Source organism: Sceloporus occidentalis, unplaced genomic scaffold, assembly GCF_023333645.1.
Source record: "Sceloporus occidentalis isolate IW3139 unplaced genomic scaffold, rSceOcc1.0.p SCAF_4, whole genome shotgun sequence".
Lineage (NCBI taxonomy): Eukaryota > Metazoa > Chordata > Lepidosauria > Squamata > Phrynosomatidae > Sceloporus > Sceloporus occidentalis.
Window position 1 is genome coordinate 39,336,838 of NW_028316984.1, and position 130,122 is coordinate 39,466,959.

The 130,122-nt window shown below is 39.7% G+C and overlaps 2 protein-coding genes and 1 pseudogene across 4 annotated transcripts; 1 reads left to right on the forward strand and 2 right to left on the reverse strand.

Moving 5' to 3' along the window:
• Positions 1 to 4,459: 4,459 nt before the first annotated feature.
• LOC149313787 (BBSome complex member BBS5-like) lies at positions 4,460 to 24,757 on the reverse strand. 3 transcript variants are annotated; one of them, XM_089519804.1, is made up of 12 exons: positions 24,733 to 24,757; positions 19,253 to 19,335; positions 17,097 to 17,162; positions 15,529 to 15,578; positions 14,096 to 14,223; positions 11,999 to 12,134; positions 9,479 to 9,574; positions 8,274 to 8,336; positions 5,852 to 5,986; positions 5,650 to 5,733; positions 4,962 to 4,985; positions 4,461 to 4,853 (listed from the first exon to the last, which is right to left on the reverse strand). In XM_089519804.1, exons 2-12 carry the CDS (start codon positions 19,329 to 19,331, stop codon positions 4,752 to 4,754), a joined length of 963 nt encoding a protein of 320 aa, XP_089375930.1. In that variant the 5' UTR covers positions 19,332 to 19,335; positions 24,733 to 24,757; the 3' UTR covers positions 4,461 to 4,751. The 3 variants fall into 3 exon arrangements, with proteins under 3 accessions (XP_089375929.1, XP_089375930.1, XP_089375928.1); XM_089519802.1 differs by lacking the exon at positions 24,733 to 24,757 and adding an exon at positions 23,501 to 23,670; XM_089519803.1 differs by lacking the exons at positions 8,274 to 8,336; positions 24,733 to 24,757 and adding an exon at positions 23,501 to 23,671 and having other exon boundaries at positions 4,460 to 4,853.
• Positions 24,758 to 26,321: 1,564 nt separating this feature from the next.
• Positions 26,322 to 26,475, forward strand: LOC149313788 (U1 spliceosomal RNA; annotated as a pseudogene).
• Positions 26,476 to 29,874: 3,399 nt separating this feature from the next.
• Positions 29,875 to 96,361, reverse strand: LOC149313789 (uncharacterized). Its single transcript, XM_089523291.1, has 36 exons — positions 96,199 to 96,361; positions 92,743 to 93,311; positions 85,749 to 85,769; positions 83,137 to 83,196; positions 81,419 to 81,472; positions 80,571 to 80,615; positions 78,067 to 78,093; positions 77,772 to 77,816; positions 73,885 to 73,929; positions 72,658 to 72,711; positions 65,820 to 65,888; positions 65,378 to 65,446; positions 61,687 to 61,755; positions 58,185 to 58,253; positions 57,621 to 57,689; positions 57,469 to 57,537; positions 57,035 to 57,103; positions 55,065 to 55,136; positions 53,986 to 54,054; positions 52,107 to 52,178; positions 50,423 to 50,491; positions 48,650 to 48,718; positions 48,492 to 48,560; positions 47,323 to 47,391; positions 46,002 to 46,070; positions 44,740 to 44,808; positions 43,307 to 43,375; positions 42,519 to 42,599; positions 41,211 to 41,246; positions 40,105 to 40,141; positions 38,183 to 38,740; positions 34,761 to 34,981; positions 34,070 to 34,160; positions 33,842 to 33,970; positions 32,590 to 32,781; positions 29,875 to 29,920 (listed from the first exon to the last, which is right to left on the reverse strand). Exons 1-36 carry the CDS (start codon positions 96,353 to 96,355, stop codon positions 29,913 to 29,915), a joined length of 3,609 nt encoding a protein of 1,202 aa, XP_089379417.1. The 5' UTR covers positions 96,356 to 96,361; the 3' UTR covers positions 29,875 to 29,912.
• Positions 96,362 to 130,122: the final 33,761 nt, after the last annotated feature.

The following is a 130,122-nucleotide window of genomic DNA, read 5'->3' on the forward strand; positions in this document are numbered from 1 at the left end:
TTTATTTATATACCGCTATTCCAAAGATCATAGCGGTGAACAGCAAGTAAGCTAATTAGCAAGTAAGCTAATTTAGTACATCATACAACCTGAAATGGTCTCATTAATAATCAAATACAACAGTCAATAGTGTATAATAAACTCTCATTTATGATTGACCAGGATGGCACTCAGAGCTTGTAGTTTGATACATTTTACTGAAATTCACCTTTGTACTTTTAATACAGAAGCGATATCATCAAATAGAATGGAATGGATGCAGAAGACATTAATCATACAATGCTCTTGTGTGCCTTCAAGTCATGTCTGACTTATGGTGACTCTAAGGCAAACCTGTCATGTGGTTGTATTGGCAGAATTTGTTCAGAGAGGGTTTGCCTTCCCCTAAGGCTGAGAGAGTGTGACTTGCTCAAGATCACCCAGTGGATTTCCATGGCTGGGCAGAGATTTCTACCCTGGTTTCCCAGTGTCCTAGTCCAGCACTCAAACACTAAACCACGCTGTTTCTCATAAACACACTTAAGCCCTATTAAAATAAATGTGATCAAGTGAGTCCTAGCTAATGAGGATGATACTGAATATAGTGTGACTTAAGTATGACTGTTTTACTCTGGATTCAACTCTACATGATTAGAAAAGTTTAAATGGGCTTCTCTCAATGTATACTTGAAAGATCAGCTGCTAAAACAACAGCTGGACACATAGGTCATTTGACATTTTTCCATTTATAGAGATGGTGTGCATGGGCTTACCTCACTTAAAAACATAGCAGCTGCCCCTCTCAAACAATAATGACATTTAATTTTGCATGCAATATTGTTGGCTCACTGGATTGATACAACTACCATGCTGTTCCTTTTACTTCTACCCTTTTTGTGGATAATTTTCATAAAAACAAAGCCAAACTGGAAATTTTAACTACATTATAGTAGTTGATTTCTGCTTGGGATTCATCTAAAGATCAAATTCAATGATAATGTATCAAAACCACCAGCAAACTTTCTGTTCTTTATTCCTTATCAACACAGACATTTCATTCACTCAGTCTGAATGCCTTGTATATCCCCAAATATATTCTCTCTCTCTCTCTCATATATATATATATATATATATATATATATATATATAATTTATATATTTTAAATTTATATTTATAGCTGGTCAAATACAGATTCAGAGGCAACTCTAAAATATCACATTAATGTTCAATTTAAAAAATAAAGTAAAATTAGATTTCATATCACAACATTCTGGAACTTTATACTGGCTTTGGTACACAAGATTTAACTTTAAGCTGATGCTTCTAAGCAATCCTACATTCAGAACATTTACCATACTAATGTGGGAATTAATTCTATGAAAATAGACTTCGTTCCAAGTGAATAAGTTTGGGATGGTGATTGTTTTGTAGATGGTGATGGGATACAGAAGGAAAGACAGTAAGACACTATTGTTACAATTTTAACTTCGCTCCAACCTACTTTACTCCATAACTATGTCATACTTATGATTAGTACTTCATCACAACGGTTAACACTTAATACAGAATACTGGCTATTATGTTTAGTGCCACCAGGTTTGCTATGTAAGATGCCCAACTTTAGCAAGCATTTATGGATAATTCTTCAGCTTTAGGATTTTTGTCCTTTCTTCAGAAGAGGATATTATGTTTGGTTGTGATTGCAATGTTTTGTGGTCTGTAGAAATGTTACAGTGTATGTCTGATGTGCATTATGGTATTATGTTTTATGATGTACAAATATTCATGTAAATATACACTCATCCCTCCATATTTGCAGCTTTGATATTTGCAGATTTGATTATTCATGAATTTGATTAATATGTTTTCTCTAGGAATATCTAGGTCTCCAATACAACTCTATATTCTAACTAAAGGTTGCACTGAAAGACCTAGAGATTCCTAGAGAGAATACTCTACTAGGCATTTGTAGCTCCTCCAGTGCAGTTCTATGGTCAGTGTCTGTCGGACGTTGATCACAGAGTTGCACTGGAAGACCTAGAGATTCCTAAAGAGATAAAAACATTGTGTTTTTGTTATTCACAGTTTTTCCATATTTATGGGGGTCTTGTGCCCCTAACCCTAGCGAATATGGAGGGACAAGTGTATCAGGTGTTTTATGGCAAGTGGTCTGTTGGGATGGGAGACAGAGCATGTTTGGAAAGTTGGAAATGATTGGCTGTGAGTTTGAAAGAGCATATGAAAGTCGGTGTGCAACAATTGTGGTTTCATTGACAACTGCAGAAATAACCTGATTTGATTGACTGTAACTGCATTGGCTCAATGCTATGGAATTCTGGGAAGTGTAATTTGTTGCCCTCTGGTGCCACCATAAATTATAATTTCCAGAATTCCATAGCATTGAGCCATGGCAGTTAAAGTGGTGTCAAATCGGATTATTTTTGCAGTGCAGATGCAGCCTTAGAGGAGTGTGTTTATAGTTGCGTTTGAAATAGTAGGATCAACATTCTTTTATTGATCTGCTCAGATCAGGTGGCAGAGTTTGGAATAGATACAGTACACTTAGGGCCCAAACAGAGTCTGGAAAAGCCAGCTTCCAGGCAGTTTGGGGAAGTGGCTTTTTGACAGTGCACGCTCCTAAGCTGCCTGGAAGCCGCCCAACCAATCAGATGGGGTGGCTTCAAACTGCTCCAGGGGTGTGGTGTTTTGATAACACCCCCCCCCCCCCCGGAGCACCCAGGAACCACCTGGGGGTTGTGGCTAATACAACCCAAAACCAGCTCAAATAGGAGAGAATCTTTACCTCTCCTACTTGGGCCAGCGGTGGAGGTGGCGTCTGGACTGTGGTATGGGTTTGCCGCAGTCCCAAGGTGCCTTTGGCAGAGATGGCTTCAAGCTGCCCCTTCATGGCCATCTGTTTGGCCCTGTTTTGGCTAATAGAAACTTTTAACTCAGTGCTACTTAAAAGTAGTGATCCATAAGCCACTGGCAGCCAGTCCCCGGAGAATTTTCAGGAAAGAAAGAATGAATTGTACCCAATGAAAACAAATATAATGCTGGTTCCTGGCGCATTAGGGGGGAAATGTCAGTCTCCTCTCCCCACACATGCACATCACATAGCCTGAGAAGCACTGATTTAACAGACTAAGTGTCACATATTAGAAAATTGCTTTTCTGAAACCATACATTCTATACACAAGAGTAATTTAAGGCTTTCATTTCACTTCTTTTAATAATAAAGTTATTGTTTCTCTCTCAAACACACATATACCACTCCTCTTCACTGGATGCCCTGATACATTTGTGTCTGTGGTGGCAGTGATAGAAGTGAACAATTACATAACAGGAACCCAGTTTACTGCTTTGTATTTCTAAGTGAGAGGAGCAGAAGAAATCCTGGATAGTAGCCACAGAACCACATAGCTTGGAGATGACTTAGGAGGGCAGAATTGGAGAAGTGATATACTGGGGCGATGTAGCAATAAAAAAGTAAAAATTGTCATTACTACCCTGACATGATGGCATCTATGCTGACAGGTGTAGACTTCTTGGTAGGCTGCCTGGGAACGATTTCTCCTTGTTTGTTTTGGCAATAAACTGTACTTTGTGGCTTAATGAATGATTAAGAACTGGAAGGAGCACTGTGGGTCATCAAGTCCAATCCACAATGTAGGAACTCCAGCTAAAGCATTCCCAGCAGGTAGCTGCCCAGCCCCTATTTAAAGACGTCCTGAGACTCTACCACTTTTCTAGGTAATTGGTTCCATTGCCACACTGCTCTTACCCTTTAAAAGCTCGTTCTAATGTTCAATCAAAATGTACTCTCTTATAACCATTAGACCTGATCCTACACTTAGATAGTAACTAAGAAAATCAGTACTAAATATATAAGAAGGTATAAGAAGAAGATTAACATCATGTCAATTCTTCCAATAAATTTCACAATAGTAAGCCACTTCATGTGCCAGCATGCATCAAACATGAAGGACCAACCAGTGCCTCAGTGGAATGAATTAAGAATCCTAACTCCCATATCCATTAGCAGGGTGAGGTTTCACCCAGCAACCCTTTCCTGTATGTGAAAAATTACCACCAGCAGTGTTTCTGTTGGAGATAATAAACCAAAGTCCTTGAAAAAGGACATTCTGAGTGACCAACAGCTTTGGATTTGTTGGATACAAAACAGTTCCATTTCCTCAAGTACTGTCTGGATCAGAGCTGGCATAACAGAGGTCGCCTCCTCAATGTTTTCACTGGAGAAAATAAAAATAACAAGTTCAACAAAATCAATCTCCCACTCACTTCTGTTTTTCTATATCTTCTGAGCCAATGGAGATTGGTATTAGGAATACCTTGCTCTTCGCTGACCCCACTTAAGGCCGTGCAGAGTCCTCATTTGCAAACACTTTGCAAGGTATTATTGGCACCAAATGACAGCAATCATTCAGAAGTATCACATTTTTTCTCATTTTATTTCCTTAAATAACACTTATATTTACAATCATGCAATCAATACAAAAATTCTAAATAAACAAATAATTTAAAATTTAAGCAACAAAAGCACTATATACACCTTTTAAAAATACAACACATAAATATATCTTACAAATATAATTATTTTTATAGTAACATTAAAACTATACACTGTACATCTGTTCTTTCACAAAATCTCCATAAAACAGATAGGCTCTTTGTTGAAAAGTACTGAGGCATGACTTTAAGAGACTATAAAAGTATTTATTTATCTATTAAATAATAGTTTAGATTAATGTCAACCCATTACTTCCCAGAGTCCTTGCAGTGTGAATCCATCTTTTAGTTTTTCTATTGCAAGTCCTAGCTCTTCAGAAAAAACAGGTTCACGGTCCTGTTGCTTTTTTCAGGAAACGAGGAAGAAAGACAGAAAATAAGAACAAACATTAAAAAAAAGACAGTTAGGGATGAAAGCATCATTATATTTTTAAAATATAAATATTCTTACCTTGTTCCCATCAGCAAAATAAGCCTGCAAGAGAAAAATAAAAACACTTGTCTAAAATTTATCAATAGTTTATTTCAAGAATATGCATGAATTCAAAGACAGGCAGTATCTTAGTTCAGTGAAATGCCTACCAGTACCTGTTATGGCTAAGATGGTTTGAAAACCCTTTTTTTTCTTAACCTTTTTAGTAAATGTTTGTTTAGATGCGAACAAAATGTTTCTGTTAATAGGCATAACACATAGTAATAATTTAGAAATGATATTTTAAGGTGATGCATTGTAATACAGATATCAAGGTTTTCAATTTATTCTGTGTAAAAAAAAAACCCACCAAAACAAGTTAGGATTGACTCCCTGCAGTACTGTAGAATATAATAGTATCAGGCAAATTTGACATTAAACCCACAGCAAATGTTTAAACTTCTCGCCCTTAAATTAAACAAAGAAGAGCACTTAACAAAATCACTAAGCATTTTCAAATTAGTATAATTAAGTAATTATACTTAATTAAATAAGGAAATGTGGTCGTATTTTGAAATTTTAAAAATCCACTGTAAATGTGTAAATAACAGATATTCAGCAAAATATGGTTTGAATACAGCCACTAAATTCCATATTTTGCCAGCTATAAGATACAGAGACTACAGAAGAAAACTATAAAAAGTATATCTTTTCAGTAGGATCTTACCACAAAAGCATCTGTTTGCTCATCTGCTTCTATTTCTACATCATCCTGTACCTGCTCCACTGTCAGATCCTCCAGCTGCTTAGGCTGCAAATTAACAAATGGCACAACTTTAGCAACCACAAATATCTCTATACCTTAACCATTTTAGAAAGAAGCAGCAGCTAATTTAATTTTCAAGAAGCACATCTGTAAACCTGAGTACCTTTTCTTCCATTTCATAATCCACTCCAAATATAGGATTAACTGAGAAGACTTTATGCAGTGAATTTATTTCTTTTGCTGTTTCCTCTAGTTTTTCAACTGGGTCAATCTTAAATCCAAGCACATAACCTCCAGTCTGTAAAAGAATGACATAAATATATTACAGTAAACCAAAATATTTTCAATAATTACCTACAGCAGGATAATTATCAAAATTTTAGTTTTAATTGTTTTATATGCCCATTTTCAGGGCTATAAATTTAGCACTAATTCACAGATAAACCATGAATAGTGATATTAGAATGCTAGACTAAACCAATATAAATTTATGTTGTATTCAGCTATACAATACATTCTGATATACTGAAGCAATATTTCAGATACACCGTAATTTAAGCCATATATACTAACTAAACTGAGAATAACACCATCAAGCTCAATGGGACTTGCATCTGAATAGAAAAGTACAGGGCTGCACTATTAGTGGGCTTCTGCCGTGTATGTTTAGTATATTGTACTTTGTGGATGATTATATTTTTAAGGTAGCTACAACAGTATAATTATAGATTAAAAACTATTTGTAAAAAACAATCTCATTTTAGATGTACCATGGTAAAAGCAATCAATGACATGTACGTTTCTAAGGTAAATTATTCACAAACAGTACTACTCTAATAACTACTCAGAAGCAAATAATTTCAAGACTCTAGTTAAAATGTTCCCAGGAACAAGGCACTTAAAAATAGTAAGCTGACATGCTGGTGTCTCATTCAGAGATTTCATTAGTCACCTGGTGTTCATTTATCATGGTCATTATTTGTTACATTCATAACTCAGCTGTCCTTTTTGCCAACATCATACTACCATGACATCCCAAGGAGAGGGGACTACCACAGAACTGCATATAACTTTAACCTTAAGCAGAAGGGCTGAGACTTCCCACCACCAGATTTTTTCTGAGTGAAGGGACATAATAAATAAATAATTTTTTTTATTTCTATCCCGCTTTTTTCCAGGCAATCAAAGCGGCATACAACAAGCTAAAATACATCCATATATACATAGTACTCCCCCTTAAAACAAGATTAAACAATATAAGATTAAAACTAACATGCTAAAATCCAGTTAATCCAAATACTAACCATGGGCAGAGTTCAATAAATGGGAGGTCTTATTCATGGCCGAGTATTTTATTCCGGGAAGGCCCGCTGGAAGAGATCCGTCTTAATGGCTTTTTTAAAGCTCTCTAGATTGGTAATTTGACAGATCTCGTCCAGCAGGCCATTCCATAAGTTGGGAGCGGCTGCAGAAAATGTCCTCTGGGAGATCACCGTCAACCTGGTCTTTAAGGGCTTTAATAAATTCCTCCCAGAGGACCTGAGTGTATAGGACAGATTTATATGGAAGCAGGTGATCCCTTAGATAGATTGGGCCCAAGCCATGTAGGGCTTTAAAGGTGATAACCAACACCTTGTACTGTGCCCAGAAACTGACAGGCAGCCAGTGGAGTGACTTCAATATTGGTGTTATATGGTCACTCCTTGCTGTTCCTGTGACCAACCTGGCTGCCATATTCTGTACCAACTGGAGTTTCTGGACTAGGCACAAGGGTAGCCCCATGTAGAGTGCACTGCAAAAATTTACCAGCGCATGTACTACAGTTTCAAGGCCACCCCATTCCAGGAAAGGGTGCAGCTGGCGTATCAGCCGAAGCTGATAACAGGCGATCTTGACCGTCACATTCACCTGATTCCTCATCTGAAGCGACAGGTTAATAAGCACCCCAGACTGCGAACACAGTCCTTCGAGGAGAGCGTGAGCCCCTCTAGGACTAGAGGTTGCAGCCCAATACCTGGTTTGGAGCCCCCTATCTTAAGTACCTCCGTTTTGTCTGGATTCAACTTGAGCTTGTTTTCCTTCATCCAATCCATTACTGCCTAAAGACACTGGTTGGGAGGAGAGATGCCATCTGTTGTTGTTGCTGATGACTGGGACATTGAGAAATATATTTGGGTGTCATCAGCATACTGATAAAACATTTTCCCCATCCCACCTTCTCAGGCAGTGGAGAGGCACTTCTGACATGTTTTAGGGCTTCTCTGGACTCTTTTTATCCATTAGAGTTATTTTTCTTAACTAGAGAGTGACCAAAGTCAGTTTGGGAAAAAGCATTCTAATTGACCTAAAACGGACGGGGGGTGAGGGAATGTGGCAAATAAGCATGTCAAGGCCCTAATTTTTTTTAAAAAAAAGGGGTACTAGGATGCCATAAGTGGCATACATAGCCTTTACTGTGCCCACTCCTCTCCTAATCAAAGCAAGAATCATCACCAAATACAGGTTTTTGAAGAAGACTTTAAGAAAAGACTGACTAGTTTCAAGAAGCATCAGTTTCAAGCTGAATGAAAACTAGAGTATCTTACCGCTTGAGAGCTTTCAATGACAAGGGCCAAGCCAAATTTTGAGTCTCTGATCTTTACTGAGCGCTGGTTAAAACAAAGGATGTTATTTTGGTTTGAAAAGTTTCCTTCAAATGTGATTCCATAGCAGAATCAATATTCAAAGGGATCTTGTAGCACCTGTGAGACTAACTGAAAGAAAGAAGCTGGTAGCATGAGCTTTTGTAGACTTCAGCCTACTTCCTCAGATGTGTTTGAGGAAGTAGACCAAGTCTATGAAAGTTCATGCTACAACTTCTTTTGCTGTTAGTCTTAAAGGTGCTACATCATCCCTTTACATACTGATTTTTCAGATAAACACAGGTATACTTTTGAATTCTACAACCAATATTATTAACATTACCAAACACTGACTCCCTATATTATTCTATTGCCTGTCATTTGTAATTTTAGAATTATTGTACTTGTGAAAGAAGAGAACACACAAAAATATTAAAAAGTATATGCTTTGGTTGACTTTGGTAAAAATTCATTATTCATATGCCTTTATTTTATATACAATTATAACCACTTAAACTAGCAACACAGTAATTATCAGGGAAATCAAACTGGTTCTAAATGGAGCTATGAGCCAAAGTTCCCAGATTACAAACATTCATCATAATTCATTGAGTGAATTATACAAATCACTATCTTTTAAGCTCCCCACCCCACATGTGACACAGTGATAATATCACTGACCACTGCTGCAGAGATGTGTGTAAATACGAAGCCTAAGTAATATGCCATTAATGGCATTATTAGAATAATGTCATTTAAAAATAAATAAATAAATAAATAAATAAATAGTCCATGAGATATGGTGAGAGTAGTCAGCACCACCCAGTGCAGCTCCCTCCACAATCAATTAGAATTTAAAAAACCCTTTCCATTTTGAGACAGAATGAAAGGTTGGATTGTGCGTTCTTCAGTGCTACTGATTACTGAGCTCTCCCATGCCTAACCTTCTTCACCATCATCCAGCTGTCTCCACCTATGTCTCCACCATAGGAGACATATTCACAACACTGCCACAGTTTGTTTGTCAACATGACACGTTAACAATACTAATAATGTTTATTAAGGAAACCATCTTATTTATATAGAAATAATATATCAGATGTAAATAAAATTAGCCAACATGATTCATACTTGGTTTACAATGGTAACTGTAATATTATAGTACTTACAATTTGTAGATATGGTATACTGACATTAAAGCTGTCGTTCATATTAGCATGCCAAACTACTCTTACATTTGTAACAAAAAAGGTACCCAGATTTCCCTAGAAAAAAGAAATCAAAATTACTTTATATCTTCTACATCAATATCTACTATTTAAAATTTAAATAAAAAAGTAAATTTCACATAGTAAAACTAAAATATAGGTAAACATTTAAATATGAAGCTCAATGAGTAAGTCCTATTACTACAACAAAGTGAGAATTACAATACAGTGACAGGTAACCGCTCCCCCCCCCCTTGGTGTTCCTACAAGGCATGATGGCATGCAAGTTAAATTTAGGCAATCCTAGATACATATACCAAAGTGGAAACATTAGCATCCAAAAAGAAACAGTTATGCTCTGCAACATGGAAGCTGGAATGGGAGAGAGGAGGAACCTGAGCACCCACTAAGACTAAGCTGATGGTCTGCGGCTCCTGTGAAATGATCTGACAAAATTGGTTCACCAAGTCTTCTATCAAGTTGAACTACTAAGGAATTATCAATCAAAAGAGTACTACATGATAAAGCACTAAGAATATTATGAAAGCTGTAGCTGTTGTGCCTTCCCAGAAATAATTAAGGCTGCCTACAATCTATCCTATGCACACTTCCTTGGGAGTGAGCTGCACTGAATCCATGGAGGGCGCTCTTCTAAGTGCACATTGTGCTTATAAAAGTCTTCATATTTAAGGCTGTTTCAATGAGAATGGTGGGAAAAGTAATTTACCTTCCCCTTACCAGTTGTCAAAATTAATAAAAACCTGCAAACAACTTGAAGGTGCACAACAACAGTGCCGATGTTAAGCTGCCCCTCCCCACAAATTTCTGGGGTCCCTGCTCTGCAAAACTGGTTATGTTTTTTTCCCACCTACAACACTAGAATAGCTACTGCAATCTATTTCATATGCCAAATGAAACTGAGCTAGAAAACTACACGGAGGAGGAAGGGAACTTTTCTGCTCTATTCCTCCCAGTTCAATCCACCAATGCCCTCTAAAAGTAGTTTGAATATGAGGATGGTATTGAATGGGGTGGAACAGAATACAAAAAATCTTCTGGAAGATGTGAGTGACATGGCTTAAAACCAAGCAGAGGCAAGCAGAGCTCCAGTTACATAAAATGCCTCTGTTTGCTTTTATCTGATTCCCATCTCCTCCAGCAATTTTAAGTCTTGACCTACTCCATCCTTGCAACACCACAGAAGTAACTCTTAGGAGCTCAGGGACTCCTGCGATTCCCCACCTCCTCCCCCACGAATGGTTCCTAGGATCCAAATCTAACAATGCAAGATAATATAATAGAACTGTACATCATTTTCCAATCCATCTTTTTCCTTCTCATAGAAATAAGAAACAATAAATTTAAATTAGTAATATTATAGTTAAGAATTTACCCATTGAATACTGACAGTTTACAGCCCCAAATATTTCTTAGTGTTAAGATACAATTTAATTATTCTTTAAGAGAATTAAAAGTACATCCATGTGTCAAAACAGTGCCCTCATTTGATAACTTCATGGCACAATACTGCACAATTGTTGCAGCTATCTACTGACAAATCCAATATAAAAATAGGGTCCCAGCGAGCAGAATTTCAACAACGTTCACATGCTTTTCAAGGAGGCAGCAATAAGGCCGTATCATTTCCACCTGCCACTGCAAGTCATGCCTCCAGTCATAAAAGCAGGCACAATCTACAGGACATGTATACAGCTTGGCTCTTTCCACTCCAGAACAAAAACACTTGCTGCTTTTTAAATTTCAAGACTTCAAAAACAATGTAGGAAAAGTTACTGCACTGACAAAAAGTTATTCATGCCTCTCCCTCTCCCCCATCCTTCCTTGCCCCCCACAACACTGCTGTATAATTTTTTAAAAACAAAATACTGGCTGTAGCAAGGCTTTAGAACAACCTGTTTAGAGAGGCCTGTCTTGCTTCCTTTCCAAAGGCCTTCTTCTGTGGTTTCTTTTCAGGAAAACTTTGGTTTCCAGGCAATTGCTTTTATCTTTCTTCTGATCTACCTGATGCTTTCAGCTCTCTCTCCCTCTTTTTTAAATGCTACAAATTTCTTCTTATGCTGCTTCTTATTGAATTATGTGTTGTATTCACTAATGTTACTCATGTTATTACTGTTTCCATTGTTTTAAGTGCTAGCAACCTTGATATTTTTACAGAAAGGTGGAGTGGAAATGTGCTACATCAGGGGTGGAAAATGCATGCATCCCTACAAAAGTAGTTATACTGTAATTCTCATCAGCTCTATTGCATATTGATATAGTTGCAATCCAGAAACATCTGGAAGGACAAACTTTGCCCATGCATTTTAAATAATAAATAAAATAAGAGCTAAGCACATTGTGCTGAACCACATATCTTTTCAAGTAATCCGTTTCTGATTCTTTACCACATTCAGTAATAAAGAGGAAACATGAACATTCTTACTACCTTTTTCAATAAGTAATCCTCATGTTGCACTTTACCTGATCACTAGATAAATTCCAGACTCCATTTATTTTATCATATACTTGTTCTTTTGGTAACAATCTCAACTGCTTGTTTTGAATTAATGCACATCTCAGTTTAAGCTCACGGTACATTTTAGATGTTTCATAAGCTCTAGGAATAGAAAACAATAGTTTTAACATTTTAATTTTTCTAACAGCTTATTTAAAACAAATCTAAAAAGGGTTTTGTCCTGCCCTTTTAATTTTATTGCACTAGAAAAATAATCTGACAAAATACTCACAGAGGCCTCAAACAGACGGGCCAAAAGGACCATCATTAGGCTGTGTTGGAGGTGTGCCATTTAGAAGCCACATGCCCTGAATGCAGCCAGAAGCTGTGCCGCAGCCACCCCAACTCAGAAGAACCTGGCCAAAAAGAAGCGTCTGTAAATTGCTCCTTTCTGGCAGCCCAGTTCAGGACTGTGGCAGCGGCCCAGATTGCGGCCGGGCATGTACGGCTGCCACAGCTCTGTGGCACCAGTGCGGCCATACACCACACTTTCCCACCTGTCTGCTTGACCTGAGAGATATTCAAGAAAATGATTTTTTAAAAATCACTATTATATAAATTCTCTTAAAATAAGTTTAAAGTCAAGACATCTGTTTATATTATTACCCATCGTAACAGTGAACCTCAGTTGGTTAGTGCACAGAGCACTTTAACTAAGAAGACTAAGAAATGCTCAGTAGATGCTAAATGTCTAATGGCAAGAAAATATCAAAAGTGATGAATGACCTGCTAGAGGGCATGGCTGGGTAAAACCCTGGATAGGAACATACTATCATCATCATCATCATCATCATCATCATCATCATCATCATCATCATCATCATCATCGGGCTCAGTGGATGAGCCAGAATAGCATGGGCTCCAGGTGCTCACATAGTTTGGCTCATGATTCCTTGCAAGGACAGCTGTGTTTATATACCCAGCTCACCCCGATCTGAAACTCACTACCAGCTTGTGCTCTTTACCTTGCAATGTCGTCACCCCTGCTGAGAAGCCCTCTGTCACCATGTTTGATGTGGAAACAAGGCCTCTGGCTGCACCTACGTAACCAAGCACCCCATCTACATCAGATGTGGCAACGGGTGGGCTTAGCAGTAAGAGTGATGCTGCAACAAGGAGTGTGTCAGGACATTTAAACAGCCAGGGTTTGCTGTGGAGTTTCCAGGAAACCAGAAATTTTCTAGCAAATTCTGCTTTAGACCAAGGGTCAAGCTAAAAGCTGTTTACCCCAGGACTGGGCTGGATCTACATCCAGTCTCCCAGGATTGGGCCCAATTCTGGCCCTGAGTTTTGGCCTGCGTCGTCTAAACAGGACAACTTGAGGCCTGGGGGACCATGGACCTTTTGGCCCATGCGGACAACCCCTTAATGAGAACACACTGCACTGTTATGTTGCATGTCCCACTTATTCTTTCCGTTAGCAAATTCTGGGGGTTGACTGATTAATGGTACAGAAGTGAAACAGGGTGACCCCAAAATAAGGTACTGTTTTCTATTCTAGGGATCCCTCAAGGACACAGGACTGCATAAGTTTGTAAATTAAGCAGCATAATTACAAATGGCTGGATAAAGACACCTGAATATCTGGAAAGTATTGAAAATTAAGGAATAAAAAAAAGGGGGGGGGGATAAGATTGATCCTGACATCTGGGCTGATTTTATGTACAGTGGGCCCTCGCCTTATGCGGGGATCCGTTCCGGATCCCGCCACGTAAGGCGAATTCCGCCTATGCTCAAGCCCCATTATAAACAATGGGGCTCGTGCATGGCGGCGTGGTGGCGCGCGGGGCGCAACGGGTGCGTGCACCCATTCAATTGAATGGGACGCGCCGCCCTTCCGCCCTGTGTCTTGAGCGTGTATGCTTAAGCCGCGTAAGGCGCGCCTGCGTATGACGTGGGCGCGCTGTATTTGTATGCCAATGCAAAATTATATAGTTTCAAAATGCACAGAAAACCTTCATTATGAATGTTTATGTTCCACAGACAACAAATCCAATTACATTAGGACTGCTTCAATGAATACGTCCTGCTTTTATAGAAAACTGTTTTTAGAATTCAATTACCTGTGTACAGCAATGACTGAGGCAAAAAGTCTGGGGCTCCCAGGAACCACATTTGTAAAAATGAATTCAAAACGTGTATTGTTACATTTGGTTAATATGTAAAGTGCTTCAGTCTGTCCTCTTAATTTCTATAAGAAGAAAAATATGAGATATATTTTAGTACTGAAATTTCCAAAAAAAAAAAAAAAAAAAAAAACCAAACAAAAAACCAACTCAAGTATATAGGTATTTTCAATTTTATCACTAAATTTTTTTCTAGAAGAATTATTATATATACTTAAACTGGAGAGACACAGCAATGTGCAATTATTTCAATTCTTAATCATGTCCATCATAATTACATGGCAGTATAACACCTAAAATTATACTTATTTGCTCAGTACAAACTACATTACATAAAATCCATTTCTCTTTTGGAACATGAAACCAAACTAAATCATTAGATTTTATATTTCAGAAAGAATGCCCAGGCTTTGGATGGCAATCCTATGTAAACCTCAGCAGAGTAGAAGGTCTATTAAATTAAATGGGTTTTACTTCTAACAAGCTTATCACACTGCAGTGTTATAGTGCTATATTACACTTAAACTGACATGGTAATATCCTGTGAAATTCTATGCTCTGAAGTTTAGTGAGGCCCAAGAGCAATTTGGGTGAGAATTCTGAGGTGCTTTACAGACCGCCTGTTTGGGGCTGCCTGTAGGCGCTGCTTTTCCCACCGGATCAGGGCCTCAGCTTCCAGAGCAGCAGCCTCCGAGGCCCCGATCCGCCTCTTTCCAGGCCGCGGGGAAGCGCCAAAAGGCCGCTTCCCTGCGGACTGGAAAGGGGTGTCCTTGGGGCTTCATGCCCCAAGGACACCCGATGGTGGCAGGGAGGAGAAGAAAGGGGCTGCTTGGCCCCTTTCTCCCTTGCATCGTTGGCGCAGCCGTCTAAAGGCTGCGCCAGCAACGCAAATCGCGGAAGGAGCTCCGTTTTGGAGCTCCTTCTCGCGCTGCAGAAAGGGCACTCTATGCACCCTTGCGCGGCGTGACGATGTCACGTCCGCGCCACCCCGTTTGGAGGCAGCGTGCTCGTGATGTTGTAATGGCGGCCCCCGTGTGGAACGGGCGCCGCCATTTTGTACATCCTGGGGATGTACTAGGGTTAGGTGCGTGCGTAAGGCACGCACTTTGCCTAACCCTAGTACGTCCCCAGGACGTACTTTATGCCCGTCTATAATGGGCCTAAATGCTTCTCCCTAAACTGCAAATCCCAGGATTTTTTAAGATGTTGCCATGGCAGTAAACGTGGAATACAGCACTATACAATGTGATAAAAATCTAGGTAAACATGTCCAAGATATAGCTATTAACAAATATTGAGGTGAAAGGAGTTCCATACTTCTGGCATATATAAGAAGACTTTCAATTTAAAAATCTGTTGCTCAAACTTACTGAGTTAGCAGTTCTTGTTGTTGTATTCACAAAACAGTTGTAACCAACAGCTAAGTAACAAGGGGAAAGAAAATATGGTTAAAGAAGTCATTATATATCACTATATATTCAACACCAGGCCTGTGATGAACCAACATACTGAATCAGAATGCTGTGTATTAAAGTGGCATTATGAAGTGTTGAAGACCATGTTTTTTCTAAACTAAACAGACAATACAATGGAAGCCAGCAAGTGAAAATTCAAAGTGGAACAAGTCATGATTTCATATTTTTAAAAAAATTCTACATATACATATTTTTAAATTTTTCCCCTAATGTCCAGCATATTTGGAAACAATTATTAATACATGAAAATAATTATATCATATAAATAATTATATCAATAGTACACAGACAAATTCACATAATAAGCAATGAGTACGCACCATTTCAATTATAATTGTGAAACCAACATATTCTGATTCTCTTGCTTATCATGGTCAAACTTGCACACATATCCCCATTATTTTCCAGCTAGGTACACATCACTACAGGATTCCTGTGCTTGTCAATAAAGGTTCTGCCTAAGCTGAAGCTTCCTTGGTACTGTCATGGAATGAGCCACCCAAAACAAAACAGTACAATGTAGCGCAGCATGAGGTGGAAACAGTTCATATTCTACCCGGATAGAATTGTATTCGTGTTTGACTCTCTTTCATACAGTGAACTTGTGGGACATCATATATTATGCAGATTAAATATTTTATTTTCATGCATCAAAAGTATAGCACGCCTCCAGGTTTACACTTCTACACATGCACTCTTCCTCTCTGACTCTAAAAGCTTTCTGCTCTCCTCTGTAACTATAGTCAGTCCTCCGCATTCACGGACTTAACATTTGCGGTTTTGATTATTCACGAATGCTAAGCTCACATAGGTGTGCACTCCTCCTCCTCCCCCCCACCTTTGGCTTTTCCCTGTAGGGAAAAAAAGCCCAAGAGGGAAGGAGAAGCCAGGAAGGGTGCGCGCCTGCTCTTCTTCTTCCCCCACCTTTCTGTGCCACGGGGAAAAGAGGAGCAAGTGTGCGATTGTGCCTCTTCCCCCAGCCCTCCCACCCCTTTAGCTGGCACTGGGTAGCCAGATAAAGGGACAGAAGGGCAGGGGGAAGAGAAAGAGCATGGGTGCACCTATTCCCCCTGCCCTCTGGGGAGCCACTTAAAGAGATGGAAGAGCATAGGCAAGAGGAACAGGTCTACGCCTGGAAAACCAGTTAAAGGGATGGCAGGGCAGGGGAAAGAGCAGAGCAGGCATGCGCCTGTTTCTGTCCCGTGCCTTTAACTGGCTTTCTATTGGGAATGGGTTATTCATTTTTTTCCATATTCACAGAGGTCTTCTGTCCCTAATCCCCGTTAATGTGGAGGGCTGACTGCAATGGAATTTTCCTCTACCTAATGGGTTTAAGATTGGAATGCACTGCTATATCTCTCTCTCTTGAAACTGTGATTAAAGCAACGAGTTTTTATTAGTAATAGTAACCATTTAGATTTCTAAGAAACTAAAATATACACCAACAAGGAAGTGATACTTACAGAGGTTGACTCTAGGCAATACTATAGAGTGCCAAATAATTCGTAAGTTTGTTACCAAGAGTCTGCCTAGAAATTAAAAGAAGGAAACTTTAACTGAATAATTTATTACAAAATAATTATAATATTGTAGAGACAGAAGAGGTTTCAAGGCTAATTTTTGTAATCCCAAATAATCTGGCAAAATCCAGTACATGAGGTGTGGGATCGTGGGATCTTTCACAGGTTGGACTGTTTTTCTCATCAGCTCCAGGCAGTAGTCATTAGTAAGGAAGTTGGGAATATGATTTCAACACCATCTGGAAGGCTGCATGATTCCCATCCATCTACATCCAGTGCACTACAAGATATAACAATTGCTACATATACAATTAACACAAATGCTACATAACCATTTGTTAACTACCATTAGTACTGCAACCACTTTTCTATGAAATACAGAATACAGTATTAATGATAGTTAACAAACAGAGTGACAGGATTTTACTTTTTTGTAAAATATTGAAAATAAATGTTTTTTCCTTTTTAAAAATATTATTTTTATTAATAATATAACATACTAAAAATAACATTTTAAAATATCTTATACATAGTATTCGCTTAGAATATGTAATAAATCACATCAATCATCCATTCTTAATTACCTTATGTGAATCTTATTGATACTAGTTAATATTAACTAAAACAATAATTAGAGAAAAAATGAAATTATGATTGATATCTTCATTCTTATTTCTATCTTCTTTTTGACATATATTATTCATAAGTGTAATAGTATTAATTTATCATTAATTAACTTATCTTTATAATCAAGTGCACCCCATCACCAGAGCCAAATATCTTCATGTTATTTTAGCCTCCAAAACTGTATCTCTTCCTGTGGAGGTAAATCACCTTCCTTTTTTATTAGAACCTTTTGTACAAATATCTTCCATATTTCTTCAAAGTCATTCCTCTTCATTATTCCTTTTTTAACCTTGATTTCACATGTTATCATTAATTGCCATTTGCCATACTTCTTTATACCAATCTTGTATCTGCAGATCTCCCTGAACTTTTCCATTTTCTTGCAATAATTAGTCTTGCTGCTGTTAATAAATTTGTGCTAAAGTCCTTCATAGCCTGGGTGCAGTTGATCTTATCATATATAGACAATAATGCTATCTTTGGGCATATTTCTAACTCAATTTCTGTTATCTCTTTAAATACTAAGTACCAAAATTTATTTAGAGCTCTACGACCCCACCACATATGAATATAAGTACCAATTTCTTGACAACCCCTCTAACATATCCATGAATAATTCTTATTTATATTTATTTGTTTATATTATATTAAATAATTTTTATTTATTATTTTAGAGAGGTCCTTGTTGAGATGCAAATAGACTTTTAAATTCCCTGGATTTTGAAAATCTCCCTATTGCCTGCAAAAGATAGCCTCCCCATCATAACAGCATTACTAAGGACTGAAACAACATGCAGGCATCTGACTAACAGCCCCAATTTCCCCCTCTCCTGCTTGGTTTGTAACATCTTGTCTGATGAAGAAGCCCATGGAGCTTTGAAAGCTTGCGACAAGTATATTGTGTATTTTGGTTGGCCACTAAAGGTATCACTGGTGGATATTTGTTTGTATTTGTTAAATGGCCAACACAGCTACCCCTGTATGGTTTCTTATTTATATGGTTTAACCTTACTGGTGTTGAATATCACCTCCAAATTATTTTATAGTATTTCTCTTTTATCTGTATAGATAAAAATTAGAAATGATGTTGATTCCAGGTTTTTCCCCATTCTTGAATATTTATCATTTGTGCTAAATTATTGATCCCCCATTTTCTACCTGAGTCTTCTGCAGTCCAGTGTTTTCTGATATCATCAGATCTCCAGCTAAAGTGCTGGATGGAGTTTCTTCAGCAAATGCCTTGCCTGGGGATGGGACTTTACCCATGCTACAACCTCCCTGGCCAGAAAAGATGTAGCGTGGTTGAAGAAAGGAATCCCTGCTGTTATTTCCAACCAGTGATGGCAAATCTTAAGCTTTTCTTCTACAGTGCACAAATGCTCCCAAATGCTCAGAAACATCCTGATGTAGAAAGGTCTGTAGATATATATATTGTAGGGTTATTATCTAGAAATGTACACATTTGAAGTTACCTTTTTCTCCATTGTTTCCTTTGGTATCTTCAATAGGATCCAAACAATCAATGAGAACTTCTCCTGGTCTCATTTTCATTTGCCTATGACAATATTATACTTTTAGACACTGTCACAACAGTTGGGTTGCTTTTATTTATGGGGCCCATTAGAAGCCAAATCAAGCATCCTGGGGCAATTAATGCCCACCATGCACTCACAAAAAGCAAGCAAGGCCTTCTACATCTTTCCAAGAGCCATTCTCTACCTGACCTATATTTGATTTATTGAAAGAACTGTTACTCCACTTCAGCCAAAAAAAGTCCCCAAAGCATCTTATGAAAATTAATAATCTTCATGACATCCATCATAACCAAAAGAAAATAGAAACCAAAAAAAAAAAAAAGAAAAAAAGAGGGGGAACAAACCCAATCAATGCTTCTAGAGATTACCACACTACCCTCTTATAGTGCTGCTATTCCACTTCAACTACACTGGCTGCCTCCTCCTGTTGCAATCTGTTGCTTGTAGTTCAGTGAGGCCTAAGAGCTCTCTGGCTGAGAATGCTAAATGCCTTTCCTTAAACTGCAAATTCCAGAATGCAACAGGAGGAGGCAGCCAGGACAATTAAAGTGGAATACCAGCACTATAAGAATGTACCAAGGTAATCTCCAAAGTACGTATGAGAGTCCTTTCTGGCAGGAAAGGGCAGGGAAAATTACTTACAGCTGTTCCATCTCTGGCCATCAATGGGGCCAGGCAGGTCTCCCATTTACTGTGGGGTTTGCCCTGGGAGCAGAAGATACAGTGGCTATGAAGGAAGAGCATGCTATCCTTCAGTTCCACCTAGTTGTGTCTGAATGCAACAACCATTCAGTGAGTCAAGAAGAGGCAGCACAGCTGCAATCTGACATACAGGGTTGAAGAACATGTGGCCCTCCAGATCCTGGAACGGTAATGCTCATCATTCATCATCACTAGATATGAAAGCTGCAGCAGTCGATTGAAGTTGCAGTCTGCCAACTTCTGGAGGGCCAGATATCCCCCGTCCTGCCTACACATTCTCATTCACAATATATCTGACATTACTAGTTGCAAGTGTTGTTGTCGTGTGCCTTCAAATTGTGTCTGACTTATGGCAACCCTAAAGTGACCCTATCATAGGGTTTCCTTGGCAAGATTTGTTCAGTGGAGGTTTGCCATGGCCATCCTCTGAGGCTGCAAGAATGTGACTTGGTCACACAGTGGGTTTCATACCGAAGGTAAGAATTGAACCCTGGTCTCCAGAGTCAGAGGCCAACATTCAAACCACTACACCATGCTGGCTCTCACTAGTATGTATACTAAATTATTGCAACATTTAGGTTTTAAAAAAGCAGTTCTATGTGAATGGGAATTTCATTACTAAAAGGGTACTTCTGTTCTGGAAAAGACAGCTTATTCAAGAGTCTTTCTCCAAATTATAATAATGATGATCTGCATTGGATCATTTTCCTTCTTATTCTGTCAAACAGACAGGGATCTGTTTCTTACTGTAATAAGGGTGCAAGATGCCTTGTGTTAGTCAGCACACAGTATGGACATACTGGCTAGGTGAAATACTTCATAGTTATCTATATAACTCAGTGCAAAATCCTCTTTTTTCCTCCAAAGATACTGTCCTGTATATAGATACTCCAGTTGTATTTTAGATTTTCAATCTGGTCAACAACCGACCTAAAGAAAACCAAATAAACTTCATCCAGTTCAGAGCCATGTATTTTATTTTGCCTATTAAGTTTTTACTCCTTTCTTCCTCCAAGAAGCTCAGGACAGAGGGTCTTACAATCCCATCATCATCACCATCATCCTGCCTTTCTCCCAAAACTGGGACTCAAGGCAGCTGAAATGAGATATAAGGTTGTGTTGAGAGACAGTTACTGCCCAAAATACTTTAATAGGTATTGTTGTTGTGTGCCTTCAAACTATTTCTGACTTATGGCAATCCGAAGGTGAACCTATCATTGGGTTTCTTGGCAAGATTTCTTCAGAGGAGGTTTACCATTGCCTTCCCCTGAGGCTGAGAGAGTGTAACTTGCCCAAGGTCACTCAGTGAGTTTCATGGCTGTGCTGGGAATCGAACCCTGATCTCTAGAGTGGTGGTCTAATGCTAAAACCACTATGCCACCTGAAAAAATGCTAGTCTGCAGAAGCAGTGGGTGCATCTACACTGTCGAAATGCAGTTGTCCCCCACGTTTGCGGCTTTGACTTTTGTGGATTTGATTATTTGCGGTTTTGATGACTATGCTCTGCCTAGGAATTTCTAGGTTTAGCGAAACTCTAGGCCTAGTGCAACTCTGCCAGATGTTGACCATAGAGCTGTGCTGGACAACCTAGAGGTTCCTAGAGAAAACACTTCTTTAGGCATTTGCAGGTTCTCCAACATGACTCTATGAACAACTTCTGGCAGATGTTGACCACAGAGGTGCATTGGAAGATTTGGAGATTCCTGGAGAGGTGTTCTTCCTAATGCTGCGACCCAATAAAAAGAATAGTGTTTTTTTTTCAAAAAATATGTGGTTTTTACTTTTTCCACATTCATGGGGGTCCCTTACCCCTAACCCCAGCGAACGTGGAGGGACAACTTTTTAGATTGTAAGCCCGAGGGCAGGGAATCGTCTAACTAAAAGATTGTATGTACAGCGCTGTGTAAATTTACAGCGCTTCATAAATAAAGGTTAATAATAATAATAATAATACAATTAGGCACGGCTTTAAGTGCTGTAGCTCATTCCTATGGATTCCTGAGACTTGTCGTTTTACCAGATCTTCAGCCTTCTCTGCCAAAGAGTGCGAGTGCCTCACCAAACGACACATCCTTGTATATTCTGTAGGAGGGAGCTGTGGCAGTTAAAGTAGTGTCAAACTGCATTGTTTCTATGGAGCAGATACACCCACGGAGTAAGCGTGCTCCACACAATATTTGCTATGAGTTATGATGCTGGGTGCAGAGATATCACAGGTGTCTTTAAGGCAGCAGTTCTCAACCTGAGGGTCGCAACCCCTTTGGAGCGGTCGAATTACCCTTTCACAGGGGTCACCTAAGGCCACTGGAAAACACATACAGTATTTCCGATGGTCTTAGGAACGAACCAAGGGATTTTATGGCTGGGGGTCACCACAACATGAGGAACTGTATTAAAGGGTTGCAGCATTAGGAAGGTTGAGAACCACTGCTTTTTTAGGTGCTTCAGAAAGCAGAGTACCCCAGACTTGGTGCATAGCGATGTGACCCCCTTGAGGCAGACTGACCAGAGGTCCTCACTGCAAAGGAGGACAAAATGTAGGACACTCAATGAAAATGTAGGACACAGCCAAAGACAAGCTACAAACATTCATAAAATGGAAATGTGTGCGTCTTAGGCTGCATCCTCACTGCAGAAATAATCCCCCTTGACTCTTTAAGTAATCCTGTTGTCCTGTTGTTCTCCATTCCCTGGTCTCTAATGTATTTCCATATTGGCAGGATCGTGTGATATTTTAATTATTATTATGTCGGTATTGTTTGCTGTGGGAGCGGGAGGGAGAGGCTTATTTTATATTGTATTGTATGTATTACCACGGTTGTAAGCCGCCTCGATCCGGACATTAAGGCTGGGTAAGAATAATTTTTAAAATCAATTTATTTAATTAATTAAACCAGAGGCAGTCAGAGCAGGTAAAGCGACCTAGCAGCGTTTTTAAGAGCCTAGTGTGATAATCTTCCCGGTTTGACACCATTTTAACTGCCCTGCCTCAATGCTAATCTTAGGAACTGTAGTTTATTTGTGGCACCAGAGCCCTCTCTCTGACAGAGAAGGCTAAACGCCTCACAAAACTACACTTCCCAGGATTCCCTAGCATTGAGCCAGGGCAGTTAAAATGGTGTCAAACTGGGAAGATTATCTATCGTACTACTACGCTCTCGAAATCGGGGCTAGGTCGCTTTAACTGCTCTGACTGCTTCAGGTTGCCTTTCGGGGTTTGTAGTTCAGTGACGCCTAAGAGCCCTCTGGCTGAGAATTCTAAACGCCCCTTCTTAAACTACAAGTCCCGGCATGCAAGAGGAGGAGGAGGCGGCAGCTAGAGCAGTTCAAGCGACCTAGCCCCCTTTCAAGAGTGTAGAAGTATGATAATCAAGGCGGCGAGCGCGAGGCCTCCAACGGACTCCGGGACCCTCGCGAGCCTCTCCACGCGCATCTACCCCCCACTCTCTCTCTCTGGTGCGCATGCGCAGCATCGACACTCACTGCGACGAGATGTCGAAGCGGACATCCCTGTCTTCCCACAGAGTGTCAGCGGCCGCCGTCGCTGCTGCCGCCGCCATGACGACCGTAGACCTCCCTCCCCTTTTTTCCGGCGTCTCTCAGCCCTTCCTTGGCAACTCTTCGACGAGAGCCGGCAAGGGACAAATTGCCTCACTTGGCATTACGCGCGCATGCGCCGTATGTCCTCCTCCCTTTCCGTCAGAAGTGACACGATAATCAGTTTGAGACCGCTTTAACTGCCCTGGCTCAATGTTAGGGAACTCTGGGAACTGTAGTTTTGGGAGCCATCGACCGTTCTCTGTCAGAGAGAGCGCTGGCCCCACAGCAAACTACAATTCCCAGGATTCCCTAGCATTGAGCCAGGGCAGTTAAAACGGTCTCAAACTGGATTATTTCCGCAGTGTGTTTTGAACCAAAGGTTCTGAGTCCACCTGTGCCTCAGAATGGCCCCTCTGAAAACACTTGCCATGAACCCCCCACCCCATGACGAAGTCTATAAATCCTAAACGAAACGACTGGAAAGCACACCACAGCAACAAACACTGTAAAAATAATACACCACTTTTAAGTGCTGTAGCTCCATCCTATGGCATCCTGGGATTTGTAGTTTTACAAGGTCTTTAGCCTTCTCTGCCAGAGCGCAGGTGCCTCACAAAACTACAAATCCCAGGGTTCTGTAGGATGGAGCCATGGCAGTTAAAGTGGGGTCAAACTGCACTGTTTCTACAATGTACCTTTTCTCTAGCACTTGATACTAAGCATACGTTGGAATTTTTCCTTTATTCCTTTGGGATTACTACTCCCAGTAATATTTCCAAGTTAGATCCCTGAGGGAGGATTTTGTGCACATGGAGAAGCAGAGGAGTGCAGTCTACTAGAGTGACTCAGGGCACATCTACACTGTAGAAAGAATTCAGTTTGACACCACTTTAAGTGCTGTAGCTCCATCCGATATTTTATTAATGTGATGTATAGTTTGTATTCGCTTTGTTTTTAAATGGGCATGATTTTAAATTGCTTTTAATTCTATTTATAGTTTAATTTCTGTTTTACTTTCATACAATGATGTGAACTTCTAATTCTACCTGTTTTAATGATGGCGATTTTTAATTATACCTGTTTTGACTCTGTAAGCTACATTGAGCCATAGGACTTTACCACACAGGCCCCATTCTCGCTGCAGCTACGTAAGTAAAAATAAAATGGGGACATACTGTTTTCCAGGCAGCCATCACTGCACCTTCTCTAATTGCACACTCTTTTCCTGACTTCATAGAACCATAGAGTGGGGAGAGACCGCAAGGGCCATCCAGTCCAACCCCATTCTGCCATGCAGGAAATCTCAATCAAAGCATCCCCTGTAACAGATGGCCATCCGGCCTCTGTTTAAAGACCTCTAAGGAAGGAGACTCCGAGGGAGCTTGTTCCACTGTCGAACAGCCCTTACCTCCCTGCCTTATGACCTACACAGCATACCTTTACTTTTTATTCCCCCCCCCTTTTTTTTTTTCTTCTTCTTCTCTATGCAATTCCAAAAGAAAGGTAGCCAGGGTGCTTAGGAATAGTGAGGGGAAGCGATGACAGTTGGATGAAGGGACATTAACACCTGGGTCTGGTAATTGTGCAACTACCCTTGGAGTGACATTTTGCACCTGTGGACATGCACAATTGCCAGGTCGTTCATGGGTATCTCCCATGAAAGAAAAAGGACAGGTGGGGGACAGGGTAGCAATGTGTCACAGACTCACAGGTGGTGTCATGCAGTGATTATCACCAAAGCTGCTTCTTTCTTGGCGTACTTGCAGTTTAAAAGCTATGTGCGATAATGTCCTTAGTGCGAGGGAGGGGACTTAAATAAAATAACTAAATAGATGGGATAGGCATGGGGTCAGCAGAAATTAAATCCGTGGAGGATTTGTAGTAGTCCAGCAGTGATTTCTGATTCTCATTTTATTTTAATATTTTGCACAAATTCATCCCTCTCTCCCAATCATCAGAGCTTGTCTATAGAAAAGCTGGCAGATCTATTTAATTCAGATCCTCAGCTCTTAATTCTTACATTCCAAGTGCATTAAATATATGATGTATGTTTAAAAAGAGACATGATCCAGTTATTATTACAACAAAACTGTTTTTTGGGGGATAAAGAAGGTATTTTAATGGCTATTTTCAAAAGGGCCAAACAGTTAATGCAGAATATACTTTGGGGCATTGAAGGAAAAATGGCAAGGGAAGTTGTGGAAAGTTATTATCTTTTTGCAGGACAAGGCACCTGCTCATAGACCTAGCAAGACAGGCCTAGATGTTTTGAAGAATTTGGGATTTGAGTGCATAGACCATCCAACTTACAGTACTCATCATCTGACTATTTTGTTTCGAAACCTTTAAAAGGGTTTGCAAGGAAGGAAATGTTTAAATAATTCAGCGGTGATAGCAGCAGCAGAGCAATATTTCAGTTGCTGCACATCAAAATGTTTATTTTTATTTATTTAATTTTTTTGTGTGGAAAAGCTAAAGGAACTTGAGAAGCAATTGCCAAGTGAATTGAACTTCAGGGTGAGTATGTGGAATAGCATGTAAGTTTCATGACTCTAAGCCATTTTGTTATTTTATATAAGGGCTGTCGTTTTACTATGCCATTATATTTAATGGGACTTGAGCACCCACAGATTTTGGTATCCATGGGGAGCCCTTGAAGCAAATCCCAGCGGATACGAAGGGCCCACTGTGCAATATTTTTAGGCATTTGTCATACAGCTTTACAGGTGATTGCTCCATGGTACTAGCCTTTCAGTTTTACCCAGCAGTTATGGCAGGGGAGACACCACGATCACAAAGGTGGTTTTCCCAGGTTGAGGCTCATTCAATGCACTCTGGGTGTGCTGACCCCTGCGATTTCCCCAAATGTGGGAAACTCGACTGCATAATTTGTGATAGACTGAACTGATAAAATCTGAAAAGAAATTCTTACTTCACTTTCATCAAGTGTCAATGTCTTGTGGTGGTAATAAGAAAACATACTACTCCTTTATTTAAAAAAAAAAATAACTACAGAAGTAGGCTTGCCATATCTCAGTTCCAGGCGGGACATTCACAGTTTTTCAACCGTCTGGAACGTCCTGTCTTGGGTATGGCAGCAGTCCTGGATGCTCCCAGGGGTCACCTCCTCCCTCTTAGCTGCCACGCTTTTAGCGCGGCAGCGGCAGTAATACAAGGCCTAGCTGCCATGCTAGGCCTTGCTGGGAAGGAGGGTTCGGGGCAGGGCCTAGCCAGTGGACTGGGCTCCAGAGGAGGAGGCCACAGCTGTGCGGCTTCCTCCTCTGGAGCCAAGCCCACTGACTAGGCCCTTTGCGGCTCCGCCTCCGAAAAGGCTTCCCGCTCTCTTCTTGGAGCCTAGCTCGCTGGAGAAACCTTCTTTGAGGCGGAGGAGCGTCCTCCGCCCTGGAGAAGGCTTCCCTCTGAACTGGGCTCCGAGAAGAGAGGCCACCATCGTGGCCTTTCTTCTTGGAGCCTAGCCGGGCTGGGGAAAGCCTTCTCCAAGGTGGAGGAGCGTCCTCTGCCTCCGAGAAGGCTTCCCGCCATTTATATTAATGCTTTTTGAATTTATTTATTTTTTGTTTTTTAGTTGTTTGTGTCCTCCATTTACAAAATGTCCTACATTTGGGCCCAAATGTTGTCCTACATTTTCCCCATTTGTCCTAGTTTGGAGGTAGACAGTTATGGCAACCCTATACAGAAGTGTCTGAAGTCCATTTTTTCATGCTCTGGGTTCTCTTTAGTTCTTACAAAACACTGTTTTAAAATTAACTGTTTTACGCCAGCTGCTCCATCACTAATTGTTTCTAATGTTGAATTCAGAGACATAGCCTTGTTAGTCTGGAATATCAGTATACAGAGAGATCTTGCAACACCTTTGAGACTAAGGCCCGTTACAGACCGCCCAAAAGGGGCGGTCTTGGGCCGCTGCCGGTTGCAGTGCGGGGAAGCCACTGCAGCCAAACCGCGCAACTCCCCCGCGCTGTAAAAAAGGAGCGCGAAAATCGCGCTCCTTCCGGCAACCCGGAAGAGACGTCGCAAGTGCCAAAGCGCGCACTCGCGACGTCTCTTCCGGGTTTAGACGTCCGGACACTGCGCGTCCATTACTTCAAGATGGCCGCGCCCGTCTGTATAGGGCGCCGCCATCTTGCCGTACGGAATACGCGCGAGGGGCAAGGAGCGTCCGGAAGCGCTGCCCCTCGCGCGTATTCCTGGCGCAACGACAGCGCTGCTTAGGCCCATCTGTAAGGCGCCAATCTGAAAGAAAGAAGTTATAGCATAAGCATCCATGTTACTGAGGAAGTAGACCTGAGTCTGTGAAAATCTGTGTTACAACTTCTTTCACAAGATTAGTCTCAAAGGTGCTACAAGATCCCTTTGCATACTCATATATATTGTCAAATGTGATATCTAAAAATAGAATCCTCTTATATTATACTAAAATCCTAGGCCTTTGCTCAAAGCATACCAATGATCATATATGTTTGTAGGAAATGTATGAGAGGGTAAATGGTTTGATTGTGAATATAATCACCAGAGGAAGAAGATAAGTACTTCAAATAAAGGGGTAGCATAACTAAATCACCATGGGATGATTTTAACAAGCTAAGTATGAGATCTAGAACCACAGAGATAATTTTAAATAAAATAAAAAAATGTAGGTTACATAATAATTCATTTCCAAAATAATGCAACTGAAAAATATGCTTTTAGGATTCAACTTCATTATATGCAGTACTTCTTGACTAGTAGAAGAAAGTAAGGTCACAGCATAGATGGTCATCCTCAATCAGTTACTCTGGAATAGTTCACAGACAAACAGAAGTGTTTGAAAATTATGAGAGAGATTTTTAGTATTCGTATGAAGAAACCTGCCTTAAATCCCTTTGTGGAGAAAGGCAGGATATAAATAATGGAAATAAATAAAGCTGTTACCAACAACAGATTTTGCTGTTCTTATTAAATTCTTGGCATTCTGCAGGGGCCCTTGGGATAGCTCCACAGCAGGTAATTTATCAGAATCTGTAGCATTCCCTGGTAAACCTAGTACAGAGATTTTTAATTTTGTTTAGTGATGGAATTCCTTTGACAACATGGTGTAAGTTATGGAGCCCTTCCCCAGAAAGATACATATATGCACACAAAACTTTGCATACAATTTATATTATTGCATTTGAAATCAAGTTCCTTCACACAAACTAGTCAGGAAAGAAGGAAAACTACAATGAACACTGGAAAATAATAGGTTTTTATCTTCCAATTCACAATGACAAGAAAAATTAAATGTAACAGGAAGGAAGTAAATGATAATCATTTTTTGCACCCAGTCTGTTATCCTCTTGAAACCCACTAAGGGACCTGTAGGAGTCCTATAGACCCCAGATTAAGAACTGCTGACCAAGTATCTGGCAGCTTCCTAGATACATAAGGTTGGAACTATGTGTTATCTAGGTATCTAACTAGATATATTCTAAGACAATACATAACTTGGCGGCCTGAAGAGAGATAAATCTCCACTCCTTCCAAAATTCTTGGAGAGGGATGAGTAAACTCCAGGTTGGTAATTTGTCCAATCCTGTGTGGATTTAGATACACTCAAGTCTAAAAAAAAATAATCAGTAACCTTAGGCTTCATTTTGTACCGAGTTGTTAAACGAAGGAAATACTGTAATAGGCTTTCAGAATCAGATAACTCTGTAAATCCCTTTCTAGAATGTGCATAATACTCAACCAAGTTTGCACTAGCTGGGTTTTGTATCAATGGTAAGTTTTTACTACCTTCTCCCAGTCATATGTGTTGAGAAGATGAGTGTCCAGGAATGAACCACATCAAGTACTTTTAAATCAAGACACTTGATTTGAGCTTCCTGCTTCCCTATAGTCTTCATCGAGTTTTCCTGAGTGATTCCTTGCTGCTCTGTGTCTGAAAAGTGACTTCCCATCTCTGATTTTATTTCTCACTTTGTCGGGAATATGAATAGGTTCTGAATTAACGTATGCAGTAAAACAAGAAATGCTGTACCTGTTTGCCCTTTTGAATGGGCCATTGATCTTTTTGGTAGTCAGGAGGCATAATAAGATCAACCTTTTGGGGGTTTTGTGCAGTATTACTTTAGACAAAGTATACACAACTCTGTTAAGTGAGCAAACACTGTTGGCATATAATCTTTCGAATTCAGAAGTAGGATATAGACTGTCCCATGACTTTCATAGGACTACACAAGAATAAACGGTTTGAGGATAGTGACCTGTCCTCTTATTAAGTACAACATTTTAAAACAACGTACATAAACTCCTCTTTTTGCACTAAAAAGAGTCCTGTGAATTTCTGGTTGATACATAGCTCTCTTAATATTCTTCAGACATCTGTAAAAATAGACAAATAAACATAATTTGCATTAATACATATGGATTTATCAAGGAAAGTAAAGTGAAACCACATGATGCACCCAAAACCTAAACACCATTTTCCAGTTACCTTAAATGTTTTTTGAAAACCAGTGTGGTATAGCGATTTGAGCCTTGAACTACGACTCTGAAGATCAGGCCCTCTTGGCCATGGAAACCTATTGGATGGTTAACACACTCTAAGCCCCAGAAAACCCTGTGATAGGTTTTCCTTAGGGTCACCATAAGTCAGAAACAGTTTGAAAACACACAACAGCAATGATAAATGCTGTTTTCCTATTGTAATCCAGTGAACTATAATAGCACCATCTAAAGGCTTTGAAAATATTTACCATCACACACACACACACACACATACATATCACTGTTCCTGGTTACTACAACCCACTTTGTAGTGATGGGTAATGGGGAGCACAAACATTGCTTCTTTCATAACTTCCTATGTGCTTGTGTTATCTTCTGTCTTGGCAGTGGCAAAGTGGCTCGCTCAGGGTCAAGACTATAGCCACAGGATGCCCAGCAAAGGTGAAATCCCTTCAAAGATATGCTTCTCCTTGAGTGTTCAGCTGTCTTTACTAAAAGTCTTTAGCCTCTTTTTTTCCTTCATACAATGAGGGGAAGACATGTAGTAGAATGAAACTGCTTAACTTCTTTTTAGGTTAGTTGCATTTTCCCAGGCTTGTAATAATACCATGAAGGCACATCACCACAAAATGTCTGACTTGCAGTAGACACAGAGCCAGCTGGATAAAATTTGCTGGCTGAACTGGAATCCTCCCCTCCCCAAGAAAGTGTATAGGGTGCATCTACACTGTAGAAATAATGATATTTAACACCACTAAGTGCTGTAGCTCCATCCTATAAAATCCTGAGATTTGTAGTATTGCAAGGTCTTTAGCTTTCTCTGCAAAAGAGTGCTGGTGCCTCACAAAACTACAAACTCCAGGATCCTGTAGGATGGAAACATGACAAAGTGGTGTCAAGCTGCATTATTCCTACAGGGTAGATGCACCCTCAGTCAATTTACTTCAGGTAGAAAATCACCCAAGCACCAACGAACCTCCCTGGTAGTAAAAAGACAACACCAGTATTTAACTAAGAATTTTCTGCTATTTTTTAAATACCCAGAGTCAGCTGTCTGAGGTGGCTGTCTGACTCTGCCCTCTATTAGAGCCAGCCCTGCTCATAGTGAAGTGGTAATCAAAGGAATCATTGTGAGGCTCTGCAGGATGGCCATCAAAAGAAAGAGAACAGTGGGAATCAGCAATCCACTTTGCTAGGGATGTGTGTAGTATGGGGTGGTCAAAGTGAAGCCTTTCTGGTATCATTTGATTGCAATTCCCATGATTCCTAGCCAACAAAGCCAATGTGAGGGATGCTGGGAGTTTCAGTCTAACAATATCTTGAGAGCTGTACTTAGACAACCCTTGGTCTAAAATAGGAATGGGGAACTGCCAGGAGCTGGAGGTCCACATACTGTGTATGGGACTTTGTGGGGCTACATATTGCCATTCTCTGGCGTTTATCGCTTGGCTTATTAATTCCGTTTACATCTCCCGGTTTAAATTTCAATTCAGGCTGCATCCTGAACTTATCAGAAGGTTTTTGCTGTTGAATTTGCCACCCGAATACAGCCCAGGAGCATCCCCACTTCCAAGAGCGCTCCATGCAGCTCTTTTCAGATCCAAGAGTTTTCCAGCTTAAGAAAATGGCCACTAGAGCGCTCCTGGAAGTTGGGATGCACCCGGGTGGCAAATTCAGCAGCAAAAACCTTCTGACAAGAGCAGGATGTAGCTCAAATTGAAATTTAAACCAGAAGAGATAAGACGAATTAATAAGCCAAGCGATAAGCTCCTCTGTCTCCCCAGTGCCTAGGGTTGAGTTCCTGTGTTAGTTTAAGGATTTACTCCCTGATTTTTTTTAAAGGCCTCTCCTGGGCCTAAAATGGCTGGGGTAGTGGTAGTGGAATGTGGTGAAATTGGGCACCAAATGTTTACCCCCAAACATTTTATGAATGAAAAAGAAATGGGGATTGCTGGTACTGGAGGTGTTTGAAGCCTTGAAAATGGCCTTGGGAAGCTATTCCTGGCACACGCTTTTTACACCTCTGATCTAGAGGATATCTGAGGAAAGAGCCATTTGATCCAGGCAGATGAGAGGGAAAGGAAGGATGAGTAGAGGGAACCACAGCAGCACTGATCTGCTCAAGGCATTGACCCAAAGAGTAGTGACAGAACAGATCCTTTCTTCAGCTACTACTTTGACCTCCTTGTGGGAGGAAAATAGATGAAGCCCAAAAAGAGATCTACAGACCCAGCTGTTGCTTGTCTTCTTGCCAGGTTACAGAATATCAGCCAACTTTACATGTATTTTACAAGTGGACAATTAACCACCACCACCTGTTTCTAGTCACAGACTATTATATAGGAAGCAGAATTAATCTTTCATGGATAATTTAATTTTTCATATTTTCTTTGAGTCTTTGAGGTATGTGTGTGTGCGTTAGAGAGAGAGAGAGAATGACTCTTGTTATTAAGTGTGTCAGACTTTGGAAGCACCAACACAGGTTATTTTTGGAAAATGAGATAGAGATAGTAGTTTTAACAATAGAAAGAGTTGAGTCTTACCTCCAGAGAAAAATACACACGTCTTCTTACATTCTTCTTCAGTTTCAAAGCGATTATCGTTTCCATCACAGCCACCATACCAAAACTGAGCACAGGAATTGGCTTGCTTATCATAATACCATTTTATTATATATACACGGCATGGTCCTTGATCTAATCTCAACTTACACTGTGGAGAACTCAGGATATTTTCTTTAAGAAACAAAAACAAAGGATAGTTGCTTTCAGTGTGGTATTTTATAGAAATAATTATTGCAATAAAGCTGCAATGAAAAAAAACAAACCCAAATAAAGCTAATGTTACCAGCTAAATGTATAGAGTTAATGATGGAGAAAGAAAATACCTCAGAATTTCTGAGAAAGAGAAATACCTCCCTAAAATCTGTAAAAGCATTGGCCACAACTGGAAGAAAGTTTGATTTCATAAGCAGAAAAAACTGTACATGGCATAATTTGTACATGGCATACCGATACCCCCCAACACTTAACCAATAAAAGCCAGAATACATCAATGCAGCATCAATGTGTGCTCAAGATGGCTAAAGTTATTAATGATGAAGAACAGACAAGTTAGCAAAGGCTGCAGCAATTTGATTTTGCCTGAGCCTACTGGGAAGGGAAAGATTCTGCTGCTGCCACTGCCTCTCCCCCTTGCTGAGTTAACTGACTGCAAACTACTTGCATATTTTGAACTCAGCAACTAGAGTAAACTGAGGTCAAAGAAAAAATGGGAGAAGGTGAAAGAAATTAACATTATAAAATCAGATGAAAGCTGGGATGACAGGATTAATTGGAATTGTATTAGCCAAATTAAGAAATTCTGTTTTTTGACAGTATCAGAAACCCTCCAGAACTTCAGGAGGAACTTTCCCCTAAGTTCTCATCTTATAGCACAGCTAGGTAAATAAGCTCATTAGCATCTCTCCAGATATAGAAGTAGAAATAACTCTCTTTAAAAGTGTACTAGTGTACTATTAGAAATGTTTTACCCATGTGCATGTAAAGGAAACATTGCCATCCTTAGTCCATTGGACCTACCAACAGAGTTCTTCCATCAGTAGAGACTGAGCTGGATTCTGGTCAGACCAGCAAGACTAGAAGCTTGGAATCATTTCTAGAAAAGCTTTGGTTAATTTGCCTTCCCCTTTTATTGACTGACTAATCACATCATAAAACAAGTCATTAGAATGAACTTACTATACATTTATTTGTATATGAAAATGTTATATATTTAGAAAACTTATGAAGTGACCTGGCTTTGGTGCAGGTGCTGCAGAAGAAGTTGATAAATGGGATGGTGACAGCATCTTTTCTGTTGTTAGAGATGGCAGAGGTGGTGGTGGTGATGAAGGTGTTGAAGTTGATGGCACTGCTGATGTAACTACCACAGGACATAATATTAAAAAGAAAATGTTTAACAAAGATGTTTTTTTTGGTCTGTGTCATGCCCTGCTAGGAATCTGATGATGGAAATACTTACCTTTGTTATTGATTGGAGACAAGAATGGGAGATCATCTCCATCAGGTCCCACACCATAGTTCTCATGAAATATCCTGGGTGATTCTTTGTCCTGAAACAAAATTTGGTTCTGTTAACTTCAAAATATGAGTGAATTTTCCATCAGTAAATGTTGCCCTGAGTATTATTTGGAAGACTAGTATATTCCCCTCCATTTTACTTCCACCCCCAATTTGTCACTTGTGGCTACATCTTTCAAAATAAAGAATAGAATGGGTGCTCAAATATACGAAAGTATTTTTTCTTCAACTATAGATCTAGGAAGCAGCATTCAAGTGATTTTGAACTTCTAAAATTTTGAAAATAACTTTGATCCTTCATTGACATTAGCCAGAAGCTAACCAGGTAGGTTATTAAAAATATATATTCAGATTCAAAATACTGGGGGCCCTTCATAGAACACAGTAATACCATTATGATTCCACTGTAACAGTTTAAGGAGCATTTAGAAATCGCAGGTAGAGAGCTTTGGTGCCTTGCCAAACTGCAGATCCCAGGATTTCTAGGGATGCAGCTGAGGCAGTTGAAATAGAAAGATAATGCTATGCTTGTGTAGTGTAAAAAGGCCCCTGGAATGCAAAGAGAATCTAAGGGCAACCCCATTATGCAAGTAAAATGGGAATTCAGAAAATATCAGGTATCTAATAATTACCGGAATTAATGGTCGAGAAGGTTGACCAAGATTTACAGAATTCTCCTTCACTGATATCTCATATCCATTGTGACTGTTAGCGTGCAATAAGTATTGTGAAGAACGAGAAGATATTGAGTGAATTGATGGCCCATTTATACTTCCTCCATTTCCCACTCGGTTATATATTAAGGCACCATGTTCATCTTCACAAAACTGGTTAACAAGTTTGGATTCCAACGCTATTTTAAAGAGAAGTTGTTTAGGAAAAAACATAAAAATTCTAAATGTTGAAAACATACAAATTAGTCAAGGAGCAAGTTATTCTTGTAATTTGTACCATATTCCATAATTATTTTTAAAGCATTGCTTGTTTCTTTAGTGCTGCTTGGAACAAATATGTTTTCCCTTTTTATTCTCTCCTTTCTTTTCTTCTTTTTAGAATATTATGTTCTATCTGTGTGGCAGCACAATCTATAACTATTTAATGTATGTCTGCAAAGCAAGAATAATATCCGTGCATATCACACTTTATCTTACTGTGCACAACAGTAGGTATGTTCTGTTCATTTATTAGCTTTTGCCTAAGGATAATGTGGAATTCCTATTTATGTAGAAATATAAAACAACTGATTCTTTTAGCTCTTGAAAAACTAACCAATTTTATTATGTCATAAGCTTTTGTGGACATGATCAGAGACTTGAAATGTCACCTCATTGGACAGTCTCATGCACATACACTGGTGAATTTCAATCACCTCTGATCCCACTTTTAAATTTTCCCCTCCACCTGACCTTCTGTGTATAAAACTGCCAGTTAGAGCAACATTTCATCTGTTGAAGTGGACGTGTCCAAGAAAGTTTATGCATAGTTAGTTTTTCAATTACCACATACTGTTGTTTGTTTCAACAGACTAAGAGCTCTTCCAGAAGGGACAAATGTCCTGGGAGTTGTAGTATTTGTTGCTGTAGTTCTTAGAGTTTTATATATATATATAAAATAGTTCTGGACAACAGAAACTAGAAAATTTCTAGAGAACTAGGAAATAGTTCTGGACAACAGAAAAGTTGTTTGAAGATATATATATTCAAGATATACATATTCAAGGATGGGAATAAAATGTTGCAGTTGATGCTAGGAATTGCTAGAAAATAGTTCTGGACAACAGAAAAGTTTTTTGTGGTTTTTTCGGGCTATGTGGCCATGTTCTAGCAGAGTTTCTTTCTGACATTTCGCCAGCATCTGTGGCTGGCAAAAAGTCAGAAAGAAACTCTGCTAGAACATGGCCACATAGCCCGAAAAAAACCACAAAAAACTATGGATGCCGGCCATGAAAGCCTTCGACTTTACAACAGAAAAGTTGTTTGAAGATATCTATCTATCTATCTATCTATCTATCTATCTATCTATCTATTCAAACAACTTTTCTGTTGTCCAGAACTATTTTCTAGCAATTCCTAGCATCAACTGCAACATTTTATTCCCATCCTTGAGTATGTTTCTTTTTAATTCTGAGACATACTGGAGAAAAATATTCTCTTTTCTCCCCCTTCCTCTTTCTTAATTTTGTTTGGATAGCACATCCATACATCAGTGAAATAATACTATAACACTATACCTATAAAAAAAATTAAAACAGAATTTAGAGGAGAAAATTGCCCTCCAAACCACAGACTATCTGATCAAACTATGCCCCTGTTAAAGGCCCCCCTCCCCCCCCCCCCAAAAAAAAACAACCTTTGGAAGAGACCTAGTCCACATTTAAGAAATCACTACCAACACTTCTAAAAATGGAACAAGTGGATGTAGAGGGGACAACAACTGCCAAATACTGGTGAAACCCAAGGAGCTATACTGTGAGAACTCATTATTCTTTAGTCTAATCTGGAAGAGCCTTGCCCTCTGGAAATTAGGAAATATAGTATCAAATAAGACAGACCGTGTATCCCCTTTATTCCTACCTCCATAGCTAGAATAAAAAGTGGCAGAGATGTCTCCCTTTGGACACCTTACCTACAGGCCAAAGTGAGACATTAGTGTACAGGGAGGAGGTATATATGGCAGGGTGGGAGTCCTTGGGATCAGGGAGTTTGTTGGAAAATCTTGGATACTAGGCTGAGTCCCAAGGGTGTCAGTTGCCTATCCCTGCCTCAGAGATTGCTGAGATGGAAGTACTGCACTGGGACATGTTACATGCAGCCTTTTGAATCAATTATACATTGGGTATTATTTAAATCCCTGGAACCCTGAGCAACAACAAAATGACTATGACTCCACTGGCCTGCAGCAGATGTGCTTCCATTCTTGTGTTTTTCAAGAGGCAAAAACTGGCTGGTCACAAGAATTTCGATGCGGCAGCTGCATAAAAAGAGGCTCCAAATGATTTATGCTGGGGTCCATATAGACCCAGATATTATAAAGCATTCCTCTAATGAAGGTGGTGAACATGTGCCCCCCCCGTCTAAATGTTGTTGGGCTGTAACTCTCATCAGCTCTAGTCAACACTGATAATGGTGAGGAATCATGGGAGTGAGAATCCAGCAGTATCTGGAGAATCATAATTCCACATTCCAGTTTTATACAAACTAAACTGGGTAGGTGAGGCAGCCCTCTGTAGCCTCCAAGACATCATTAGGGCTCTGACCAAAGCACTGGTTTGCTTAAAACCTTAGGCCCTTCTCCATCCCACTTGGACCATCACTTCCTCTTAGAAACAGAAATTCTGAAACTTTTGAAAGGTGAAAACCATTCCAAATTGGTTAAAAGCCATTTCTTCTAGATACCTTCCAAACCCCCTTACTCTCCCCCAAAGAAAATCTGTCTGAAGTAACAGAAATTGAAAGTTACTTCCCATTTTGCCTTTGACCATTCATTCACCAGTTTTCAGATGGGTACACCTGCTAGGTGCACAGTAATCAGCTGCTCTATATAGTATATATTTTCTATATTGTATATGTCTAGTGTAGTGATTTGAGGGTTGGAATAAAACTTTGGAAACCAGGTTTGAATCACTGCTTGGCCCTGGAAATTAACTGGCCAAGTCACTCTCTCTCAGCTTTAGAGGAAGGCAATGGCAATGGCACCCTGGATAACTATTGCCAAGAAACCCCCATGTTAGGGTCACCATAAATCAGAAATTACTTGAAGGCACACCACAGCAATAATACGTCCACTATATCTTTCTAGAACAGGGAGATGCAAGGTGGTACCCTCTAAACCTTTTGGACTACAGTTCGCATAAGTCCCAGATAGCCAAGGGTAAGAGAAGTTGGAATGTGAAATCTGAAACACATGGAGGGTGCAATGGTCCTATCTTCTGTTTTATACCTCATTTAGTGTCAGAGAGGATAAGTACAGGCATCAAAATACATAAACCTAAGACCTCTTAGCTTCTAAAAACAACCTGTGAAGCATTTTCCCCCCTGAAAGAGTGCATGCTCACCTGGAAGAGTATTAAAATCATCTATGAGGTACATGTGTTCTCTGTCAGGGTCTGATGCAATTAGATTCAGCTCACGCAAGAATTCAACTTGTGTTGGGTCTGAAGTGTTTACAATTCCAATGGCATACATTTCAATGTTGGCTGCGTGAGCTTCTCGGACAGCAATATCCAGCTTAACCGCTTCTCTCTTATCTGCTTGGCCATCTGTGAGGACTATGGCAACCTTCCTCACGCCAGTTCGAGCCCCAAAAAATCCTTCCTGGGTTGCTTTGCGGATGGCAGTTCCCGTGTAAGTACCTTCTCCCATATATAACATTTTCCTGATAGCTTGCTTCACATCCTGCTGGGTCGTATACCTGTTAAGTCCAAATTCAAGACGAACCTCCAGACTGTAAAGAACAAGCCCAATTCTGGTAGCATTTCTCCCTACAGTTACTCGGTCTACTAAAGCAGTAACAAAGTCTTTGATTATTTCAAAATTTTCTGGGCCAACACTTTCAGAGCTGTCAATCACAAACACAAGCTCCATAGGTATCTCCTTGCATTTAATACCACATCCTGCAAAAGGAAAGGCAACAAACCGAATCCTGAATATCTGAAACAGTTATTAAAACAACCCATATATTTAGTCTTCTTCCTTAAGAATGCTATATAAGCATTCTTACCGGTGTCAAACTGCTTTATTTCTGCAGTGTGGATACACTCGCTGAGTTATTCTCGGGAAATTCAGAAATTGGTTATTGTTAATTAAAAGTGTTTTTTTTTAAAGCTACGGACTATTTTCCCATTTATTTCTGTTTGCTTCATTGGAATTTATCACACTGGGACAATTGGACAATCTATTCCCAATTAAGATTTTCTCATGATGTCGTGATTAAAGTACCATTATCCTGGGAATATCCCGTGAAAATCACACAATTGCACACATTCACAATAAAGATTTTCACATGACACCGCAAACAAAAGCAATTAAAGCACCATTAACTTGGGAATAACCAGGCAATAAACAGCAACAAATCATCCACGGGATTTTCCTGCTGTTTATTGCCTGGTTATTCCTGGGATAATGACTGCTGTGCATGAAAATCTTAATCATGCTTTAATAGTAATTGCGTGATTTTCACGGGATAAACCCTTTCTAATTTCCCCCCATGTTAAATATACTGAATTGGAAACTGGAATTAATTTGGTTGACTGTAACTAGCCTGAGATTCAGCTCTCCCTAGGCATGAGAATGCTTAATGGAAAAATCCTAACCTGAGTGAAGAATGGAAAGGGATCACCAGACACAGGGCCTATCATTTGGTCTTGCTGCAGAGGGATGTAGGAATCATACCATCTAACATTTCGCAGATGAAAAATGGGACATGTGTGGCCAAGGAACATCCGAATGTTATTAAGATGGCAAAAAATGTTAATGTAGAAGAACAGACAAGCTAGGAGAGGCTGCAGCAGTTTAGTTTTGCCCAAGACTATTAGGAAGCTGAGGTTCCACTCCTCCTGTCTTCTCCCCCTGCTGAGTTCATTGAGCACAAACTACTTTTACAGTTTGAACTCATCAGTTTGCAGCAACTGAAGTAAACAAAGTGGGAAAGTTGGATGAGGAAGAGAAACAGAGATACTTTAAAAGGAGAAAAGGGGAAAAAAAGGATGAGAGGATTAATTGCCCAAATTGTCAAGTGGGACAGTTGGAAGGTTGGGAGACATGTATTGTTCTGTCCCAACTCTTTTTCTGGGTGCTAGACAATTTTGGTGTTCATTTATGCAAATTAATGTGGCATACAGAAATTATCAATGATTATTTTGTTCTTTTCTTTGCAGCTGCAGATCTACTAATACTTTTATGCTTTGGAGGATGGAGTAAATAGTCAGAATAATTAATAGTGATACAACCTAAATGACAAAGCTTGTTGAAAACTTACCACAGATCTCCTTAATTAATTTAATGATATCTTCTCTCTAGGTTAGAAAAGAGAATGAAAGTGTATATATACATTATTGAACAGCTATTTTAATCGTAAAGGGCCTCTTTGCCAAGCATATTTGAAATTTCAGACATTTGTTGCTGTTTGAGGAATTGCCAATATCTTTCATGACATGAAGATTAAACATTTAAATATCATTTTATTCAGCCAATGCTTTAAATGCTCCATTGCATCCTGGCTCAGGAAGCTTTAATTATAGATCCAAAATACGCATAGAAATGTGGGTAATTTATATTGTCTGTAGAGTAATGTAATTCTAACCTGAATCTGCAAATAATTTCTCATAATATGTAAGATTTACTTCCCTTAATGAAGACATTTTAGTGACGGGAAAACATCCCACAACCTGCATTACATCAAGGATTACTCCACCATAGGTAATTAGCTTTTCATTTACACATTGTTCCCTCTGAGTTGTCTAATGTTTTCGGTTATCCCACCAGAGCACAAACGTTAGATGTATGGAGGAGGAAGGTTTTTGCCTAAGCGTTGGATTTCGACACAGCTAATCTTCAAGGATTAGGCACAGGTGAATGGCTTCCCTCCAAAAAATGTGTAGCATCCTTTTTCTAAATATTAACATTTCTATCTGCAACGGAGTTTCTGTCTAAGGAAAATAAGCTGTTTGAGATATAAGAGACCAAATAAAATTTGAACAATTACATTGTACAGTAAAATCCTTTAAAAAGAAAGAAAGACAAAAACCATAGTATTCAACACAACACTATAAACCAGTGGTTCTCAAACTTTTTATTCTTGTGATCCCCTTTTCATCTACATGCAGATGTTGCACACATACCCCTGCTCAACATAGTATGTGAATAAAAATATTTTGTTTGTTTAGTGTGCATACTTTTGTTTACACGTTCATATATATTCATACTTTAACATTTTATAAGGAAATAATTTATGGATTTCTTTCTCAAATAAAGCATTTGTTTCCCACTGTCACACTCAACTGATAACTGCACTGCTGTTACAAGTGACTGATACAACTTTGCATAACAACATTGTATTTTATTTCCAACAGACTCTTTGCTTACTGTAAGGCCTTGTTCTCCCTTTGGTCCAGTTTTGCCCTGAAATAATAATCGTGCATTTAGTTATTCCCACTTCAGCTGTAAACTTTCCGGTATCAGCTACAGGAGAAATTATGATAAAAAAACTCGATAGAAAATGAGATACAAATTAAGCTGTGTAAGTGCTATCTGTCCCCCCCCCCCCAGAAAAGCAATCTTATGGGCTAACAGGTTTTACACTTTTTCACATTTAAAGAAAAGTAGGTGCTAGGACTAGGAGCCATGTTGGCCAATAGTCTTGGATTCTGGAAGCTGAAGTCCAAAATCTCTTAAGGGCACAGTTTGGGGACCACTGCCCTAAGAGAACACCTCTCTAGCAATCTAGATTCTCCAGTGCAGCTCTATGGACAACATCCAGCAGAACCTAACCATAGCATTCCACTGGAGGATCTACAGATGCCTAGAGATCTAGTTGTATCGAGTTTTCTATAGCAATATCTAGCTCTTCCGGTGTGACTCTATGATAAACCTCTGGCAGAGTTATGCTGGAGTACCTAGAGATTCTTAGAGAGAACATATTAATCAAATCCATGAATAATCAAATCTGCAAAAGTCAAATCCGCAACTGTGAAGAGCCAACTGTATTTCTAAAGAAGGCAATTTCAGAGTTCTTTAACAGGTGATTATGAAATTATGCAGTGAAACTAAGGCAGACAAAACCATGGAAGATTTTTGGAAGCCAATTATGGTTGGTTATAATAAAACAAATCCTGCTAGAGCAAATGTTGGATATATTTTCCTCCCTGAACCTCTCTTGCTATGTAAATCACAGGGAGGTCTAAAGTCCAAAATCTGGAAAAGTTACTTTGTTGGACTGCTGTTCTCAGAATCCCATTGTCAATATAATGCTGGTCATGATAGCTGGAGGAATGTTGTAGCTGTAATACAAACGATAGCTTTGTCCAATTCTGATCCCAGCCATTTTTGAAAGGAGCAACCCATTAGAAACTTTCCCATGCATATGACCTCTTGCCTCATGACCATATGTCATATGCCTAGTTTACTACAAACATAAATGGGATTTGGGGCAGAAAGAGTTAACTTATTTTTTTCTATATACATATAAAATTATTCTGTATGCCTCCATATACATATTAAATTATTTGCCTGTCAGAAGTCAATTTTTCTGTAGAGTTTGAGGTATAGACTTGGAATTTAGTGATAGATCAGCTTTCTCATGCTGGTGTCCTCCAGAATCCCCCAGCTGATGATGGAACTCGTAGCCCAATGCATCTAGAGGGCTATTGGTTGGGGAAGGCTGACAATACTTACAGGATCTCCAGCTGAACCAGGATCACCCATGTTGCCTTTCTCGCCTTTTCTTCCTCTTTCACCTGCAGCTCCACGGTCACCCTGGGAAACAGTTATAGAACATCTGTAAAGTATTTTATTTTCATCTGGATAATGTATATATTCAGGAGTAGCTTTGCAGTCCATACACCAATACATTAAAATCCAAAACCCACAGAAGAATGATATCTTTGTTAGCCAGCCAAAATGCACAAAACACATAATGCAAACATTGTAAGCTGTTCTGATAGCCTTGGCTGAACAGCAGGGTATAAATAAATAAATAAATAAATAAATAATAATTAAAAGACGTTAAAAATCATACAAGAAGAAGAAACAGCGATGGTGCTAGAGTCATAGACATACACTTTGTATAAATGTTCTCTCTATTGTAGTTCAGTTGGTTTGGAGGGATCTCCATGCAGGCCAAGGTTGCACCTCTCTTGGCCATGTAGGGATTGAGACAAAGGACAATGAAATTTAAACCTCATTAGCAGCAATAAAGTAACTCTTCCAGAGATCTGGGGTGTCTCCATCCCTTGTGAAGCCACAGGCCCCTCCCAAGTCACTTTTGTTTGAGTTATCACTCACTAATGCGAAAGACTACTGTTTCAAAGATCATTGCAATTTACTATTTATTAGTGAAAATTACTGTTATATAGCTGTCCATCACTTGCAAGGATTTTCTAGTATGTTCATCATTATTCACAAAATATTTGCAGAATATCTTTTCATAGGTACAGTCCTTCCTTTATGTTTCCATATCATACCTTTGGTCCAAGAAGCCCTTCTCCTGGAGGCCCTCGAGGTCCTGGCATTCCTTGAATTCCCTGCTCACCCTGAGAGGTCAGAATTATTGACTTTAAAAATACTATCATAAATTAATCAAGCTGATGTAAACAATTATGATCAGGAGTGTAAATTTAAAGAGGAAATAAATTTTGTTCAGATTGTCTTTTGCCACATAAGCACATGGTAGCACATTTCACTTAATCTATATATTCATACAGATGAAATTCTGCACATGTTCTTTTCACATATGTTCTGGAATCTTTGTTTAGTCAGAGCACTTTGGTTCTAGAGCACATACAAATACTAAAATGAATCATACCTTCCCTTACTTACAATTAAGCTAAAAGACAAACAGATTTTTTAAATGAAGAATTTGATCTAGAAGCCTCAGTAATCAGCTGAATGGACTGTGAAGAATGGAGTACTTGGCAGATATGTGCAGCATACTGTCTCCAGAAACCTTCAGTTAAGAGATTAGCTTGGGTCCATGGTTAGAAAGATGACATCAAATTCCAGCATAGGGCTCCATCATTTTTTGATGATGCCACCTCCCCCAGTTCAGTCCTTTATTACATATAAGTGACTCCAATGTCCACTATATTAATATGTATAATACTAATTCAACTGCAGAACTAATTAAAATCTTATTTGTCTCTGTTTTACAAAGCACAGAACAATACATTGACCTTGATTAAATGGCTCTTGGTGACTCTTGGTGATAAATTATTTCAGAAGAAAATTGTTTGTTTGTTTTTCACATGGCATTTCTTTGGACCAACAAGGGTCAAGCCACATATCACAAATTATTGTTTTAAATATAGAAGCTCAACATGTGGAAGAGGCCTATGTTTTACAAGACAGACACAGACACACACACAAAAGACAATTCTTCCAAGTACATTCCAGTATGTATCTATGAGCAAAAAGAAATTCAGACAATATGTGTTAATTTGGTGCACTCTGCCAATCTACTCTTGCTTAAGACTATGTGATCTTAAGGCTGGAGACACTGGGAAAAGTCCCTACTTACCCTTGATATAACATCACAATGCAGCATTTGTGAAGATACACATGGAAACTGTCCCTGGAATTACGTGGAACATGAATTTGTTTGGCTGTGATAGGTTCACCTTAGGGCTGCCATAAATCGGAAATGACTCAAAAGCAAACAACACACATACACAATCATTATTCACTTAGCAAGTTCTGTTTAAGGTTTGCTCATGAATAGTGTCAGGACAGGCAATAGCAACTTGAACCTATTAACCAATTTGGTTTCCACAAAGATATCCATCCTGTAGTGGAAATAGTTGCCTGATTTTCCAGGCCTTGCAATGTAATATCAAGCTTTAAAGTCATTTCCACGCACTGTTGATTACATGTGAACACTGAATATTTGATGTCTTGATACCTTTGGTCCTTGGATACCTTCCCCTGGGGGCCCCAAAGCTCCAGGTGGCCCTTGCCGACCAGCATTGCCCTGAATGAAGAAATAGCACAATATCTTTAGAAGTTAATGGCTGTGATAAATACCACCATATTTCAGGTCATTTCTTTTAAAAATAAGTGTAAGATGCAATGAAGCTCCTCAAGATTCTATTAATGTGTCCTGCAGCTTGGGTATAGGCATAAATATTATAAGATCCATGAGCTAATTTTAGAGTGTGTTTCTTTTTCAAATAAAGATATTTAAAATGGTTGCCTTACAGGTCTAAATCTACTCAAATATAAGTCCAGTGAGACTTATTTCTATGTGATTGTTTATGAAATTTCAGACTTAGCCCACAATTCAATAATGAACTTCCACTGCTGCTGTCAGAATGTGTGACACCACTCTCTCTCTCCTGAAATTGCCAATGCACCCTAAAAACCTGTGTTTTTGCACCACAGAAGGTTGCAAGAGGAGATGGAAGAAAGTTCCAATTTTGCTGGTACTGCATCCTGAAACAAACCATTGGCTTTTAGCCTTAAGTATTTTGTGAACTATTTGTTAAGAGTTGTTGCTTTAAACAAAATGGCTTTATAACTAGGCATAAATTCCACCTCAGTGTGGCATGTAAAATTCTTGTTTCCACCTCCCAGTCCAGAGGCAGTTGACCCAAGAGAGCTTTCCTATGAAAGAAGGCACTCTGATCTCAGGCACAGGAAAACAATTCACTTGCTCCAAATTCTGATGGTTCCAAACCAGTCAACTGGTGGAATGGACATTAATGGAAAAGTTGGAGAGCTCTATCTGTCCATACATTTGCCTTTCCAAGTATTATTATTATTTCTGCTTTAATCTTGGAAACAATGTCCCTCCATCCATTTCTCTTCCACATTGATCTCTTTAAACAAACCCTGGTTTGTACAGTTTGAGACTTATCACCATCAAAATTCATTTCTGTTTCAATGCTGTCATTTTAAATTCTGCATTGTGTTTAAGAATATTTTACAGTTTTGATTCATTACTCATGTATCATTAATTTGATTAGCACTTTCCAAATGGTCTCTGTCTTTTCATTAACAAAACACCTGATATAAAATTAGTTATTCCTGCCTTAATACAAAGTTAATCCCCCGTTATACACATAGAGAAAACATAATTATCATATCTGTGAGACATGATGTAATTGATATGTAATTGTTACTTACTTTTGAGTAAGTAACAGTTGAGATTTAATTGTTACTTACTTTTGGTCCTGGAAGACCTTCCCCTGATGGCCCGGGAAGACCAACTGGCCCTCTCACACCTGGATCACCCTTAAAACATTTGAAATAATTTCACAATGACTGTTACTGTTACATGCACAATGCATACAAAATACTTAGTCATCAACATAAATTGATCAAGTAGAATGTATTTTGGAGAAAACTAATTAAATACTTGATTCACCACTAACATAGAGTTAAGTGTAAACTAATAGTCTGAACTTTAAGTCTGAGTTGCCGTGTACCACTGAATGAGGCCCACATTGGATACTCATACTGCACACTAAATAAGGCCCATATTACATCTGGCTCCAGCTACTGATGGTTAAATGTCACTACTGCAGCCACAAGGTTGTGAGTTCGATCTAGGGCTCCAAGGTCCACTCATTCTTCTATCTTTTTGTAGGTTGCTAAAATGAATACTTAGCTTGTTGGGAGCAATTAGCTTACACATTGTAAACCACTTAGGGAATGTTAGTTCACTGATAAGAAGTATAGAAATGTACTTGCTATTGGTATTTAATGCACTTCAACTTTGGTCTCTAGGTGGCAAAGGTATGACAGAGCTAATATTCAGAACAATTGCTACTGGAAGGCATTTGGTAATGCAAGGTATCTTATTAAAACCAAGCATGCAAAAACCCAAGTGACAGTAACCACAACCACAGAGCAGGAAAGAGAACAGAGAAGGCTTCATCTAGAGCAGCTGAGACTCCACAGCAGAAAAATGCAAGACTGATAGCAAAAGAGAAACCATAACTCACTAGAAACCACCTCTGGAGAGGAAAAAGTAACTATCCTAAGATCTCACCTTGGATAAGGTTCTGATCCATTAATTGCAATTGCTTTGATGGCAGCTTCTTGAACATGTGATGCAATGGAAAGGAAAAGCCAGCTTCCAAAGATATATTGCAATAATGGTAAAGTTCAACTGCATCAAATCAATGGGTATATCCCCTGTGAGGAACATCTTAGGAGAAGTCAGGCTACCAGTCTTCACATTCCATGGTTTTACTCTCACTGAATTTAGACAATGTGCCCAACTTTGGCTGCTCCAAAAAGTTGCTTCAAGACTTTCTTGTATGACACTATAAGAGATGTTCTAATGTGGGCAGAGCTGGGGACATTTGCTAGTTCTAGATAGACCTGGTTAGCAGTTCTATAATTTTTTACAAAATGTTCTCAAATTCTGGAACCAAATCTCAGTTAGAAAGCTTCACACACTCATTTGGAAGTACATATAATAGCCAGATCAGAAGCAATAATTTGATATCTTTTTAAATACCAAATTACCAATTTGTACCTTTGGTCCAGGTAAACCAATCCCTTCAGGACCTTGCTCTCCAGGAGCTCCTGGAAGACCTGGAAGACCCTAAAATTGGAAAGTAACTTGATTAAGTAGTCATTGCTTTAAGATAACACAATGTTTTCTGCTATGGAGGTAAAGTATTCAAATTGTATCTGTACCAAAGTAATGCCAGCAGTATCCTATCAGAAATTATTTTAAACAAGTAATGTCCACGATTTATAGTGATTAGTATTTAATTATTATCACTCATAAAAGCAATGTTACATTAGTCACTACCTTTTCATTATTTTATGTTATGTTCTTTAAAAATGCACTTTAAAATTGATAAAAGCATGGCATCAGACCTGAAATATCATTTTAGAATGTCTCTAAAAATTCCCCATCACACCTTTTAAAAGTAACTAGAAAATGTTTCACCAACAGTATGGCTTCATTTCCACTTGTTCTGTGACTTTAGAAATGGGAATTTCTTCCATCCTATTTACCAAAGAAGGAGTAACTTGTTATAGTTAACTTCATAAGCTGTAATCCATTACTTCCAAGTTTGCAAGCTGTTGTGGCAGACTACAGAAATAACTTAGACTGATAACACAGTTGTGAGTGATGATGGTAGTGGAAAATACCACACATCTGATAGAACACTTGAAAATGGATCCTTCTCAGACCTTGGTTCCAACTCCTTAGATTGTGAGATCGTGAGCAGTGATCAAGCTTCAGACCATGTTCACCCTTGGAATTATGTTCCATAATGGCAAAGAGTGAGTAATGAGAAAGGTTAATGGTGAAGGCTCCTGAGACTGAAGGCTCCCTATGATCTCTTTATATCTAAAAGTGAAGAGTTGTGAGTAAAGTATAAATGGACATATTAACTCACTGAAAAGATTTGAAACCCTGTATGCTCTAAAGGAGTAATTCCCAAGCTCAGGTCCTCCAGGTCTTTTGGATATCAGCACCCAGAAGACTCATCATGGCTAACAGTCTGGGATTCTGGGAGCTGAAGTCCAAAACACGTGGAAGGCCAGAGTCTGGGAATCATTGCTCTAAAGGGAAGCATTTCTCCTTCTCTATAATTTCAGAGAGTCTGCAAATCTCTTCAATATCACTGCCACCCTACAGGAACTAGTTTTACCTAACAATGTGTAAAAATACATTTAAATACTTACAGGTGGGCCCAGATATCCATCTCCTTTAGGTCCGAATGGTCCAGGTGGTCCTGGATGTCCACGGTCACCCTTTTTCATCAAAAGAGAAAATATATGTACTTTCTGCTATGGTAGTTTGTTAGGTGTATGAATTTTTTGGGGGAAATGTTGGTTATTACCTTAGCCCCTGGAATCCCTATGCCCTGTTCTCCAATGGGGCCAGGAGGTCCAGGCAATCCAATATCACCCTTCATTTTAAAAAAAGAAGGGAGGGAGAGGAGAAACATATTCACCCAAGTGTGAAATAATGACAAATATTGTGCAAATATTGTGGAAGAAATAGCCCAGATGTAAATACTAGGTGAACTAGGGCCACATTTTTATTAACTTACTACAATTTTACATCTCTGAAAACAATATACAAAACAGGAAGACAGTTGACTGACAGTCCCACCCCTCCCATCAGTGATATCCAGTGTAACAGTCAGGAATAGGGCCCTGCCATAATTCCTCCTTGCATTGATAAAGACTGATAGTAAGAGAGGGTTGGGAACAGCAGTCAGCTGCTTTCTGTGATAGAGGAACAGATCCCCATCGCTTACAGTGGCTACTGCCTGGTAAGTAGGTATTGGGGGACTATCATGCTCTCTATCTCCTAAATTGGGGAAAATGTAGGGATCATCAATTAGAAACAGTCCTGTGTGCATAACTCTAGGTTATGGATTTGTAACTGCCTTAGTGAATGTTGGTTATTGCTTTTATTGTTTTAGTGTTTTCATGAGGCTGTTTGCTTGTTTATTTATTTTCATGTTTTATACAATGCATTGACAAGTTACAGAAAGGCAGCACAAAAATGCCAGGAGTAAATAAATAAAGGCAGTATACAAACAGTAAAGACATATATACAGACAAACAGAGAATACAAAAATAAGACAATTAAATTCATAGCAAGAAAGCAAAAACTCTGGGATGCTCACCAATGACTGTTGAGCAGTCTCTTTTCCTGCCCTGTCACTATGAGTAACTTACTACTTTATCACATGGACAAAAAAAATGGGAGCATAATGGAATATCACAGAAGAGTGTGAAAATTTTGACACAACGTTGCATGATATCACAATTATCCCGTGATTATTGTGTGAATAAAGAGGAATTCTAGTGCAACTTTTTAGTCATGGGAAAATCCATGGTGGTAGAATTCCTCTTTATTCATGTGATAATTGCAGGATAATTGTGACACTGCGCAACGTCATGTCAAAATCTTTGTACTATTGCGCGATATTGATAGGAGCATCCCACTTTGCTCCTGTATCTTTTGTTCGTGTGATAAAGTCCCTACTCAAGTGCCTCAGAAGCTAGTGGGCCTGCACTCCACCTTATGGATCAGTGCAGAGATGAAAACTCTGGATATCACAGCCATTCAGAATTGTCGGTGAGATAAATCCTGAAATGGCCCTATGGCCTAGAGCAGTGGTTTCCACCCTTTGCTTCTCCATTGGTTTTGGACTTCAGATCTCAGAAGCCAAAACCAATTTGGCCAACAGTCAGGAATTATGAGAGCTGAAGTCTGAAACATCTGGAGGACTAAATGTTTGGAATTAATGGTCTAGAGGTTTGATTCTTGGTAGAGAAAATGTTATATCCTAAAGCCTCATCCCCATTTAGGGCAATGCTTGTATTTCCCCCAACCACTTTCTGATCCAGAATATCCCTTTAGGGCACATTCAGTGCTCCTCCTTGCCTTATTTGCTCCATTAGTGCCTGGTGTGAAGAAATGGCCACATTTCTTCCCTCCTAATTAGTGTTTCTCAGTGTCTAGGTTCCAAGTAAATGTTAGACATGCCAAGAATAATTAAACTGAAAGATGATTATTTCCTAGTGATATGTATTTGCAAATCAAAGACATGCTGATATGAGGAATACCACAAAGCAAGGGAAATACTGTTCTTCACCTTTGGTCCCATAATGGCTCGTCCTGGAAGACCTGGCATTCCGAGACGCCCTGGTGCACCAGGTTCACCCTGCCGTAAGAAGCAAATCAATGGATTTTAATGGCATATAACAAAAAGAATAAACAATTTTCAAGTCATGGTACCTCTTAAACAACAGACTCTTATTTGCTAGATATAGGAAGAGCCAGGATTCATTGTCACTAAAGGGTTTTGTCCAAGTAACTCAAATTCAGTCTAACTTATATTCTACACCTGTGTAATTTAGGCAAAGGTTTTTCTGAAATTATTTCAATAAATTTAATTTTGTAAGAACTGGAAATAACTGAAATTTGTTCAATTATTTATATTTATATATTTATATTTACAACATTTATATGTTGTATTTTATGGGGTTATCGGAGGGGGAGAGTTTAAAACTACACTAAGAAGTGAACAACCCACTAACTTCTTTCTTTTACATCTCAATCATTAATCATTAAATTTTAATACGCCCCCCTCCTCATTTTGACACCTTATTATCTTGCTCCTGCTTCCTACATTCTTCACACATTAATCCATTTACACAACAACTAAAGCAGTCCTGTGGACATGCAGTCCTGTGGTCGTCTCCAGTCAGCCAATGTCCATGCTGACTGAGAATGATGAGATTTGTAGTCATACACTTTTGTACAGCACTACATTGTGGAAGGCTGTTGTATATCTTTGAAGTCCCTTCTACTTCTAACTTCGCCCCTTCATGTATTTCTTACTTTTGCCATTTATTGTAATAGACATAAACTAGACATATTTGTCATATTCTGTTCTTGCATGGTTGTTGTCTTAAAAGTGAACAGCCAAACCAAGGCTGTGTGTGCATTTGAGGAACAGGGCCAGAAGCAGCAGGGACCCCAGAGAAGGGGATCAAGATTGGCAGGCAGGTTTATTAATTCTGTTTTCTGGTGGGGGCGGGGGATACTTTCCCCATACATTGCCATTGAAACAGCCTTAAATATGAAAATTCTTACAAGCACAACGTGACTTAGAAAAGTGTCCTCGTGCTTTCCCTGTAGCTTACTCGCAAATACTCTACAATAGCTGTCTTAGCATAGTGGGTCCTTGGTATCCTCTGTACATAACAAAATCCGTGGATGCTCAGGTCTCAGTAAATATAAAATATAAATATAATATAAAATAAAAATTGTGTCCTTTATATAAAATGGGAAAACCAGGGTTTGCTTTTGGGAATTTATACATATATTTAAAAAATATTTTCAAGCCATGGGTAGTTGAATCTGTGGATAAAGAATCCATGGATGTGGAAGGACAACTGTATTTCTTAGTGTTTGATCATTTAGTACATTTCTGATTGATAAACCCCAAGGAGGCTCAACTGCACAGGAATATGGGTAGTCCAATTTTTTTTTTGGGGGGGGGCTCAATTCTCTCTGTTCTAGTCTTAAGGGAGTCTTGGGTCTCCCCCTGCCCCCCTTTTCAGGGTCCATTGGGACCAGTAATGGGAATCCTTTAACTCTTCCTCTACTTCAGACTTGATCAGAATCATACACAGTACACACATGCTGGCTATTGAAAAAAGAATAGATGATGCAATGACAAATTGTGTAATAAACTTCATGCCTAGTTTGGTCATAACCAATTTGCCCAACCATGCCAGAGACGGTAATAAAGAACAACAGAAGAATGCTACCTTAGCCCCTGCTGGTCCAGGGATTCCAGTTGGTCCTGATAAACCACGTATACCTCTTTGACCTTGATCACCCTAGAAAAAGTATTTATGTGATTATATTTTTTACTCTGAAGTCCATGGAAAAAAGTGTTTTAACTCTGTTGCAGAAAATGACAAAAATTATTTGTAGCAGTGGTGTCACTAGGGGTTTCTGAGGGGGTGTGGACCACACCAGGTAACACCCTAAGGTCGGGTGACACCATGCTCCTCAAACATCTGCCTTTTGACAGAAATGGGCTGTGGCACTCTACTGTGTCCCTTTAAAATGCTGAAGAGCTGGTGTAGGTGGGGGGATGCTCAGTGGAAGTAGAAATAAGAGGCCCCCACTTTTCTTTAGAAAAAAGAAAGTAATTTAAATTTTTAATTTTTTAAAATTTATTCTTCTCTTCTAAAATTTTCTTTATAAACATCACATTTTACCAAACTTTCACTTTAACCACATGAGACAATATATATGTAAATATATCTAGGATGTTCATATGATATTGTAATTTAAAGGTATAATTTTAATTGTGCTAATTGTTTCTGTCACAAGTATTACCATTACATTCAATGATATAAGGGAATTATGATTTAAGAGTAACATAAATAGTTGCTTTGGTATGGGAGGAGATCAATGCACCAAGCCTAGGGATGCCACTGCTTCGTAGCACACACAAAGGTAAATAGGAGGGCTTCTGGCACATGAGATCTGTAAGGGCATCAGTACAATTGCAAACAAAAACATGTCTCCTTCCTCCTTTGGAGCCCCTCAAATTCTGCAACAGAGGGAAAGCTTTGGGACAAGAAGAAGTGGACATACAGAGGAAAGTCCTGTTGCATGAGTACAGGGAATCTGAAATTGAAGAGAAGCTTTCAATTAGGACCAGGATGCCATAAAGCCAGTAGGGAATTGGTTTATCTCACATTCAGGTGTTTGTTTTTTAAAATATAATAAAACATTATGGTTCCAGTGATTTTTTAAAAATTGAGATTATGTTACATTTGCAGACACTTGCTAGAATCCTGTTGGGACCTTATGTCATTATAAGTGGATTTACTTCTATGGGAATTAGAATTGTGCAGTTGCATAACATCTGTATCCTGTGGAGGACTGCTGTTATGTTACTACATAGCAGAGCCAGCAAAGTGCCTAATGTGCTTCAGTGCACAATACACATTACCCAGCACTATCATTGGTCCCAACATGCATTAGGCGCTCTTGCTGATGTACCACTATGTATCTTCATATTTAAGTAAACAGGTTTCTCAGTCCCTCTGCTAGGTAGCTAGGTATGTGCAAAGTTATGTAATGTAAAAAGTTATATGAGATTCTAGTGAACACATTTTTGCTAGAGCAGGCTTCTGCTGCTGTTGGAAAATGATGGAAATATTACCCTTTCATGAACAAAATGAAATCTATATGAGTTGATCAACTTGTCTTTTTTAAAAAGAATGAACAAATAACTTCACTATTCCAAGGTACTAACAATCATCCTAATGAGATGTTACAGCTATAGATTTGTGTTTCAGAATATAAGCTATGCTAAACAGTTGTAAAATAGCATCATAAAGAGTGAAGCTATCAGTGGATGCCATGTGCTAAGTTTTCTCCCATCTTGTCACTTCCCTCCTGACTTCTGTTTTACAGCTAGCTCAGCATACTTCCTGAGGAAAATTAACATGTGGTACAATGTTACTGCCTGCTGTTTCTTTCCTTTAAATCCCACCAACCTCAAACCATCACCACTTTCCAGGTGTTTGGTGAAATCTAAGATGTTGCTCACAGTAATAACAATGTATCATTAGGCTTTATAGTCGCATAAGAATTCCACAGTCCATTAACAAATAAATTCCTTGCCTTTTCACCCTGTATTCCAATTCCAGGAGCACCTTCTGGGCCACGGAGTCCAGGCAAACCTGGTTCTCCCTGAAACAGAAAGAAAGGACTAGCATAATTGGGTATGTAACTGTACAGTATACAAAAAAGGAAATGGAGTTCTGTAGGCCACAAGGGAAATGCCAACATCCATATTATCAGAGGCAAGTGGGCTACAATCAATGAAAGCTAATGGCAGATCAAACATGTTAGTCCTTAAGATGCAACAACACTTTTTACAGGGATGTGTGTATACATACAAACAAACAATTGTGTGCACACTGGTTAATTTATCCTTACTTGGTTAATCCTGGTGGTTGTTGTCACTGAGTGTCTTCAAGTAATTTCCAACTTATGGAGGCCCCAAAGTGAACCCACCATGGGGCTTTCTGGGACTGAGAGTGTGTGACTCACCAAAGTCACTAAGTGGGTTTCCATGGCTGAGTGGGGAATCAAACCCTGGCCTCCAGAGCTGGAATACAACGCTCAGACCACTATGCCACTCCTATGTGCCATATGTAGTTCCAGATAGAATGCTTCCAGCATGCTGAAGCTCATATCTGCCTCTTCAAACCATAGATATTACACTGGTTTGTTGATTTAGGGCCCGAACAGACAGGCCAAAATAAAGCTGCTTCTGGTCACTTTGGAGGTATGCTGTTTAAATGATTCATGCATCCTAAGAGGCCAGAAGTCTTGCCAAAGCCATGCTCCTGTCCTAAGGACTGGAGCGTAGCTTTGATGCAGCTTCTGGCCTCTTAAGATGCTTGTGTCATTTAAACAACATATCTCCAAAGTGACCAGAAGCAGCTTTATTTTGGCCTGTCTATTCAGGCCCCACATTAGTACCAACCCAATGAGTCATGAAAAGCAAAACTCTTTTCTACCCTTGTTTTGATTCTATGGTCTGCAACTCCTGCCACACTATGTTATTTTGTGCATGATCAGCCCCATCACAACACACATATTTCATTTCTGACTGCATTGGTCATTCTGACTGGTCATTCTGCCAATTTAAATTCTTGCAATTAAAAGTAGAAAAAAAGTTGAGAGAAATAAACCTTTTGTCCAGGTGCTCCATCTTCTCCTGGAAGGCCAGGCAATCCTGCCAGTCCTGAAGAACCTGGCTCACCCTAATAGAAATGGAAAATCTGGGAAGGTTTTATCTATTCAATTTTGAATTTATTTTAGTAGCCCAAATCCATGACAAATCATTTAAATATACAAAATATTCAAAGTACAACAAAATGCAATTACAGTACAGCCAGAATCCACTTGGGAAGTTACAAATGCACAACTTAGAGTTTTATATTAACGATCCCTAGATATGCCCTAGTTCAGGGGATGTATTGGGACCATGAAAAAAAACCCAATCTGCACTTACCAGGCAGCAGCCATTGTGACTGATGGGGGTCTGTTCCTTTTTCTCTTGGGAAGCAGGTGATTGATGTTTACAGCCTCCCTTACACAAGCCATCTCTGTTTCTGTCTGTCACAATGGAGATTGCTCACAGGAGGGAGTGGGAATATCAGGCAGCTGCTTCCCAAGCAACAAGGGAATGAACCCCTGTGGATTGTAGCTGCTGATGCCCAGTGAGGACTGGGATGGGAGGTTGGGCTGGGAGTCACTACATAGCTGTGTAGCTACAGCAGTTATGCATTCATAAATGACCAAGTGGATTCTAGCCAATGTTACTTGCAGTAATATAACAATATATAAGAGAATTTCAACATTACCAGCAATCATCACAGATTAATGTAAACTTTTTGTAACATTTTTTCTCATTCTCTCTCTTTTGCAGCCAAAGCAAAAAGAGCCACCTGGTCTTTTAAAAATTTTAACAACCAGTTCCAGGGAACTGGTGCAAACTGGCTGAATAACACCACCACCTAATCATCCAGCAAGGGACTGGGGAATAAGTACAAAACATCCAGAGCTAGATTTCTGAATCCAACACTAGGTAGTGTAGGAATTCCAACTCACAGAAAAGACTTCAAGAATTATGACTTAGACCATCCTTCCCCAGCCTGGCCAATGTTGGCAGGAGATGATGGGAAAATGAAATCCAAGACATCAGGAGGGTACGTGAAAGAGAAGACAGCTCTAGGTTGCCTAATATGTTAAACAGAAACTTATGTTTGCTAACATCAGCCAGTATAACAACAACAATGCAAATCTATGCTACAAATAGTGTGCTCCAGAAAACTCCTCTGTTGTACTTTCACTGCTTTCTGGCATATCTGTAAAGAAACCGTGTTTTAGCACCCAAAGGGCTGCTGGTCCTGCTCATTGTTGTTGTTATTGTTACTACTACTATTATCATTAACTTATATAAGCATCATCAATCTATGTTGAACTTCACAAAACAGAACAGAAAAGTGCCCTACCAAAGGTGTATAATATAAATTATACAGGAGAAGGAAGAGGTAATATAGTTATATAAAACCAGTACAACATAATTGTAAAACAAATTATCCAAATGCAAATACAAAAGCCTATGCAGCATGATACAAAACAAGCTAAGAAATGCATATATTCAAAACGTACAAGATTATGAAACAAAAGTAAACTAAAATTCCAAAAGCTTTGGAAAACAAGAAAATTTAAACTGAGATTTAAAAACAATGAGGGAAGGCGCAGCCTCCAAACATTCATGGGCTGCTGCCACATTGCACAAGTAATGCAGTTTGACACTGCTTTAAATGTGATGGCTCCATCCTATGGATTCCTGAGATCTGTAGTTTGTTGTGGCACCAGAGCTCTCTGGCAGAGAAGGCTAAATCTCATTCCCGCTTCATTTCCCATTGCAGAAGGGTAAATGTGGCACTTGAATTCAGCTCCCTTCCCAGTCCCTTCTAAGCTCAGTAATGCACCTTCCGTTGGATGTTGTGACAAAGTGCCTCACAGACAGCCCACTGCTGTTTGTGTATATCTCTACATTATGACTATTACCCACAATGATTTATTCTTATTATTCAGATTTTATTTAGAATATAGCACTATAGTCATATACACTAGAAAGATGCCTTACCTTTGCACCAGGTTCTCCAAGACCTCTTTCTCCAGGGGCTCCAGTTTCTCCTGGCAAACCTTGATCACCCTTCAAAAACAATACAAACAGCTAAAAACACAAACAGCTGGAAAGCTTGAGTAACACTTGAATAGTTGCTTAATTTTTCATTTTCACAGAGAAAGTATGGCAACACACCAGTACCAGGACCCTTATTTTAGCACATAAACCCCATACCTCTTGTTTTCCTTAATTTCATTTTTACGTGAAGGGGAGAGGTAATGGTATGGGGAGGCTGTGGTTTGTGTATGTGTGTGTGTGTGGGGGATTTGGAGGCATCACACTATGCCCACCTCTGCTTTACAACATCACAAGAAATGAAGACATCTTTTGCAAATTCTATTTTATATTAAAAAGGAAGTAGTTGCAGTTCTGTTTTTGATTAAATCACTCACTTTTGGTCCAGGTACCCCTTGTCCAGTTGGTCCTCTTGGCCCTGGTGGTCCTTTGGGGCCTTCTACTCCCTGGTAAACATGAAAGAATATTAATTTTATGGGAGGAGTTCTTTTAATGTGGGAGAAGTAGTTTTCTTAAAGCATACACTCACCTTTTCTCCTTGAATTCCAACACCAGGTAATCCAATAGGTCCAGGCAAACCTGGTGGGCCAATTTCTCCCTGATAAACAAAGTTTGGCTGATTACTACCACACATATAGTTTCACAGCCTTACTCATAAATTAGTTGAATCTTCTACTTGAGGAGTACAATTTGACACAGCTCCTTTGAAGCCGGTGGGGTCAGCTCAATACAGATGAGCTGACAATCCAATTCTATATTTCCTAAGTCACAATTAAGTAGCAGGCTTAATAAATGCTGTCTCTGCTGTTGTGAATGACATATACAGTCACTGTTTTCTCTTTCCAAAACACAACTTTCCCACAGAATCAATTACCTCTTATTGAATCTCACACTTTACTATGAAGGGATGTTAAAAGAGCCTTTGGAAAGTTTATTGGGCATCAATCTATCCACAAAGTACAGTATTGTTCAATGTCCATTGAAAAAGCAAATTCTTTATTTTGCTTCATTACACTCTTTGTGATTAGTATCAGTCACAGGGCATTCACGTTTCTTTAGATTTTCTAAGTCTTCTGGCATATTTACTGCTTACCTTTTCACCCTTGATGCCAACGCCTGGTTGGCCCCGGGGTCCCTTTGGACCATCAAAGCCACGATCTCCCTGTATGGAGAAACAGATTTACATGGTAATTAGCAAATGTGATTGTTCACTTTAATCTTGGATTCTCTGTACTTCAAATGGACTGATGCTAATAATGTAATAAAATAATTCAAAAGTTTAGGTTATGTTCCCCTGTATATCAAAGAGGTTTTTTCACTACCACATGAGATTCAAATCAATGAGATCACTATTCACAAAGCAACCAACAGTTACTGTTCTCTCTAATTCAGATACAATTACACTCATCCCTCCATATTTATGGCTTTGATATTTGCAGATTTGATTAATATGTTCTCTCTAGGAACATCTAGGCCCCCCAGTGCAACTCTATGGTCAACTTTAAAAGTTGCACTGAAAGACCTACAGATCCCTAGAGAGAATACTCTACTAGGCATTTGTAGCTCCTCCAGTGCAGTTCTATGGTCAGTGTCTGTCAGACGTTGATCTCAGAGTTGCACTGGAGGACATGGAGATTCCTAGAGAGTTGTCCTCTCAGGTAAAAACATAGTGTTTTTGTTATTTGCAGTTTTTCCATATTCATGAGGCTCTTGTGCCCCTAACCTTAGTGAATATGGAGGGACAAGTGTACCCCACTTCTGAATTTTCCATAGTTTGAGAAAGGGTTCAGTCAATGCATGTTTTACAACAGACATGACATATACACAGACCTAAATATTTGTCTCTATGATGTTATGATGCTGAATTGTGCCTGGACCCTAACTGGAACTCAGTACAATTCCTAATCAAAATGGATGAACAATGTCTTCACAGGGTTTAGTCCAGACGTTCAGACTACTTGCTATGGATCAAACTTTTGCTACTGCATGTTCCTAGGTTTCTAACAGATGGCTAGTGGTATTGTCATCTTTGTCGCTGACAATTACCTAGGGCACCTGAGTTTAGGTTCCCTTCCACAGCCAATAAAGTGGACTTCTTCAAAACATGTGATTGGGCTGTCATAACTGAAAGCACCAACTATCTGTTCACTAGTGCATGTTCCATTCTATTCAGTGTTAGAAAACATCTCCGCTGTTCCAAGTACTGGATGCAGCAATCCAACATTGGGGTCAATGGGCTTGTCAGGCCATGACTATCCTGGGTGTTGATATTTCAAACCCTGAGACCTAGGGACAACCCCTTGTGATATCACAGGGAGGGTGGGCCCTGGTGAATTACCAGGGTGGTATTATAAGGTATAGCCTCTGGTGATGTCATTAAGCATGATACCTTTAGCATCAACCATGGTTGTACAGGGTTTTGTGCCTTCAAGTAATTTCCAACCCATGGTGGCCCAAAGGCATCACAGGGGTTTTCTTGGCAAGATTTGCTCAGATATGGTTTTCCTTTGCCTTCTTCTTGTGCATAGAGTGAAAAATACAGTCTAAAAATTGAGAAAAATAGGGACACAATCATTTTTCAAGGCAGAACTTTTATCCTGAGATTCCTTCCCCTGGCCCTGAAGACATGAGAAGACATTCTTGGCCTAGAGTTCTGGGAACCCTACTGGAGACTGCATGCCCCTAATATTGTTCTAAATCGTCTTTCTGGTGTAAAAAGGAAATTCTTTTTCTCACAGGCACTGTCCACTGCTTGATCAGGCTACAGTTTTCCTATTAACTAGTAGTCAAATTCTTCATGCCTCCCCTTCCTGAAATCCTTTTAGAACTTTATATTTAAAAGTATATACTTTTGACAAAAAGGTTAGATATGTTTTCTTTTTTATTGGTTCTCTTCTTGAAAAACAGGAAACATCATATTACAATTTGTCTCACAAATACCACCCTTGACTATATAAAAGCATACATAAATTACTGATCTTTGTTTTTTCTTTTATTTTTTGTGGCGGCAGGATGGAATTCTATTGAGACTGGAGTCCTGGCTGATTTCCAAATTGTTTCCTTACATTCATTCTGCTTGTTTAAACTTTCTTTGTAGCTCCAGTTTGTCAATGCCTCTTTAATTTCACTAAGCTGATGTGAAGTTTGGCTTCCTTTTCACTGCGATGGAATTGCTTCATGTCTCTCAAGGAATTGTTCTGCTTGTGCAGCCATTTTTTCAATTAGCATTTTTTATCTTTACTATATATAGAAAGGTTGCTATAAAATATAATGAAAAGATCAGGAGGCCAAGTGCAGACTGTGCAGAATGGTTACAGTAAACCTTATATCTGTCTCATGTATGCACATATACACAGGCTTCAACTCATCATCAGGCACCACATGTGGCTTCCGGTACAAAAACATAGGCCACTGCTGCCTAGGTTGGCATGAAATGGGGCTCCTGTAACTAATCCTGAAGAGATTGAGAAGCAGGTCACGATGCTGAAATACCCTGTCAAGACGGACAAAGATACTCATCTTCAAAGACTGTAGTCAAGAAATCAGAAGATTACGAATGAGAAGGGCAGCAATGAAAGAACTAGAAAAGATCCTAAAGAGTAAAGATATACCACTGAGCACCCCAAGTTAGAATTGTCCAAGCCATAGTATTCCCCATCACCATGTACAGATGTGAGAGCTGGACAGTGAATGAGGTAGATAAGAAGAAAATTAACTCATTTGATATGTGGTGCTGGAGAAGGGTGCTTGAACAGATCAAGCCAGAACTCTCCCTGGAAACGGAGATGATCAAATTGATATTGTCATACTTTGGCCACATCATGAGAAGGCATTAATCATTAGAAAAAGACCTTACCACTGCCAGGATTCAAAATGGCTTCCTCCATTTTCACCTTATCTACATGAATCATGGGCCAGGTTTCATATCAGGCCATGGTGGAAAGCAAGAAGCCTCTGGGCACCTCTCACATCTCTATCAAGCTGTCCCCTTCACTACAATCAAGGAAAACTAACACAAAAGTTCTTGTTCCTTGAAAGAGAGAGTATACAGCCCCTACTGCCCCTTCATGATCTAGCATACTGAATGCCCAGCCATACCAACACAGCATAGTGAAAAAGAGTCTTTTTATGTCCTATGGAAATCCATCAAATACATCTGAGGAAGTAGACTTAGGTCTACGAAAGCTCATGTTGCCAACTTCTTTCTTTCACTTATGAGAGGTGCTTCAATATCTCTTGACATAATTAGATAAAATGTAATGACACTTTGTGCAGCATGCAGACTTCAGTTGGAATATGGAAGTCCCAACTTGAATTATTAGACAAGTAAACTGCTAGTCATTGTGGCTGTAGTTCTGCTTCTGAAACATGTGTATCAGCACAGGCGTCTGAAAAGAGAAAATGAATTGGCAAAATTGATCTCTCTCTCCCTTCCACTGACAGAAGACTTTGCTAGAACAAAGATCCCCTCATTTGTGGTAGTCCATGAAAGGATGCAACCAATAACTCTGTATGTTTTGATCATTCAGTCTGGAAAGGAAAATTGCATATATTACCTTTTTGAATAAATGGCATTCATTTAAAAAGTGTCATACCTTTGGTCCTGGAAGCCCTTCACCTGGAGAACCCCTTTCTCCTTGAACACCTTGTGGTCCTTGAGGTCCCTGCAAAAAGAAGATTTGAAAACATCCCAGAAAAATATGGAAATCAATAGCAAATCAATCTAAATATGAGCTTTATGCATCTTTGTGGTTTGGAGCCTAGTTTCAACCTGCCCCAAATTGCTAGAGTAATACTATATTTATGATACATGGAAAAAACCCAAAAAACCAGACAGCTATGAACTGCAGCAATAACAAGTTGTACCAGATTATGCTCACAGCCTTTCCCCCTCCACTTCGGGCATCACTGAATAAAAGGCTTAAAAATGTGAGCCTGCAGGGTTCATCCTGTAATAATCCAACAAAGCAGTCGAGCGTAAACTCAACTTTAATAATAAATTCAGTTGGATCACTTACAGGCTTATAAAGCAAGTGCTCAAGATTCCCTGCAGGAGAACTTTCAAAAAGATACTCAGCAACTCTTATCATGTCAGTGGGTTTCCTGGAGAGTTGATAGATTAAAAGCCACAGAACCCTGCCATCGTGGGTTATGATGCCGAATCTTCAATAATGTGGGTGGGAAACCTAGAATCATAGAGCTGGAAGAGACCGCAAGGGCCATCCAGTCCAACCCCCTGCCATGCAGGAAATCCAGATCAAAGCATTCCCGACAGATGGCCATCCAGCCTCCGTTTGAAGACCTCCAAGGAGGGAGACTCCACTACACTCCTAGGAAGTGTGTTCCACTGTCGAACAGCCCTCACTGTCAGGAAATTCCTCCTAATGTTGAGGTGGAATCTCTTTTCCTGCAGCTTGCATCATTTGCGCTGGGTCCTAGTCTCTGGAGCAGCAGAAAACAAGCTTGCTCCCTCCTCAATATGACATCCCTTCAAATATTTAAAGAAGGCAATCATATCACCTCTTAACCTTCTTCTCTCCAGGCTAAACATACCCAGCTCCCTAAGGCGTTCCTCATAGGGCATGGTTTCCAGACCCTTCACCATTTTAGTCGCCCTCCTTTGGACACACTCCAGTTTCTCAATGTCCTTTTTGAATTGTGGCGCCCAGAACTGGAGACAATATTCCAGGTGGGGCCTGACCAGAGCAGAATATAGTGGCACTATTACTTCCCTTGATCTAGACACTATACTTCTATTGATGTAGCCTAAAATTGCATTGGCCTTGTTAGCTGCCGCATCACGTTGTTGACTCATGTTCAACTTGTGGTCTACTTGGACTCCTAGATCCCTTTCACATGTTGTCTCCTTAAGCCAGGTGTCCTCCATCCTATATCTGTGCATTTCATTTTTTCGTCCTAAGCGCAGTACCTTACATTTCTCCCTGTTGAAGTTCATTTTGTTAGCTGTGGCCCAGCTTTCTAGTCTATTCAGGTCATTCTGAATTTTGATCCTGTCCTCTGGAGTATTAGCTATTCCTCCTAATTTGGTGTCATCTGCAAATTTGATAAGTATGCCCCCAATTTTGTCCTCCAAGTCATTGATAAGGATGTTGAACAGTACTGGGCCCAGGACAGAGCCCTGTGGGACCCCACTGGTCACTTCTCTCCAGGATGAAAAGGTGCCATTGTTGAGCACCCTTTTGGTTCGTCCGGTCAACCAATTACAAATCCACGTAACCTGTTGCACTCCAGCCCTCTGGGTCTTCCCAGAGTGCTTTATTTAGTTATTTTGCAGTTTCTGCACTGTAATACTAAACCCCAGGTTTATCCACTCAGACAGAATGGTGGAAGATTCAGGACAGATAAAAGGAAACACTTTCCTACACAGTACATAGTTAAACTGCGAAATTCATGGCCACAAAGGGTATATCCATATTATAGTATTATAGCACTTTGAAAACATTTTAACTGTCACAGCTTCCTCCGACGGACCCTTGATGGACCCTTGGGATTTGTTGTTTGATGAGGTACTTCAGATTCTCTGCTGTAGCTTAGAGGACTTCACTACAAAATTCAAAGGACCTCACTAAACTACAAATCCCAGAATTCCATAGGACAGAACCATGGCAATTAAAATGGTATCCAAGTGCTATAATTGTGCAGTGTGGGTCATTAGTGTCCCTGGGGGTGTTCAGGGGGTGCAGACTGCACCAAGTGACACCCCAGAAGGGGTGACACCCGGACACCCTCCCGCTCAACTCCCAGTGCTTCTGGACAGAAGGGATGGGGATTTCCAGTTGGAAGGAGTGGGACTTCTGGCTAGAAGAGGCGTGCCCCTGCTCCTCCTTGTCATGGCTTAGTTTTCCACAGGAGAACCAGGCCGCGGGAAGAAGCCAGGCTGGTTGCATGCGCCTCCATGCCCCTCCTTGCAGCCCAGTTCTCTCTTGAGAGCCAGACACAGCAAGGAGGGGCGTGGAGGTGCACGCAGCTGGCCCAGCTCCTTCCCACTGCCTGGTTCTCTCTTGAGGAAGAACTGGGCTGTGGCAAGGAGGGGTGGGGCATGCCCCTTCCAGCTGGAAGCCCTGCCTCTTCCAGTGGGAAGCACTGCTATTCTTGCGCCGGCTGACACCAATACCTGGTATGCCACTGGTGTGGGTATACTCCATATGTAGTAATGGCTGCCAACTTAGATGGCTTAAAAAGGGGTTTGGACAAATTTGTGGAGTATGGAGCCATCAGCAACAGTAGTCAGGATGCCTATGCTTCACCTCCAGTCTTGGAACGAGTATGCCTCTGTATTATCAGTTGCTGGAAAGCATAAGATGGAGGGTGCACTTGCAATCATGTTCTGCTGGCAGGCTTTCTGATGGTAACTGATTGGGTACTGTGTGAACAGAATATTGAACTAGATAGGCCTTTGGTCTGTCAAGCATGGCTCTTCTTATGTTCTTAAGGTTAAAATGTCTTTTTGAAGGCTTAATTATTGGCCAGGGGAGATTTAAGATAATATATTCTGGTATTTTGAGTTCTAACTATTTGCCTTTGGCTCCACTCTTCAGGTGAATGTAGCCCCTGAGAACTGCTCTGAAATTAGATTCTCAGTCATCCCACAGAGCATGGACCAGACCTAAAAGAAGGATTTCACTAGGGCCTTGTCTGCATGGGCTTAGAAGCCCATGTTCCCACACTCCAGTTCTGATACAAACAGTCCAGACAAAGTCCAGTGTGTTCCTCACCAGTTCTGGGCTATGCCAGCCTTAAAATGGAGTAAAATAACGTATCTGTTATTTTACATACCTCTGTCTCCACGCTGCAGCAGCTGTCTGCATGTACATCCTACTGGGCCACACCACCATGGGTCACTCATACTGAGATCAGAAGGAGGCATCTAGCCATGCGACCATCACTGGGTGCCTCATTTGGACCTCAGAAGCAAACAACCAGCAGCAGCACTGACCATGTTGGGACACCTGTGCATACAGCTGCTGTAGTGCAGGAACAGAGGCCAAGGTAATGGACAAACATCAGGACAACTGTGGTGCCAGGATACTCTGAGCTGTCCTCCCGAGTATCCTGGTCAGTGCAGATAATACCTAGGAGAAAAAACAGAAGAGACAGTCCAACTGGCAGAATAAGATAACAGAAAGGAGCATAACAGGAAGACAGAAAGGTGGGCATTGAAGGGGTTAAAGATGTGAAAGAAAGAACACATATACTTTGGATCCAGATTTAGTGACTAGTAGAAGTGGATTTCTCTGCCCTCTTTTCTCCATGCACAGCACATACCAGTAAACCTGGTTCTCCAACTCCTGGTGGGCCAACAGGGCCTGGTCTTCCTGTCAAACCAATGTCACCCTTTAAAAAAGAGAGGGTTATGTTTAATTTTGAACAAGACGTAAACACTGAAAAGAGGCAACATTATCTGATGGGATATAATGCTCTTGCAAGTGCTAGAAAAAAGCCAAACAAGTATCGTCCCATAACTATCTCTAGCTATATAAATCAAAATGTATTACTGCTGGACTCATCAGAGTTACAAATTGTACAAGGTTGCTCATTTTTTAAAAAAAAAAATAGTATGAAAGTATTTGAACTGTATCCAGAATACCTTTCAGGTATTACAAAGACATCATTTATTCTTGTTTAAGCTTTTATTCAGTCGTATATTATTTCAGTAGCATGCCTTTCTTGTTCTATACACAGCAGGCTATATGATTGGCATTTTTACCTTTGGGCCAGGCAATCCTATTCCAGTTTCTCCAGTCAACCCAGGAGGACCAGGTAGGCCTCTTTCACCCTGTCAAATATCCCCAAAAGAAAGGAACAAGTTCAAACTTTTAAACAGTATTTTAAGGAAATTGAGTTTTGCTCTCTTTCTCTCCCAAACTGACATGTTTGCACCATAGACAATAATTCCTTTATTCATAGTTGCTCTGGGCATTTGTCTGGGAGCTAGAAATGAAAATATGTACTAAGATGGGCAAACGATACAAACATAAAAGAAATGAATAGAAAGTAGAAAAGTAATGGGGATAAGTGGATTTTCCCCTTTTGTGCTTCTTTACTGTGCACTGGGTTTAGGGATGGGCCTAAAGTGAACAGGTGCATGTAGGGACATCATTTGGGTGAAAATATAATCTGCCAAAAAGGAAAATTCTTCTTTCTGCTGCTACTGTGCTTCCTCTTCCTCCTCTTCTTGTTCCTCCTCCTCCTTCTCGTCCTCTTCTTGAAGCTAAGGATGCAAGCACAACTGTCCTACCTCATTAGGCCTGATATCACAATATGACACCATGATATTAATTGGGAAGCAAAGCATAATATGTAAATCAATGAGTTTTTGTTATGGTAATTCATGAAACCAATTTTGACTGATAATGGAGTAGATTTTGCAAACAGTGCCTTATGCTGAGATCTACATGTCCATCACTCCCAAAATACCCCATCATAACTTTCTGGCCAGATAGCGAAGTGGCTGTTGAATTGCTATGAGGATTGTTCGCACACAGCATTGCAGCAGCAACAACAACAAAGTGGAGGAAATCAAGTGTCTGAATCCACTTTGTACTTCTGTGTGGTGGAAATATTCCTTGTTGAAATAAAAAGCTATAGAAAGATGGAGTCACCTTTGTCAGCCAGAGAGATGGTTTTTGAAATAAAGGCTTGCAGTTTAGAAAACTAGAGCAAAGGAATAAGGAGTGCATCTTGACCTGGATGGAAGCTGGCACCAGTAAAAAGACATAACATAAACTACTGAGATAAGGACACATAGTTGACATTCAGAAGCAAGGTTAGGAGGAAAGCCACTGAATTTCTACAGGAGGGGATAAGGAGTGATGATGCAGTTTTAATGTATGCATGTATTTCTGTTCTGATTGTAAGAATTCTGTATGTTTAAATTGTAATTAGCCAATCAGGTGTATAGAAGAAGCTTCTTTGTCTTGAATAATATAAAAAGAGCCATTTTGTCTTGTTCGGGGTCTCAGCTTTTGGAACTTGAATTCCACTGAGTTCAATGTTTTCCTTTGTCGACAACTGGAAATAAACTTATGGATTTTCAATTATTAGGTCCTCTTGCTGATCCTTTTGCTCTGCAAAAACCTAGAAATCTAAGTATCCTGAAATTTCTATTACATATTTGGCGAGCCAGCCAGGAGGCAAGGCAAGCAGGAATTGGCAAAGAGTGGGAGAAATTAACTCCTTCCTGGCTGTACATGTTTCTACCTACTGAGTAGATTCTTATCAATGCCCTGCGCGCACTTCAATACCTTTTGATTGAAGAGGGATAAGATAAGGATTGGCTCAAGTGGTGGAGTCAGAGTCTAGCCAAGGAGACCACTTAATAATTTGAAAATTCACTGGGGGAAAAGGAAAGGGAAAAGAAAAAATAAAAAGAAGAATCATCTCTTCAGGAACAGGTAAAGTATAAAATATAGGGAAAAGTGCACTAAAAAGGGAGCCTCGTTGACCGGTCCAAATCTTTGGATGCGAGTGGGAGAAAGGACCCCCTCCCTGTGTTAGCTGAGCCAGTAGCAAAGGTTCTGACCAGAGAATGCATGTTTGGAGTCAGATTTTGCCAAATTGGCCGAGAGAGGGTAGATATTACATGAATAGCAGCCAGACTGGATTCTATCTGACCAGAGAATGCAAGCTTGTTTTTGATATTTCTAAATTTACAGGCAAGCAGCTTTTTGCTCAATATTTTGTTTTTATTTTCTGGCCTCAAGATGCTCTCATGGGTTTTTAAAATGAAGTTTAAGTTGTGCCTTTGGGAATTTATATATGTTTTTTTTTAAATGCAATTGTTTTTCATTGTGCTTTTTGGATTTTAAATTATTGACCTGCAATCTTCTGATTGGCAATCCAGCTAAATTATTTTTCCAATTAAAGTTGATAAGATTAGTGTGTTAGGCCTGAATTCTTTTGAAGCCTGGGGAAAAGTTAGGATGTTTTGGTTTTGTAAGGCTACAGCTGTGCTAGGCTGAAACAGCTCTTGCAATCATGAGCATTCGAATGCCTGAGGTCATGCAAAGTTTTGCTGCTACCTGGTTATTTTTTATTTTTTGAGTTTTAAGTTGTGATCCATGAGTTTCCTGGCCTATTCCTTGGCCTATTGAATTTTTGCTTTTTCTGAATATTGTGTGCTAATTTTTGAAGCCATATCATGAGCTAGCTTTTGTATTTTTGAGCTCAAAGATGCCTGCAAAGTCTTGCCAATGTCATGTTAAATTGGCTTGTTTTAAATCATTCTTTGTTCCTGGTTTTAATTTTTAATTTTGCTCTTGAATATTTTGATTTGTTTTGATTCTTGCTTATTGAATGCAATAATTGTTTTTTTTTTTTTTGTTTTAAATTTCTGGCCTAAAGTTTTTGAAATGATTTTTTGTTATAACAGATGCTGAGAACTATTTTTATATTTTTAAGTTTTGAGAATGGCCCATCCAAGAGGTTTTTGTATATTGTTTTAGCTTGAATTTTTATTTTTTATAATATCTAAATGTATTTTTGAAAGCACTCGAAGTTTCTTTTTGTGATTTTGGAACCCAGAGATCCAGAATATAATTGTTATATTCTGGTTAATTAGTGATTGTCAATTTGATTCACACTCATTGAAATTTATAATTTTTGTTATTTTGAAAAAATAACATGGCGAGCCAGTTGATCCTATGTTGAATTATTATGTGGTTCTGGAATGGAATAAGGAACGATATGAAAGTATTAAAGAGATTGGTATTCTACTATATTGTAGCAAGAGAAAATTTGGAAACATTTTACAAATTCAAATTCTGGTTTCCACTGCCAGACGTAATCAAAATTAATCAAGTTAAACTCAAGCCAGCATGTGTGAAATTGTATCCTAATTCCAAGCTAGAATATATCATTTTGGCCTGAGAGGAGTGACTAAAAAAAGAGCATGAACTGATTTTTTGAGTCCTGAGTAAAAAGCAAAGAAGTCACTCTATCATAGTTTTGTTTTTTCCTGTTCCCTGTTCTGTTGTCAAACTGTTGTGGATTCAAATGAGATAAAGCTGTGAGTACATTGGGTCAGAGTTAAAGTTTCATATTCAGTATGTACATGTAAATGCAGTCTGTAAAATTAAGGTTACATATGTATTTTAAAAAAAGCATTCAAAAGGTCCAAAGATGCAGGCATAGATAAAAACCTAAAGCATAAAGAGCTCAGAATAACCCAAGAATGATCCAGGGGATCTGTTGTTAGTTAGAGTTAGCAGTGAGACATAAATTCTAGAAGAGAAATATCTTAGCAAAGCCTATAAGAGGGGAGTTAATGAAATGTGGCTAAAGTATACCTTTAATGTATTCATAACATTCTAATAACTTGTCAATTAGTATTTTTCAGTGTTTTTGCTTTTCCTTTGCCTGGGAAAAGGGGGGGCACAGACAAGAGGAACGAAGTTTAAGCCCCACTTACAACCGGAAGCTGAGTGGGCTCTACTTCGCCATCAATCAAGAAAAGCTAGGCTGCACCTTTCCAGGACTTCAGGTGCTCTACGCCAGCTCCTCTGAAAGAAAGATTTCAAATGCTCTCTATCACCCCTTTTCTCTTTTATGATTTCCTATATGTTTGTTATAAGTGATGCACAAAAATAATAAAAAGAATACACATGCAGGTGCATGTCCCATTTTCACACCCCGGAAGCTGAAATGGGCACCACCTTGGACTTCAATCAAGTTTGAGCTGAAGCTCCATCAAAATATTATTTTTTTCAGAGACATTGCCTCTTTTTCTTGTCTATATTCCTTGTTTGTGTTCTTTATTCATGTTTCTGTTTGTTGTCTGAGGTTTTTATAAGTGATTAATGCTAAAAGTGATAAAGTTCAATCATACATATTCTCAAATCAAATCACATCCCAAGACATAAGCCTACATATACATGCACATATGTTCCTGACATAAGCAATAAACATATGATTTTCACAATAAAGTTAATAAAGCAATCCTATTGAAAAGAAGAAATAAGCTCATCAAGCTCCATGATCAAAGACATAATTGTGTTTGTCGTCAGGATTCCTATTGTTAACTGTGGAATTGGCATAAAATTCAAGTCAAGCATGGTAAGTTTTTTCTCAGGACGCTCTTTGAAAGGAGGGAGACCTTTATACATCTGGAGATAGTCTTAAAGTGTGAAGGCCAGATCTATTCTGATTAAATGGCATTACACAACAAGAGCTATTCCATAGTGATCTCCCTGAGGAAACATGAGATGGAAGATGCCCCTGGAGTGGAGGAACATCTGAAACATGGTGGCACCCTGGGCATTCCTATTCTGTTATGAGAGTAGTCCAGAGAAGCATAGTAACAGTTGCTTGGCAAGAGTCTGTAACCAGGCTAAAAATTATAGTTTCTCAATGAGATGTGATTCTGACAGCAGATACAATATTCTTTATAGTGGAGTTTTCCTATTGAATCATGAAACAAATACACAATACATCACTATTAGAAGATTAGCTTGGTGTCAAGAGTAAACTCCAGAGAATCAGATCCAACAAAAGTGTCAAAGGGTTAAAAGCAATGAGAATATGTGTGTTTAACTAATGCTATACACTGTCTTTCTGAAATTGGACCGACTGGAAGATGTTATTGCCTGGTGATGGTAAGAATATTAATATTTTGGTAACTGCTAGACAGGTTTGTTTTGTTCTGAGTTTAGAGTGTCATATAAACATAGTTAATAGTTGATAGTATCATGCAATATGAATATTGATGAAACATCAAAAGGGGGGAATGTGGTGGAAATATTCCTTGTTGAAATAAAAAGCTATAGAAAGATGGAGTCACCTTTGTCAGCCAGAGAGATGGTTTTTGAAATAAAGGCTTGCAGTTTAGAAAACTAGAGCAAAGGAATAAGGAGTGCATCTTGACCTGGATGGAAGCTGGCACCAGTAAAAAGACATAACATAAACTACTGAGATAAGGACACATAGTTGACATTCAGAAGCAAGGTTAGGAGGAAAGCCACTGAATTTCTACAGGAGGGGATAAGGAGTGATGATGCAGTTTTAATGTATGCATGTATTTCTGTTCTGATTGTAAGAATTCTGTATGTTTAAATTGTAATTAGCCAATCAGGTGTATAGAAGAAGCTTCTTTGTCTTGAATAATATAAAAAGAGCCATTTTGTCTTGTTCGGGGTCTCAGCTTTTGGAACTTGAATTCCACTGAGTTCAATGTTTTCCTTTGTCGACAACTGGAAATAAACTTATGGATTTTCAATTATTAGGTCCTCTTGCTGATCCTTTTGCTCTGCAAAAACCTAGAAATCTAAGTATCCTGAAATTTCTATTACACTGTACATCTCTTGATGTTGTCAGAAGAGATGGCCTGGAGTAAAATAGTTTTCTCTCATATTTGAGAAGAAATTTAAGTGTCATATAAAGTCTTTAAAGGATGTTATTTATGACCCATGCTTTAATGGTTCCCCGAAGCTTAAAGCTATACAAAGACATAACCAGGCCAAAGTGCCTTGGAGGGAATTTTTCTGATGTGGAATGTTATGGAAGTTCTGTGTTTCTAATTTGATATTGCATTTCACCATTAAGAATTAACAAAAGAATTATTTTTTGTTCTTCTTTGATCCACTGGGTGATTTTTCATATACCCTTGCAGACTCAGAGCCTCTACAGACTGGCACTATATGCCGGTGTGGGGGTGGTGTGGGGCATGGTGTACGCACACCAGATGCTCCCACACTGGCCTCACACCACATGCCCAACCACATGGCAAAGAGTGTCACAGTGCTCTGTTGGCGCAGTATTTAAAAACGCTGCGGAAAAGGCGCTCTGAAAAGGAGCTATGGCGACAGTTAGGGCACCCTTTCCATGATGCAAAATGAGTCACTTTTTGTGCCTTCTTTTTGTGCTGTGGAAAGGCCAGATTGGGGCCATGGTGTGTAGTTGCTATGGTCCCGATCTGGCAAGGAAAGGGGAGGCTGCAGGCCACTCCAAAGGGGCAGTCTGTTGAGCCCCTCAGTTTCAGTATAGCTAAGATAACTAGAATTCCCAGTACAGCAAATATTTAAATAGTAGCATTTTTTTACATTAATAGACTTCCCAAGAGATATAAATAAGTTAAATCCTATCTACATTTACTAAATATAATATTTTGTCCTGTTATAATCTTTTAAAAAATCCGGAACCTGCTCTACCAACATTAATGTTAGTAGTTAGTAGGCAATGAACATGCAAACAGATGTACCTATTCAACACCTTTAGATGCTAATGTAAACATATAACTTTCATTCTTAAATTTGTCACAGTTGTTAAATAATGTGTTCATTATTTCAGGAGTGGACATCCTACTGACATTTTGACACTTAATTTTCAAAGCATTTCTGTTCTGTTTTAAAAACTACAAATGCTGTCCATAATTTATAACTCATAATTTATATAATTTATAATAACAATTATGCTCAGATTTGAAGAACTTCTGTGGTTTTGTTTTCCTTCTAGGGGCACTTCACTCTAGACACTGAGTGTGTGGAATAATTATATATATACCTGTAAGGTCTGATATTGTTGAACAATAATATTTATTTTAGGATTCCTACCTTTGATCCCTGCACCCCTTCAGGTCCTTGATCTCCGGGCAGACCCTGGGGACCCTGTTAAAACATGAAAGCATGATAAGAATCTAATATGAAGATGCCTGGAAAATCAAAGATATGACTCCTTTACTATTATGCACACAAAACAGTGATCTAGAAATCATTTTATTTGGCTATATATGACTACATTCCAGAGGAGGCATCACCTTTCATCTATCTACTCTAAGCTTCTGAATCTATTTTTCCTGGTCTGTGGGCCAATAAAGAATTTGTTGCCCATGAAATGGCTGTTCATGGATGCCTATAGTTTTTGAAGATCAAGCCAGATCAAGAAAGTTCTTCTTTTCTTGCTGATGACAGATAGCTGCTATTGGCTTGGATGAATGTCCCAAAATGGCCAAGGGCTCTAAAAGCAATATCTACATAGGGCAGCAGTGAATGCTGCAGGAGCTGGGCAGGCTATTATTCTACTCAATTGCTTCAGTTTTTGATCTCTTTTGCAGCAGGTTCACACAGAAACAGGCTGTCAGATACTATTACCTTCCACAATGAAAGTAAGGCTTCTTTGTTTAAGATGGAAACTGAAGCAATTTGTCTTCCCTGTTTTTTAAAGATAGTTCTCCTAGTTATCTGAGTTTTTAAAATCCACACAGTTGCGCCGGAATTTAATACAGTTCACTATTGTTCTCATTTGGGAAACAGGCAAACATTATTTTCACAAGTTTACTTCAGCTAATGTTTCTAAGCTAGTCCATGGAAGAATCAGTTGATATTTGTCCTATAGGGGCTGAGAAGAAAGGAAAAAAGTAAATGGTTGTTCTGCTGAATACATGCCCTTGTGTATCACAGCCCACAGAAAGTAGTATCCTGCCCTAGTTCTCAAACCTCCTCTCATTTCCAAATTCTAATCTGCAAGTGACACATTTCCCCCTGATCCTCTGTAACACTTTGAGTCATCTAAATAGTGAGATAAAATTATGCAAAATTATCATAATTATTCTTCTTATTGTTTTATTCTTATCCTGATGGGGTTTCCTAACTGTTTGGAAACCTGTTTTTTGACGTGAGAATCAATAATGATGAATATTCTTTCCATCTCTAACCATAGGTTGGCATCAATGACAGGAAGTTAACATCAACTTGATTAAAACTGGAGATATAGTTTCAGCTTGGGGGAAAAATAACAAATAACAGTCTCAAAGCAAAGCATTCTTGGTGTCCATTTGTTACCTGAAGACCTCGGAGACCTCTTGGACCACCTGGACCTTCTGGGCCCTGAAGAACAAGAAGGGAAATTATACTTGGACCACATGTAATAATAAATATGGAACATGTCAATAGCATACAAGAACAATCTGGGGAAAAAGTGTAATGGACAATTAAAACAGTTGTGAAAAATAGCAAGATGTTTTAAATGCAGTTCATATGATTTTGCTATGTGCACACATCCCACCACACAGCTATTTACAGCAGATATCACGTTCCTCATTATGTTTTCACAGTTATCACCAGTGGCATAATGCAATCATGGTTGAAGTGCCTAGACTTTGATTAAGTGGGATGTAAACATCAGCTGCAGACTTTCCTGTTCTCTTTGAGCTTAGCTGTAGTCCTTACAGTAGTTGGGGTGAGGGTGGGGGCAGGCAGATGGATTTCCTCAATAACAATGTACTGTTCTGAGTTAATCCTTTTATAATGCAAAGTATTTGGGAGGTGGCTTGATCTTAAAATCTTGAATGGGTAACTACAGTCAGACCTCCACATTTACAACTTTGACTTTTGCAGATTTGATCATTCACGGATTTGATTAATGTGTTTTCTCTAGGAATCTCTAGGTCCTCCAGCATGACTCTATGATCAACTTCCGCCAGAGGTTGTGCTGGATGACTTAGAAATTCTTAGAGACAACACTTCTCCAGGCATTGTAGGTCTTCCAGTGCAATTCTATGGTCAATGTGCATCAGAGAACCTAGAGATTCCTAGAGAGGTAATTTTTTTAAAATTTGCATTTTCCCTACTTTTACAGGGCTCCTGTGCCCCTAACCCTAGTAAATGTGGAGGGCCCACTGTATTCATTTATAGGGCTACATCTCTGCAACAGGAATGGGTACACAAGTGAGTCCTGCTCCAAATATTGATGCCAACTCAGGGCCCATTCACATTACAAAAAACATCGGTTCTGAAACCGATTCAATCACGTGAAGTTCCTACTCACCCCGAATCTCACACAAGCGAATCCGGGGCTTGCACACCCGTTCCGTGTTAAATGGCCCCTAGCGCGGGTCTTTTGAAATCGGCGCAAATGCCGTTTCTTTTTAAAAACCCCGGGTCCTGGGAATGAGAACTTGGCCTCGATCACGATCGAGACAAATTGAGGGAGGGATTTAGGTCAGAGGGTGGGCAAAGGGCAAGGCATTTCCTCCCCTCATCGGAGGGGAGGGGGAGGAGGAAAGAGCCCTGGGAAGAAGAGAGCAAGGGAAGGCATTCTTTAGGAGCCTCTTTTCCCTGCATCCTCTGCCCAAAGCCCTCTTTTCCCTGCATCCCCTGCCCAAAGCCCTCTTTTCCCTGCATCCCCTGCCCAAAGCCCTCTTTTCCCTGCATCCCCTGCCCAAAGCCCTCTTTTCCCTGCATCCCCTGCCCAAAGCCCTCTTTTCCCTGCATCCCCTGCCCAAAGCCCTCTTTTCCCTGCATCCTCTGCCCAAAGCCCTCTGTCACTGGGCATTCCTTCCCTTGCAGGAGGAAAAAATTCAGGTCACTAACGGAGCTCACGTCAGGCAACCCCCCCCCCTTTTCAAATTCAAACCATTTTTTTTTGAGCAACTATGCGCATTGTTTATATTCCAGAGGCAGATGGAGCCAGGCTTGCAGTTTATATCTTTGGATTTCCTTGCTTTCTACAGAGGCGGAAGCTACAAATGTTGCAAACAATCAATGTTACATTTTTAACAATTTTTTTTGAGCGAACATGCGCATGGTTTATATTCCAGAGGCAGATGGAGCTAGGCTTGCACTTGGATATCCTTGGATCTCCTTGCTTTCTGCAGAGGGAGAAGCTACAAATGTTGCAAACAATCAATGTTACATTTTTAACAATTTTTTTTTGAGCAACTATGCGAATGATTTGTCTTCTTGAGCAGATACAGCAAGGGAAGCAAAGGTAAAGCTAATGTTGCTTTTAAAAGCATAAAAAAAAATGCATGGCAATCCCATCCTTTGCCTGGCACAGGGGCAGATCTGACCCAAAAGCCCACAGGTTTATAAAAAGAGAGAGAGAGAGAGAGAGAGAGAGAGAGAGAGAGAGAGAGGCATCTCTCTCCCTGCTTCAGCCGCTGAAACCCCTGTGCCTGGCTCTTTAAAAAGGGAGGACACTTCCCCCGATGCCCTGCAAACGTCACCATGACGATAGCTTGATTGGCAGCAGCCACCTCCAGAATGCATTCGATTTCTGTCAAAATGCATTCGATTTCAAATTTGTAGTGGGCACTTGCTAACGGAGCGATTCGGGGGAGGGGCATCCGGATCAGCCCAGTTCCCTCCAGGTCTTTTAGACCAGTATGAATGGGGCCTAGGTTTTAGGCCAAACTTTTAAAGGAGCTATCTGGAATACTGAAGCTGTTTTGGAGACAGAATTCAGCATCTTGGATAACCCCATTAAAATCCATACTAAAATATTGAACTAACTCACCACTCTACTGATATGGACACCATCAATGATCAGGGTGAAGGTCTTATACAAAGATGTCTATATAAGTCTCTCTACCTACATTCAGCCTGCCTACATGGAAATACCTCCATACCATCTTAAATAAAAGCAACAACATCAACAATAAGAACAACAATAATACATTGACAAAATTCTGGCCTGTGACTCTAACATCATCATAATTTCCTTTCTCCTGTATGGTTTTTAACACCTTTGCCTGATGAAAAAGCCGGTGGAGCTTTGAAAGTTTGCAACATGTATTATGTGCATTTGGTTGGCCCAATAAAGATACTGCTGTCTTGTGGCTTTTGGATGTCATTGTATTTGCCTAAATGGCCAATACAGCTACCCCTGGATATGTTCAGCTGAATACAGTTACAGAACTGATCTGATTGGAAACCCTGATAAAGCTGAGTTCCTGCTCATGGGAACTACATACCCCATGTTCAACTCAATGCAGGCAGAGAGTCCTGTATAAGTCTGGAATGCTTCCAGAAAAACAGCAGTGTTTAGGTGCAGGGCTTACATGGAGACTCACACCCTCATCTTCAGCTTTAGCTCTTTACATCAGCTGGCAAATGGCTGGGTAAGGCTTTAGATTTATTCATCATGTTATGAAAGAACAACTTTTGGCAAAAGTGTTAGAACAGGTTTCCTGATAAGACTGAAGACAGCTGCCTTTCTTGATCCATACTTTTGATAGTGTGGCTACCGGGACTATGATGATGAGTGTCTGAACTTCAAAATCCTCCACTGTACTTCTCATAATCACCAAGGGTGTCACTAGGGGGACACAAGGGGTGAGCAGGCTGCAATAGGTGACACCCTAAGGATGGGTGACACCACTGCTCCCCAACCATCTGCCTTTGGGCAGAAATGGGCTTTGGCATTTGCCTAGGTCCCTTTAAAATGCTGGTGTGAGTGGGATGACGCACAGCGGGAGAATAAAGGAGAGGCCTCAGGTTTTTTTTTTTAAAAAAAATACAATATATATATATATAATATATATATGTATATATATATAAAATTTTCTTTAAAAACATCACATCTTACCAGGTTTTCCCTTTAACTACATGAAACTATGTACATGCATATGATATTGGAATTTAAAGGTATACTTTTAATTTTCCTACTTGTTTATGTCACAACCATTGCCATTATATTCGGTGACTGCAGGAATTATGATTTATGAGTAACACTGGTAGAAAAAACATTACTATGGATTCTGTATGGTGGGGTATGGGAGGAGGTCAATGAGGTGGGGGGGGGTGACACGATGAATTTCCGCATCGGGAAAACCCAAGTCTAGTGACGCCACTGATATTCACACCATTGTTACAAGATTAGGCCTAGCAGCTCTATGACGGATGCCTACATAATTTTTTTTAATGTTAACAATAATATTATTACTTACCCTGTCACCTTTTATTCCTGGTGTTCCACATTCACCTCTTTCACCCTTAGATTTAAAACATGTATATTCATCAGTGTAATAAATCAAAATTACATTATGTCAACATTTTAAAATATTTGCAGTATTTTCTTCAGTGCTTTTTTCACCACAACCATTCTCATTATATTCCATTGTTGAAATGTATTTTAAATGCTAAATTTATATTCCTTAAATCCCATAAATATGGTTATATTTGTCATTGACATGCAACAAACAGTTGATCCAAGATGACAAAAAATATTTTAAAAATCCATACCTTTTCCCCTTTGTAGCCAGACTTTCCCTTATTAGAAAAAAAAAAAAAAAGGGGGGGGGGAGATACATATTGACAAAATTAGCATGATATTGCTCAGGTAAGATATTCAGGGCACTAAGGAAAGAAAGCTTATCTACTAACCTAAAACAGACTGCTATTATGAAATTTGGAAGTGGGTAACAGAATCGGCATTCGAGTTGGCTCTATCATGGTTGCATGTATTTGGTGATCAGAAACATGCCATAGTCTCCCTTTCAGTTTCAGTACCATTACACCCTAGGAAGCAGGATGGTATAGTGGTTTGAGCACTGGACTATGACTCTGGAAACTAGAGTTCAAATCCCCACTCGGTCAAGGAAACCTGCTGGGTGACCTTGGGCAAGTCACATTCTCTCAGCCACAGAAGAAGTCAAAGGCAATCATCCCCAATCAATCTTGGCAGGAAAACTCTGTGACAGAGTTGCCTTAAGATCCTCCTAAGTTGGAAATGACTTGAAGGCACACAACAACAACAACATTCTGGGAAAGCATGAAAATTTGATATGGAAATGCTAAAAGGAATGCTATCTTTTTCTATTGCCCAAGAAAAACTAACTACTGGTACTTTCCTTCCCCTTTAAGCAGGAGGTAGGAGCTGAGACAGAGAGGAGGGAGTGCTAAGGAAGCAGTAACCAAGGTGGAGAAAAGGCAGGGTATATTTATTGGGGGAGAAGTCACCAAATAGTGAGCTTGTCACTAGCACCACCTCATCTCTATCCACTTGGATTGTAAATGAGGGAAAATCAAGGATTTCTTTACTTGTAAGCTGTATATGGCCTAAAATATGGAAGCATGGAATAGCTTACTGGAATCATATCTTCTTGAACTATAATCCAGAAGATAAATGTTATATTATTACTGAAAAATGGCTGCATAAACTCTGGAGGTAGCTGCCTTTGCTACCAGAGATAGTATTATTATTATTATTATTATTATTATTATTAACCGTTATTTATATAGCGCTGTAAATTTACACAGCGCTGTACATACAATCTTTTTAATTAGATGGTTCCCTGCCCTCAGGCTTACAATCTAAAAATACATGGCACAAAAGGAGAAGGGAATGGTGGTGGTGGGGAAGGGGATATGAATGTATCAGTAGTATAAGTAATGCTACTGATATAAATGCTAACATTGCTTCAGTTATTTGCTATATACTACTACCCTGATTGTCTACAGTTTTGATATACCAACCCAGCAAAATCTTCACAAGGTGACTTATTGTGTTTCACCGGGACACTGCCATTATTGCCAGGCTGTTTACTGAACTTGTATCATTGGGATACTCATCCTATATTATCAATCATGGAATAAACAGAAGAATTTGTCTTTGCAGCATCTTATATCCTTGCAAGGTGTTTTTTGGTTGGACTTTTCAATTATAATTTTTGTTCTCATATAATAATTGTATTATCAATTTATCTTGATTTATAATCAAGTAATTAGACATATATACTGATTTAGAAATGTTATAGCATTGCTGGACTTATTTATAGTGGTACTTAGTGATTTATAGGACATTTTTAAAGCACCAAATTAGCTCCTGTACAACAACAGCCTTTAGGGCTGGAGAGTGGGGTATAAATACAGTAAATTAAAATAAATAAATAAATAAATAAATAAATAAATAAATAAATAAAGTGTGTATTGCTTGAATTTCTGCTTCAGTTAGGAAAACATCTAAGGCTGCCCTTGTAAATGGGATAGCAACTGATGACTTCCGTACTGATGGGGCTTAACCCAAATTTTTAAGGGGCTATCCACTCTGCTGAACCTATTTTGAAGGCAGAGTTCAGCAACTCAGATAGCCCCTCCAAAGTTCAACCTATAAAACAGAGTAGATTCAGCACCACACTTGGTAGCCACAAGCCACTACTGTGCAAATGTCTAATGTGTCCCAATGCTGACCCATGTCCCAGGCCACAAATGTCTACTGAGTCCCAAGGTTGAACCATGTCCCAGGCCAGGCCATGATTACTCCACAGACCTTGCATAGGTAAGGGGAATGGAAGTGACAGCTGCTTGACCTAGCCGCTACTGCAGAAATGAGCCTAAACCCAATGTCTGAAAATGCTAGCATGGGGATTTGGGACCCCTCCATCTATCCCTTCTTTATCCTTTCCAGCACATTACTGCCCTCCCCCTCATTCTTTTCAAAAGAGCAGTGGATTTCCAAGTCATTTTGGGGTTTCTTTGTTTTGAGATTTGGGCCCCTGAAGAGTTCCAGGAAAGTGCATTGGTTCCTAGATCTGCTGGAGTTGCCCACCTCTGTTTATAAGAAAGTAAATCCTATGAAATTCATGGGATCACCATAAGTCAACAAGCATCTTGAAGGCACGTACACGCACAGGGGAATGGCACAAACTAGATTTATCATAATGTGTGTATGTGTGTGAGTTTGTAGAAAGTAGGAATGCATTCATTTACTCCAGAGCAAAAAGTTCATAGATCATATGGTGTTTTACCTCAGTTCCATCTCTTCCTGGAATTCCATTTAGGCCTGGCTCTCCCTAGAATTAATATGACGTTTTAACATTATTATTTCACATTACAATGCTGAAACCATGAAGTCAGTGATATACTACCCTATGCTACATATATCTTCAGCTTGAACCATGTTAAGAAGAAAAGAACGAGAGGATAGATCTTTCAGTCCAGTCCTGCTTTCAAATATGTACTGCAGTTTCAAACATGTATTGCAGTTTTAAACATAGATTGATTTATATACCTTCAGTTCTAACCTTTGCCATGTGGTGCCTGAACATGCTTTTATTGGGCATTACTTACCATGCTTTCTTCAACATAGGAGTGGGTGGGTGTGCTTGGCTTATCTTTTTTAATCACTTCCCTCCCATGGAAAGCAATGTATTTACCGAAGAAAAGTTCCTGTTCACATGGAGGCTCTCCCCATAAACAAGAACTCTGTAAAATCAAGTATCTGGTTTGTGAAGAAACATGAACAGCAACATCTCACTTTCAGACACACCACCACTTTCCCTGTGAGAAAACTGATCAAGGAGGTAGTGGAGGCTAATTCTACACTGCAGAATCAATGCAGTTTGACATTCCTTTTAACTGATATGGTGCAATGCTATGGAATTCTAGGATTTGTAGTTTTGTGAGCTATTTAGCCTTCTCTTTCAGACAGTTCTGGTGCCACAACAAACTTCCACAGAATGCAACCATGACAGTTGGCATGGCACCCCACTATTCTCATGATGAAGCAAGCACACCAGGTAATGCTGACCTGAACAACTCTTATGACTACTCTTAATTAATGGACATTTTAATTATATCTCAAGTGACAAGTTACCTTTACTCCTTTTGGCCCAGGAGCTCCATCATCACCAGGACGGCCCTTTTTACCCTGAAAGAAGAAAAAACAACAGAGGAACATTAACACAATGGCTCATCTTCAAACTTCTCCCACCAACTGCATATTACCTACTTTTATATTTTTGTTGCTACATAGTTATAGAGCTTTATATTTTGGTTGTTAAGAAAATGATTAAATGAGCAGGAAGAAAGTAATCAAACTGTAAAGATTTATAGCTGAAGCTTAAAGTGGGTCTTGCTTGAATCAGATTTTCCATGCAAATTAACACTGAGGATGATTGGAATCCTGTGGGCGATTTATGTATGTGTAACCACTGGAGTTATGGTGCTATGCAGTGCATTCAATCCTATTCACCCCAATCACCACTTACCAGGAAGCAACTGCTTCAGTGGATGGGGGTCTCTTCCCCTGTGAACAATATCCGGTGAAACAGGCAGAAGCAGGTTCCCTGTCACAATTCATGCTGGAGATCACTTGTGCAAGGGGAGATGGGGCTATTAGCCAACTGTTACCATTTAAAAGGGCACCTCTGTCACTCACAATGGCTGTTTCCCAGGAAGTGGAGATTGGGGAACTTTCACAGTACCTACATAGCCCCTAAACTAGGGGCTATATAGGAATCATGAACATGAGCAGGTTACTTGTTTGTTACTACTTAACAGCCTGCCTGCCTTCCTTCCTTTTATAATAATACATTTATCATTATTAATTTTACATAATTTTATTATAAAATAACAAAATCATCATTGCTATCATATTGATTGGTGTGTTCATTTGTGTTGCTTCTCACTGGTGATGTGTGGGTGCCATTCGTATAGCTATTTAATAAAGTGTTTCTTATTCATTTATCCACAAGAGATTTTCAGACAGGGTACAATCAATAAAATTACTTTAAAATAATCTAAACCTTAAAAATCACTTTAATACAATTTAAACATAAAAAAGCCAAGAAACTGAAACATTAGTGATCAAGCCATGATTTTACTAGGTACTCAAAATAACTTGTCTGATAGGTAAGAAAATTCCTTTAAAAGCTCTTTTTAAAAACCCACAATGGATATATTTTGAAACAAGAAGGGCAAGAAGGAACATGATAGGCTATTCTGGCATGTTTTGAAATCTGAAGCTTCAAAAAATAGAATTATAGCACAAGTGCACATATGGTCACCCAAAATTTAGTCCCAATGAATTCATTGCAGCTTCCTTTCAAGTAAGCAATATAAGGCTGAGCCTTTAATGTTCTTATGTTTTTAAATGTTTTTAACAGTTTTAGTGTAAATAGAATTGTCAGGTTGAAAACTAGAGACAGTGCCTGTATCTTTAATGGTTGCACAGTCGAGAGAATTTCAGCAGGTGTTCCTTGTCATGCAAGGTTAACATGCAACACCTGCCAAAATTCCCTCTTAATATACAATCATTAAAGATACAGGAACCCATCTCTATTTTTTACTCTGAGGCTTCCTCTGAGGCTGAGAAAGTTTGGCTTGCCCAAGGTTATTCAGATGTATCCATGCTGAACAGTGATTCCAACCCTGGTCTGTATGGAAAAAGACTATGTGTCACTGGATTCTACAACCATTGCTTCTAAATGCTCATTTCATGAAAGAGGTATTAATAAAATACTTAGATTAAAATCTGTTCATAATTATCATTAAGCATGAGAAGAAAGTTAATAGAAAAGAATGGCTACTTACAGCAGGGCCAGGAACACCCCTTTCGCCCTTTTCACAGTTACATATAGGAGGCTGGGGACACTTTGAACAAAAACAAATGATACAAATTAATTAAGAGCTGAAATTCTCTAGCTAACAGACCTACCTCACTTTTATTTTCTGATTTTTTTTCTTTATTAAGAATAGGAAAGATATATGTTTGAAACAGTATTCTGTTGCACATTTTGTGATACCCCTTCTAGTTTTTCATTGAATGTTCCCCATATTATTTTTCTGATCTTGTTCAGGTTTCAGATTTCTAACTTGGTGTTGAATTTCATACTTTCCATTCTATCGAACCTAGGAATGTACAAGTATCTACATTTCTTTTTGCTTCTTATTCCAAGAAACAAAGGCGGGATACAAACCGCCATATAGTACGTATAGGATACGTACTAGGGTTAGGAAGGGGAGGTGCTTCCGCACCCCCCTAACCCTAGTACGTATCCTATACGTACAAGATGGCGGCGCCCCTTCTACATGGGCGCCGCCATCTTTACGTACTGGACGCATAGCGTCCAGACGTGTCGCGGCGCCTATGACGTCGTGAGTCTGCGCCAGGCGCCTCGCGACGCCATAGAGGCGCCGCAAGAAGAAGCTCCGAAATAGAGCTTCTTTTTTGCTCCGCGCGGAAGCCGCATGGTTTGACTGCTGCAGCTCCCGCGCGGAGCAAACGGCGGCGGGGAAGCGCCGCAAAGCAGTGGTTTGTATCCCGCCATAGCCTCCTGGAGGAACTCTATTTGTACCAAATTTAAAATGGCTATATGGGGTGTGTGTGTCTTTTAGAAACCCCATGAATTTCATAGGGATTTCTTAGGCAAGGAATACTCAGAAATGGTTTTGTCAGTTCCTTTGTCTAAGATATAGTCTACAGCACCTGATAGTCCATGGCAGTCTCCCAGCCAGGTACTAACTAGGGCTGACTCTGCTTAGCTCCAAGATCAGATGGGATCTGGGGCCTTTAGACTATTTTGGCCTTTGCAGTACCTTAAAGATTATAATATACTTGTGAATTACAGTGAAGTCATAATTGTTGGGTGTGTCTTGAAACACCACCACTCCTGAATGTCAGACAGCTTTCACTGGCCAGGGTGGGACATGTAAGGGATGCATTTTTGGTTCCTTGTCCCAAGACATTCTTTTTTGATGTTGTTTTTATTTATATTTTCATTTTTTAAAAAACAAATTATATACTTATTTGTCAAAAAGTTGAGGTTAGACTGGGAACTATGTCAGGCCCTTTCACACTACACAATTATAGTGATATGCCTTCATTTTTGCCCTGTCAAAATATTATGGAATCCTGGGATTTGCAGTTTAGGAAAGGGTCTTTAGAATTGTCAGCTAGAGAGCTCTAGTGGCTCCCCAAAACTACAAGCTCCAGGATTCCATAGGATGAAGTCATTGCAGTTAAAATGGGCTTTTAGTGCTATAATTGTACAATGCAGTGGTTTTCAAAAGGTGGGGTGGGCCCCCAGCAGAGATGTGGAGTGCTGAAGACTTGGAGGCCCTGATCCTTCCTTCTTCTCCTCTTCCCAAACTTTTGTATGCATAAAATTTACACATGTGTTCAGTTAAATTTACTTAAATAAAGCTGTTCTAATTTGAACTATGTTATTTCCTTATAAAATGTTAAAATGTGAATATACATGAATGTGCAAATGAAAATACGAACACAAAATAAGCAAAATATTTTTATTCATATGCTATGGCAAATGGGGGGGGGGGTTGCAATGTCTGCATGTAGATGTAAAAGGGGGTCCCCCAAAAGTTAAAAAAATTGAGTACCACTGGTGTAAAATGAAAGAATTCCTGGTCAGTGAAGGGACTTAGCATGCAGTGGGCCCAAGGTTCTTTCCACTCTGCCTCTTCTTTTTCTTTGGAAAATCCCATTTAGCGATCTAATGTTAGCTTTGCCAGACGGGTAATGTTTGTGGGTTTCAGAATTGCTCTATCCTTTCCTGCATGTATATATGTAATATGTTTACATATTACATCTACTAGAATAAGCAGGGGATGTATATTATTGTACAGTCTAAACAATGTTTTGACATTTAATAAGATGTTTTCTTGTTCTTCTCTTCATTTTGTATTATTGAAATGACATTAACATAATATTTATTTATAGCAATAGCAAGTACATTTCTATACCACTCATCAGTGCACTTAGGCACTCCCTAAACGGTTTACAAAGTGTAAGTTAATTGCCCCCAACAATCTGGGTACTCATTTTAGCGACCTCGAAAGGATGCAAGCCTGAGTCGAGCTTGAGTCCTTTTGCTGGTATTGAACTCGCAGCCTTATGGTTTGAGAGTAAGTGGCTGCAGTACAGGCATTTAAACACTGCGCCACCAGAGGCCTTGGAAGTTCCTATATATTTAGAAAATATATATAAAATACTTATAATACCTACACATTTCCTCAATGAAGCTCCAGCAGTTAAAACAGCACAGTCTTTGAGTAAATCCACATTGTAATTTTCCCCTCAAAATTTCATTCTTTAATTTTCACTTTAATGTGCAAAAGAAATTCATTTACATGCAAATGAAATCCTCCTCCACAACCACCACCATCACCCTGCCAATAATACTTACCCCTTCTTCTACCAGATCTTTCTGGGGAGACAAATAAGCACAAATAAAATTAGAGCTAGATGTTAAGCACACATTAAGAAAAATATGTAGACAGAACATTTCTTGTAAGTTACAAGATGATTTCAATAAGGAGACCTGCAACTTGTGATACCATGCCACTGCCAACTCTCATTGAAAAGACACCTATACCTTTAACAGCAAGATAACTGGCATAACTTAATAAGACTGTTTGCTTCATCAGTAAAGTGGGCCCTTGGTAATATAATAAATAATAAATTTTATTTCTACCCCGCCCTTCCATGGATATGATCAGGGCGGCTTACAAAATTTATAAAAACATTTCAATACAGGATTAAAATTCAATATAACAGTTAAAAACATTACTACAAAAAACAGGAACAGGAAAACAATAAAATACACATGTCAAGGGCAAGAAGAAAGAGAAAAAAGTTTACATCGGTCCGGAGTCGAAAAGGAAAAAAAAGGGGGAGGAAAATAAACAGACAATCTAAGGTGGGAAGGCCAGCCGGAATAGATATGTTTTCAGCTGTTTTTTAAAGACAGCTAAAGAGGCGGTGGAGCGAAGCTCTGTAGGGAGCTTATTCCAAAGTGAAGGGGCAGCAATGGTAAAAGCCCTCTGTGAGGTCCGCGTAAGGTTAGACCTAGGGACCTCCAGCAATTTAGTCCCGGAAGTTCTGAGTGTGCGAGGCGGATTATGTGGGGAGAGGTGGTCCTCCAAGTACCCTGGGCCCAAGCCATTTAGGGCTTTATAGGTCAAAACCAACACCCTGTATTGAGCTCGGAAGCGTATAGGCAGCCAGTGAAGATCTTTTAAAATAGGTGTTATATGGTCCGACCTGGAAGCACCAGCGACCAGTCTAGCTGCTATGTTCTGCACCAATTGTAGCTTCCGGGTTTGGTACAAGGGTTGCCCCATGTAGAGCGTGTTGCAGAAATCCAATCGCGAGGTTACCAAAGCATGTACAACAGATTCAAGGTCCTTTCGGTCCAGGTAGGGACGCAGCTGGCGTATCAGCCGAAGCTGATAACAGGCACTCCTGACCGTTGCATCCACCTGAGAAGTCAGCTGGAGCGACGAATCAAGGAGTACTCCCAAGCTGCGCACCGAGTCCTTCAGGGGGAGCGTGACCCCGTTCAGGACCGGGTGACAGATCTCACCACCAGAAGCTGGGGAACCTATCACCAGTACTTCCGTTTTCCCTGGATTCACACTGAGTTTGTTCTCCCTCATCCAGCCCATTACCGACACCAAGCAGGCATCTAGAGGAGAGATGCCATCCTTAGTTACTGCATCAGTAGCCACTGGGGTTTGGTTCCAGGACCTCTGTGGATATCAAAATCAGTGGATGCTCAAGTTAAATTATATACAATGACATAGTAGAATGGTGTCCCTTATATAAAATGCTTTATATAAAATCATGGTTTGCTTTTTGGATTTTTAAAAATTGAGTATTTTCAAGTTGAGGATGGTGGAATCCATGGATACAGAATATGTGGATATGTGGGACCAACTGTATATCACTACACTGTATGACACATTTCATACTGGAGAAAAACTTCAGTTGTTGATGACTTGTCTCTTATGTGCAAAACCTCTAATGACCAAAGCAGGTTGAAAGACTCATAGAGTTACAGTTGACTGGGGTGGGATGGACATGGCATGCCTTCAGGGGCTTTGGAAGCTCCTATAAGGTATTGACAACAGGCCTAAAATGATTATTTATTCAATAAAATCATACAGTTATACAAAGAAGCAAATCATGAGGCACAGCTGGCTGTAGGCTGCTTCATATTAGGATTCTTACATGTATCTCCAATCTAATAGGCTCCAAATCAGAAAATGGAACAGTTCCTTTATTTGTACTACAAGTCCCAGAATTTCCCTTTTAGCTATACTGGCAGGGCATTTCTGGGAGCTGTAATAAAAAAGGGAGAGCAATTTTTCCAGACTCTGTTGTTTAGCAGTCCTCTTCAAAACTCATCAATTTTTCTCATATCCTGCAGCCACCACAGTGTTGTATATACCATGGTGCACTGTTTAATAATAATAATAAAATAAAAATTTTATTTCTATCCCGCCTTTCCAGGGATCAAGGCGGCGTACAATAGTGGGATTTATCATCCCAATGACAGATAGTCTCAGCCAAGCAATTTTTCCAGGCCAAAGGGAACAGATGTTGTATTTGGCGATTGCTAGCTAACCCTCACTCACTACTGGGGTTGCCAGACTGGATCTCGTACTGTACAGAGTGCCTGTAAGTGTAAACCAGAACAGATCTAGGAACAGGACAAGGTACTATAAAACTCTACCAAGGGTAACAAAGGTACCTGTCCTCTTTCACCTTCCAAACCCTGACTTTTGACACACCTGTCCCCTCCCAACACTAGTAGAAATGGTGGAAGGGGATGTTGAGTGAAGAGAACATAGCTGGGCATTGTTCTGTGTTTCCTTCACCAGCAAAGCAATAGCTGTGGTTAAAAAATTGGGGTTTGGAAGGTGCGGGAGCATAGGTACCTTCTTCTTGCTTGAGAGCTTTACAGTACTTCATTCTGCTCTAAGATTTGCTGAGATTTCAAGTTATATGAGCCCTGTCCTGGATCCCATCTACACAATTCCAGAATGAGCCAACTAGTCAAGTAGGAACTGCTGTAGCCTGTGAAAAACAATGTTTACTTGTGGGGTTTAACAACCAAACTATAAACAAATGCTTTCCAAATCCTAAAACATGATGTGATAAAAATCATGATTCATAGAAAGAGGTTGACAGGTGTAGAATTTAAACATACAAATTAGAACTTCAATGTAAGATGTGTATTAAATTGTATAACCCTGTATTTTTCTTGTAGGGGCCCCACATACTTTGCCAAAAGTGGCCTACAAGCCAATAACCATGAGAAAAATAAGAAAGGCTGAAAAGTAGTTCATGTGTGAAAATGTTCATGGAGCCTGAATTCCTCTTTGTCTGGTTGGCTGCTTAGCCCTTGACTCATTTGCTGGCGCAAATCAGAAACAAAGTTATTGAAAGATACAGAAAAAGTTTGAAACTTCTATAGTGTTCAGTGTCCATTCTTTAATAGCTCTAGTAATAGCCAATCTCCAAAACCACATGCTAAGCTTAACAATAACTTTTGTTCTTGTTATGTTGTTGGCTGAGATCCTACATTGCTAACAATTACAAATGCACAAGTAAATAATGTCTCCTGGCCTGATTATGCAAACCTACCTTAACAGCCAGCAGACACTCTCAGTGATGGTGGTCTGTTCTGCTGGTAATTGGGATGCTGTAGGATGATGCTTCCAGACCACTCATACCAGCAGTCTGTGGTATGGTGGGGAATTGCAATGAAGAATTGCAACAGGAGTCCTGGTTCTGTTCGTCACAACTGGGCTTGATGAGGGAGGTGGCTGGAAATGTCATCCTGCTTCACCCCAGTTGCCATCAAATCAGACCTTGGAGCAGCTCTCTTGAGTTTAAGGTGGGATTCAAGGGGGGGCATTCATGGTTGGGAATAAGTGAATTTGGAGCACTTAAAGGTCCATAATTCTAGATCCAATTAAGGATGCCAGCCATCACTCATTGAGTTTTGGGTTTTTTTGTCCACCATCTTCTTTGTAAAAAAATTTCTGTAAATATTTGACCTCTTTGTGATAGTTAATACATTTTTTAAAAAAAGAAAAGAAAAAAGAAGCAGAATTAGAGCAGGACATGGAGAATTCTGAATAGGCAGTTCTAGCCTCCTACTTTCTTGACCTGGTGCCTACCAGATGTATTGATTACAGCTCCCATAATCTACAACCAAAATTTGATGGGACCTGTCATTCAGCACATCTGGAGAGCACTTAGCTGGGTAAGAAGAGGATACACTCTCTCATGAACTAAAAGTCCCAGAGTTTTTTTTAGTTCCTGCTGGCATTTTCTGTGCCCACAACAGATCACAAGCAGGAAGAAAGAGGGACAGAGACTAAGAACCCAAGGACAGTAGGAGCCAGTTCTCCTGCTAACAGGATTTACAGACCTGTGAGTAGATGAGTTAGGCCTCTGACCTCCATAGTGCCCAGAAGAATTGAAAATAGATCCCAGGAACAAGGGACAGAGACTAAAGGGTTTTTGTCACTTACTCATGTATAATTAATAGATGTACATGCCATACTGGCATGTCTCACTAAAACAAATCAGGCAGTGAGAACTGTAAAAACCATAGACAAAGAGGCCTAAAGGACTATAGGACACAAATCAAAACAGACATGGGCTTTTGTGGGTGGGAGGGAGAAAAGACAAACATCCCTACAAGTTTGTACTCGGTGCAGCAAAATGAGCCTTGCTCTGTGATTGTGCATATGAACTTCAGCAGAACTTAAAAAGGGGATATATTCAATTGCTTTTAATTTATTTGTCAGGGCTGGCTTCATTGTATTATCAAATTGTCAGTGTTCAGTGTTGATGGGCTGGCCTTCTGGCAGAACAGAAAACACAAGGCGTATGTGATAAATTACACAGGCACAGGGGAAACTGTAGCTGTCAAAGTTTTACTGAACTACAAAACTGATTATGCTTCACCATTGGCCTGAGCTTAGAGTAAAAAAAAAAAAAAATGGTGGGAGTGGGACTCCCGGGGGAGCATGAGAGTTACTCAAGAGGAGGCGCAAGACTTGGAGACCCTGATTCCTCCTCCTCTCAAACCATTTTATGTGTAAAAATTTACACATGCATTGAGTTACATATTAAGTTCACTTAAATAAATCTATTCTACTTTGAAAGATGTTACCGTATTTCCTTATAGAATATTAAAACATGAATATACATTATTTTGTGAATGAAAATAAGCACACTAAATAAACAAAAGATTTGATTCATATACTGTATTGAGGGGCTTGCAGCATCTGTATGTAGATGTAAAGAGGGGTCCTAAGGTTTAAAGGTTGAGTACCACTGATCTAGAGGGTTGCAGGTTCCCCCATTCTGCTCTGATAGTTTGCTTTTAAATCTACCAAAGCATACTCTCCAACATTTCACAGATGAAAACAAGAATAGCTGTGGCCAAACAACATTAGAAGATAGTCAAGATGGCAAGAATTATTAACAAGGAATAACAGACAATCTAGGAGAGGTTGCAGCAGTTTGCTTTGCCTGAGCCTACTGGGAAGAGCAATACTAAGGGCCCATTCAGACTACACTTTACCCCGGATTAGGAATCGATTCTAACACGTGAAGTTCATATTGGCCCCGATTCTGTCACAATCCATTTCAAGGCATGCACAAGCAAATGCCCTTTAGCTTGAGCCATCCAGATTCGGGGCAAAATCCGTCTTTTTTTGAAAAAACCCGGGTTCCCTGAAATATGAACTTGCCCCTGATCATGTTTGGGTCAAGTTCAGGGGAGGGATTAAGGGCAGAGGGCAGGCAGAGGGTGAGCATTCCCTCCCCTCATCGGAGGAGGAGGAGGAGGAGGAGGAGGAGGAGGAGGAGGAAGGAGCCAGAGGAAGGATGCAAAAAAGGGGAATCTGACCGGAGGCAAAAGGGTGACAGGAGGCAAAAAGGGGGTAACTGATGGGGTCAATTCAGGGCAGGTCAGAGGCCCAGAGCAAGCCAAGGCTCTGCTCTCCAGCAGGGACCTTTTCCCTTTGATTTTTATTTTTTTACATTATTTTTCTCCGTCGATGCACATGTTTTTTGCAATAGGTAGATCTATATTTAGATAGAATGTGGCTAGCTGCTTGTTCACTTTCCCTTTCATTTCCTGGCTTCCTCGCTGAAAGGAGCCCTTTGCAAGAGGCTTTGAAGCATGCAAATGAATGCTATAATGCGAATGTTACAATATGTTTCTCTTTCCAATTTGGCAAACTGGCAAATTGATACACAGAATGTTTAGCTACTGTCTCAAAGGGGTAGCCTAGGAAAAGCATGCATGGCATTGCTTCCTTTTCTGGCATTTCTGAGGTGAGGAATATTATTATTATTATTATTATTATTATTATTATCATTATCATTATCATTATCATTATCATTATCATTATCATTATCATTATTATTACATATGTATGAGGCATTCTGGGGTGGCAAGGAGGGGGGATACAGGATGCAGAGATGGTGTTAGCTTGCATTTTGGGGTTGAAAATGGGGCCAAGGGCAGATCATAACCTGCACTGACCCAAATGCCCACAACACACACACACACACAGAGGAGGTTTTTAAATTTCACAAAATGTGCGCGTTTGGGTGCCTGGTCCTTTAAAAAAAAGGAGGGGGGAAGCACACTGCTGATGCCCCAATGAGTGCTGGAAACATCACCTATGACGATAGCAGAACTGAAAGTTGACTGACAGCAGGCACCTTCATTTTAAACCCAATTTCTCAAGAAGGCATTCGGGGCAAAATACCCCTGATTAGGTAGTGAGCACTTGCTTCCAGAGGGATTTGGGGAGGGGGAAACTGAAGCTCCCCAGTTCTTTCCAGGGCAAAACTACCAGTGAGAATGGGGCCTAAGTCCTCTCCTTTCTCTCTCCCCTGCTGAGTTAATTGAATATGAACCACTTTTGCACTTTTGGACTCTGAAGCAATTAAAGAAAGCTGAGGATGAATGAGGAAAGTGGAAGAAGAGAGAAAGTGCGACATTTTAAAAGCAGCTGAAAAATGGGATGGCAGAGGATTAACTGGGACTGTTCCTGTCAAATTGGGACAGTTGGAGGGTATGCCAAAGCATAGATAACTTGAAATTATAGCCTCTTCAGTCATTTTTTGCTCACAAAGGATTGGAAAAGAATTTATTGATTTGTTCTTTTTTATTTTATATGCTGCCTTTCTCTCAAAGTGGGATCCAAGGCAGCTCTCAGAAGGAAAACTAGTGCAAATTGCCTTCTATTCATATGCCTTTTGGACACAACACTTTATTATTATATACTATATTCATACTACAAGTAAAATATATATGCTGAGAATTTATATATAGGCCTGTCTAAAATAGTTGTTCCTACCATTTCTTTGAGAATTTTCTCCACAACTCCTTTCTCCTGCAGATTGAAGACAAACCTGGATGCTGGAACACTGGCCAGGAGCCGGAGCTTGGCAGCATTGGCCACCTCCTCAGCTACTCTGGTCATTCCCACTGTGAAGAACACGATACCTTGATGCTTAGCATCAGCCGTAGCTGAAAAAATATCAGGGTTTCTTGGATGATCCACTCCGTCAGTCAACAGGATAGCTACTTTTACGCTACCATGAGTTCCTTCGGTCATGTAGAGCTGTGTGAGGTTGGTGATGGCATAGGTGGTATAAGTACCATGGCCGATGTATGTTATGGGAGCAATACGGGACTTAAAAGAATCTGGGCCCTTCCAATCTTTGAATGTTTGCTCTATGAGGACAGTGCTGCTGTACTGAAGCAAAGCTATCCTCCAGCTCAGGTGGCGGCCAGAGGTGAGTTGCAGTCCATTCATTCTGTCCACTGTTTCCAAAACAAACTTTTTCTGCTGTTCATGGTTGAAGTTCTTGGCACTCTCTGAGCTGTCCAAGAGGAAAGCCATTTCCAGAATGCAGTCTTCATCTAGAAGTAATAACAGCAAGTCAGATAGAAAAAATATATCAAGATAAACACTGGGGAAATGACTCATTCCATCCTATAATCTCCAATCTTTCAGGGATGCTTGGAACACTCCTGTCCACATACTAACAAACATTTGGAAATTCACCTCTTCCTGCCAGCTGTCCCTCCTCTGGTTGTCACACACAAAAGGCTTTTTGCTGCCCAGTTGTATTTTGTACTCATTTATTCTATACTAAACTGTCCTCTGATTTAAAAGTCAAACTTTTTGGTTGAAGTTATATTACAACATATTTGATTATTAATGGGTGCTTTCCACATTCAATCCTATGCATGTCTACTCAAAGCCCCACTGAGAGCAATGGAACTTGTTTCCATCCATCTAAGTATATATAGCAGGATAGGAATTGGCGAAAGCACCCACACATTGTTGGAGTGCAACTCCCAGTATTCCTTACTATTCAGTTAGGGCTTCTGGGAGTTGCAGCTCATGAATATCTGAAGGGCCACATAGGTTGTTCCCCTGGTTAGAGCCCTGGTAGCACAGTGGTTAAATGCCTGTACTGCAGCCACTCACTCAAACATAAGGTTGAGAGTTCAATACTAGCCCAGGGGCTCAAGCTCAACTCAGGCTTCCATCCTTCTGAGGTCGCTAAAATGAGTACCCCAACAAAATGGTACAAAAAGGTCTGATCCCACTAAACAGTCATGGCACCAGCCTTAGGATTCCTAAGTTTTGTAGTTTGGTCTGTTATAGAACTTAAGCTTGTAAGGTATGTGGGACTTCCATGTGTATTTCAGTGAAAGCACTATAGAATCATAAATGCTTATTCACATCAAGGTGTTCTACATTGTATTGGCAGGTGCCTGCTGGTGGGAGGTGAACAGAAGAATGTAAGAAAAGCACAATCTGTGTGTGTTTGCGTGCGCACACTGAAACTTGCATAAGCAAATGTCTACATTCTGTGGATCCAAGAGTACCCTGTATTTCTCAAATTGTAGTCCCCATATGTCATACAGTAAGCCATTTTTAATCAGAAAATGAGCAAGAGGTACCAGAGGCATTACCTAGGGGTGTGAGGAGTGTGGACTACATCAGTTGGCACCCTGAGAGTAATACTCCTGGTCCCCAAACATCTGCCTTTTGGCAGAAATGGGCTGTGCTGTTTGCCTGCATCCCTTTAAAACATTGAAGAGATGGTTGAGTGGGGTGAGGTTCAGTGGGAAGAGAAAGAGGCCCAAAGACTTGTTAATTTTTTAAAAAAATAAAAAAATAAAAAAATATTCTTTTAAAATTGTTTTAAAAAACATCACATCTTACCAAATTTTCACTTTAACCACATGAAGCAATGTACATGTAAATATATTTAAGCTGTGCATATGGCATTGTCATTTAAAAGTATTTTAGTTTTGCTAGTTGTTTATGTCATAACTATTGCCATTACATTCAGCAATATACAGTAATTATGATTTATGAGTCACATTAGTACAAAAAGCATTACTAAGGATTCTATATGGTGTGGTATGGGATGAGGACAATGTGAGGGATGACAACATGAGTTACTGCACTGGCTGATGTCAACCTAGTGGCGCCACTGGTTGGGGGTTCTAATGCTGGAGAGATAGGACTCAAATATTCCCCTGGGCATGTCCTAGCTAGCCCATTGACTTGCCTATAAATAGTTCTTTGGATCTGGACCAAGATTAAGAAGCGCATGATGTCAAAGGGCTGTGTGTGTGTGCAGTTTGTGGGTTCCACAACAGCACCATATCAGTTTCAGCAAGCTGAGTGCAGGTAGTCATGAAGAAAGTGGCACAGTTATGAAGGAATATAGTAACGGAGGCCCCATACAGGCAGGCCAAAATAAAGCTGCTTTGGGTCACTTTGGAGGTATGCTGTTTAAATGATGCATGTGTCCTAAGAGGCCAGAAGCTGTGCCAAAGCTGTGGTCCAGTCCTTAGAACTGGAGCATGGCTTTGGCCTGGCTTCTGGACTCTTAGGACACATGCATCATTTAAACAGCATACCTCCAAAGTGACCTGAAGCAGCTTTATTTGGGCCTATTTGTATGGGTCCAGAAATTATCTTTCCTGTTCTTCTGATAGACATAGGAAGCTGTCTTAAAGTGAATACTGTACAGTCAAACCATTGGTCTGTCTAGAGGAGGTCATATGGGCCTCCAGATGTTGTTGGACTTCAACTCCCATCAACCCTAGCCAGTATAAGCAATGGAAGGGAAAGATGGGATATGAAGTCTAGTAACATCTGGCGGGCCAGATGAATCGCATCCCTGATCCAACAGAAGTTCTACTGAACTTGAAAGGAACTAAATGCAAATGACATGGTTACCTGTAACTCATTACTTGGGAGGTGGGAACAGGGCCACAATATTGTTACATTTCAAAGGTTTCAAATGGGACTAACAACCTACACACACACAACAGTTTAATGAGTAATGTTTTCTAGTTAATTTAAAAGGGCATTGTAAGGATTAAAAAGGTAACAGAAAAATACGAGAAAAGTATAAAACAGCAAATAGCATAATAAGGAACTTTTTTTCTTTTTCTTTTTGGCAACAAAAATGTTGAATAATTACATTAGGGGAAGGGTTGTAAAGATATATAATGAATTACTTTTTAAAAATAATATTTCAGGCTTGGGATTTTCTGCCAAGCTTTAGTGTCTCTTGAAGATGCTAATGAAGATGACGTTGCTCCTTTGTGTGCAAAGCAGGTGCTCTACCATTGAGCTATGGCCCCTTTCTATAAACATATTCAGATTCTAAAATAGCATGCAGATTTCAAAGTCACTGAATTCCTGTAAATAAAAATAAATTTCAGAACCAGGAATAATAAATTTAAAGAAATCTGTTAACATACAAATAGTCACCTTGATCACTTGAACTGAGATATTTTTCCACTGCATTTGACAGGAAAGCTTTTGGTTTCTGTTTTCTTACTCCATTTCTCTTTTCTTCATTGGTGTTTTGTGCCACAGATGGATGGTGGTCCAGCAGAAATAAAAGCCACCATAATCTGGAGAACATGATTTGCTTTGCTTTCCCAAAAGACATAAGAAAAAACAATTTCATAAAGCTGTTTTTCTGCATGTCAAAGAGAAGGAAACACAGAAACTTAGCAGACCAACACGTGCATATTCTGTAAAGTAGGCATTCAACATTCTTACAGCATTCTTAATATATGGTACAATATTTTGTAGGACTTTTATAGGAAAATAGCCTTGGCTGTTGCCACTTGCATTGATGCCAGCATGTAGATACAGTGTGTAGTTACATTTTTGCAGCATTTACTGAGGAGAGGAAGAGAGAGCCTCGGGAGATGTGGCAAATTTATATCTTTCCTTCCCGCACAGAGCTAAAGCAACGTGTGGGTTTATAAGTAAGTTCCCCTCCTCATCCCCACAGGGTTTAAACCTTAGCAGTTTTTTTTTTTTATTATTTTAGCCCAATAACAGTATAACATCTAGTTTGGAGACACTTTATACATCATAATCACAAACAGTAAATAAAAATGGTCTGAATCCAGTATTAGGTAAAGGTGAATGTTTCCCCTTGACATGAATGTCTAGTTGTGTCCAACTGTGGGGGATGGTGTTCATCTCTGTTACTAAGCTGAAGAACCAGTGTTGTCTGAAGACGACTCCAGCGATCACGTAGCCACCTTGACTTCATGGAATGCTGTTACCTTCCCATTGAAGTGGTACCTATTTATCTACTTGCATTTGCATGCTTTCAAACTGCTAGGTTGGCAGAAGCTGGGACTAGTGGTAGCCCACCTCTGTCATGTGGCACTTGGGCCTCAAACTGCCAACCTTCTGACTTTACAGTCATCAGAATTGGCATCTTTACCACTAAACCACCGCGTCCAATATTACATGAGTTCAAATCTGCTCATGTCTCATGTTTCCTTACCACTCCTCTACTTTGCAGACCCGTGCAATCTTCTGCAACAGATTTAGGAAAGGGTGCATGGCAACTGCAGAGAGAGGGGAAACTGGACCTTTCCGCAGTGTCTGTTCTATCAATAAAACACCACTATTGGACAGAATACAATAATGTTTAAGGCAAAGGTATTTATAATGGCCCTGCAAGGTAGGCTGAAAGACAGACACTTGCCATTGAGCATTCCAAAGATTTTGTGGCTTACCAAGCATTTAAACTCCCATCTTTGCATTCTAACTACCATAACATACTGGGCTGTGTCCATATTTTACATCTCACACAAATTTCTGACCAAGTGGTAAAACAGTGTGATAAGAAAGTTTAGGACTGGACTTAGGAGGAGGTGGGGAAAGCTGTGCAGATACCCTTTACTTGCCTCCAGTGGGTTGAGATAATCTCACAGCTTGAAATTTGCACAGCCACAGTCAGAGATACAACAGATCATGTATCAATGTGTCTGTTTTAAGAGGCATGCATTATGTTCCAAAAAAGGGCCAGTGTTTTATGCCAGAATCAGTTACATATATCTAAAGCTACAGTAAGCACCATTTAAAGTGATAGATTTCATCCCAGAGAGCAGGACATAAATATATATCCTGTTTTTAAAAAGAATTACATTAACAGAGAAATCTTTCTTTCTTTCTTTTTTGCCTCCTATCCTTCAAATCATGTTTACAGTTTCCCTTGTTCGCTAGTTGTGGTTTTCTGGCAGCAATCCACTTTGATCAGAGTTTCTTGGGAGCTGTACTACTTTTGTACACAATGCCACATTTTTTATGTACAGTCTGAGCAAAACAACCAATTAAGTGCCATTCACATGGGAAACATTTGCAGCAATAAATATCACTCAGCACCTATGCTGACTTCACGCCTTTTGTGTCATGGTTTCAGCAGGGCTGTAGCTAGAAGAGGGAGGGCAAAAGGAGAGCACTACCTTCCCCAAATAAGAATTCTGCCCCCCAATGAAATTCTTCTTCAGTCCCCAAATTCTAGAAATGTAGTAAGTTAAAACATCAGCTGAGTATTTAGAAATACGGTTTAGGCATCCAAAGAAAATGGGCAAACAAGAGAATGCAAATAGAGGAAATACAAGGTTTCTAGGTCTGAAACATTTTCAAGGGCTCACTCTCTGCAGTGCTAGAAATTTGGGGACTGAAGAAAATTTGAATTGAGGGTAGAATTCTTATTTGGGGGTGGCAATGCCCTCATTTTGTCTTCCTCCCCCATAGCTATGCCTCTGTGTTTTAGCCAGACCATCTGACCTCAGGGGGGAAGGAATTACAGTCAATAGAAATCTAACACTCTATTAAATACTGATGCTGATAAAAGGTGTTTCAGTTCTTGTGCAGCTGTCACAGAAATTGAGAGATGGGGGAGGGAAAGAAGCTTACCTCTGTCTTGGAAAATGCAGGGGATGCAATGAAGGGTGAGTGGGAGAAGAGATCTCTGCTTGATGTGGCTGCCTTGGTGATTATTACCAGCTAATAGTTCTTCACTCTAGCTGTGAAGAGGGTGGGACTCAGAAAAGGAACAGTACAAGAAGAAGAAGATGAGAAAGAAGAAAGTTAGACAAAGACCACAGACCACTCCCCTCATTCATCTGGATCCCTACCACTGAATACTCAGATTCCCTCTTAAGGCACATTTAGATCTCACTTGTTCTATTCATGTTGGAGATAAGTAAATGTCATTGTGGTAATGTAGCTAAGGCCAATCAAAAGTTTTGTAACCTTTAAGGGAGATTTTGTTATGGAGGCCTTAGATAAAGAAAATAATAAAAGGAAACTAAGTCCCACATGCTAAAGTCCCACATGAGAAAAACACTGTGGTCCCACGAGAAGCAGAAATCTGGAGTATCTAAATCCATTCAATATTTGAGACTGATTATTTGGGGGAAAAGATTTGTTCCATACTTCAGGTTACTCTTAAGGGATTCCTAGATCATAGAATGATAGAACTGTAGAATCACAGAGTTGGAAGACACTACAAGGGCCAACCCCCTGCCATGGAGGAATACTCACTCAAAGTACTCCTGACAGATGGCTATCCAGCCTCCAACGAAGGAGATTCAGTCTGCGTCTTCCACTGTCAAACAGTTTCTAGTATCGGGAAGTTCTTTGTAATATTTTGATGGAATCTTTTTACCTGTAGTTTGAATCCATTGCTTTGGTTCTTAGTCTCTGGAACAGTGGAAAACAAGATTGCTCCATCCTCAATATGACATCCCTTCACATATTTAAACATGGCTACCAGTTTTCTTGAAATTGGGAAAAATTAGAGCCTTATTGCATTACTAAAGAAAGCTGAGCTGCAGTGAGAGAGAAGTAGCTTTCTAATTGCCTCTCTGCATGATGTTGAAGCACTTCTGTTCTCCCTCCAGAGGGGAACAGTCACAAAGGCATGCCTTTTGCCAAATGGATTTTTCCAGCATGACAAAAGACACACTTTTGCAACCATAAAAGTGCTTCAATGGCATGCAGAGTGGCAAGGAGAAAGCCACTTCTCTCTTGATGTCTCAGCTTTCTTTTGTCATGCAATATGGCTTTTAGGCTTAAAAAGCTGTCTTCCGAGCGGCTTGGGGGCATGGTGATTACATGACGCATGGTCCCAACCTGCGCAGAAGTTGTGCCAAGGCTGCACTGGGGCCACCTAAGGTGATCCAAAAACAAATGGATTTTTACACTTCTTGCCATAGTCCATTTGGGACCGTGGCAGCAGGCACTCTTGGGACTGTGGCATGTGGTCACCATGGTCCCAGAGTGATCAGGGTGGGTGCGGCTTCTGGCTGCTCCTTTTGCCCCATCTGTTTCACTCCTTAGTCTGGAGCAAACCACCATTTTTGTGCCATGTTGGGTGTTTGGCCAATTTTTTTTTTTAAGTTGGTGGTCGGTGTCTAGGGTTTTTGGTGATCGCTGAGGGGAGTTCAGGAGCCTCATGTGCCCATGGACTGCAGTTTGTCCACCCTTGATTCACAGCATCTTAAAGAAGCTGTCAATTAATATTTTCCTTAAGGGATGAGGGAATAAAATCAGATTTCTATTTAGAAAATTTACATGGGGCCTGAAGAGTAAGCCCAGAATTGTATATAAAAACTTTTCAGCTAATTCCTGGTAGAGCAGAGATGTTGTGGAAGATAAGGGTACTGAAGTTGTGTTGAACAGCTACCCAACTAGGTTTTATTTAAAAATACTTATACCTCTGGCTGTGAATGCACTAGGTGTAACAAATTTAATTGATTTATTTTGCCCTATTTTCTGCTGAAACAATGTTAGGTGACAACTAACAGTAAAATTAAAACAAAAACAAACACACTTAAAACCTATAAACAGATTAAAACATAGTCAGAAGTACATCAGCAAAATAACGTGGAATATAGCATGAAGTTTACTGAGCAGTGTCCCACCCTGAAAAGAACTTGGCAGAAAGACATCTACTGAACTTTTGTTTCATTATTGTGTCTAACCTATGCCTTCAAATAAAGTTGTCAGATATTTGAGTTCATATATTTATTTAGTAGCAAATCAATAGCTGCAGGCTGGTCATACCATTAACTAACAATGTTTACCTTCTGGACAAAATTTCTTTTTTGCCCAGGTGTTTTCTTGCCTGGGCAACTCAGCAGATTTCTTGGAAGCTTCATAGCCAAGTGCATATGACATGTGACAGCGTTCTCACTAGAATTCCTGGTATGTGACATGTTGTATGCTCTGCTGGGCACTTCTAGACTTGTAGCTGTCTAAAACTATAATATACAGCACACTTGAAATACACATCCAAGTTGAGTGTCAAAGTAAGTGGAGATCATGCAAAACTGGGGATTTTAAAATACTTACTCTGAACATTAAGTAGAGATCTTTATTTAAAGTAATAAGGCACACTGAAGTTTTGTTTTACTTGTTGTATCATGTTGCATAGCTGCTTACATAACACTAGGCAAGCAGACAGAAGCTCAACCAATGCTCTAGTATTATCAAAGAATGGCCTGATTATAAGCATACCAACGTGCACCAAACTGTGTCTGGGCTGCCATGTCACACCCTTATGGTGTCATTCATTCAACCACCCCATTGTCCAATATCAAGATTCTCAGAGAAGATTGTGGTATTAATCTGACACAACAAAATTAAACATGACTAGGATCTAACACTTTGAGAAAATGCAGCAGCTTCAATCAGATTTTTAAAAATGTATATGTTAAAATCACAGATCAAAAACAGGTTTTCACCTGGCACTGGAAGTACAACAGAGTTTGAATGAGATTCACACCTCTGAGGAGAGAAGTTACAAAGCCAGGATGACCACAACAGGTCCTGTATTCTTTCTACTTTCTTCACATCTGATGGCCATGGGACCTAAAGAAGGGCCTTTTTGGCAAACTCTTAAAGTACAGGCAGGTCCATGTGGGAAGAGCAATTGCCTGAGGCGTCTTTGTCATTAGGTAGTGATAGCTAGTGGGCCAAGTAGTGGTAGTGGGGAAGTTCCATTTGGGGGTAAGGAGGGGTCCCCCTTGCTTGAACCATGAGACATGTTTAGCCTGATGGGTCAATGCAGTTTGAATTTTGACCAGAAATGGATTAGGAACTGGCTTGAATATTTTAACAAAACTAAACAGCTTATTTTAAATATTTTAAAACCATCATAGCTATTCACTTGATACTATTTAGTAATTATGCTAAATTTTTAAAAAAGTACAGTTGGCTCTTCCTAGCTGTGGTCTTACCACCCAGAAATTGGAGCATTTACGGATGGCCTTGCTCCGTTCTCCTCAATGGTGACACATGCTCATGGTTGCACCATCAACCATCATGCTGCCACTGAGAATGGGACTTTAAAGCCCTGCAGGATTTGCCATCCATGGCGGGGTCTGGAACGAAACCCCCATAGATATAAAGGGCTGACTTTAACTCTCTTTTCCAAACAGCCTCCCAAAGCAGCCCTGTTTGCAACACACACACTTAGCAGCCGTCCACTCACATGCTTGTGCAATTGATTTGCAGGTGGGTGACAAATATGACCAGCAATAGTGCCACCAACAATGATGTGGGACCTTGAAAGTTAAAGGGCAGCAGCCTATGTGTGAATTTCCAGCTGTCAAAGGATTGGTGGATTGCTGGGCCCAGGGTGCCTCCTTTTGACTGTTTCCTGTGGCCACCAGGCCCCTCTCCTGTCTCAACACCAGCATGTAGTCCGTACACTGGTGTTATAGTTTGTGCTTTCCATCTTGGAACAGAGCAAACTGGGACTTTTTTTTGCTCTGATGTTTAGCCTCAGAGCATGGCTTGGTTCTGTTTTCCTCCCATTTCAGCCATGTGTATCACCTGAACAGGTAGGTTTTGTACTGCGACAAGGTCTCAGTACAAGTCTGTGTGGACAGACCCTTAGGGTAATCCAGGACTCACAAGTAGCTGTGACCAGGTTATCTCTGTGTCACTGCTCAGAGGTATCTCTGGCCCTTGAAAGAGTCATGCAAATATCTATTTTTTAGTTTGTGCTTTGCTCACGCTCAGCTTAGTTTATGCACATAGTGGTTTGTTCATGAGATATTTCAGGATGGACTCAGGAGCATAGAGTGTTATGGCACTTGTGACTGATAAGGCATGCTTGAGAAAATCAGCAATAGATAGATTTGTGGGTTAAACTACAGAAAACATTAAATATGTAGCATACAACTGAGCTTCACTTTCTTATTATCAAGTATGTGCACAGGGGTATAATGTGTATTAGAACTACTACATGTGGGGATGAGAGAATTAAGCCTTCTCCATAATAATTCCCCCCTAAATCTTTAAGACAAAACTTCAGTGGAAGCCAGAGACTTTCTTTTTGGGATTGTTGGATGATGTTCTGGAGGAGAATTATGGAAGGAGTTTGCAGTACATGATGACAGGAGTGAGAATTATCTATGCTCAGAAGTGGAAGGGAGCTGCTACTTGAACTCAAGAAGACTGATGAAGATAGTTGAACTGCTGGAATGGACAAATTGACAACTCTGATTAAGGATAAATCTTTGACAATTTTTTAAAAAGACTGGGAAATGTTTATTTCTTACATGCAATACAACCGGGTTAAGGTAATAGTTTTCAGTTTTGTAAAATGAACTGAGTTTGCATATATTGTTGTAGAAACTTTGTGTACTATGAATTAAAGGAAGTTTAGTAACAGGGTGATATAACAGTCAGTTTGGAGGAAACTAAGTCAGAATGTTTGCTAGTTTTTGTTAGTTTCTTTGTGTTAGTTTATGAGTGTAGGTTTTTTGGGTAGTTTTTGTGTGGTAGTTTTTAGTCGCACACTTTATTTGTGTTGGTTATATCCCGCCCCCACTTGTGATGACATAATGACATTAAAGAGTAGCTGTATTTGCAGACGTTCTTAGCACCTCTACTTGCTTAATTATAATACAAGGCTGAGATTACATAGTTTTTACAGTTACTTTATTCCCCCTAATTCCTAAAAGACATGGAATTTTATCAGTTTTAAAGAAACATCCATCTAATTAAGAATGCTGCTCCAAGGGACCTTTTCTCCTAAGGTAACATGACATGCAAGTACACACAACAGAACCAACATACCATTTGGAAATAGCCTTCACAAGAGATTTTTGATTTATGGCCAAATTAAGTTTGGCTTGTACCTATGGTCACTGTCTAGAAGATGGCATTAAAAGATCTGTTCTTCTCCCAAGAAATCTTAATCTGTGATTTTTAAAAAATAAAGTGAGTTGGGGTGGTGGTGGTGGTGATTTCATACGTTGAATAAACTTTGACAAAAATTTCATGCTGAATTATTCTATACTGAAGTAATTACACTCTGTTATCTCAGTATTAGGGTCCACAGTAAGTGATTCAAATAGTATATGTAAGAATGGAATTTGGTTTTTTTTTATACTTATAAATCCTTTTCTGCAAAATATATCAAAAGCCACAGGGTATTAGAAACATCAACAAAATAGGAGCTGCACTAACTTGACCCAATGGCATTCAGAGAAAAGAAAATTAAACTAAACTAGTCTGACAATTGGTAAAAAGTAAGGAGGCTATGCACAAGAATGACTAACATGTTGTAGCTTGTTGTTCAGGTGGGGTGCAACAGCATGCAAGTAAAAATGTAAGGAATCTGACGAACTGAAAACTCCAGGGGCCATTCTGCCTCAAAGATATGGGAATGAGCAGCATTTCACCCTGGCCATAATATATTCAGGCTGGCCCTTCTCCCTATCCCTAAAGATATCCCTATATCTATACATATACTCCTGGTCAGCCATGGAGATACCTTGGAGAGAGAAATCATGTCAAAAATAAGCAGCAACCTTAATATCAGCTCTGACATGATTAGATACATAGGGTTTCAAATTTAGGTATTGATTGCTAGGTGCTTAAAGTCCAGGTCTAGATGAACAACCTGTCAGTTTCAGTTTCTCTGACACTGGGGTTGTCCACACAGGCTAAAAGAATCAGTCCAACCCAATCCTGTTCAGAGGATGCACAATGCCAAAACAGGAGGAAAATGAACCCAATCCATGTTCTGGGGCTTAACAGTGAATCAAAAAAATCCCAGTTTGCTCCACTCCAAGTCAGAAGGTGTGCACTGGCATGTGAACTACTTGCCAGGGTGGAAGTGGTCAGGAACAGGCCCTCAAGGTCAGGTGAGTTGCCAGTGCCATTGCTGGCCATAATTTATTTTGGTCACACACTTATGAATCTATCACACAAGCACATGAGTTGACAGCTGTCCCATCGACACATTGCATACCCCATAGAGTGAAATGACAACAAATATGTCAGGTTACTAACAATACAATGGATTTAACAACATTAACAAACTGGTCAGTCCAATGGGGGGCATGGGGGGACAGAGGGAGAAAGCAAGTATGTACAGAAGCGCATAAAGATCAAGCTGTGTCAATGTGTCACTAGGAGCACCAATGTGTTGTACTGGCAGTTGACTGATCATGTGATCACGCAACCAGTCGTGCAGGGTGTCCAATTAATGGTGTTACTGTGTGGATGTGGGGAGTGTGGGCCACACCAGGTGACACTTCACAAGAGAGGTGACACCCAGTGGGGTTCTCCTCCCACTGCAGTGGAGGAGTGAGTGCATCCATTGTGGCTTTGCTAATTAATCTTCTATTTTTTTTTTAAAAAAAGGTACAAAGTATTTTAAACAGTAATGCATCCAACACTACGCAAATAAAAAAATAAAAAATAAATCACATAAATTGCACATTTATTTTGTTATATATTTGTCCTAACATATTTATGACTTCCTCTCCCCCCACACAAGATTGGTTCAAATACACATGCTTTACTTCCTTTCTTTACCCCATTTCTCTATTCACACTTTCTACCCATTTATTCCATTTACATTAAGCTTAATTCTGATGATTCGTCATGTCAGTATAAAATTAATACAGAAAAAAAGAAGAAAGAAAAAGCTTCACTTCCCAAATTTTCCTATTAAACTATACGTATAAAATCTCACTGAGCTATTATTGGTATTTTTTAGCTATCCTTTCAAGGAAAAACAGAACATATTTTAGTCAACGGACACAAACATGGTACCAGGCCTTGGCACATGTGGAGGGAGAAAAATGACAGCCCTCCATCAGATAGATTGAGGTCCACTGTCCTATAGGATTCTAACCTTACACTACACACTTTAAGCATTTATCTAGGAGGAAGTTCCATTGGACCGAAAGAGCTTGGCTTCTGTAGACTTGACCACTTTGTGCAGTGATCTCAAAGTACAGCTGACCATGACAGTTCTGTGTGTTTAACTTCCTTACTCAACTATGAAGAAGGGAATGGGTAGAAAGGGTAGAAAGGTTCACCTACAGAAGCAGAAGTGGAATAATAAAAATCCAGGAGCAAGAGGAAATAAAGTAGCACACAGACATGTCACCCAAAAAATCATGTGCATAAATTATTATTATTATTATTATTAGTGTTATATGAGGATGCTACAGTCAGAATGCCTGTGCTGCATTTCCCTTTTATTCCCAATTGATTCCATGGGTCAGTTGGAACTGACAGGTCACTCTCTCTCTCAGCCTCAGTGGAAGGCAATGGCAAAGCTCCTCTGAAGAGAATGTCAGCAGGAGGAAAAGGGTCAGTTCAGTTCAGGTCAAAGGCAGGGCATGAACAGAGCTCCCATCAGGCACCTTCCCCCCCTTTTTTATTTTTTAAATTTATTTTTGACAAAATATGTGCATGGGTTTTTTTTTTTTTTTTGCTTGAGGCAGATATCTAGATAGATAGAACATGGGTAGCTGCTGGTGGTTCACTTTCCCTTTCACTTGTTCCCTCCCAGCAAAGGGGAAATGTTTCAATGGGCAAGACTAGCGAATGGAATGCTACAATTCAAATGTTACATTTGTTGCTCTTGTCAATTTGGCCAATTGGCAAAATGATACATGTTTTTGCTACTGTCTCTAGGGAATTCAGGGGTAGCCCTGAATTGCTTTTAAGAGCAAAATAAATAAATAAATAAATAAATAAATAAATAAATGGCAATAGCATCCTTTTCTGGCATTTCCGAGGTGAGGAATTTATTATTATTATTATTATTATTATTATTATTACATGTCTAAGAGGCATTCTGGGGTGGCAAGGAGTCGGGGATACAGGATGCATTAGCTTGCATTTTGGGTTGAAAATGCCCACAACACACACACACACACACACACACACACACACACACAAAGAGGTTTTTAAATTTGACAAAATGTGCACATTTTGGTGCAGTTTGTGCCTAGCTCTTTAAAAAAAAAGGAGGGGGAAAGCACACTTCCGATGCCCCAATAAGTGCTGCAAACGTCACCTATGACGATCGCTTGATTGACAACAGGCACCTTCATGGTAAACCCCGATTTCTGAAGAAGACATTCGGGTTAAAATGCCCCTCTTCTTGTAGCGGGCACTTACTAACGGAGAGATTCGGGAGGGGGCCTCCCGAATCTTCCCAGTTCCTTCAAGTGCAAACCTGCCAATGGGAATGGGGCCTAGCTTCCCAAGGCAAAACAGGACAACAACACAGTTATCACCTTGTATAAAAGTGTAGTTCAGGTAAGAGGCTCTTCCCTGCTGTTTTTGGCTTGCCTCACTATCACTTCTCCTCCTTCTTCCTTTTTAAAAAATAAAATGACAAACTATAACATAGGTGCATATAAAATCTTAAAGATGTTAATCCTACAGATGTTCTGGCCCACAGCTTCCGTCAGCAGCAAGTCAGAATAGTTTATATGGGATTACGTGATTTTTAGAAATGTGTGAGTTACAAGTAACATGTACTGCCTCCCCATAATAAGTCTTGCATCTGATGGGGTAAACTGAATCCCCAAAAGTTTATGCTGGAATGCATTAGCTAGTCTATAAAGTGCCTCAAGAATATTTGTTGTTTTTGTTGTGGCTGGCTAATATAGCTACCCCTTCACACTTTAAAATGTGTAATCTTGAGAAATAATGTATAAAATATGCTTGACTTTCATAAAGTTCAAGCAGAAAAAGAGAACAACATTTTGATCATTGCTTCACATTACTTCAATGTATATATTTCATGTTCAGCCATTTTGGTCAGTATTTTATCACTGGTAGTTTTGAAGTTCACTCGGGCAGCCATCAAAAACTTCCAAATCATGTTTTATATGTTCAAAGTGGAGAGGTATGTATTTTTAGACAGAAATGGCAGAGAGGTATGCTGTTTGTGTGAAAAACAGTTCTGCATACTTCTTTGAGCTTCTAGCTTTTAAATCAGTCCTACACACCTTTTTTGCTACATAATAATAATGAAAATAATATATTTAAATTTCCTGCCTCTCCCTGGGATTGAGGCATGATTACAACAAAAAATAAAATAAAATTACAATAAGACAGTAAAAATTTACATCAACCCCCAAACCCTCCCACCTTTAAATAATAAAAATTCACATTAAAATTCAGTCAAAGCACACTTTAAAATAATCACAATGGAGTGGACTATTAAGGTGGATGGGGCTGTCCTTTGGGAGGTCAGGTTGTGAAGGCACATCCATTTTTTAACACATGCAACTGCCCATCCCCTCTCATTTGGCCCTATGATTGAGGAATCTGCTACCCAGTGTGCCCACTGGATGTCAGTCTTGACTAAGATTTTCAAAAAGGGTCTATGGTTGGTGTCTGAGAACTTTCACCTAGTTACCCTAGTGTATCTGTGCTGTTTCAAGAACTATCTAAAGTACAATGCTAAAATGTTTAATATTCTATAAAAGTTACTAAAAATTATACCACTCTAAACTTTAAAGGAGTTGTCCTTTAAAGTTTTTACACTAAAAATTATACTACTAAGGTCTGTAGGGCTTGGCCCTAGTCATTAGTACGCAGTCTGTAATATTTCACTGCTGTATGTGTTTGGCTTGGGTGGATTTAGCATTTGTGGGATTACGAATGAATGTCTGCAAGTCCAAATCCATCTTTACACATATGACTGAAGCAGCATGAAGCCCCAGTTGCTGCACTGCATGGCCTGAAGCAAAGAATTCTTCTTCTTGGGAATGAAGCAATAGCTGCATAGGCCAATATGCACCTGCAACTGGGGATTCACGCTCATGCCATGCTGGCAGGGTGGCAGGCATGTGCACCACTACTTGCTGCACTGCCAGGGGAACATAACAAAGCCAACACTATGGAGGAGAAGCCTTTTTTTAAGGTCCTCTTTGTGGCATGGTCAGTCTTAGTTAATAGGAGGAGGAGGCATTGCTGTTGTTAATAATTCATTTATATCCCACCTTTTCCCCAGGACTGGTGTGGATATGAAGCCTGGCCTCCTCCTGGCTTTTGCCTCGGGGCTTCTAATGGCATCCTGGTAGTGGGAAAAGAGCGGTATTTCTGTGGTGCCCTCCCTTCTTTCTACAGGGGCTTTCTAGCCATCTATACCACATGCTGTAGGCTATATTTTAGAAGAAGGAACTGGACAAACCACCTGTTGCCTAAGAAAACACGATATTCACGGGGTCTACAGGCAACTTGAAGACACGTGTGCGTATACACATACACACACACACACACACACACACACACGGCAAGTGTTCACGTCTGTCAGAATCATGAATAGTTCACAGAGAGGCTGGATTCAAAACCAGTTTACTGGCATGGAACCTCAGTTCCAGTCACAGTCCTTGACTGGAACAAACTAGGGGTTCATGGGGGGTGGTTTTTTTGTTTTTGTTTTTGTTTTAAAAAAGGTATGTCCCAGGCTCCTTTTCCTTGAAGAAAAATCTGCTTAGAATAAAAGAACTGAGGTGTAGAAGGAAAAAGGGCACTGGTCTTTTGACTCACGCACATGGGTCACCTCCTCCTCCAGATAAAACAGAACAACCCCAAATGTAGTTTCCTTTTATTTTATTTTTTACAATCCTCTCATTGATGAGGCAGACATTTGCAAATGTTCTCTACATCCCTAATGGAGGGGAGCTCTTCCAAGATACAGATAATCCTGGGGGAAACTAATCTGAGAATTAAAGTGGGACTGTCTCCTAAGGAGCAGAGAGTGGAAGCATCATAGTCCATCTGAGGTCCTCCTCATTGATGATGGAGTCTAATTAATTTCCCTCTTACAAAATGTTTTTAAATATATGTCCTTTGTGTGTTCAGTTCTCACCTCTGATGAGGGAGGCAGGGTCAAAATAATACTAAAGCAGCAGAGTAAGAAATAAACCAAGTCTTAGTGATGATAAAGGTGAGAATCCTAATGCTCAACTGTTTGTAGATGACTTTATTCATTTAAAGCAGCTGTTCCCAACCTGTGCTCTGAGCAGCCCTTAGGGCTCTGTGAGTCAAAAAGGCTGGGAACGCCTGATTTAGAGTATTATAGAGTTCCCTTACTATCATCTGTAATGCCTTGCATAAGATTGCCATAGGGCATGGTCATTTATAGATGTTAGAAGGGAAGTTTCTACCCTAATGTTCCCATGACATGGTAGTCTTGTCTGTTTTTATTCAGTGGAGGAATGTTCAAACATGTAGTCCTCTCGAGTACAAAGGGTAAAACTGAGGAGCACTTTATACATATATTGAGCTCTTTGTCTAAACTAGGCCTTTGTCAGGTTCAGTATCTCTTAAAGATGATGCTATAATACTTCACATCCCTATATAAGAAAGACAGTGGTGTTCATTGTTGGCATCTCTGTCTTTCTATTTGTTTGAAAACTGTCACCTGCACAGCACACAGGCATCAATGTCTATTGGCTAGGAGTGAAATGAGTTGTACTCTAAAAATATTTGGAGAGAGGCAGGTTGCCCAGACCTGTTTTAATGCACTTGTGTCTTAGGTGGAGCACACAGCATGTTTTAAAAATAATAGAGACAAAAAAGCAATAAAGATATAATAGTGTAAGAGGCCTATTTAAAGGGGGAAATTAATAATCATAAAAGCCTAGTAAACAAGACAGACTTTACCAAATATTTGAAGGCTAAAAGGAAAGGGGGAAGACTGGCCTTTCAGGGGAGGGTGTTTCAGAGAATTTCTGAAGGTCCTACCCCTCTATCTTACAAGCTTGCTAATCTAACCTCAGGTAGCAATGAGATATAGAGCAGAACCACCTGTGAAAAGTTCAACAGATAAGCAGAATCCATAATCAATCATTCAGAGACTATAGGCCAAAACCTTTTGGGGCTTTAAAGGTGATAATCAAATCTTTAACTGAGCTCACAAATGAAACTGGGAGCCAGTGCCAGCTGGATAATACCAGAGTGATGTCCTCTGATTTGTAATTCCTTAGCAATGCTCTCACAGTAATATTCTGCTCCAGATGCAGTCTCCAAACACTGTTCAAAGATAGCGTCACACAGAAAACATCATAACAATAATTTAATCTACATATGACCAAAACATTCATGACAGTGGCTAGATCATCCTTTTTTTATGAATACCCATAGCTGGTGTATCAGCCAAAGTATTTTGGATTTTTGTGTTATTGCTTTCTGAAAGGTACTTAGTTTGGAATCAAAAGATGAAGGGGGAATGTTGTTTTTTTTTTTAAAAAATAATTATAACTGAGACTCAGGTTTTACTTAGATTAATAGAACTGCAACAATGCAAAGTCAAGAAACAAGAAAGAATGGAACCTTTTCACCTATCTATCTATCTATCTATCTATCTATCTATCTATCTATCTATCTATCTATCTATCATCTAATCTATTCCACTATCTATCTACATGGCAAGCACTGTATGGTGTTTTACACAAAAACTGTATGGTGTTTTACACAAAACAAAATCTTATTATCAATAATAGGAACTAAATTTACTTATGATGTTACAATACATCAAACATGCAGCAACTGTCTAGTCAAAAGCTTTGCCGTGATTAATACATCTCAGTTGATTTGGTTCAGGGAGAGTACACATTCATATCAGCCAGGCTGTATTAGATATGCCTACCTGATTTACTTCAAAATTGCCTCAACAAGTCACCCAGTCTTTCTAGCATAATGATGAGCCTGTGGGCCTATGATTTTTTTTGTCTTGTAATCCTTTAATTAAACTTTCAATCCATTCCCATTGAACTATTCTTCTCCATTATCCCAGTATATCATTAAGTAACAACAAATGCCTTTTGTTAACAAGAAGATTTTTCTGTTGGAATTAAGTATCACAAGAAACCCTTGAGTTGGGCCACATTTCTAGCCTGGAAAGTGAAGGACAGGTGTTGTAGGCTGCTGCCGTATGGATAGAAAGCATTATTTCTATTTTATAATTTAGCCAGAATATCAACCCATTCAATTTTGTTTTAAAAAATGAGGGTGGGGGAGCAAATGAAGAATCACCTTTATTAGTTTGCCCAATTTTTTTAACATGTCCAACTATGTTGACTCACAGAAGGTTATAAAATATATTTTAAATATATTTTAGAATCTGTTTTTTATTATTGTATTTATTCAACTGCCTATGTACCAAGAATAATAGAGCAGAAATTATCCTCAAACTCTCTCTCTTATATCACCATCAACACCACTGCCACCACGACTACTACTACTACTGTTATTATAAAATTATACGGCACCTAATACACCCTAGGATCTGGAGTGGATCCAGACTTATGCTGCAATGCTATACACACCTGGGAGGAAGCTCCATTTAAAACAGTGGGACTAACGGTGAGTAGACAAGAGTAAGATTGGAGAGGTAGTCATATTTAGAGTCGGGCTACTGAAATGATCTGTGCTCAAATTAGTCATGATCAACTTCACCATTGATTTCAATAAGCCTGTGATCAGGTCAGGATCCAAACCCAATGTAACAAAAAACAAAACCCATACAAAAGCAATGTATTTGTTTTCCTGTTTGCCTCTAGGCTCGCAATTTTTGGGGGGAAAATGAGAGAAAAAGAGAGGGCTGGGGGTTTGGAAGGTAATGGAATGCAATAAAAGGAAGAGAGTTAAACAATACAATAATTAACCCACATATAGGGAAAAAACAAAGGGATAAACAAAAAAGGTAAATAATACATCCAGAAGTAAATCCAAGATGAGTGAATAAGTTCTTAAAGCGAGACAAAGAAGAAACCAGCCAATTATTAAAAGGAAGTGAGTTTCACATGTAAGGGGCCACGGGAAAGAACACAGACAAGAAATAACACGAGGGAATGCGAGTTTCATAAACAGATTAGTACTGAGGAGGAGGACAAAGAGAAAACAATGAAGCTAGATAAGAAAGGACAAGATTGTGACAGATTCTCTTACGAGAAGAAATATTTAACTTGAGATGAGATGAGAGAGGAAGCCAGTGAAGGAAAAGATATACAAGGTTTTTTTTTCATGTGGCTACTGGATAGTACCTAGCTTTAAAAAAATCCTTTATAATTTTGGCTTCATCCTGTAATTATCTCATACAAGAAAATGTTCTACTTTTCACAGTCATGTGGCATGTACAAATTTGTATAAAATGAGCGAGCATTGTGGCACCGAAAAGCAGGGTGATTTCTGATACAGGAGATAAATCCTGACTGGGAATAAAGTGTCTCCATGGGTCAGAATACTTTGGGAGCAGCCCAGAGGATTCTGGGACTGGAGTTGCCCCAGTGTCCAGCCATTACCTGGCACTCTGGAGAAACAGTGGGTGGATGTTTGCATAGGTGTCCTGCTGTGGCATCTGCTACTGGCACTGTGGGTCACTCCCTCTGAGGCTGAAAAGAGGTGCCCATTATCGCTCACATAGCTGCGTGCTTCGTTCTGACCTCAGAGGGAGTGACATATGGTGGCAGCTGGTGGCACAGCAGGACTTGCTGTAAACAGCTGCCTGATGGTACTCTGGAGGGCTCTGGATCTTCTGGGAAGATCCAGAGCAAAAGGTTATTTTTTTAAAGGGAGGGTCATTGCTGAACTGGCTGTATGTTGTCTGGACAGTTTGCACCACAACTGGGGATTGGGCCCTGTGTTGTCAGGACTTCTGGCTGTGAAGACGTAGGGAGGATATGGTATTTGGCCTGTGTGGACACAGCCCAAATCCCACAATCCAGATTTACAGTATGCTGCAATCCTATACACACCTGGAAGCTCCATTAAAACTATGGGGCTAATGCTGAATAGACATGTATAAGATGAGAGATATGTGTAGCAGTGGCATCCTTAGGGTTGGTGTCACCTGGTGCGGTCACTCATGTGGGGGGGGGGCTTATGGGGGTGGGTCTTCCAGTGCGCAACTTCTGGTCCACTTCCGGTACACGGGGAAGCACAAGGGCTCGGCTGGAGATGCTGCACACCCCCTCAAGGAGCAGCTCCGGGGAGGGCTGCAGAAGCTTCGTGCACCCTGGGGAAAGGCGGGGAGCAGTCCCTGGGCCCCAGGAGGGTTGCAGAAGCCTTGTGTGGCCACCGAGAGCCCTGCAGGAGGCAATAGACTGGATGGGTGTCACCTCACCTTCTGGGATGCCACCCTCCACACACCCCAGTGACGCTACTGGTTTGTAGGATTCTATGCTGCACCTAAGATGTGAATGCATTAAAACAGGTCTGGGCAATTTGCCTCCCTCCAAATATTTTTAGAGTACAACTTCTGTCACTCCTAGTCAATAGACAGTGGTGGTGGTGGTGGTGGTAGTGGTGATGAAGGTGGTGGTGATGATGATGATATTTATATCCTGCTCTTTTCCCAGAACTAGGACCCAGAGCGGCTCACAAAATTTAAAAAAAATAGTTAAAAACTTAGAAAGTGATGCATTAAAACAGAATTAAATGATCTGGCGCTGAAACTGCAGTCCACAACTTTGCGGGGTTTTCTTTCTCTGTTGATCTTGCAGAGACCTACCCTTTAGGTCTTAGCCTATAGCACCTGGTGTTGGTTGGTGGTTTCCCATCCAAATACTAACCAAGCCTGACCCTGCTTAGCTTCTAAGAACAGACTGGATCTGGTGCCTTGAGGGTATTTAGTGAGACGTAGCCCACTGGCGGAACTGAAATCTTTGCTAGTGCACTCACACTAGTGGTTTGGGCTGCTTCCTCCCAAACTTATTCCATGCAGCTGGGGGGGGGGGGGAGGACTGTACACCAAGTGAATACAATCCTTTCTAGCCAAGAGAGGCAAGGGTCACTTAAGGCAATATCAGTCTAGCTGAAGCTATGCTGAATCCACACCCCTCCCAGACTCCCTTTGTGCCAGCACTGTGGTTGTGCCCATGGGCAAAAGCATCTGGCATAATTTGGCTCCTCTCTTTGAGAAATCATTTCTGTTCCCCCATTTGAGCACTTCTGTCAGCCTGCAGAGTGGGTACATAGAGAGCTCTTGTAACACCTTTGAGATTAATTGAAAGAAAGAATTTGGCAGCATGAGCTTTTGTAGACTTCAGTCTACTTCCTCAGATGCCTGTAGATAAATTCTTGAAGAAACTCCTAGGTTGGTTGATCTCTGAAATCAGCTGGCACAAGAGAGTTCTGTTGGCAGAAGGGCATTTCAGACAACAGAAGAGGTTTGTGCCTAATCTTAAATTAGCATTGGTTTGTTATTCTCATTTTTATTGTTCCCAAAAATATTTGAATTAGCCTTCAGTAGGATTGCATTTTATTACTTTTGCCTTCAGGTATAAAAGATGCCACAGGTTATTTCCTCAAAAACTGTGGGGGTTGCACTTTTAGTGCAGGGTGACCAAAGGTCCTCCTTTTTGAGGACATGTCGTACATTTTAGCCTTCTGTCTAGGAGGAATTCCATAATGTCCTCCATTTTGAGCATGACTAAGAAGCATGAATCTATCCTTATATGAATGTTAGCTTTTATTTGTTTAAAGGCCTTGATTTTTCTTGAACGTCCTACATTTTATGATGCCTTGTCCTCCTTTGCAGTTAGAACATATGGTCATCCTGTTTTAGTGGAGCATTAAAAAAAGGCCACTGATACCTACAGGTGTGCAATCAATTGCTCAACAAGCACCACAGCCTTGAGTTTACTGCACAATAGTTGATTAACATCCCTTAGTCAAAACTGAGATAGAGGGGCTGTGTGTGTGCAGCATGTGGAACAGGGGACTGCCCTAGGCACCACCCTTATGCAACCTTTAAGAACGTGCAACTGTTTGCACAACAATTTTTATGCTAGCATGAGACCCTATCAAGAGTCCAGCCTTCCTTTGCACATCTGCGGCAACAACTGTGTGCTTACCTTTCTTCTGAGTAGCTATGTATAGGTTGGCTCTATAAGAAGCAAAGTGAATGTGACATGCAAATAGGTCAACAAATCCTTCTTTAAAAACAAAAACCAACCCCCTCCTCAAAAAAGCAAGCTTAAGAATTTGCAATTTGTGATCAGAATATATAAACACTGAATTTCTTCTCCTCATGTCAGGCCCAGAGCCTTCCAGAATGCATACTAATCTCACGTTAATCCATTTGGTTCCACATGTATTCTTAAGGATCTCTTCCCATTAATTAATGTCTTCTATCCCATACTTTCCACATCATTGAAACTCTTAAGGTAGCTAAAAATGTAGTATTCAAACATTAACAGACAAATATAATAAACACTAGCAAACAATAAAAAGCATCAGTGGGAATATCTTCCCCAATAAAAAAGGCAACAATCATTGCGATTCGAAACTACAGTAGTCAGATGCGAGTTAGGACACAGGCCAGTTGAAATAAATATGCCGTCAAACTATACTGGAAAACTGATAATCCAGGAAAATAGGCAGTTGTCCCAAGGTATGAGAATTTCACATCATAAGTGACATAACCTAGATATCCCTTGGCTTTGTTCTCACAAAGTAGAACTTGGAAAAGTTACATTTTTGGCCTATGACTCTCAAGATGCCCTAGCTGACATGGCCATTGATGTTGCCGGATGTGGGTTTCTGGGAGTTCTAATGCAAAAAACTAATTTTCCAAAGTGACACTACCAACTATACTATAGACAGTGCCACTACTAATATGAGATCATTAAAAGTCCAGCCATGCACAAAAGAAAGAACTGGAATGTATTCCTGTATTCTAGTTAATAAACATTGATTTCATTCAGGAACAAAGATGAAGTCAAGTGTACATAAGGTGATTGTTATAATTGTGTGCCTTCAAGTTGTTTCCGATTTATGGCAACTCTAGAGGTAACCCTATATGGCTTTTTCTTGGTTAGATTTGTTCAGAGGGGGGTTGCTGTTGTCTGACTGAGAGAGTGTGATTTGCACAAACTCATTCAGTCGATTTCCATGGCAGAGTGGAAAACTGAACTCTGGTCTCTAGAACCCAAAATATAAACCACCACAACATTCTCGATCCCTGTGCATAAGGTACACAGCTGCATATTCTCAGTTTAATAGCTATGATATGAAGCAGTAGCTGGAAGACACGGACACAGACACACACAAGGGGGAAAAAGAGAGAGAGAGAGAGAGAGAAGCTGTTTAGGTGTAGTACAAGTTTTAAATCTGAATTATGAAACTTTATATTTGAATTATTAAACTTATTTGTTAGTTGTTTTCAGTTTCCATTGAGATAACTGAGATTTAACTTGGTTCAAACTAATTTCTTACTTGGATTTCAATGGAATTTAGTGGTTTGAATGTTGGACCACAACTCTGGAGAACAGGTACAAATCCCTACTCAGCCATGGACACCCACTGGGTGGCTTTGGGCAAGTCACACCCTCTCAGTCTCAGAAGAAAGCAAAGACAAATCCCCTCTGAACAAATCTTGCCAAGAAAACCCCACGATAGGTTCATCTTAGGGTTACCATAAGTAAGAAATTACTTGAAGGAACACAGCAACAACAACAACAATTTAATGGTGCTGTATGCAATGTGTGGTGGTTGGAGTGTTAGACTGGGGATCTTATCACATGGGGGGAATTGGGCAAAATCGGGGGATTAAATGGCAATTATCCCATGCAAAATGCGATATCGCAATTAAGATTTTCACATCGCTATTAAACAGGCAATAATCAGGCAATAGACAGCAACAAATCATTCACGGGGAAATCCCAAAAATGATTTATTGCTGTTTAATGCCTATATTTATTGCCTGTTTAATTACAATGTGTGTGAAAATCTTAATTGTGATATCACGTTTTGCATGGGATAATCATTATTTAAACCCCTGATTTCCCCCCAATTTTCCTCATGTGATAAAGTCTTATGACTCTGGAGACCAGAGTTTGAATCTCTGCTTGGCTATGAAAACTCACTGGGTGACCTTGGACAAATCACACACTCTCAGCCTCAGAAAACCCTGTGATAGGTTCACTTTTGGATCACCATAAATCAGAAATGACTTGAAGTCACAAACCAATAACACTGTGTATGTATCTAAACATCTGCTCCTCTGGCAGACCTGAGAGTGAGTCACAAATACAAATCTATGCCTCCCCAAAAGATTTATACTCTTGGCAGGGCTTGGTAAGCTTCCTCACATTTCCTAATGTTAAGAATTATATACCCATTATTGCAGAACCATACCAAAAATATCTTTAGAGATTTCAGTGGAAACAAGACAGTGCAAAATGCAGTAGGTGAGAATTGAAATGAGACCTGTCTCCTTCCCGGCAGTGCAACTTTCAAGATAAGAGATTTTCTATTTATCAGCAGGTTCCTTCTCATCCTGACAGGATAAGATTAAAAGAACCAGACTTTCCCCTCTTGAAGACCATGCAGAGTAAACCATTTAGAAAAGACTAACTCTGTTCTACCTTCATTTGGTGAATGGAGTCACTTCTTCAGATAGTGTGATAAAGAAATCTTTGCCAAAGCTGTCTGGTTTCCCAAGAAAAACAACACATGTTTTCAGACAAATAAATGTCATTATCTCCTTTATCCCGTGATAGTCAGGAAGGTTTCTAAAAGGTCAAAAATCATTTGAACCAAGCTGCTGATGCAGGGACCAAAGTTGAACTGCAAGTATGTCTGTGAGGGAGAGGGAAAGAAAAGCAAAGGAGGAAAGAAATGCATGTCCTTCAGGCACGGGCATATATTTCAAGAACTTCCCAGCCCTGTAGTATTGATCCTGTGACATAAAGCTGTGTATGGGTATATAGGAGAGGACACCTTGCAGCTCCCATATAATACTCTTATCAAAGCCTTCCAATGAGAAAAAGGAGGAGTGTCCCAAAGAAACCTTTGGTAGAAAGCATAATATGGTTTATAGTCTCTCAGCATGATTTTTAAAAACTCACCAACAGTATTGGGTTGTTGTTATTGTTAACTGCCTTCAAGTCAATCTTGACTCCTGGCACTCCTGTGGATGAGACATCTCCAAGACCCCACATCCCCCACTGCTCTGATTAGGTCCTATAAATTCGTACCTGTGACTTCCTTAATAGATCCAGCCATCTAGCATGCAGTCTTTCTTTCTACATCTGCCACCTTTCTTAGTATTATTGTGTTTTCCAATGAGTTATGCTTTTTCATGTTGTGGCCAAAGTATGACCACAATTTAATCATCTTGGCTTCCAGTAAGAGTTCAGGCTCAGTCTGTCCAAGGACCCATTTGTTTGTCTTTTTGGCTGTTCATAGTATCTTCAGCACTCTTCTCCAGCATCACATGTCAAATTAATTGATTTTTTTTCTTATCCAATGTGAAGTCGAAGGCTTTCATGGCCGGTATCCATAGTTTTTTGTGGGTTTTTCGGGCTATGCGGCCATGTTCTAGAAGAGTTTCTTTCCAGGCAAGCATTCTCTGAAGATGCCAGCCACAGATGTTGGCGAAACATCAGGAAGAAACTCTTCTAGAACGTGACCACATAGCCCGAAAAACCAACAAAAAACTTTTTCTTATCCAGTTTCTTCACTGTCCAGCTCTCACATTCGTACATGGTAATAAGGAATACAATGGCATGTATGATTCTAAATTTAATGCTTAGTTGTATGTCTTTACTCTTTAGGAATTTGTCTAGTTCTTTCATAGCTGCCCTTCCTATTCCTAATCTTCCTGACTTCTTGACTGCATTCTGATCAATGTTTGATCCAAGGTATGGGAACTCTTTTACTATTTTGATTTCTTCATTGTTTAAGTTGAATTTGTGTGGATCCTCTGTGGTCATTATTTTTTATTACTGAGTAGCAATCAAGAAATAGATTTTGCCAAAGCCAAACTACTAAATCTGCTTCTTCATAACCTGTGACACTATTAGAAGGCTTCATCGCAGTCAGCCAAAGTACTGAAGGATCATTCATGTTCAATGATGCAACAGTCAAACAATAGGAGAGTGTGAGACTTCAACCTGGGCCAGTTTGCTTGCTTTGTAGACTTTCTGGAAGTTAAAAATAAATTGAACGTGCAAAGATCAGTTGAAATATGAAACTGCAACAAACATGCCACCAGTTGCCAGGGTTTTCAAGAAATGGGATGAGTGACTATTGCAATGCAATTGTTTTATAAATCTCATATTTATACTTTTATTTTGATCTTTGTATGATTTTTTAATTTGTATTGTTTTAAATATGTTGTTAGCTGCCTTGAGCCCCATTACTGGGAGAAAGGTAAGATATAAATGTTTAAAATATATAAATAATTAAATAATTTAAAAAAATTGCTCAGTGAATGGAAATAAATTCTTCCATGAAAGAAGAAGTGCACTCATGGAAGGGCTCCTTCCACTCACAAAGGCCCCTTTCTAGGACTGAAACTCTCCTTCCATTAATACAAGTGAAACACAAGATTCACGTCATTAGCTAATTGGTTGTTCTTATCGTTGTTGTTGTAGGTCTTCAAATCATTTCCAATTTATAGTGGCTCTAAAGAACCCTTCTCATGGTGTGTTCTGGGCAAGACTTGTTCAGAGTGGGTTGGCCATAACTGTCCTCTGAAAGTGAAAGCGTGTGACTTGCTCAAGATCATCCAGTGGGTTTCTATGGCTGGACCTAGATTCAAATCCTGGTCTCTCACAAGGGAGTCCTGATGGCACAGTGGTTAAATGCCTGTACTAAGACACAAGTACAGGTTAAATGCCTGTACTGCAGCCATAAGGTTGTGAGTTCAATCCCAGGGGCTCCAAGGTCCACTCAGCCTTGCATGCTTCCATAGATCACTAAAATGAATACTCAGCATGTTGGGGACAATAAGCTTACACATTGTAAACCACTTAGTGAATGCTTAGTTCACTGATAAGTGGCACAGAAATGTACTTGTTATTGGTATTGGTATTGGTCTCAGATCTTAGTCCAGCATTCAAACCACTATAACAGTGGTTCTCAACGTTCCTAATGTCGCAATCCTTTAATACAGTTCCTCATGTTGTGGTGACCCCCAACCATAAAATTATTTTCATTGCTACCAAAGGAAATATGTGTTTTCCCATGGTCTTAGACAATCCCTGCGAAAGGGTCCTTTGACCCCCAAAGGGGTTGTGACCCACAGGTTAAGAACCTCTGCACTACACTATGCTGATTCCTTAACTTTATGTATTTCCTGTCCTACTCCGAAAAGGCAACAAATAGTTGTGCTGGAGTTATCTATCAAGGAGCAGGGAGGGGTAATCGTCTGACAACCACTGAACTTGTGGTTGGGAGCAGATTAGGTTCCCTCTTGCAGAAGGAGCTCTTGCTATGTGGAAAAAGGAACAAGCTCTCTGCACTCCTTGATCCTCTTAACCAGGCTGTTCTTCCTCTCTTTCATATGTCCAAAACACATTGAAGAAATAATCCAGATGGAGACTGCTTTAACTGCCCTGGCTCAATGCTAGGGAATTGTGGGAACTGCAGTTTCATGAGACATTTAGCCTTTTCTCTCAGAGAGCTCTGGTGCTACAATAAACTACAATTCCCACAATTCCCTAGCATTAAGCTAGGGCAGTTAAAGTGGTCTCAAACTGAATTACTTCTGTAGTGTGTTTTGGACCTTAAGGTTGTTGCAGTTGACACAGCTCCTTAGAATCAAGAGGCCAGCTAACAGATACCAAGGAGATAAGCTCCAATGCAAATAGTTACTATGCTCCAGACATTTCAAATACCATTCACAAGCTGCAGAGAGATCACTAGTAGACTACTTGTGGGGTCTAGTGTGCAATTATTACTTGGCCAGGGGAGGGGGGTTATGACAGAAGAATTAATAATCTGAGCCCAATTAGATATGAACTTTTCAGCTACACTGACATATGACATTCTTCTGTGGTTAACTAGGGGCTGAGTTTTTCTCTCCATTAGCTCTCTGATATACTTGCAAGTTCATATGTATGAAAATAAAAATGCTAGGATCCATCATTTTTGTAGGCACACACAGTCTTCCAATGCTTACTTAAGTTTGCTTTCATCTAGTAGATGCTGATGTAATAAATTGTGTCAAAAAGGTTTTCAAATCTGATAAATGTTTTTCTGCTGCCTCAAACATTCTTAATAATTCTTTTAAAAGGATCATCATTTTTACAAACTTTTGACAGTGGTGGATTAAAATTACCATGCTGTAGCAAGTTCTGTGATAGGAGAACAGCTTTTATCATAAATCTGAGCAGGTGTAAAAATACTAACAAATTTTTTTTAAAAATGTACAATCCTTAGCAGAGCAGTGTGTATATTTACTGTACTAGATACACACAGACCTATGTAGTTATCTAATTCCATACCTTTCTCCAAACTCTTTGCAACAGATTAATGAGTTCTACCATAATTACTCATGTTTTTGACAGACAAACCCTTCATTTTTGTGTCAATATTACATGTCATTTGAATAATTTGTCAGAATGGAGCCTGGAGAGCAAATTCAGTTCATCCCATCTCTATTTCTGGTTTGATTATGCTGATGTAAAGAATCCTCAACTCATTTTAGAAGAATATCAAAAGAGAAACAGTGGAATTTGGCCTGAAGGTCATGTAGGGATGGATGGATGGATCCATCCATCTATTTCCTTTTCATACACATAGGTTCTGATATAAATCTGTTTGGGCCATTTCTGTATGAATCTGTTCTTTGCTATAAAATAATACACAGAATTTGCAGTATATTACAATGTTTCCCCCCCCACAAAATGTGCATATGTATTTACCCTACAAAAATGTTGTACTGTTATACACATCTTAGGTATAGTTTTGGTTAACACTGGAGATAATATGAAATTGCCTTGGTCAATCGTCTAGCAAAGCTATTATCTTCTGACATGTCTTCTGACCTTAAAAACTACAAGGCTGCAAGGAGAATTTGTTTTATGGCTGGAAAGCCAAACACTCAACATCAGGGATTTAGTGACTCGTTCCCTGTCTACACTTAAATGTTTCTGCCATATGAATATATAATCCATCTGTTATAATACGGACAGCACCTGCAATACCTTTCTCTCCTCCCTTTTAGCAGAACTGCACAATAATGCAGTATCAAAATTAGCAAAATAGAAAAAGAAATAAGCCTAGTTATTTTACTTGTGTCACTCACTGGATATATAAGTCTAAAAATTTATATTTTTTATATTAAACATTTTCTGAATATAATAACCATAAATAATGGGAGTAATATGAAGCCTTAGCCTCATGAACTTTGGACTAAAAGAACAGATCTTCTACTGTACCTAGTCATTAACAAAGGATTATGAGGAACTGAGGGAGTTTCAATAATGTCTCTTATACACTTCTTGATACTCTGAGGCACAGTAACCATTTTTTGGAAGAACCATTAACCTTCCAAAATTAAACTTACATTTTTTGGAATGCAATGGAATGTGATGCATGCTACCTCTTATTTATTTTGGCTGATGTCTATTGCTCTCAGCATGATTCAAATGTTTGTATTTTTGTGAAAAAAAAAGTATCTGCATCATCAGTACCATTGTCCACAAGTTTGTATTTCCTTGCTCTTGAGTGTTTAAAATCTTAAAAGTGGCTTTAGAGTGGAAATGCTCTACTGCCGCATAAGCACCCAGCTATACGAAAGTGGAGAATGTGGGTGGGGGAGCGAAGCTTTGCGTAGATGAGGGCCTAGAGTCCATCTCTGGAACCTCCAGTTAAAGGAGCAGGTAGTACATTATTGGCAAAACCCTGCCTGACGTCCTGGAGAGCACCTGCTATACTAATCACAATATATATGTACAGCAGGGACTAGACTGTCCAGTGGTCTGGTGGAGCATAAAGGCAGAGCAAGAAGTTACAAGTTAAATGGAGGGTTCCCAATCCTGTCTTTGTGTTGTAGTGTTCACCCAAGGGTTAATCAGCAGCAGAGAGTGGTTGACTTTGCATCACTAACGGATCACACTCTTGCTATTTTAGTTTCTTGTCTTATCCTTGTTGTTATTAACTGCCCTCAATTTGACCCTGACTCATGGCGGCCCTGTGGAAGAGACCTCTCCAAGCTCTCCCATCCTCCACTTCTCTGCTTAGGTAGGACTTGCAGATTCAGGCCTGTGATCTCCTTGATTGAGTCTATCCATCTGCAGTCTTCCTCTCCTTCTACTACCTTCTACCTTTCCTAGTATTATTATCTTTTCTAAAGAGTCATGACTTCTCAGGATGTAGCCAAAGTACAATAGCCTTAGTTTGGTCATCTTGGCTTCGAGGAAGAGTTCACCTCAGATCTGTTCAAGGACCCATTTGTTTTTCTTTTTGGCTACCCATGGTATCCTTGGTACTCTTCTCCAGCACCACATCTCAAATGAGTTGATTTTCTTCTTATCCACTCTCTTCACTGTCCAGCTGTCACATCTGTACATGGCATGGGAAATACAATGGCTTGGACGATTTTTAACGTTTAGTTGTATAAATTTGCTGTTCAGGATGTCTAGTTCTTTCATAGCTGTCCTTCCCATTCCTAGTCTTCTGATTTCTTGACTGCAGTCTCTGTTCTGGTCAATGTTTGATCCCAGGTACAAGAAATCTTTTGCTATCTCAATTTCCTCACTGTCTAGGTTGAATTTATATAAGCCCTCTGTGGTTATTATTTTTGTTTTCTTTATGTTAAGCAGTAAGCCTGCCTTTCCACTTTCTTCTTTGACCTTCCTTAATAATTGTTCCAAGTCTATGATGTTTTCCACTAGTAGTATGGTGTCATCCACATATCCTAGATTGTGTCCACTCTGCAACTAAAAAACTAAATCCATTCTAAATGTTCTTTACTGCAATAATGAAAGTCATGGACCCACAGGCTACACACAGACCTCTCTTCACAAAGGGGTACTCAGCTCTGTTGCCTAAGAATGGAAAAAATGTTCTCTATTATTTCTTTTCCAGTTTAAAAAAAAGAAGAAGAAAATTATTTCACAACTAGGTGTTGGAATTACCTAGCTGATCAAACTCATTAAGGTATTCGTTCATCAATAAATCATCTCACCTAACTTTCTAGATTCCCTAATTAACACTCAGGTTGTAAATATACTTTAGCAATTTAGGTCTTTAGAATTTGTGAAGGTGAGTGCCTCTCCCTCTGTCACATTCAGTAACACAAGGAAGCTTGCCCTTCCTGGAGAAGAAATATTAGGATTGCAGGAAATGTGTCAAATGGCTCTGTTGCTGGTCAGACTGCATGACTTGAGAGAAGAAGAGGGAGAAAAAGCATGTTCTGGGGTCCAAGTCATATACAGTAGTTGGGCTTCTGGAGCAGAAGAACAGCTAAGTTAGAGAAGGAAGGGTGGAAAAGAAGAATTGTAAAGGGGGGGGGAAGGGAGGGGAGCAAATTTGGAAGATACTTAGTAGGAGACCAAGGTGCTTAAGCAGCCAGGATCATGAGCCTATTTGGAAGGAAAGTGATTGTGGAGTCTTTCTGGGGGGCAGAGGTGCAGTATTACTCTGTTCAGCAACTGATTATTATGGAGTTTATCGCATCGCGTTCCGAGAACATTTTTGGAACCCGATTGGAACGGAACACTTTCAAATTAACGCACGTTTTTGTCCCCATCGGGTTCCCATCGCGTTCTACATACCCCTCAAAGTGTTCCATATGTGTTCCTCGGAGGGAACAGATGAGAAAGTGATCCAAGCTTGTGGAAACGTTTTTAAAACGGTCCAAGAAATGTCAGAGCGGTAATGTAATCTGTTCTTACTTCCGTTCCCATGTTCTGCCTTGTTGTGATTGGCTGAAAGGACTTCCCTCCCTGCATTCTGTTTCCCAAGCTCTAGCCTGGCCCTGGATGGGGCTCCTCGACTGCAGAGTCCTCCAAAGCCTGGCTGGAGCTTGAGAGAGGCTGTCTCCCCAGCTCTAGCCTGGCCCTGGATGGGGCTCCTCGACTGCAGAGTCCTCCAAAGCCTGGCTGGAGCTTGAGAGAGGCTGTCTCCCCAGCTCTAGCCTGGCCTTGGACAAGGTTTAAAAATGTAGGACCTTCTTTTTAAAATTTCCTGGCCAGGAAATTTAAAAAAAAAAGGCCTACATTTTAAAACATTGTCCTACATTTTTCCTAGTTTGGAGGTCCCCAGGGATGGCAACCCTATGTTTATGTATATATATAACATTTATATATATGTGTGTGTGTGTGTGTGTGTCTAAAAGTATACATACAATATATATACAATATACATATTTTAAATATGTAATATATACAAAATATATATTATATATAATATAAATATATTACACACAATATATACATATATATGCATATTATATATATATATATATATATATATATAAATTTTTGTATATATAGATTGCTGACTATACGTGTGTATACATGTGTGTGTGTGTGTGTGTCTAAATGTATCTTGTATATAAAAAGATTAGGTTGTGTTTGCACAAATATCTCCCTGTAAAAGCCTTTTGTTCTGTGTATGTGGTACTCATGAACAAGAATACACTGTTACAAATACGCATGTGCAAATATTGAAACGTTCTCATACTTATCACGCTTCCTATAAGGACAAATGCGGTAAATTGTGTTCCCGTTATGTTCTCGGAACGCTTTACATTTTCGAATGCGATAATATCCGTTCCCATAACGTTACATCTTGAAACGTTTTCGGAACAGAATAGAAACGTTTCAGGCACTGATGCGATAACCTTCTATGTTTTAGACTGGTTTCTGTTGTATATTTGGAATTATGTAATTTTGGAAGGATGTTTTAGAAAGGCCTTTTAGGCTGAAAGGCATGTGTCCCACTCCCAGGTATGCATGGAAAGCAAGTGTTTGGAGTATTTCTAGGGGGGTGGGAGTATACTCCTTTCAATAATTCCCCTCGCCCATTGATTATTGATTATATTGTTTACTGATTTCTACTTTATGTTATGGTATAATGGGTGAGTTTCAATGAACCCCTTTGCAATTGCTACTGTTTTAATCACACAGTGCTAGGCTCTTGGATAGTTAAGTACAGTGGGCCCTTGGTATTCTCTGGAGATTTGGTTTCAGGACCCACCCCTCCATGGATACCAAAAGCTGTGGAGGTTCAAGTTCTGTTGTGTACAATGGCATAGTAAAATGGTATCTCTTATATAAAATGGCAAAATCAAGGTTTGCTTTTTTGGAATTTTGAAAAAAAATAATATTTTCAAGCTATGGATGGTTGAATCCATAGATGCAGAATCCGTGGATATGGAGGGTCAACTGTAAAACATTTACCCCAAATCCATCTTCCACCTCTTGGCTTCTCTCTCCCTCTCTTCCTCTTCCTCCTACTTTTCCCATTGTGCTTTTTACCCACTTGCTCATCTGCCTTCTTAGCCACCCTCTTTAATCATATGATTAAGGTAAGATGAGTGCAGAGTGAACTTGTTAGGTACTTGATAATTCAAGCTGCAGATGCCACGGATTACATTTAAGATCCCTGACTCCGTTCTGTATGCAGAAGCTGGGCTTATCTACCATTCTTTGCGAGCCATGCTGGGAGTTGGGAGGCAGAAAGGATGCAGTGATTCAGTTGTATAGGAAAATATTCTGCATGTGACCACAGACTTTAAAAATGTCAGATTAAGAATTTTGCCCTCTTGATTCAGTAAATGCTTTTTGTAGCAATGTATTTATTGCTGTACTAGCAAAGGATTTGTTCCCTTTTGACTCAAATGAACCACTCCTTATTAACCTTTAACAAAGAAAGTATTTGAAGAGTGAGTGAAGTAGATTACTGATGAGAATGGAGAGCGATGCAGATGAATGACCAAATGAACTGAAGAGTTTGTAAAATGAGATCACGTGCTTCATGATCTGACAGTTTTCAGACATGCTGGACTCACACCATTCCCAGGCAGGAGTCTTATTGTGAGCTTTGCGGTCCACATGGAGAAAAATTCCATGTTGATAGGAAAGCAACTCTAAAAGGCCCAAAAGAGCCCCTTTGAAAGAGCAGGTAACAAAATGTGCTCCCCAAGAGTGACAATTTCCATGCCATTCTCTGGAAATCCCATGGCCTAGTCCAACACCAATGTATCACTCAGTGATAGAATTCAAAGCTATAGGTGTGTTAGACTGTAAAATCAGTACGTAGAGAGATCTTGTAGCACCTTTGAGACTAAGTGAAAGAAAGAAATTGGCCGCATGAGCTTTCCTAGACTTCAGTCTACTTCTTCAGATGTATATAGTGGAGTGGAAAGCAGGGACAGACATATGTATGCCATTGCTATGTGAGAATGTCAATTCAAATTCAAAATCCTTTGTGTACGGAAATGAAGAATCATTCAAAGCTCTGTTCTCAACAGCTAGAAAAACTCATCATGAAGAATAATAGAGCAGCAAGACTCTTGCATCGTTTTCTCCTGGTTTTTTAATGTCCTGAAGTGTTCTGGAGGAGTTTTCTGCACAGAAAAGCATGTGTATTTTTGCACATATTTATAAATGTTTTCTGCACATATTTTTTTCTATTTTGCAAAAAAAGTGTTCTTTCTGCACAGAGAAAATTCTCCAGAATGCTTCATGATGCTTGATATGGATACAATACTGCACAAATAAATGCTTTTCCCTATAGTGATCTTTTCCCCCACAAAGAAAACTACAGTAATTATTTTTCCTTGCATGCAAGAGGGAAAGGATGTACATTGCTACTATGGACATGCTGTGAACATGTATCCTCATTAGATGTGTGTTCTATATATACTTGCACACGTTATCAGACAAAGAATCTTTGGACCCTGGCAGTGGAATACCTTAGCAAAGTTACCTCAGTAACTCACATATATAAAGGATTGCTTCGTATGATAATTTTATTAATTCAACAAAATTCAAAAAGCTATACAGAAATCATTGCTGGGAATTAGCAACCATGGCTATATAAATTGTAATAGGGAATTAATTAGCTTATGAGCAACGAACAATCCCATGCATAACAAACATACCAGACTCAGAATTAAAGGAACACAATAATTAAAAAAAACAACACACTTCTATATGGGAAGATTAGCTTTGTAAGCACATTCACAGTTTAAAGTGTGGGCTTTAAGTCTTGAGAAAGTAGGCCACCATCATGTATGACAGAAAGGGACAGGAGTGGGTTGAGTTTATGTTCCAGACGGAAGGAACTTAAAGTTGATGCAAAAAAGGTTCTGAACTTTCTGGCAGAAAGAGGTAGGTAGAGGAAATATGGGGAAGGAGAAAAAGAGGATTTTGCAGTGGCTGACTGGAGCTCAAACAAAACACAATGTTTGTGATAGGGAATTAAACAGAGGACAAGCAATGTAGGAAGTCATAAACTAAGCAGCTATCTGCTGCAGTAAATAGCTATTTGGGGGAGGATAGTAGGGTCTAAAAATAATAAAACAAAACAAGAACAAATGTAACTCTGGTATAATAATGAACTATTTCTACATAGCTTCAAAGGCTTAATTTAAATTTTACTATTTATAGGTAATTTTAAAGGAATCTTTCACATTTTACATAGTGTACTCTTCAACTGTCCTAACTTGGCAGGGACAGTCCAGGTTAACGGTTAACCCTTTGTTGTCCCATGTTTTCAGCAGCTTTTAAAATATCCCAGTTTCTCTCTTCCCCCTCTACTTTCTCTCTTTGTCTTCAACTGAACTCACCTCTGGCTGTAAACTAAGTTCAAAGTGCAAAAGCAGTTTGCACTCAATTAACTCATGAAGGGGAGAGGAGAGGGATGTATTCTTGCCCTTCTCAGGAGACTCAGGCAAAAGGAAACTCCTGCAGTATCTCCTAGGAGTTTACCACACAGGGGGAAATTGGGACTTTAAACAGTAAAACCCACTTGTCTCTTTCACACTTGTCTCCATAGCAATAAAAGAGAATCTGACTGCATCTTCTCCTACTCTGCTCTTCCTTTCCTGCCTGGTTTGGGGCCAAAGAAGAGCCCTCCTGGTAGAAGGTGGTTAGAGAATTCAGGGTGGAAACAGCAGACAAAGCTGTGTAGCTTCATACCAGTTTATGACTTTAAACATTTTAAAGGGAAAGAGGGTTGTGACCTGGGCAATTTGATGAATAATTACTCCCAGCCAAGACTGCACTAGTTAATCTGAAGGGCAACAGATAATTAGGAAGTACTGAGTTGGCTCATTACAATTCTGGGAAGGAGATGTTGACTCTGAATGATAACTTATGCTTACTTGAGCACAGCTAATCC

Bases quoted from the DNA above. Each gene is read 5' to 3' on its own strand.
- LOC149313787 (XM_089519802.1), bottom strand. From the start codon at position 23,577: ATGGCGGCGGCAGCAGCGACGGCGGCCGCTGACACTCTGTGGGAAGAC. The intron at 12,135-14,095 runs GTAATTGAATTC...TTCTATTCCTAG, and splicing joins TCAGTCATTGCTGTACACAG to AGCTTATGAAACATCTAAAA. The intron at 4,986-5,649 runs GTAAGATCCTAC...TTTCTCTTGCAG, and splicing joins AGCAAACAGATGCTTTTGTG to GCTTATTTTGCTGATGGGAA.
- LOC149313789 (XM_089523291.1), bottom strand. From the start codon at position 96,355: ATGTTCTCCAGATTATGGTGGCTTTTATTTCTGCTGGACCACCATCCA. The intron at 58,254-61,686 runs GTATGACACTTT...TTCTCCATACAG, and splicing joins AAGGGCTTCCAGGACCAAAG to GGAGATCGTGGCTTTGATGG. The intron at 40,142-41,210 runs GTAAGCAAAGAG...TTTCTAACCTAG, and splicing joins AGGGAGAACAAGGCCTTACA to AGAGAAGATATCATTAAATT.